Below are 144,179 nucleotides of genomic sequence, written 5' to 3' on the forward strand. Positions count from 1 at the left end.
GTGTACGTGGGTTGTGTACTTGGGTTGTGTATGTGGGTTGTAACGTGGGTTGTGTATGTGGGTTGTGTACGTGGGTTGTGTACGTGGGTTGTGTACGTGGGTTGTGTACGTGGGTTGTGTACGTGGGTTGTGTATGTGGGTTGTGTACGTGGGTTGTGTACGTGGGTTGTGTACGTGGGTTGTGTTTGTGGGTTGTGTACGTGGGTTGTGTACGTGGGTGAGTCGTTTGTAGCATGGGTAAACAAACAGTTAAAACACGGTGTGTCTTAAAATGACTCTCCCATTAGTCTAACCCTCACTTCTTCTCCGAGAAATGTGTGTGTGTGTGTGTGTGTGTGACTGTTTTTGTCCATTTTGTTTTGCGCATCACTGAATAGTGTGCCTGACCGTGTACCAGGGTTAAAATTATCCCAATATGAGCACATTAAACCATGCCAGATTATTCAAAATGTGTAGCTTTTTCCCGAAATGCCTGTCTGTGTTTGCCAGTGCAGAAAAGAGACAGAGACACAAAAGAGAGAGAGAGAGAGAGAAAAAGGGAAAGAGAGAGTAGGGCCGGGTGTGCTAGAACGAGTGTGGAAAATCCCTATGACTCTATATGGGAAAGGCAGACCTATTGTACAGCCGGCTTACTCTTTTCTCTCTCTCTCTCTTTCTCTCTCTCTCTCTCTCTCGCGCTCTCCGTTCCATCTCTCTCTCCCTCTGTTCCTTCTCTCTTTCTGTCTCTGCTGTGTGTAGCCTTCTCTGTGTGTAGTCAGCCCTCTGCCTCTCTGTGTGTAGTCAGCCCTCTGCCTCTCTGTGTGTAGTCAGCCCTCTGCCTCTCTGTGTGTAATCAGCCCTCTGCCTCTCTGTGTGTAATCAGCCCTCTGCCTCTCTGTGTGTAATCAGCCCTCTGCCTCTCTGTGTGTAATCAGCCCTCTGCCTCTCTGTGTGTAATCAGCCCTCGGCCTCTCTGTGTGAGTGACCTCACCCTGCCCACCATAGACCACCACCGCCTGATGGGATTTAAAATATGCCCCAATTGGTGTGTGTTTTTACCTGATGTGTTAATGTGAGCCCAGGCACACACACACACACACACACACACACACACACACACACACACACACACACACACACACACACAAAGCATAGAACAGCACAACCTGGGATCGTGTGTGTGTGTGTAGAGAAATTAGTTTGTAATACTAGAGCAGTGCGCAGATGTAAAACCATATGTCATAGTGACCAAGCTAATGTATGAAATAATATGCATTCCATTTCTCATTTAATCATTTAACCTGATGATGCATCTGTAAAAGCTCTGTTTAGTTTGTGGAGTGTTAGTGGAGGCTCATCCACAAATGTTAGGAACTGTGGCCTTTGGAACATCATAATTAGCTGGAGTGGGAATCATCAACACTCTTTACTTCCTCAAATCCACTCAACATGAATGTATATCCAGGACACGCATGCACATGCACATGCACACACTTTAGTGGATTACATGGAGGTGAATGGTGGTGTTATGAGCCCTCGGTGGGAAGTCATTCAGTGCAGTACACTTCCAGGTATGACATCATTTTCTAATCTCAGCCATTTTTGATGATGACGATAATAAATGACCACCTGTCTTCTCTCTCTCTCTCTCTCTCTCTCTCTCTCTCTCTCTCTCTCTCTCTCTCTCTCTCTCTCTCTCTCTCTCATTCTCTCTCTCTCTCTCTCTCTCATTCTCTCTCTCTCTCATTCTCTCTCTCTCTCTCTCTCTCTCTCTCATTCTCTCTCTCTCTCTCTCTCTCTCTCATTCTCTCTCTCTCTCTCTCTCTCTCTCATTCTCTCTCTCTCTCTCATTCTCTCTCATTCTCTCTCATTCTCTCCCATTCTCTCACTCTCGCTCTCTCTCTCTCTCTCTCTCTCTCTCTCTCTCTCATTCTCTCTCATTCTCTCTCATTCTCTCTCTCTCTCTCATTCTCTCATTCTCTCTCTCTCTCTCTCTCTCTCTCTCTCATTCTCTCTCTCTCTCATTCTCTCTCTCTCTCATTCTCTCTCATTCTCTCTCATTCTCTCTCTCACTCTCTCTCTCTCACTCTCTCTCTCTCATTCTCTCTCTCGTCTCTCTGTTTTTAGTCTGATTTTCAGAAGAACAAGGAAGGAAAAGGGGCAGTGAAAAATAGAGCAGAAGACCAGGGGGCGAACGGAACAGAAAGAAGAAGAAGAAACAGGGTAAAAATAAGACGAGCCAAAGAAAGGAGAGCAACCGTCAGCACTCACCCCACAGAGTATAAAGGCAGAAAGGAAAAGACGAGGTGAAGAGATGAAGCCACTAAAGAGACAGAGGGGATGCTCTCCCCCCTCCACGCGGGCCAAAGGGGGGAAGAAGAGAGGGGCGACAGAGACCCCCCCAGAGAGGGACAACAGGAACAAACTCAGGAAGGAGAACCAAGACGGACAGCCTCAATCCACGACCCCCGCCCACTTGCTACGGAAACAATCCAGAACCTCCTCTGACAGCTCTCAGCGGGAGCCAATCAGAGGCAGTGAAACCCCAAAGAAGGAGGGACCTAGAGAGCAGGTGCTGCCAAGGCAACCTGAAGATAAAGAGAAGACCGAGGACAGCAGAGGGGGGGTTGGGGGGAAACCAGGGGGGCCTAACAGCACCCCCACCTCCTCCCATAACAACATCCTCACCATCCCCACCCCCACTACCAGTCCCAGCCCTACCTCCATGTCCAGTAGGAAAACAGCCACCTTCAAGGCCAGAGTCCCCAAGAAGAAGTACATTGCTGAACACTATGCTGGTAGCAACGCGCCCAGCCTCACCTTCACCCCTGCCCCCATGCACAACAGCCACAGTAACTACAGTAGTACTAGCAGTAGTATTAACATCATCAACAGCAGTAGTACTAACAGTAATAACAGTAGTAATACCATTAGTAACAGTAGTAGGACCAACACTACTATTAATGGTATTAACAGTGGTACTAATAGCATTAGTAACAGCATTAGTAACAGCATAAGTAACAGCATTAGTAACAGCATTAGTAACAGCATTAGTAACAGCATTAGTAACAGCCATAGTAGCAGCTCAGTCAGCCACTCGTTAGCCCCCAGTGTGTCCAATGAGGAGAGGAGGGTAGCCGCTAGCAGCCACAGCCATGGCCCGGGGGAACAGGGAATGACAGGGGCCTCCATAGGGCCCAACAATGGTAGTGTGGCCCCCCAGGACAGAGAAAGAGACCCCCAGGGTGGAGAGGCAGAGGGGGCCCCTAACTCAGTACGCTCCATATCCACGGATACAGCCAGCGAGCACGATCTGGAGGTGAACTCCCAGCCCAGTACCAGCCCTGCTAGAGCCCCCTACCAGGGCAGTCTGTCCGGGGCGGATGCCCTGGCCAAAGGCCTGAAGAACCAGAGAGTTCTAGCCCGCTGTCGATGGAGAGACAGACTTAACGGAGAGCAAGGTGGGAGGGAGAGAGAGAGGGATGGACCCCTGTCTCCTATGTTCAGGGCTGGGGTGGTGCGGCGGGTGAGTGGGGGCAGCGCTGATATCCAGCTGCAGGGGGAGGAGGGGATACTCTGTTACCCCTTTCAGGGGGGGACCGCACACCCGGAGTGGGAGGAGACGAGCGTAGAGTTCATCCTGGACGCCCCTCCACCCGGCACGGCGTCCGTGGCCATCGGGACACGCGTATGTGTGCCTTTCAGAGGGGGAGGGGGGCGAGATGGGGGTGAACAGGGGACACCTCAGCTATACAGAGAAGGGGTGCTGTCCCAGGTAGACCCCCACCCTGCCGTGTCGTTCCCCTACAGGGTGCTACTGTGTGAGGATCTAGAGGTGCTGGAGAATGGATTGAGGGAGGAGGAGGGAGGGATGGAGGAGAAGAGGAGGAGGGCGCAGGCCCAGGCTGTATGGGTGTCCAGACAGAGCCTGAGGCTGCTGACTCCCCCCTGGGAACTGCCTCACCCAGAGAGGGAGAGAGAGAGGGAGAGAGAGAGGGAGGAAAGGGAGAGGGAGAGGAGGGAGGAGATGGAGGTGGAGAGGGAGGTGTGCCAGCTGAGTATTGGGATGGCGCTGGGTGGGCCGATGGGAGGGGGGGTGAGGTTGGTGCATAGCTTCTCTCCAGATGGGGTGGTGGGGGGGCATCACTATGGAAACACTCCCCCCCATCCCTCGTTGGTAACGACCAGCGTTGTCACCATCACTGGAGAGGGTTACCCTGACAGAGAGATAGAACAAGAGAGGGAACAAGAGAGACAGAAACAGCCCCAAACACCAGAGGAGGACATGGAGATGTCTAGGTTCACTATGGGCACCCAGCATCGCCACATCCTCTCCAAGCCCCTCCTCGGGGGGCACAGCTACCCCTCCTCCCAACACCTGGTCCAGGGCCTGAGCACGCCACTGGGCTCTCACCTGTCCTCCCTCACCTTGCCTGGCCCTGAGGCCCTGGGCATGACCCCCCCACCACACCTACCCCCTTCCAAGAGCGCCCTGGACAAGACCCCCTCCCAGATCCCCACCCCTATCCCTGGAGGGGGGTCTACCTCCTCCTCAGCCTCCTCCTCGCGCTCCCGCACCCCCCTGTCGGCCGCCCTGCAGAAGTACAAGAAGGGGGACGTGGTGTGCACCCCTAACGGTATCCGCAAGAAGTTCAACGGCAAGCAGTGGAGACGCCTCTGTTCCAGAGAGGGCTGTATGAAGGAGTCCCAGAGACGAGGCTACTGCTCACGGCACCTCTCCATGAGAACTAAAGAGATGGAGGGAGGGGGAGAGAGGGACAGGGGGAGAGGAGGAGGGGGGAGCAGTTCGGGGACTATCACCCCCTCAGACCTGCGTGGGTTTGACTGGGATGAGACGTCCAGAGACAGCAGCGAGGCCAGCAGTAGAGGAGACTCCCGCCCTCGGCTGGTGCTGCCCTCCCTTCTACCCCATGACTTCTCCAGGTTTGACTTTGACGAGTGTGAGGCAGCCACCATGCTTGTGTCTCTGGGCAGCTCTCACTCTGGGACCCCCTCCTTCTCCCCCATCTCCAACCAGTCCCCTTTCTCCCCCGCCCCCTCGCCCTCACCCTCCCCCCTCTTCGGATTCCGTCCCGCCAACTTCTCCCCCATCACCGCCTCCTCCGTCCTCCCCCCTCCTCGTAGACACAGACACCCCAGTGCCACGGGGGGCAAGCTGGGCACCCCTGGGGGGGCAGAGAGGGAGAGGCATACTTCAGGGGTCCAGCCGTCCTTCCACACTAACCTGACCTTCACTGTCCCCATGAGCCCTAGCAAACGCAAAATAGACGTTCCTCCTCCCCCTCCTCCCTCCTCCCACCCCCACCACGACCACCCCCCCAAACCTGAGCTGGAGCAGGGGGACCTGAACTCTGCCTCGTTCCCCGTCCTCTCCCCCCAGACCCCAGCACACACCCACGCTTACACACCCACCTTCTCCTCTCCCCAAGGGGTGAGCACACCAACCAGCCAGCCCCCCTCCTCCCCCGCCACCTCCCCCCCTCCCCTCCTGGTGTCCCCAACTCCCCCCTCCCCTCCAGACTCAGGCCCCCGCCGTTTCCACCCCACATCCCAGCAGGCCTTGCGGGACTCTCCAGTGATCGTGCGGAACCCGGAGGTTCCTCTGACCAAGTTCACAGAGCATCCGTTAGGCCGTGGGGGGGGGGGAGTAGGTGATCCTAGGAGTCTTAACAGCGTTACTCCCCAGTCTGTCTCCACTCTCCAAGTCCCTGTACCCATCAACGCTGCTGCTGCCGCGGCAACCAACGGCACCGTCCTCCTCCAGAGCCCCACCCCCACCTTGGTGCTGGTGTCATCCGCCCCACCCTCCCTGACCTCCGTCACCCCCGGTTACCCCGCTTTGGCTTGCATCTCCATCTCTACCACGCCCCCCTCTTCGGGACCCCCCCTCACCAACCCAGCCAGCCCAGGGGAAGGGCGGGGTAGGACGGAGAGGACAGGCTTGTTTGGGGGGGAGGTTCAGCAGCCAGTGGCCTGTCACCCCTCTCCTACAGCCCTGCTGCCCCTCATACTGCCTGCAGAGAACCTGCACCCCACACCATGCAAAGACATCATCATGGGACGCCCCGGGACAGGTGAGACACACTGGGAGACAGCCTGGACATGAAGGGATGAGATGGGTAGAGGAACGGGGAGGGATGAGATTTGGGTAGAGGAACGGGGAGGGATGAGATTTGGGTAGAGGAACGGGGAGGGATGAGATTTGGGTAGAGGAACGGGGAGGGATGAGATTTGGGTAGAGGAACAGGGAGGGATGAGATTTGGGTAGAGGAACAGGGAGGGATGAGATTTGGGTAGAGGAACAGGGAGGGATGAGATTTGGGTAGAGGAACAGGGAGGGATGAGATTTGGGTAGAGGAACAGGGAGGGATGAGATTTGGGTAGAGGAACAGGGAGGGATGAGATTTGGGTAGAGGAACAGGGAGAGGGATGCAGAGGGGTGAGATATGCTATGATTATAATATTATGATTATTTAATATGACTACTAGGCTTTGATTATTGTGTTTAACTCCAGGCGAGGACCTAAGTTGGCATCATGAAATGGAAGAGCTTTTGAAACGTGAATGCACGGTTTGTTGTAGCAGCAACAGCAGCATGAAAAATGGTTACCTAGTTTCATTTTCCACCAAATTCACATTTACGGAACAGGGATTGACTTCTGGGCAGGTCATTTCTCGTTAAACAGAATGAGTTTAGTGACATTTAGTGAAGGGAGGGTACTGGGATTTCTGGTCTGTTCAGCAGGGCTTACGGTCCGTGCTATCCTTGCTCCTTGGGACCTCCCTACCCCATTGAAGTTGGCATTTTAAAATACTTTAGGTTAGGGTAACAGTAGGGATTAAGGTTAGGTTTAGTTTAGGGACATCCCAAGGATCTCAGATAGCACTGACCCAGGGGTCAGAGTAGGGAAATCAGTTCAGTTTAAATGGGTATAAAATACAGGATATACTGTATGTAATGTAGGCCACATACGGACCGTTTCCCCCATCTCTCGCTGGGTGTGTGTGTGTCATCATTGTTTGAGACTGGGTTTAGATAGAGAGTGGGGAAGCCTCTGAAAGAGAGGATGGGAGGATGAATGACATTTGGTGTTTTGTCTTTGAGAGAATGCTACTGACATGAATCCTCTCAGGCCCATCTCTGCAGTGCCGTCTGACTGTAAGAAGGGGTACAGTCCCAGTTAGGATACGGTATGTAGGCTACCACTGCACCAGTACGGTCAATTCTATCATTCTGCTGTGTGTGTGTTCTGGTGTGTGTGTCAGTTTCTGTAATGAACAATAGGACATTATTGACAGGAGGTAATCCCACAGGAGAACCGGGGGGGGGGGTGTCTGTCTAAAGAGACGGAGGGATGGTTTGGTTAGTTGCCTTTCCCCAAAGGATATTATCTACTCACGCCACTTATCAATGACGCGTTGTGTGAGCGTTTGTCTCTGTGTGTGTGTCTCTGTGTCATGTTGTATAGAATGAAGGGGTAAAATAAGGTCTGGGAGTTATATTTGAGTGAGTTGCGTTGGGCTCATCCATTTTATAGTTGTGTGTGTTTGCATGCGCACGTTACAGTGCCAGAGTGCATGTGGGTGTGTAAAGAATCCTCTGTGCTTCAAGCTCCTGTGTGGGCTCTCTTTCTCTCTCTCTGTGTGTGTGTGTGTGTGTGTGTGTGTGTGTGTGTGTGTGTGTGTGTGTGTGTGTGTGTGTGTGTGTGTGTGTGTGTGTGTGTGTGTGTGTGTGTGTGTGTGTGTGTGATCAATAAACAGTGAATCAACATTTCTCCATCTGCGCTGGAGCAGTGATATGTCATTTAGATGGCCTGTTGTATTCAGTGTGATTGTATGTGTTGTAGGTCTAGCTATTTGTCTGTCTTTGCGAGACAAGTGTATGTGGGTGTTTTCTCTCTCTTGAGAGAAAGAGGGTGTGAGTTCTTGTTTGTGCATGTGGTTGTCAGAGAGAAACTAGGGAGGTGTGTACTTACTGCGTAGTTACGATGAGCTTTGAGTGTAAATTACACATACGAACAGGCCTCTACAATACTGCTACACACACACAACGAATAGCCTATCATGTTGCAGATAAAAGTGACATTATATACACTGAACAGAAACAGAAACGCAACATGGAATAACTTCAAAGACTTTACTGAGTTACAGTTCATATAAGGAAATCAGTCAATTGAAATAAATACATTAGGCCCTAATCTATGGATTTCTGTTAAGCGTGTGTAGCGGAGGCGAAGTCAGGTGAAGGAGAGCAGAGTGTAGCAAACAGGCACACTTTAATTACGTTCAAAATTGATAGCACAATAAAAACATACACAAGTGCCAAAACCACGGAAATAACTAAAGTAATGCCCCTGACAAACCACATAACAATAAACAATTACACACAAAGACATGATGGCAAAGAGAGGGCTAAATACATGTAGATTGATTAGGGGATAAAACCAGGTGTGTATGGGACAAGACAAAACAAATGGACATATGGCAAATGGAGCGGCGATGGCTAGAAAGCCGGTGACGTCGATCGCCGCCTGAACAAGGAGAGGAGAAATGACAGCCGGCCTCGGGGACGACCCGGAAGGCGAGGCGCAGGGCGATCCGCAGCAGTTCAGGATCCAAAAGATCTGCAACTCTCCTCCGGACCGTACCCCTCCCACTCCATTAGGTACTGAAGGCCCGACGCCTCGAATCCAGGATGGAATGAACGATGTACACCGGGACCCCCTCGATGTCCAAAGGGGGAGGAGGGACCTCCCGCACCTCAGATTCCTGGAGTGGACCAGCCACCACCGGCCTGAGGAGAGACACATGTAACGAGGGGTTAATACGATAATCAGAGTGAAGCTGTAATCTGTAACATACCTCTTTCACCCTCCTCAGGACTTTGAAGGGCCCCACAAACTGCGGTCCCAGCTTCCGGCAGGGCAGGCGGAGGGGCAGGTTACGGGTCGAGAGCCAGACCCGGCCCCCCGATGCGAACACCAGGGTCTCACTGCGGTGACGGTCCACGCTGGTTTTCTGGCGAAGTGTGGCTCGCTGGATGGAGGTGTACACGAGCGGCTTCCCATATCTCCTCCACACACCTAAATCAGTCGTCCACCGCAGGAGTCTCGGGCTGACCCTGATGCCACAGCGCCAGAACCGGCTGGTACCCCAATACGCACTGAAAGGGGGAGAGGTTAGTGTGGCGAAGCGAGTTCTGTGCCATCTCGGCCCAGGGCACGAACGCCGCCTACTCCCCCGGCCGGTCCTGGCAATATGACCGCAGAAACCTGCCCATATCCTGGTTGACTCTCTCTACCTGCCCGTTACTCTCGGGGTGAAAACCTGAGGTAAGGCTGATCGAGACCTCAGACGTTCCATGAATACCTTAAAAACTCTCAGCGTTGACTGGGGACCCCCATCCGACACTATATCCTCAGGCACCCCGTAGTGCCAGAAGACGTGAGTAAACAGGGCTTCCGCAGTCTGTAGGGCCGTAGGAAGACCGGGCAGAGGGAGGAAGCGACAGGACTTAGAAAAACGATCCACAACGACCAGGATCATAGTGTCTCCCTGTGAAAGAGGAAGATCTGTTAGGAAATCCACTGACAGATGTGACCAAGGTCGTTGTGGAACGGGTAAGGGGTGTAGCTTACCTCTGGGCAGGTGTCTCGGAGCCTTACACTGGTCGCACACCGAGCTGGAGGAAACATAAACCCTCACGCCCTTTGCCAAGGTGGGCCACCAGTACTTCCCAGTCAGACAGCGCACCGTCCGACCGATCCCCGGATGACCAAAGGAGGGAGACGTGTGGGCCCAATAGATCAACTGGTCACGGACATGAGACGAAACGTACATACTGTACGCCCAACGGGACACTGGAGGGGAGCGGGATCTGTATGCAACGCCTGCTCAATATCCGCATCCAGCTCCCAAACGACCGGCGCTACCAGGCAGGAGGCCGGGAGTATGGGAGTCTGATCCATGGGCCGCTCCTCTGTGTCATACAGCCGGGACAGTGCGTCTGCCTTCTTATTCTGGGAACCTGATCTGTAGGATAGGGTAAACACAAAACGGGTAAAGAACATCTTGCCTGACGAGGATTCAGTCTCCTCGCTGCCCGGAAGTGTACTCCAGGTTGCCGTGGTCAGTCCAGATGAGGAACGGGTGTTTAGCGCCCTCAAGCCAATGTCTCCATGCCTTCAACGCTTTAACCACAGCCAACAACTCCCGGTCCCCCACATCATAGTTAGCTGGGCTGGGCTTCTTTGAGAAGAAAGCACAGGGGCGGAGTTTCGGTGGCGTACCCGAGCGCTGTGAGAGCACTGCTCCTATCCCAGCCTCGGAAACGTCCACCTCCACTATGAAGGCCAAAGAGGGATCCGGATGGGCACGGGAGCCGAAGTAAACAGAGCTCTTAGCTGCCCAAAAGCCCTGTCCGCCTCAGCCGACCACTGCAACCGTACAGGACCCCCCTTCAGCAGTGAGGTAATGGGAGCAGCCACCTGGCCAAAACCCCGGATAAATCTCCGGTAGTAATTGGCAGACCCTAAAAAGCGCTGCTCCTCCTTTACCGTGGTGGGAGTCGGCCAATTACGCATGGCTGCAATGCGGTCACTCTCCATCTCCACCACTGATGTGGAAATGCGATACCCTAGGAAGAAGACAGCCTGCTGAAAGAACAGGCATTTCTCAGCCTTGACATACAGGTCATGCTCGTCCAAGTACCTGGAGGAGGAGCCAGGCCCAGCCAATCAGAATGAGTTTTTCCCACAAAAGGGCTTTATTAGAGAAAGAAATACTCCTCATTATCATCAGCTGTCCGGGTGGCTGGTCTCAGATGATCCCCCAGGTAAAGAAGCTGGATGTGGACTTCCTGGGCTGGCATGGTTATACGTGGTCTGTAGTTGTGAGGCCTGTTGGACGTACTGCTAAATTCTCTAAAACGAGGCGGCTTATGGTAGAGAAATTTACATTAAATTCTCTGGCAACAGCTCTGGTGGCCATTCCTGCAGTCAGCATGCCAATTGACAAAACTGCACATTTTAGAAGTGGCCAAGTAAATATATATATATTTTATAACATCACATACTTTCACACTGGGCAGATGATGATTCCAGCCCCCCCTCCCCTCCATTATCTACTGAATGTGTCATGCCCTGACCTTAGTTATCTTTGTTTTCTTTATTATTTTGGTTAGGTCAGGGTGTGACGAGGGTCTGTGGTTTGTTTCGTTTTTGTATTGTCTAGGGGATTTTGTTTGTCTAGGAGTTTTTGTAAGTCTAGGTCTATATGTCTATGGTTGCCTAGATTGGTTCTCAATTAGAGGCAGCTGTTTATCGTTGTCTCTGATTGGGGACCATATTTAGGTAGCCATATTCCTTGGGTTGTTTGTGGGTTCTTGGTCTATGTTTAGTTGCCTGTCTGCACTACGCATATTAGCTTCACGGGTTGTTCTTTTGATAGGTTGTTCAGTGTTCTTTCTTTAATAAAAGAAGTATGTACGCTTACCACGTTGCGCCTTGGTCTCCTCCATACAACGACCGTGACAGAATGGCTGTACAATTGAGTTAGTTGGTAGAACTCCAGCTTTGGCTAGAGGAGATATGTGAGAGAGAAGGGAGGAGGAGGAGTGAGTCAGGTAAATTAGATTGAACTCTGTTGAGGAAGTGAGACAGAAGGATGAGTTTTCTGCAGCTTCCTTCCCCTGTTTCCACTCCTCCTTCCACCCATCCAATACAATATTCCATTTATTCATGTTTATTATCGTCACACACACTTCAAAGTCACAGTCTGGGATTTGTGTTTCAGCCTAACAGAAGCCCTGCCATTCGGTTTGGTGAACTGAGGGATGTGGCTGGGAAATGTAACCACTCTCAAACTCAGACGGAACTCTGGATTCAGGGACTGCGTGTGTGTTTGTAACTTAAAGTTCATTTTATAAAGGGAGTAAGAGGGTCAATGTCAGAGCAGAGGGTAGTTCTGTAAAATTGATAGAACCATTGAGCGACTACATGAGAAAAGGATGAGGTGGAGGGAGAGAGGATGAAAGGGAAAAGTATGTCATATGTGCATGATGCATTGTAAGTCGTGTGTGTGCAACCACGCATCAATCATCAAACACCGGAAATGATGTGTACGTGCCAAATGTCTGTTGCCATGGCAACAAAGCAAACACTCCCATACACCAATGTACACACACACAACATGCAGTACAAATAGAAGCTGGCGCTACGCAGTTCCCCTTCCCTTCGCAGTCAGTGGAAGTGGAAAGAGATAGTCCTGCCTCTTTCGGTTCATCTCTGACATTTTAGTTAACATTTGATCATGAACGCAAGACGACAATTCTGATGTAGCTCTCTAAATTGATTTGTAGTTGACGTTGAAGTGCTCGGGGTCAAATCTTTATTTCCAAGTTTGTACTGTTAATGTTACCACAGAACCCAGCCAGAAATACACATCACACAAAGTCATGGCAACTGTGTTTTTCTCAGGCTCTTTTACCTGCTAAGGGCAATTTGCTGTACATCATATGGAACAACATGGACGCATAAATAGTACTCTGATAAACAACTTAGGCCTCTACATTACATTTTGACACGCCTACTCTAACATTTTGATTTCAGAATCTGACTGTTCTCTAAATAATTCAAATCAACGGTTTCACTTCTTATTCTAGTTAGGCTATGTGCTCCACCTTTAAAGTGACCACCTACAGCAGTAGCCTAGTTCTGGCCAGGCCCATTCAAACAAGTTTATGCCGTTACTTTCTGGAATACAAATCTACTGTATTTAGCATGAATGAACCTTTTGTAGTGAGGTTAGGACTGTGCGTGTGGTTGGTGTGTGCTTCATACAGAGTCTATTAGAACTAACTTCTCAGCCCTGTGTTAGTTAGTAGACCCTGTTAGTTTCTCAGAGCCAAATGGAAACTCCAGCTTTCTCTGTGATTATGAGGTGAAATCTTGATAGTCAGTGCTTCACGGCCAGCCTGACTGGGCTTAGCTCCTTCACACACACCTACCCAACAGCAGGCTGGCAGACACAGACACCCAAATCTGGGCACACAAACACACCCAACATAGGGCACTCACTTATACACACACACCCAACACAGGGCACTCACTTATACACACACACCCAACACAGGGCACTCACTTATACACACACACCCAACACAGGGCACTCACTTATACACACACACCCAACACAGGGCACTCACTTATACACACACGCACCCAACACAGGGCACTCACTTATACACACACACCCAACACAGGGCACTCACTTATACACACACACCCAACACAGGGCACTCACTTATACACACACACCCAACACAGGGCACTCACTTATACACACACACACCTAAAACAGAGTACTCACTTATACACACACACCCAACACAGGGCACTCACTTATACACACACACCCAACACAGGGCACTCACTTATACACACACACCCAACAAAGGGCACTCACGTATACACACACACACCTAAAACAGAGTACTCACTTATACACACACACCATACACAGGGCACTCACTTATACACACACATACACACACACTATACACAAGGCACTCATTTATACACACACACCCAACACAGGGCACTCACTTATGCACTTATACACACACACACACACTCAGGAAAAGCAACTGGAGACCCGTCTCTTCCCCTCTCCTTTCTCTGTCTCGCTCTGCCTTTCCCAAACCACAAAAAGCTCCCATTCTCCATGTTAACCCTTCGCTCCATAGACTGCAGTCTCCTCCTTTCCCTCTCGCCATCCTGGTCTACCCGGATACAGATACCCGGGAATAACAACCCCCCCCCCCCCCCCCCCCCCCCCTTTACGTAACACTTAAAGCCCCGCACTGGCTCCCAGACCATGGCAACAGACTACCACACATCTGGATAGACTAACACTCATTCATATCGTGATAGTTATATTACCGTGTATATATAGTCAAATACACAAGGGCAGGCTTATGCGTCACTATTGTACTTCATAAAACATATATTTTTTGGGGGGGGGGGTCTAAAAAGTGCATTTTTAATGTTCCTCTGAAGTGCAGGTGCTCTCCGACCTAAGTTATACTTAGCTTTACTTTAGGAGAGGAGTTTTTATTTTAGGGAGGTCGAACATCTCTCTTCCCGCTCTCCTCTCTCTCCTGCTCGAGTGTTTTCCCAGGCTGTCTGGCATGGCTCTGTCCGTCTGCTGGTGCTTTATCTGCTGGCTCATACTGCCTCCAGGTGGACAAACACACACATTACATCTCAGCCGCAGAACAGGGACGGGGAGGACGGCGCACCTAGACGCTGATCTGGAGTCAGTTTGGTGTGTTCCCCCCTATAATGGTTAGGGTTTGGCAATGTTGAGTTGATCCTAGATCAGTGGCTAGGGAGTGAGAACAGGAGAAGTACTGTGCTCTGAAACATGGTAATGCTCAATGTTAGTGCGCATGTGTCCTGTGTCTGAAAATAACAGACGATAAAGAGCTCGACTGTCGATGGTGGATATGTGTGTATCGAAGAACACTGAGCATCTCTTGTACCCATGCCCATGATTTGTCTGGGCAGGCTGGATCACACACTGAAACACACACAGCTTATGGTCTCAGGAAAGCTTCAGGATGACATGACGCACACTAGTTCTGCATTTTGACAGAAGCTGAATTCCATGATTTGATTACGCACGAATAGTTGACATCATAACACTCTGTCTCTAGGGAAGACACAGAGGCCAGGTGGAGGGTGGTGTGTGTTGTGGTGTGTTCAGGGGGCCATTGGTCTCCACAAGTGACATGGGGACCTGTGCCCAACATGACTGTTACCGTGGTAACTGTGGAGGGTGGAAAATCGAGTTATAATTGGATAGAGCAAATGACTAGTAGGAGAAAGGAGAGAGAGGGGGAGAGATGGATTTGGGGAGTGGGAGAAAGAGGCGAGAGAGGGAGAGACTGTGGTGTGCCCCTATATGTGATGCCAGGTGAGAGAGGGAGTCAGGGTGGGTGTTGGAGGGGGTGGAAAGTCAGGGACTTCACGTAGAGCCTCATGTCAGAGAACAGGAAACACCTTCAGAGAAACTGGACATAAACGCACAGACACACACCTCATACAGTGTGAAGATATTCCTGTAGACACAGAGTATTATGCAGTCCCTCAATATGTAGCTTTTGGTTCGATAAGAACAAACTCCTACACAGATACAGGGCAGAGCTCCACCAATCAGAGACAGGAGAGGGAGATCGTTAAGCTTTGCTGAGGTGGTCTCTCTCTTTCGAGATTTTCTCCCTTTAATTTCAACACTCTCCTCTCCATGTCATTTCATTTTGTCCGGAGGACTAGTGGTTTGTCACTATTCAGTCAAGTCTGCATGGTGATCTATTAGGTCTCTCAGAGGTAGGGGAGTATTCAGCCCAAGTGATCTCATAATTCTAGGTTTAGTCTATACTCAATTTAATGGCTTGAATGTCTATTGATAATCTCTTGTATTTCCTGCCTGTTGTTCTGTGATCTGTCTGCACCCGCGTGCTGTTTCATTTGTTGCTACCCAACATTCTTTCCTACCAAACATAATCACATAGCCTACCAAACGAAATGACTCTTGTATAACTTGCACATGTTAAAGCCCCCATGTAGTCTTTTTCTTTTTATATCATCACTGTGGGCCCAATTCAGACACAGGAAATGAATACCTTTCCTACACACGCCTTTCCTATGCACTCTCAGTAGTTGGTATTCACATTTACCTTATGCCAGGTACATAACAGGCTTTTCCGGCGTGGTTCCCTTGTGCGCTCTGAATACATTTTATTCAACCGCTGAAAACCCACCCACTTGCCGGCCAACAGATTTTCTCATTGAGTTTTGATTCAATGTATCTAAAGCCATCCCTTTAAATGTGGCACCTTTAATTAGAATTGTCTCGACAGACTATATGGAGGGAACAGTTCAGATTATTAGGGATCAATGAAAGAAAGACATGAAAATACATGTATATTCAGCTCTGTTTCATCATCTTGTAGATGATTTAGGGTTAGGAAAGCATTTATAAACTCATAAAAAAACAGGCTTGTAGAGGCTTTACGCACAAAATATACTGAATAAAAATATAATACGTAATCATTTCAAAGATTTTACTGAGTTACAGTTCATAGAAGGAAATCAGTTAATTTCATACATTCATTAGGTTCTGATCTATGTATTTCACATTACTGGGAATATAGATATCCATCGGTTGATCACAGATACCTTTAATTTAAAAAAGGTAGGGGCGTGGATCAGAAAACCAGTCAGTAGATGTTGACCACCATTTGCCTCATGCAGCGTGACACATTTCCTTTGCATAGAGTTGGTCAGGCTGTTGATTGTGGCCTGCGTTGATATTTTTGTTCAGTGTAGTTTAATAACAGTGTACCCTCAGCGACAGGGCTGTAACCTCCCCTCTCTCCCTCTGTCGCTCTCTGTAGCGGTTTATATGTATTGACATGGTCAGAGCTCAGGGCAGTTTCAAAGCTGTAGTCTCTCACTCTTTTCGTCGAGCTCGGGTCTAATGCCCATTAGTTTATCCGTTCGCTTAACGCCACAGGCTTGGGCATTCCCATGACAGAAGTGACTCCCTCAGAGACTGGGGAGAAAATCCCAGCTGAATGAACAACACAATGAATGACAGATTAGAACACTTCGAAGAATAAGTCTGTTTCGACTGCCATTTAAATGTTGATGAAGTTAATCTTTAAATTTTTCCTGAATTTTTCATTTAAGCAAAAAGGTAGGATGCTGTTGACAGTAGCTGAGAGCAGATACTGTATGTCTGTCTTTCAGTAGTGGTTCTGGAACGTTAATATAAGTTCTTTACTATGACAACAACATCTGCCTGATCTGAGCTAGTCGCGCTCGCTGTGACCTTATTGGCTGGCTCCCAAAGCTCCCTGTGAGATGACTGGCTAGAAGAGGGAGATTGACCCTCCCTCTATTGTATTTGAACAGAACACTTCAAATATAATGTACACTGTGCTGGAGGGTATTAGATAAACTATTTGTCATAGTTTAGACTGTGTGTTATTAAGTACACTATTTGCAGCTATTAGTGAGAATTGTGTTTAGATGTACTGTGCCAACACACTCAATTTGTCATAATGTGTGCATGTTTTCTATTAGCAGCAGTATTAGTGATAAATGATGTGGACATCTATAGGCAACCTTTTATCCAGTAATAGGAGTTGCAGTTAGTGCCCTTAGTAGTTGATTTGTGTGTTTGTACTCACTGCACTGTGTGTGTGTGTGTGTGTGTGTGTGTGTGTGTGTGTGTGTGTGTGTGTGTGTGTGTGTGTGTGTGTGTGTGTGTGTGTGTGTGTGTGTGTGTGTGTGTGTGTGTGTAATCCATCTCCCCCATCTCTGGTCTCTCCACCCTTCCTCCCATAAGAGTTTTGTTTTCCCTCCCTCTCTCCTCCCCTCTACACAGAATGACTGTTAGTCTATTTTTACACTGATACTACCTCCCTCTCTTCTATTCCCACCCATTTTCCCCTGTTTCTAAAACCTCCACCACTCATTGTCTTTCTCAGTCCTGGTTTGTGTGTAAGTGCGACTGCGTATGTGTGTACAGGTGTGCATGTGTATACAGTACACGCTTGTGTTCTTGTATCTGTCAGAAAGCGTGTGTGCTTGTTGTGTGTGTGCATGATGTGTGTGCTCAACATATACACACACACACACATTTAAAAGTCAGTCTAGGGAATGTTAAGCTGCACTATGGAAACATTTTGAAAATGTATATTCAGGAATTGAATGGGCTTTTTATGGTGGAAAATGACATCATTGCTCTCCTCCCCTCTCCGTTTCTGACTAATGACACGGAAACTGAGAGAAACGCTCCACAAACAACTCAATCATTTACCACTCAGTTTACATGCCAGTGTGTGTGCCAACCACACATAGCAGTGTGTGTGTGTGTGTGTGTGTGTGTGTGTGTGTGTGTGTGTGTGTGTGTGTGTGTGGTGTACACATGTGGTTAAATAACATGTTGTAATAGAGTGAATAATTGTCCAACCATCTGATTTTATGGTGGTGAAAATGTATTTCATCGTTCCACAACCATTAGGCTACTTCTAATACTTCTAATGCTCATGACTACCATTATGTGGAACTGCTGCTGCTGTCTGTACTGCCACTATTTAAAACACAATGGTAGTGGAGCAATTAGTTGAAGAAGTAGTAGAATGGTAATCTAGTTGGAAAAGACACTAGCGTTGGTTCCTCTAAGCTTCTCTAATGCTGCTAATTACTCATTACCAATACTCTGTCTCTTTTTAGCATTCCTGTAATTCAGTCACATGGTGTGTGTGTATGCACTGCTGAGTCACAAAACACATGGCTGAGCACTGAGCAGCAGTTATAACATCAGAGAGTAGGCTACATTAGATGATGCTAGATGACTGGTTGATGTTATTACACTGTAATAACCCTACAGGCTCAGAGGATAAATGACATGATTCCTGGAATGTGGAAGGGAATTGTCTGGAAATATTATTAATGCATTTAATAACAAAAAGCCCAAAGATACAGATAGTGTGGTCTCACAGGCATCACCGGGTTGTCACTAGTTACCACAGCCACAAAGTTATAATTCCTGCCTATTTCTACAATTCATCTCCTTAAAATATGATTTTAAACCTAACTCTAACCTTAGTGGAACTGACAGAATTTTAGCAACATGACATTTGATTTAAAAAATTAGTTCATATACACCACCAGGAAGAATATTACACTTTAAAAAATATATATATATATTCTAAGCGAGCATGTTTTTTTGTTTTTTTTCATGTTTTCATAAATTAATAGAATTTTTGGGAACAACGTATAGTAAGGCATTTGTGAGAATTCTATAGCAATATAGAGTGAGAAAGTGGCCCTGCGTTTGGACAATTAATAGACACAGCAGTAAATATAACCTAATAAAAACATACAGTACCAGTCAAAGGTTTGGACACACCTACTCATTCCAGGGTTTTTCTTTATTTGCACTATTTTCTACATTGTAGAATAATAATAAAGCCATGGGATCATGGGATCATGTAGTAACCAAAAAAGTGTTAAACAAATCAAAATGTTTTATATTTGAGATTCTTCAAAGTATTCCCTTTGCCTTGATGACATCTTTGCACACTCTTGGTATTCTCTCAAGGGGCAGAACGATAGATTTTCACCTTGTCAGCTCGGGATTCGATCCAGCAAGCTTTCAGTTACTGGCCCAACACTCTAACCACTAGGCTAGCTAGATAGCCAGAGTGAATTTGCGAACGCAAGAGATATGCTAGGTAACTGGATGACAGTTATTCAAGTTCTTGCTAGCTAACCAAATGACACCTGCATCTCTAGCTGTGAAAAGACACTGTAAAAAAAGTCACTCACCCACTCGTCCAATGGCATGACTTCCTCCTAGCAGCTAGCTAGCTAACTAATGTTAGGCTCTGTGTTTTTAGTTTGCTACATAAATAGATATGCTAGTCTATTAGCCATGTTATGACTTACTTGTGATCATAGCCCTTGCTAGTTTGATTGTCAAATCAAATCAATTTAATTAGCCCTTCGTACATCAGCTGATATCTCAAAGTGCTGTACAGAAACCCAGCCTAAAACCCCAAACAGCAAGCAATGCAGGTGTAGAAGCACGGTGGCTAGGAAAAACTCCCTAGAAAGGCCAAAACCTAGGAAGAAACCTAGAGAGGAACCAGGCTATGTGGGGTGGCCAGTCCTCTTCTGGCTGTGCCGGGTGGAGATTATAACAGAACATATGACCAGCATGGTCAAATAATAATAATCACAGGCAGAACAGTTGAAACTGGAGGTGGACTGGGGACAGCAAGGAGTCATCATGTCAGGTAGTCCCGAGGCATGGTCCTAGGGCTCAGGTCCTCCGAGAGAGAGAAAGAAAGAGAGAATTAGAGAGAGCATACTTAAATTCACACAGGACACCGGATAGGACAGGAGAAGTACTCCAGATATAACAAACTGACCCTAGCCCCCCGACACATAAACTACTGCAGCATAAATACTGGAGGCTGAGACAGGAGGGGTCAGGAAACACTGTGGCCCCATCCGATGACACCCCCGGACAGGGCCAAACAGGAAGGATATAACCCCACCCACTTTGCCAAAGCACAGCCCCCACACCACTAGAGGGATATCGTCAACCACCAACTTACCATCCTGAGACAAGGCCAAGTATAGCCCACAAAGATCTCCGCCATGGCACAACCCAGACAGGAAGATCACATCAGTGACTCAACCCACTCAAGTGACGCACCCCTCCTAGGGACGGTATGAAAGAGCCCTATTGGCATTCCAGCCTTAGTTACATTTGTCCATTTTTGTCCAAAATATTCAGTCATTGAAACTGAAACAGTGCTTCCCGAATGGAGGCAGCAAACAATGTACCAGGCCAGCTGTGATTTACAACCTGATAGCAATATTTTTTGGACTACCAAGAAGTGTATTGGTGAATTCTAATCATGCATTCAACTGCATCCATCTATTCTGGCAACAATGCCATAGTATACCTCATGGGATGTTGAGTCAAATAATACCTATTTTTAAAACATTTTATAAAAGTTGTTTTTTGTAGCATAAACTACATAATAATAAAATGTATTTTATTTGTATTTTTAACTGATACTATTGTCTGTTTGTTTCATATCTGCAAAGTAGTTAAAACACTTGTCATTTGCACTTTAACCCCACTGCTAACCTTGCCTAACCCTAACCTTAAATTAAGACCAAAAAGCACATTTTTGTTTTCATACATTTTTACTAAATTGCCAATTTGACTTTGTGGCTGTGCTATCTAGTGGAAACTGCTTCACAGCTCCACTTCAAAGTTTGATTTCTAGAGCGCCCGCTGTGCAGATGGACGAACTTGGTACTGCATGTGTTTTTTTAAACTATCCTTATTTAAACTTCTGTCAAGCGATGTGTTGTCCTCCATCTGAGTGTCTCTGTTCTATTTGCTTGCTCTGCAATCAATCTTGCATACTACCTAACATAGACCAATAGAGATGGGACATGGGCGGGATTATGTAAAGTAATTATTGCTGTATGATTCAGGTTGGGGAACTTGGGCTTTGTAGCCAATAAATTAACGCCAGATACGTAACGGTTGGATTGAATAACATAAGAGCCTATACGAAGTCATGTTCCAATTTTATGTCTTTTTTTAGGAGCTCTATTTCAGTGCAGCGATCAGTGACTGACCGATGAGATTTGCATATGACTGACATTCCAGTGTATATTTGAACCAATCAGCGGTCACGGCGGTGGGATGACAGGTGGCTGCCTTGACCAATGGCGGAGCTTAGATGTAGAGAAAGGGCGGGGCACGGAGGGGCGAGGTTGACACACTGAAAGAGCGAGAGGGGGCAGCCTAGTTTACAACAAGAGGGAGGGGAAAAGAAAGAAAGGGCCAGACGAAGCCAGAGAGGAGAAATTGTGGAGAAGAGAGTGGAGCTAAAGTGAGGAGATGTTATGATACGTTAACTTTTCTACTACAAATACCTGCCGAGCTGACGGACAAGAGTGGGCGCGCGCGCGAAGTGACCTGCTGCAGGCGGAGACCGCACCGGACCTCGAGCTGCTATTTCTATATAAAGCCCACGATTCCACGGATCTGTGTCAGAGCATCTCCAGCTGGTCTCTAGCTTCGGTTTCCTGCCTTTGAGCTCAATTCTGTCGTTTTCTTTGGTCCAAGGGGAGCAGCAACCAACATAGAACAGTGCTCTGGTCTCGCCCCACTTTCTGTCATTGGGGTCCGAGTTATCATCATCGCTGCTGCTCATGACAGCGTTGGAGTGAAATACTTCTGCTAACTATATTTTCAGTCGATTATCTTTTTGAGACGTTGATAGATACGAGGTAGGGGTGTGTGTGGGAGCCGACTGAGGCCAAGGTGGTGTTTAAAACGTATATATTAACGTTAGTGGGGGTAGCGCATTGGTGGCTAGCTTGCAAAAACAATGGGTCTTTTGGATTTAACCAGCAACTGGAGAGCCAGTGGGATATGGGAGATGGGTGAATGCACCAGTTTTACGCACACCTGCATATGATCCGACTTGTGTGGTAGAAAGTTAATTGATGGTGAATACGATTTCACGTTGCTTTACATTTGAATATGAGTTGGTGCCAAAGCAATAGAATATCAATGTTGGATGCTGACAGTAACCATACGGCTAAACAGGCAGGTAGCTAACGGTTTTGGGAGTAAAAAAATGCAGGCGTATTCAGACAGGTTTTAGTAAATTTAGCTACCATCTTATAGATCTAGTACTCGGCAGTCATTGTTCCTCAAATAAGTGGTTTCATGGTGTGAAGAAAAACAATAGTAACAGACATATGTTGTGTAAAGGAAGGGTAGTGACATGAGGACAATAATTGCGTTTCTTTGACTGCTTTCTGTTTCTGTTCTGCGGGTGCAGGGCCAGGGGCCGGTGCACTTGAGGCTCGGGTTGCCTTCTCGAGTTGAACCTGTCGGCTGTATTTTGAAGTAACACAGGTTATTTTACGTGCTTCTTCGCCTGCATTGCTTGCTGTTTGGGGTTTTAGGCTGGATTTCTGTACAGCACTTTGAGGTATCAGCTGATGTACGAAGGGCTATATAAATTTGATTTGATACTTGCGTCAATGTAGACTGCAATAAACCTATCTGTGGTGGCCAGCTAACGTAAGATAAACAATTGGGGTTGTCACTTGTCCTCCATACTTCAGCAAGAACATCCAAAGTAAAAGCATGATGTTGCTGAGCATAGCCTGCACTGGAGTTTATGGATGGCAAATAGCTGCTGCTAGCCTGTGTTCATTCAACTAACTAGTAGTTGTGTATAACTTTACACACGGTCCGATGCATACGCAATTGATTGATAGACATACAAATCCCTTCAATAAACAAATCTAGCAGGATGATGAATTTGATAGCTTTGTCATTTTGAGCATTTGCATAACACAAAGCTAGCCAGATAGCTAATGCACGTAGTTAGCTAGCCAGCTTGCTATCCACTGCTAGCAATTCATGTTAGTGTCGTCCAAGCTAGCTGTCAGACATTCTTGGTCGACTACATGCAATAAATCGAATACTCCGGAGATCGTTTCTGCCCTAAACAATTTACTAGCCTTTCGTACCATTTGTACATTGCTAAACTGAAGCGAGTACGTGTAGAGACAAGTTGAACATGGCCGCGAGGATAGCGTATGTCTCGGACTGATGTGCCAATTTACTCCGTGGATGAGGGTGAGGCCTAGTTAACTTACTCATGACCGCAGCACTCCAGTAATGTAAACAAACAGACGAGGGTACATCAGGGGTTATTAGATCAAGAGGAACACATACATCTCCGATGATATTTAACATATTGTCCCATCTGTATCCTGTTGCAACTTGTGACTACTGACTAGTTGGCAATCCATTTTACATTGTGTTATTCCCCGTATTTCATGTTCTGCACTGGGGAAATATAATTGTTATCGTCAATGCGCGGGAATAAATAGGCTGCTCGCAGAGAATGCGGCATTCTGAAAATATGAAAGCGTGAGCTGGTCTCATGTTGTTGACCGATACGCCTGGGACTTCATTTTAATCAGAAATCAACATTTACAGATATCTGTGCGCCACCGGATAAATCATAATAGCAGTGCGTCTATTGCAGTGAACGTTGTGCGTGATGACCGCAATCTGAAGATAAGCGTCAGATACAGGCACCATCGAGCACTGTTGCTTTCTTGTTTCATCGATGGAGTTGCCATCCACTATACGATCTTGGATCACTGATGGATGTTTGAACACATGGATTTTTATCTGACATTGTAAAGGGACGTTTTCAAGGACCCTTTTTAATTGACTCTCGTTTTTAGAAAAACACAATAAAGGACCCTTTTCAACCATGTATTCATCAGAAAGCCCTCAATACCTCCGTCAAGGACTGAGCATGTTTGGTCAGTCATGGTCATTTACTACTTCTGTGTGTTTTTCATATTTGTCTCCAGCACCATTTTGTGTATTGTAGCATTATGAATTTACAGTGTGATATAAATGGTATATACAGGTCTTTCTCATGACTGATTGATGCTCACATAGATCAGCTACCTGCTGGTGAGTTTCCAGAGGTGTCCCATATGGGGAGCAGCAACAGCCATGAGTATATACCTGAGGCTAATTGGTTAAGCCAGTGTGCCACTGGTTCTGCGAAGATGGGCCTTTGATAGTCACTTCTTGACCATACTAGAAAAGTGTTAATATTGTCAAAAATAAACTATTAGCAAGTGTACGGGCTAACAACACTATGTTCCCCAAATCTGGAAATAGAATCTTGTTTATATGAAAGTTGAGATTGTTTATCGGATGTTGAGATTTTATAAAAATATGTTTGGGCTAGCTTACTATGAGGAGTGTATTGTCTGGACATATTGTGAGTCCATAAACCGTTATGAAAGGAGTAGGCCTAACCATTTCTTTGTATTTATTTTTTTGAAGTCTGGACCAACGTGGAACCCCGGTCAGTTCCTGTGTTTCCCTGGCATTCATTGGTCCCTTTCCTGGCACCAACCCAATCAGATGCCTCTACTCAGTCTGGTGAGGGCCAACAACCAATCAATCATCCCCAAGCTGCCAGTCTGAAAACAGGTAGGTTGTTAGTTAAATTCTACCCAAATCCCAGCAAGATTGCAATTTCTACCATGATTTCAAACACATGAAACATAATAATTACGTAACACAAACATTGGAATTACCAGATAACTATCAGAGATTTGAATCATTGTGAAAATACCCCCTTTTCCTGTCTTTCTCAGAGTCTCAGGGGGGTGCAGTGCTGCTACAGGAGGCCAATGAGGACCCCCCCACCCTGGAGAGAGGACCCACAAGGCCAACTCCCTCCACAGATGACCTGGCCCCAGAGAGGGAGAGAGAGGCCGAAAGAGAGAGGCCAGACAGTGAGACTGAGAGTGATGTGGATGACCCGTAAGTGTGTGCGTGCGTGACTGCATGTGGACACTAGGGCTGACCCCAATTAGTCGATTGTTTGGTGGTTAGGCTGTTGGTCAACTAAGATTTCTTTTTTTGAGCTGTAGCAAATATATACAGTACCAGTCAAAAGTTTGGACACCTACTCATTCTGGTGTTTTTCTTTATTTTTACTATTTTTTACATTGTAAGACAAGTGTGCAAAGCTGTCATCAAGGGGAAGGGTGGCTACTTTGAAGAATTTCAAATCTAAAATATATTTAGATTCGTTTAACACTTTTTGGTTACTACATGATTCCACGTGTTATTTCATAGTTTTGATGTCTTCACTATTATTCTACAATGTAGAAAATAGTAAAAATAAAGAAAAACCCTTGAATGAGTAGGTATGTCCAGACCTTTGACTGGTACTGTATATATTTATTTATTAAATATGAGACACTTGTCTGATCTAATCCATTGCGGAGGATGGCACAGTCCAAGAGGAAGGGGAGTGTGGCTAGGATGCATAATGCACGTCTCTCCAGAATGTGCGGTCTCCCCCCAATTTGTACCTGATTACGCATAGAAGTAGGACTATAGGCTACCTTGCCTGTGCTCAAATGTAGGCCAATTTTAAGGGTCTGATAGTATTTCTTATTGGCTTAACGCACCACCACTAATGGGCTGTGGAGCTTCTCAAAGTAATGTTTCACTTCAAGCAAACAGTCTGTTATTACATCCGTTGAGAATGACAATAGTCCTCAATGTATTTCAAATATCTTTTCAGCTGTCTCCAGCTCTCTCCCTTTCGATAACCACTCAGCGCGAAAGGGAAAAATATCATGCTCTAATCCCAATGAGCTCTTGTAGCCTACAGTCTGTTCCGAGCTCACTGGAGCAAAACTGAGGGCCCAGAATATTTTATACAATGTTGCAAGTTTGTTAGCATGAGCTTTGGGCTGACACAAGTTGATACAGTGTTTCAAGTTCCTTGCAGACAGGCAATGTGTAGCCAATGTGATTTATAGGATATTTATTTTTATAATGTTATTTTCTACCTGTAGGCTGTATTGTTTTTATTTGTTTGGTTTATATGTAGGCTGTTTTTACAATAGTAGTACTCGAGACCACATTTTGAGTGTTTCGGTCTTCTCTACATTTTGGATACATTTGTACTCAGTCTTGACTCTGTCTTGGACAGTGCGGACTCATAATTTCTTCCCAGAGTAAAAAACTCATAATTATCAGCTTCCATTCAGTCAGCACATAGAACTGCTTCTCCAGGCCAAATATACACACTCCTTTCCTGAAACATGAATATCTTAACAGCCTTTTTATCTATTATAGACATGTTTGCGCAGTGGTGAACCTATAGGCCTCCAGTGTGTGACAGGTTACAGTGGTGAACCTATAGGTCTTCAGTGTGACAGGTTAGTACAGTGGTGAACCTATAGGTCTTCAGTGTGACAGGTTAGTACAGTGGTGAACCTATAGGTCTTCAGTGTGTGACAGGTTAGTACAGTGGTGAACCTATAGGTCTTCAGTGTGACAGGTTAGTACAGTGGTGAACCTATAGGCCTCCAGTGTGTGACAGGTTACAGTGGTGAACCTATAGGTCTTCAGTGTGACAGGTTAGTACAGTGGTGAACCTATAGGTCTTCAGTGTGACAGGTTAGTACAGTGGTGAACCTATAGGTCTTCAGTGTGTGACAGGTTAGTACAGTGGTGAACCTATAGGCCTTCAGTGTGACAGGTTAGTACAGTGGTGAACCTATAGATCTTCAGTGTGACAGGTTAGTACAGTGGTGAACCTATAGGTCTTCAGTGTGACAGGTTAGGACAGTGGTGAACCTATAGGTCTTCAGTGTGTGACAGTGGTGAACCTATAGGTCTTCAGTGTGACAGGTTAGTACAGTGGTGAACCTATAGGTCTTCAGTGTGTGACAGGTTAGTACAGTGGTGAACCTATAGGTCTTCAGTGTGACAGGTTAGTACAGTGGTGAACCTATAGGTCTTCAGTGTGTGACAGGTTAGTACAGTGGTGAACCTATAGGTCTTCAGTGTGACAGGTTAGTACAGTGGTGAACCTATAGGTCTTCAGTGTGTGACAGGTTAGTACAGTGGTGAATCTATAGGTCTTCAGTGTGTGACAGGTTAGTACAGTGGTGAACCTATAGGTCTTCAGTGTGTGACAGTGGTGAACCTATAGTTCTTCAGTGTGTGACAGGTTAGTACAGTGGTGAACCTATAGGTCTTCAGTGTGACAGGTTAGTACAGTGGTGAACCTATAGGTCTTCAGTGTGACAGGTTAGTACAGTGGTGAACCTATAGGTCTTCAGTGTGTGACAGTGGTGAACCTATAGGTCTTCAGTGTGACAGGTTAGTACAGTGGTGAACCTATAGGTCTTCAGTGTGACAGGTTAGTACAGTGGTGAACCTATAGGTCTTCAGTGTGACAGGTTAGTACAGTGGTGAACCTATAGGTCTTCAGTGTGTGACAGTGGTTAACCTATAGGTCTTCAGTGTGACAGGTTAGTACAGTGGTGAACCTATAGGTCTTCAGTGTGACAGGTTAGGACAGTGGTGAACCTATAGGTCTTCAGTGTGTGACATTGGTGAACCTATAGGTCTTCAGTGTGACAGGTTAGTACAGTGGTGAACCTATAGGTCTTCAGTGTGTGACAGGTTAGTACAGTGGTGAACCTATAGGTCTTCAGTGTGACAGGTTAGTACAGTGGTGAACCTATAGGTCTTCTGTGTGACAGGTTAGTACAGTGGTGAACCTATAGGTCTTCAGTGTGTGACAGGTTAGTACAGTGGTGAACCTATAGGTCTTCAGTGTGACAGGTTAGTACAGTGGTGAACCTATAGGTCTTCTGTGTGACAGGTTAGTACAGTGGTGAACCTATAGGTCTTCAGTGTGTGACAGGTTAGTACAGTGGTGAACCTATAGGTCTTCAGTGTGACAGGTTAGTACAGTGGTGAACCTATAGGTCTTCTGTGTGACAGGTTAGTACAGTGGTGAACCTATAGGTCTTCAGTGTGTGACAGGTTAGTACAGTGGTGAACCTATAGGTCTTCAGTGTGACAGGTTAGTACAGTGGTGAACCTATAGGTCTTCTGTGTGACAGGTTAGTACAGTGGTGAACCTATAGGTCTTCAGTGTGTGACAGGTTAGTTCAGTGGTGAACCTATAGGTCTTCAGGGTGACAGGTTAGTACAGTGGTGAACCTATAGGTCTTCAGTGTGACAGGTTAGTATAGTGGTGAACCTATAGGCCTTCAGTGTGACAGGTTAGTACAGTGGTGAACCTATAGGTCTTCAGTGTGTGACAGTGGTGAACCTATAGGTCTTCAGTGTGACAGGTTAGTACAGTGGTGAACCTATAGGTCTTCAGTGTGTGACAGGTTAGTACAGTGGTGAACCTATAGGCCTTCAGTGTGACAGGTTAGTACAGTGGTGAACCTATAGGTCTTCAGTGTGACAGGTTAGTACAGTGGTGAACCTATAGGTCTTCAGTGTGACAGGTTAGTACAGTGGTGAACCTATAGGTCTTCAGTGTGTGACAGGTTAGTACAGTGGTGAATCTATAGGTCTTCAGTGTGTGACAGGTTAGTACAGTGGTGAACCTATAGGTCTTCAGTGTGTGACAGTGGTGAACCTATAGTTCTTCAGTGTGTGACAGGTTAGTACAGTGGTGAACCTATAGGTGTTCAGTGTGACAGGTTAGTACAGTGGTGAACCTATAGGTCTTCAGTGTGACAGGTTAGTACAGTGGTGAACCTATAGGTCTTCAGTGTGACAGGTTAGTACAGTGGTGAACCTATAGGTCTTCAGTGTGACAGGTTAGTACAGTGGTGAACCTATAGGTCTTCAGTGTGACAGGTTAGTACAGTGGTGAACCTATAGGTCTTCTGTGTGACAGGTTAGTACAGTGGTGAACCTATAGGTCTTCAGTGTGTGACAGGTTAGCACAGTGGTGAACCTATAGGTCTTCAGTGTGTGACAGGTTAGTACAGTGGTGAACCTATAGGTCTTCAGTGTGACAGGTTAGTACAGTGGTGAACCTATAGGTTTTCAGTGTGACAGGTTAGTACAGTGGTGAACCTATAGGTCTTCAGTGTGAGACAGGTTAGTACAGTGGTGAACCTATAGGTCTTCAGTGTGTGACAGGTTAGTACAGTGGTGAACCTATAGGTCTTCAGTGTGTGACAGGTTAGTACAGTGGTGAACCTATAGGTCTTCAGTGTGACAGGTTAGTACAGTGGTGAACCTATAGGTCTTCAGTGTGACAGGTTAGTACAGTGGTGAACCTATAGGTCTTCAGTGTGTGACAGGTTAGTACAGTGGTGAACCTATAGGTCTTCAGTGTGTGACAGGTTAGTACAGTGGTGAACCTATAGGTATTCAGTGTGTGACAGGTTAGTACAGTGGTGAACCTATAGGTCTTCAGTGTGACAGGTTAGTACAGTGGTGAACCTATAGGCCTTCAGTGTGACAGGTTAGTACAGTGGTGAACCTATAGGTCTTCAGTGTGACAGGTTAGTACAGTGGTGAACCTATAGGTCTTCAGTGTGTGACAGGTTAGTACAGTGGTGAATCTATAGGTCTTCAGTGTGTGACAGGTTAGTACAGTGGTGAACCTATAGGTCTTCAGTGTGTGACAGTGGTGAACCTATAGTTCTTCAGTGTGTGACAGGTTAGTACAGTGGTGAACCTATAGGTGTTCAGTGTGACAGGTTAGTACAGTGGTGAACCTATAGGTCTTCAGTGTGACAGGTTAGTACAGTGGTGAACCTATAGGTCTTCAGTGTGACAGGTTAGTACAGTGGTGAACCTATAGGTCTTCAGTGTGACAGGTTAGTACAGTGGTGAACCTATAGGTCTTCAGTGTGACAGGTTAGTACAGTGGTGAACCTATAGGTCTTCTGTGTGACAGGTTAGTACAGTGGTGAACCTATAGGTCTTCAGTGTGTGACAGGTTAGCACAGTGGTGAACCTATAGGTCTTCAGTGTGTGACAGGTTAGTACAGTGGTGAACCTATAGGTCTTCAGTGTGACAGGTTAGTACAGTGGTGAACCTATAGGTTTTCAGTGTGACAGGTTAGTACAGTGGTGAACCTATAGGTCTTCAGTGTGAGACAGGTTAGTACAGTGGTGAACCTATAGGTCTTCAGTGTGTGACAGGTTAGTACAGTGGTGAACCTATAGGTCTTCAGTGTGTGACAGGTTAGTACAGTGGTGAACCTATAGGTCTTCAGTGTGACAGGTTAGTACAGTGGTGAACCTATAGGTCTTCAGTGTGACAGGTTAGTACAGTGGTGAACCTATAGGTCTTCAGTGTGACAGGTTAGTACAGTGGTGAACCTATAGATCTTCAGTGTGTGACAGGTTAGTACAGTGGTGAACCTATAGGTCTTCAGTGTGTGACAGGTTAGTACAGTGGTGAACCTATAGGTCTTCAGTGTGTGACAGGTTAGTACAGTGGTGAACCTATAGGTATTCAGTGTGTGACAGGTTAGTACAGTGGTGAACCTATAGGTCTTCAGGGTGACAGGTTAGTACAGTGGTGAACCTATAGGTCTTCAGTGTGTGACAGGTTTGTGATTCTGAAAGGACTGTAATACCAGCGCACTGTAGGAGTGCACTTTTTGTAAAACACAAAGTGCCAGTGGTGTAGGGTATACGCAGGTACAGTATAAGAGGTACAGGTACAGTGGACAAAATCGCAAAGCACGTGAAATACACTGCGTGGGTCCGCATGTGCCATCACACGCATGTTGATTTTGTCCATCCACACTAGACATGATCAGGACACGCAGGTTGAATTATCAAAACAAACTCTGAAGCAACTATATTAATTTGGTGATAGGTCGAAAAGCATTAAACATTCATGGCAATTTGGCTTGCTGTTGCTAGCTAATTTGTCCTGGGATATAAACATTGGCTTGTTATTTGACCTGAAATGCACAAGGTCCTCTACTCTGACAATTATTCCACAGATAGAAGGGTAAACAGTGTTAGTTTCTGGTAATCTCTCCTCCGTCAGGCTTCTTCTTTGGAGTTTATATGGCAGTTAGCAATCATTGCTGCCACCAACTGGACAGGAGTGTGGACCTCAGATCATCTTTCAATCACTCACGTGGGTTTAGGCTCCTAAAATCCAATCAGGAGATGGGAGAGCTGGGACTTGCAGCGCGTCAAGCATCACAAATAGAACCAAGTTCTATTTTAGCGCCTGACTACACAGATGCTTGTGAACAGTTTAGATGCAATGATTGAATAACATGTATGTGTACATTTCTTTTAAGTGAGTGGTGTGGTCAGTTAGAATATTTTTGGTATTCTTTCAATATAAAAAAATGTGTGATTTTGAGAGTGAAAAAAACATTGAATAACATCGGCTTATTCACACAGGGTGCCTTCCCTTCTCTGGGCGGCCTGTTTGGGAACTTTTTGGCAAAATTAGAATATACCAACTTCTCCAGGACCACTGCATAGGGCCGATGGAAAGACAGCAGTCACAAACAGCATGATGTTAAAGGACAAACAGTCCATAAACTCAGACATAAGTCAGTAGGTCCCAATCACAAGAATACAAAAACACAACCATTAAATGTTTCCCAATCTAAATGTACAACTATTATTTCAAGGTGCAAATAACATTGACCGAAAGTGGAACTGATAGCGTTTTAACTACTTTGCACATATGAAACAGACAATCATAATATCAGTCAAAAATATCAAAACCAACTTTATAAGATTTTTTTTAAATAGGTTATATTTGACTCATTGTTCCATGACATACACTAAGGCATTGTTGGCAGAATAGATGGATGCTTAAGTGAGCGTAAAGGGAAAGGGGATACCTAGTCAGTTGTGCAACTGAATGCATTCAACTGAAATGTGTCTTCTGCATTTAACCCAACCCCTCTGAATCAACATCCACATCACGCATCAGACAAGCGTAATGCATATAGTTTATTTTATAGACGCGTTTTAAAATTTAAATCAGGCAAGATTTTTTGGGGGCAGGGACAGGCCTAGTAGAGTGAGTGGCTCCACGCGTCCACTGTGAAGTTTTAGTATACTCCTAGTCCTACATGTAGAGCAGCATGTTATTTGAACAACAAGGTGAGGAACAAAAGCATCCATCTCTGTGCTTTATTACTAGCCATATGAATGGCTATATGAATACAAGCTAAATGAATATACAGGGTGGCAGGTAGCGTAGTGGTTAGTGTTGGTCCAGTAACCAAAAGGTTGCTTGTTTGAATACCCGAGCCAACAAGGTGAAAGATTTGTCGATGTGCCCTTGAGCAAGGCACTTAACCCTTATTAGTTCCAGGGGCACCGTACTACACCGTACTACTATGGCTGACCCTGTAAAACAACACAATTTCACTGCACCTATCCTGTGTGTTTGACAATAAAATATAAAAAAAATAACTCAAAAGAATGGCAGTGGCCAGGCTGCTGCTGTCCATTGACTGTCATGAGCTGTCTGCTGAATCCACCGAAATGTCTCTGGGGAGTGGAGCCACTTTCCCTGCTCTGTGTGTGTGAAAGAGTGACAGTTTTATTCAAATTTCTCTCCTAAGACCTACTCCCGCTAAGAGTTGTTAAAAAAAAATATATATATATATATGTGTGTGTGTATATATGTATATGTGTGTGTGTATATATGTGTATATATATGTGTGTGTGTATATATGTGTATATATATGTATATATGTGTGTGTGTGTGTATGTATATATATATATATATATATATATATATATATATATATATATATATATGTATGTATGTGTGTGTGTGTGTGTGTGTGTATATGTATATGTGTATATATATATATATATGTGTGTATGTGTGTATATATATATATATATATATATATATATATATATATATATATATATATATATATATATATATATATATATATATATATGTATGTATGTATGTATGTATGTATGTGTGTGTATATGTATATATACATGTTCCATGTTTGCTACAGAGGTATGATGGTGAGTGAGATGTACATGGTTTCGGTCAGATATATCTGATGTTGTCATGGTTCTTTCTCCACCTGTCTGTCTCTCAGGTTCTTCCCCAGTGTTCTTCCTGAGCCGCCCTTGTCTGTGACTCCTGTGAAGAGACGCACTCAGTCCCTCAGCGCCCTGCCCAAAGATGGGGACAAAATCAGCCCTAACAAGGTAACCTCTCACCTGTCTCTCGCTCACTCATTTTCTCAATTCATCTCTTACCTTGTCATACATTCCGTTCCTCATTTAATCACATTGTTAAAAGAGGAGCATCCCTGGCAAGGCGCTCTGGCTTTCTCTCACCCTCTCATCTAATCATTCTTTCCTCCCTCTCAGAGGGAGAAGGACCACATCAGGCGGCCGATGAATGCGTTCATGATCTTCAGTAAGCGTCATCGAGCGCTGGTGCACCAGAGGCACCCCAACCAGGACAACCGCACGGTTAGCAAGATCCTGGGCGAGTGGTGGTATGCCCTGGGGCCCAAAGAGAAGCAGAAATATCACGACCTCGCCTTCCAGGTGTTACACACACACACACCAATTTAGTGCAATGGTTTAGTCTGACCTGACTAAGCAGCCAAAAAACGAATGTATTTTGTTTGCTCATCCTCTCTCTCTCCCTCTTTCTCAGGTGAAGGAGGCCCACTTTAAGGCCCACCCAGACTGGAAGTGGTGCAACAAAGACCGGAAGAAGTCTAGTTCTGATGGCCGAGGGCTCCTGGGGCCGGGGGGCAAAGACATTAGAGAAAGAAGCATGTCTGAGACCACCGGTGAGTCACACACTGCTGCTCAAAACACCCAAATAAGAGATAACAGAAAGGAAGAGATGGTCATTTGATTGCCAAGGTTTCTTCTGAGCTCTGTCATCACTAAAACATTATGATTGAATATCTATCTCTCTCTCCTCTCGCTATGCTCCACTGTCTCTCTCCCCCTTACTTTCTCTCTCTCAGAGCCCCATGGTGTGGAGCTTAAAGGTGTGGGGCCTGGCCTGCTGGGTGTGTCTGAGCGGAATCCAGGGGAGGGGCATGTAGGTCAGCTACCCCGCCCCCGAGCCTTCTCCCAGAGTGCCGTGCACAGCCTGGAGAGGAGTGAGAGAGGCAACACACAGGCCCTGGCCGAACTGTCACAGGTAAGGCCATGCTACATAATGTTGTTTCCTCTACAGCCACTTTACTCAAATGATAAACAGGTTTCTTAGTTTGGTGTGTCAATTTTGACTCGTCCTTCTCATCCATCACTTTGTTGTTTTATATCTGGCTCCCTCTCCTCCTCTTCCTCCTCCTCTCTCAGATGTGTGGGGATGGTGGTGGCCAGTTTTCGGGGCGCGCCCAGACCCTGTCCCGGTCTCAGAGGGGGGTCAGTGAGGACATGACCAGTGATGAGGAACGCATGGTCATCTGTGAAGAGGAGGGAGACGACGACGTCATTGGTGAGAAACTAAACTGCTGTGACATCTCAACAACGCAACAATTATAAGCTTATTTTGGGCTAAGCCCCTGTAAACATGTAAAACTCAGGTTATTACACTGCTGGGAAACACAATACTACTGGTAGCTCTTTCCCATAATGACATCATCTTAATTGGACAGTTTGAGAAATTCTATTCAAAAGACCTTTATTGCCCCCTACGGTAAATCTGGTCACAGGAAATTCCACACAAACGATTCCCAGACATGCATATTACGTGTATAATATACTGGCAGAGGAAGTTAGAAATGGGTGTTTATGCACATAAACCATGAGTACCCTCACTCCCCTTTCCCCCTACAGAGGACCCGTACCCTGCCAGCTCCATAGACCTGAAGTGTAAGGAGAGAGTGACGGACAGCGACAGTGACAACGCCTCTGGGAACGAGAGCGATCGCCAGGTAAGTCTCTTCCTTTATCAAGGCTAGATTGAGTTACAGTTGTCTGACTGATCATGTTGTTGATATAGTACCATTATTTAGAGAAGTGGAACATGTTTTAGTCCTTCTGCTTTTCACCCTGCTACAGACATTTAGTTGTTTCTCTTTCTGTCTCTGCAGCGTGTCTTTGCTCCAGTGATCTGCTCTTCCTCCTCCCAGCCCACCCCCCACGGACGCTCCGTCTCTCTCTCCTCCTACCCTTCCAAACGCTACGACGAGGAGAGAGGAGGTGGGCTCTCAGACCGCAGGAGAAAGAGAGGAATAGAGGGAGGAGGTGGTGATGGAGGAGGAGTGGCATCCCTCTCTCTTTCCCTGTCCTCCTCAGGCCACTCTGTCATCTCCAGCCCCGGAGGCCCAGTTCCTTCTGCCCTTGCCCCCCTTGGCCTGTCTCCTCTCCTCGGGTTGGGGGCTGTCAGAGTGGCCTCTACAGTGGTGACCAACGTGGTTCGTCCGGTCGTGAGCACGCCAGTCCCCATCGCTAGTAAACCCCGAGACGGAGCAGCTTCATCCATTCCTCACCCATCAGACAGGAGGTCTCTCCCATTGCAACAGGCGCAGCTTCTGATTGACTCCGGAGCAGGAAGCGGAGGGCCTGGTTACTACTCCTCATCGTCACCCAATCCCATAGGTGCAGGGACAGGTCCAGGGGGGCTAGTGACCAGCTTGGTGTTCCCGGGGCACAGCCAGTCCACCGTCCAGCTCATCAGTCCCTCCCCCAATCCGTCCTCCCACCACCAGCTGCCCCCCACCGCCCCCGTCTCTGCCCCCACACACAACCACACCAACGGCCCCCTGCCCCTCTCCCTGCTCCAGCCCCAGTTCCTCTCCTCGTCATCTCTGGCATCCCCCGGGGGCAAAGCCATCACACAGGTCCAATACATCCTGCCCACCCTATCAGCCAGCTCCAATCACAAGAGCCCCTCCCCTCAGCTGCACAACCTGCCGAACAGTATCTTCAACCTGCCCACAGCTCCGCCCACCCACATGTCCATAGCCAATGGGAAGCAGGTGGGGCTAGGCTCACTGATGGGATACGCCTCCAGCCCAGCCGTGGGAGTGGTCAGCCCAGGAGCCAGAGGTGAGGGGGGGGGAGAATCGTACACCAAAACGTTAATAAATGGAGAACTGTGACACTGTTTTCAAAAAAGGCTTAACCTTATCCATATTTATCTCTTTCACTCTTTAGTGCAATCCCAGTCCCCAGTCCTACAGGGCAAGATGCTGCTTCCCATGGCAACAGTGAGGACGGCCCCTGCTCAGCAGTACCCCCTCGTGGCTCCACCTCTTCCTGTCCAGAATGGAGCTCAAGCAGGAAGCAAGGTAAGCAGTGTTACCATGGTGATGACAGCCAGACCAAGACATTGAGATTTCAGTAGGTTTATTCTGTATCCCAGAGCTGTCAGAGCCCCAACATGACCATTCTTACTAGTCTTTGTAATCATAGAATAATCTAACTAATTACACTTGTAGTTAGCCCAGGTGAATGACTAAATACACATATATCTTCTCACTCTTTCTCCATCTCTTTTTCTCTCTGATAGATCTTCCAGATCGCTCCCATGCCTGTTGTCCAATCCCAGCTCCAGCAAGGCGGGGCAGGGCATCCTGGGAGCCCTTTTCCCATTACCATGGGAACGGCCACAGTGTTGCACCAAGGTTCTGCCCCATCTCAGACTGTGCTGCTGCCGCCCCCACCAACCAGGTAGGAGGACACAGACCAACTCAATCTAACAGTGCACTGTTAGCGCTGCTGCCCTACCATAATACATAACACAATGGTTTTGGAAGAACTGCAGCTCTTCTGTTGTGTGTTAGTCATTCTGCTCTGTTGCTGCTGCTGGCCCAGGCTGCCTCTTCCTCTGCAGTGCCTGCTGCCTGCCTGCCGCCCCCTCACTGCCTCTCGGCTCCACCACACAGACACACTCATCTTCTGTTCCGTCACCCACTGACCCCCACTGCACCATTTCTCTCCTCTCCTCCTTTCATCCTTGTTCATGTTCTATTTTCCTTTTTTTTTTGTCTCTCCTCCTTCACTGCCTGTTTCATCTATCATATTCTCTCTCTCACTCATACACACTTTCTCTTTCCCTCTTCACCTTAACTTCTCTCTTTTCTCTCTCTCCACCACTCACAGGATCACCTATGTCCAGTCCACGCCAGGAGTCCCCTCTGCTCTGCCTCTGGTCTCCACAACAACAGGCTCCTCCTCCCCTCAGCAGGCCCAGCCCACCCCTGGATCTGCATATGTTTCGTCGCCCCTAGCAACGCTGGGCTTTACAGCCATAGCCCCCCCTGGACAGAACCTAGTCCAACCCCTCATCACAGGTCAGTAGAGCTCTGCTACCCGAGCCCGTCGGGCCCTGACATTATACATCAGGTTAGGGCCGGGTAGGGCTCCTGTATAACTAAATTGATCACTAACATTTTGAAGCTGAGCCATTTGCTCGTGCTCTGCTGCGAAGTACAGTCATGTCTGACTAAGATCATAACATGGTGTCAGACATGCTTCAACCTCGTCCAATATAAAGCAGGAGAGATTATTTAACAGAAAATAAGAATGTCCCTTGAGTTTTGTGGTAGTATAGAGTCTCATGTCTCGTCATTGAGCAGAGCAGCCCAAGCAAAGCAGTTACTATGGATACTCATAGACCCAGAGCCTCCATGAGCAGAGTGACCAATAGAGAGGAGCAGCTAATGGATTTACTAACGGGCCCTGCCCTGCCCTGTCCGAAACCTGAAATAATTTTCAGGTTTCGGACAGGGCTGGGCAGGGCCTGGCTTTAAATTTGCCAGATGCAATCAGGCCTGGGTAGGGCATGGGTTTGGCTCAGGCATAAAATGCATGCCCGTGCAGGGCTCTACGGGTCAGTGTATCCACTTGAAGGACATCTAGAATAAGATGGATACTGGATGGCTGCCGTTTTGCAAGCTCCAACCCAATTTTGCTTGTTTACTTTATCATGTTCTTCTTATTTCTTATTTTCCATCTGGTGTGCTTTAGTTCCACCTTGTTATTTTTAGTATTACATTGCTATTGATTATTGCAGTGTTGGGGTTAGCGCTGGCAAGAAATGCCTTTCACTGTACTTGTGCATGTGACATTCAAACTTGAAACTATATTGCACTTTTTAAGTTCCCTGTGAACTGCAACAAGAAACCTCCCCTCAGTTTTGAGAACAGGAGCAAAACCTTTAGGTTAGAGGAAACAGGTTATCACACTCTGGCTGTACACTCTGGCTGTACACTCTGGCTGTACACTCTGGCTGTACACTCTGGCCATTGAAGGGTGTTAACTCTTTCTCTCTCTCTCCAGGTCAGCCTCCCCTTCAGGCCCCAGTCCAGTCCCCAACCTGCCCCTCCCTCCCCTCTGGCCCAGCCTCTGCTTCAGGGGGACAGATAATCACCGCCATCTACCCCCCTACCAGCGTCACCATGGCAACTGGGGTGGTCTCCATGGCTACCGGGCCACCCAGCATGGTGTACACAGTCTCCAGCTCCTCCAGTCTGTCCACCCACATCCTGCCCAAATACACATTCGCCCCCACCACCCCCACCACACACACTCACACACACACCCAGCTCCAGTCAGACAGACAAACAGACAGGCACGTGGGGGAGAGACCCACGGACAGAACGTCTCACTCTCAATCAGAGAAAGCAGCAGACAGACTAGCGGAGACGCAGCCTGAGCTACAGGCGTACGGACAGACGGACAGGCCAACCCTCACGCAGGCGGACAGACAGACGGAGAGGGAAGCCCAGACCTTCAATAAAAGCAGCAGCTTAGTGGGGCCCCCAAGTGGCTCCTCATTGTCACTGCGGCCCTGCAGCCCCCCCCTGCCCTCTCACACTTCCAGTAAGTCTAAGGTGCCCTCTTTGTTTTTTGAACAAATATCTAATGCTTAACAAATGCAAGTATATGAGAACTTATAATATACATATTTCAGCAGGCAGTGCACCAGGCACCCCCAAACTTCCCCAGCTCCCGGTGAGAACCCCTCAAAAAATCAAAGCCACAGTTGCCAACATCCCGGTGGGCAGCTACGAGGGAGGAGGCCGAGGAAAGGAGAGGGAGAAGAACCGAGAGAGGGAAAGGGAGAAAGAAAGAGAGAACACTGGGGCCAACAGTCGTTTTTCCTTTGAGCTGGAGCGTCCTGTGGAGTCGACGTCCCCCTCCCAACACACACACACTGCTGAGGAGCCCCCCTCTGACAGACCCCCTGAGGGACACGACCCTGGGGACAACACTGACACATGCAGCACAGAGGCCAGCAACAAGGAGGTGAGAGAGAGCTGGAGAGATTGACCTGATGGATTGTTTTATTTTTTCTTCTCAATAATCAGAGAATGCAAATGAGATCACATTCATAGAAAATAACATACGTTTCTGATTTTATACCCTGTGTCCCAAAACGAAACCCTCCCAGCATACTGTATTATTAAACTTGTTCTCCTCTCTGCCCCATACAGTCAGGGTGGAAGGACTCTGTCCCCTCCTCACCCCTGCCCCCTCCCTTGGGTACAGACCCTGCCCTGCCACCTCCCCAGAGCGACAAAGACGCCCCTCCTCCCAAGAAGGTGAAGGCCCGCCCCCCGCCACTCAAAAGGACCTTTGACTCTGTGGACAAGTGAGTTGCCCTGAGTATAGACATGCCATCTATCAATTTATAAAATATGTTTGTTAATGAGTATCCCTGAGTCATCCTGACACTTCAAAGGGTTCAGGTACCTTACTCATGTGTTTCTCTCCTTTCTCTCCCTCCATCCCCCTCTTTCTCCCAGGGTGTTGTCGGAGGTGTATTTTGAGGAGCGTTTTGCTCAGCTACCAGAGTTCAGGCCAGAGGAGGTGCTGCCCTCCCCCACCCTGCAGAGCCTGGCCACCTCCCCCCGCGCCATTCTGGGCAGCTACCGCCGCAAGAGGAAGAACTCCACAGGTAAGAGAGAGAGAGAAGTCTCTCTTACATTTTCTGTTGCATAACATTTTGCTACGGTGTGCGCCACTGAAGTAGAGGGATCTGCGAATCGTCTGTGTCTTTCTCATCCCCTCTTCTGTCCAGACCTGGACTCGTCCACAGAGGACCCTGTGTCTCCGAAGAGGAGGAGCAGAAGGCGCTCCAGCTGCAGCTCGGAGCCCAGCACACCCAAGAGTGCCGCCAAGTGTGAGGGAGACGTCTTCACCTTCGACCGACCAGGTAGAAACACACAGACATGCTCACACCCTCATTGTAAGGTTTATTCATGTACAGTGCCTTCGGAGAGTATTCAGACCCCTTGACTTTTTCCACATTTTGTTACGTTACAGCTTTATTCTAAAATGTTTGAAATATGTTTTTTTTTCAGCACTCTCCACACAATACCTCAGAATGACAAAGCGAAAACAGGTTTTCAGATTTTTTGTTGTTTCCATTGATCGTCCTTGAGATGTTTCGACAACTACTTTTGAGTTCACCTGTGGTAAATTTAAATTGATTGGACATGATTTGGAAAGGCACACACCTATCTATACAAGTCCCACAGTTGACAGTGTATGTCAGAGCAAAAACCAAGCCATGAGGTTGAAGAAATTGGCCTTAGAGATCAGAGACAGGATTATGTTGAGGCATAGATCTGGGGAAGGGTAGCAAAACATTTCTGCAGCATTGAAGGTCCCCAAGAACACAGTGGCCTCCATCATTCATAAATTGAAGAAGTTTGGAACCACCAAGACCGCCTGCCCAAACTGAGAAATCAGGGGAGAAGGGCCTTGGTCAGGGAGGTGACCAAGAACCCGATGGTCACTCTGACAGAGCTCCAGCGTTCCTCTATGGAGATGGCAGTTGTCCTTCTGGAAGGTTCTCCTTCTGGAAGGGTCTATCTCTGCAGCACTCCACCAATCAGGCCTTTTATGGTAGAGTGGCCAGACGCAATCCTCTCCTCAGTAAAAGGCACATGACAGCCCGCTTGGAGTTTGCCAAAAAGCAGCTAAATACTCTCAATGACAAGCAAGATTCTCTGGTCTGATAAAACCAAGATTGAACTCTTTGGCCTGAATGCCAAGCGTCACGTCTGGAGGAAACCTGGCACCATCCCTACGGTGAAGCGCAGTGGTGGCAGCATCATGTTGTGGGGATGTTTTTAGCGGCAGGGACTGGGAGACTAGTTAGGATCGAGGCAAAGATGTTTTGTAATTCTATGAATCTTATCCAGTTGATTAACTCACCCACTCGCCCAAATCTTAAATGCCCAGATAAATCTACCCTGATTGATTTGATATTGACAAATGTTCCACAGAAATATTCTGCGGTTGGTGTTTTTTGTAATTATTTAAGTGACCATTGTGCTGTTGTTGCTGTTAGAAATACTAAGGTTCCTAAGACAAACCCACATTTTATTCGTAAGAGAAATTTGAAGTGTTTTAATGAGCAGGCTTTCTTTCATGATTTGTTTTATTTTGACTGGAGCAAGATTGAGCTTATCCCTGATGTGGAAACTGCCCGGAAATTCTTTCATGGTGTTTTTTTCCAAATAGTAAACAAACATGCCCCATTCCGCAGGTTCAAGGTTAAAGGGCGGGATAATCCATGGTTTTCTTCTGAGCTGTCTTGTATTATTTACGACCGTAATCTAGCCTGTGCTAAAGCAAGGAAATCATGTTCTGATGCTGACAGGCTTATTTTTAGGCAGTTACGAACCTGAATGACCCTAGAAAGTTTTGGAAGGCTATTAAGTCTATATCTGGTAACAGTAATGTTAATGAATTACTGTCATGTGTTTTGAAGGACTCTGTTGCTGTATATGACAACTGAAATGCTCAATTGTTTCAATGAGCACTTTGTATCATCTGGTAGGCTGTTTGATTCAGTGTCCTCCGTCTCTGTACAACCCTGTGTGGATGAACCAGTGAGAGCTGGTCAAACCTTCTTCAGATTCTCAGTGCAGGTGGTACATAAAGTCCCGAAATCCTTAGATCAGAGAGAGCCTGCAGATCTTGATCTTTTGGATCCCTGCTTTTTAAATCTGGCAGCTGATTTCATAGCTGAACCACTTACATATCTGTTCAATCTAACCCTGGAATGTAATGAAATTCCAAAGATCTGGAAATCAGCATTTGTCCAACCACTTTTAAAAGGGGGAGATCCAACTCTTTTAAATAATTATAGGCCAATCTCAAAGCTGTCACCCCTGGTGAAAATACTTGAAACCCTTGTGAGTGAACAGCTAAAAGTTTTTATTTACTAACTCTATTTTATCAATGTACCAATCGGGCTTCAGGAAGAAGCATAGCACAATTACAGCAGCCATGAAGGTTTTAAATGATATCACTGAAGCCCTTGACAAAAAACAGCTCTGTGTCTCACTTTTTATTGATCTCTCTAAGGCTTTTGATACAGTTGATGATGCTATACTAAGGCAGAGATTGTCGAGTGTAGGTCTTTCGGAGCATGCAGTTGCATGGTTTGCTGACTATCTGTCTGATAGAACTCAGTGCACTCAATTTGATGGGCTTATGTCTATTAAATTGTCTGTCTTTAATGGTGTGCCCCAAGGCTCTGTACTTGGTCCTCTCTTATTCACTATTTATATAAATGATTTAGACAAAAACGTCCAATACGCAAATTCATTTTTATGCTGATGATACTGTTATTTAGTGTTGTGCCTCGTCTCTTACAAAAGCTTTCCAGAACTTGCAAACTGCTTTTTATACTGTTTAACATACCTTGTGTCAATTGAAGCGTATCCTCAATACTGACAAAACAAAACTAATGGTGTTTTCTAAAGCAAGAAATAGACCTCTGAACCTTTCACCTATTTCACCTGCTACTACCTGTCAGGGCAAGGAGATTGAGGTTGTAACCTCGTATAAATATCTTGGAATTTTAATTGATGACGGCCTCTCTTTTAAATTGCGTATTCAACAACTTACAAAAAAATGAAGCTGAAATTCGGGATTTTATTTTAGGAATAAGGCCTGTTTTTCTTTTGAAGCCAGAAGGAGGCTAGTATCAGCTACATTTCTGCCTTTACTAGACTATGGGGGTATTTTCTATATGAATGCTTCTGCTCAGTGTTTGAGATCAACTGACACCCTTTACCATGGAGCATTGAGACGTATTTTAAACTGCAAAACCCTTTCTCACCACTGCACTTTATATACCAGGGTTGGCTGGCCTTCTCTAGTCACTCGTAGGCTCAGTCACTGGTATACTTTTATTTACAAAGCCATTTTGGGTTTACTACCTTTTTATTTGGGCATTTTTATTGTTCAGAAATGTGGTGGGTACACTCTTCGTTCGCTGGACCTTATCCTGCTAACTGTTCCAAATGTCCGAACTGAATTTGGTAAAAGGGCTTTTATGTTCTCTGCGCCATCGTCTTGGAACGCCTTACAGAATACTTTTAAACTGGATGAATTTGTCCCGATTGGTATTTTTAAATCACTGATGAATGATCTTGAGACTGATTCCCTGACCTGTCAATGTTTTTAATTTGCTGTTTTTGATTTTGTTATACTCTAGTGAATTCTATGGTTTATCTAGATTACTTGTAGTTTTTCATGTTTGTCTGTAATTTTTGTAATGACTTGGTGCTGCCTATCTTGGCCTGGACGCTCTTGGAAAAATAGATTTTAAATCTCAATGAGCCCTTCCTGGTTATATAAAGCTTAAATAAATAAATAAAATAAAAGAACAGAGATCCTTGATGAAAACCTACTCCAGAGCGCTCAGGACCTCAGCCTGGGGCGAAGGTTCACCTTCCAACAGGACAACAACACGAAGCACACAGCCAAGACGACAACGCAGGAGTGGCTTCAGGACAAGTCTCTGAATGTCCTTGAGTGGCCCCGCCAGAGCCCGGACTTGAACCTGATCGAACATCTCTGGAGAGACCTGAAAATAGCTGTGCAGCGACGCTCCCCATCCAACCTGACAGAACTTGAGAGGAATAGGAAAAACTCCACAAATACAGGTGTGCCAAGCTTGTAGCGTCATACCCAAAAAGACTTGAGGCTGTAATCGCTGCCAAAGGTGTTTCAACAAAGTGCTGAGTAAAGTGTCTGAATACTTATGTAAATGTGATATTTTTAAATTGGCAAACATTTCTAAAAAATCTGTTTTTGCTTTGGCGTTATGGGGTATTGTGTGTAAATTGATGATTTTAGAATAAGGCTGTAATGTAACAAAACTGGAAAAAGTCAAGGGGTCTGAAAACTTTCCAAATGCGCTGTATAATAAACTGATCTTCCAAATCCTAAAATATATGTTCCATGTTTACACAAATGTTTTATATAAAAGACTAACCAGTGTGTGTCTGTCAGCCCCCCCGTCTGTGTGTCCCCCTCCAGGGACAGGTGCTGATGGAGAGGACATCCTGGGGGAGCTGGAGTTTGACAAGGTGCCCTACTCCTCTCTGAGACGCACCCTGGACCAGAGACGAGCCCTCGTCATGCAGCTCTTCCAGGAGCATGGCTTCTTCCCCTCAGGTCAGTACAGACGCACATACACACACTTGCATATAGCTTTTTATATACAGTACCTGTCTTTGTTTTTACAATTTTCTACATTGTAGAATAATAGTGACGACATCAAAACTATGGAATCATGTAGTAACCAAAAAATGGTTAAACAAATCAAAAATTGATTCTTCAAAGTAGTCACCCTTTGCCTTGATGAAAGCTTTGCACACTCTTGGCATTCTCTCAACCAGCTTCACCTGGAATGCTTTTCCAACAGTCTTGAAGGAGTTCCCACATGCTGAGCACTTGTTGGCTGCTTTTCCTTCACTCTGCGGTCCAACTCATCCCAAACCATCTCAATTGGGTTGAGGTTGGGTGATTGTGGAGGCCAGGTCATCTGATGCAGCACTCCCATCACTCTCATTCTTGGTCAAATAGCCCTTACACAGCCTGGAGGTGTGCTGGGTCATTGTCCTGTTGAAAAACAAATGATAGTCCCACTAAGTGCAAACCAGATGGGATGGCGTATCGCTGCAGAATGCTGTGGTAGCCATGCTGGTTTAGTGTGCCTTGAATTCTAAATAAATTAGACAGTATCACCAGCAAAGCACCATCACACCTCCATGCTTCACGGTGGGAACCACGCATGCGGAGATCATCCGTTCACCTACTCTGCGTCTCACAAAGAGAGTGGTTGGAACCAAAAATCTCAAATTTAGACTCATCAGACCAAAGGACAGATTTCCACCGGTCTAATGTCAATTTCTCGTGTTTCTTGGCTCAAGCAAGTCTCTTCTTCTTATTGGTGTCCTTTAGTAGTGGATTCTCTGCAGCAACTCGACCATTAAGGCCTGATTCCCGCCGTCTCGTCTGAAAGGTTGATGTTGAGATGTGTCCTTTACTTCAACTCTGAAGCATTTATTTGGGCTTCCATTTCTGAGGCTGGTAACTCTAATTAACTTATTCTCTGCAGCAGAGGTAACTCTGGGTCTTCCTTTCCTGTGCTGGTCCTCATGAGAGCCAGTTTCATCATAGCACTTGATGGGTTTTACGACAGCACTGGAAGTAACTTTCAAAGTTCTTGAAATTTTCCGGATTGACTGACCTTCATGTCTTAAGTAATGATGGACTGTCGTTTCTCTTTGCTTATTTGAGCTGTTCTTGCTATAATATGGACTTGGTCTTTTACCAAATAGGGCTATCTTCTGTATACCACCCCTACACATTTTTGGTAACTACATAATTCCATATGTGTTATTTCATAGTTTTGATGTCTTTACTATTATTCTACAATGTAGAAAATAGTCAAAATAAAGAAAAACCCTTGAATGAGTAGGTGTCAACTTTTGACTGGTATTGTACATAGGCCCTACTCTCACTCTCATTTACAGTGTACACAGTCCTCCCGACCCAGCAAAAAAAAAAAATTATACATTCCTCGTCAATCAACACTTCCTCTCTGTCTTCCTTCTTCTTCTCCTGTCCGCTCTCCAGCCCAGGCCACGGCAGCCTTCCAGGCACGCTACTCAGACATCTTCCCCACCAAGGTGTGTCTGCAGCTGAAGATCAGGGAGGTCAGACAGAAGATCATGCAGACTGCCGTCCCCTCTGAGACCAACGAGGCCTCCTCGCTCCCCGGACCGTCTGGCGCCCAATCAGGGGAAGGGGCGGGCGGAGGAGGGGCGGAGCCATTGGGAGAGGAGGCAGATCGAGAGAGGGAGGGTAGTCCAGAAGAGCCGAGGGATTCGCAGGAGTCTTCTAGATGAAGGATGCCGACAGGCTGGATTGACCAATCAGCGATGGACCAGTTTTCCAAATCCCGCCTCTTAATTTTGTTGAAGCTACACCCCTCTGTCTGTGTGCGTATCTGGACCGGTCTCTCTCTCTTTCTCCAGAGAGCCAGGTCAGAAAGAGCAAGTGGACGAGACCAAGAGGATGTGTGTTTGCAAAATGTGTCAGAGGTGGAATTGTTTAAAACTTTTTTTAAAAAAAGTGTAATTCCCCCTCTCCAAAAAATGACATTTAAAATGCCAGTCACACACACACACACACACACACACACGGCTGATGAACCCCGAACTCCAATACTCACACTTGAATTAGCACTTTTTTAGTAATATTAATATTATCCCTGTAAGCTTCCATTGATGCCAGTGGACTATAGACTATACAATAACTCTCCAGCTGTTTCCCATTGCCTTGGAGCAGGGCCCATCTTTCAGACTGAATAGCATATGATTTACTGGGACTGTTTGAGGTCATTTATCTCACTCTAACAGGACTGGCTTGTTTTTAAAAATGGAGGGCTTGGGAAGCAAGATCAGTTAATTGGCTGCTGAAGAGGGTCTGGCTCTCAAGTCTCCCATTGGCTAATTTGTTTCTGCTGGACATTAGGGGGCTGGGTCCCCACTGGCTTGAGATGATGCCATTGGATGGAGAGCCCGCACTACCCTGGTGAGGGATCAGAAGGATCCTTGTTTTGTTAGATTTTTCTCTACTTTGATCCATAAAAGCATAACTTCAGGACAGGTCTGTGAGGGGGACAGGAGAGAGTTTAGAACCTCGCCCTCACTTCCCATGATTGGCTACAGAAGATGCCAGTAAAGCGTGCACCAAGCGTTCCTGCTTGTCTGATTCGCTCGCCATGCGGGGAGAAGGAGTCAATGGGCACATCATGGCTTTACATTTCTCACTGTCACTTCAACCATGTTTTATCTATTTGTAGACTTCAGTTGAGAACCCAGAGGAGTCAGGCTGACAGGCCTATTACTTCTAATGCCAAGCAGTTTTATTATCTAACTTTCTTTTTTTAAAGACATCAAACTTGTCTTTTTTTTAATCACACATGTAACTTTGCAGTTCATTATGTTATTATTGTATTACTGTTACTTATATTACTCCTCTCATTGTTATAGTGGACCTGATCCTTGCTACGGGCTGGTATCAATGTCATATGATTAGCTCTAGCAACCGGTTTGCATATTTGATGGGACGTTTGAGAGAGATGGTCCTCACCTGTGCCTCTTTCCCTCTTTTGTCTTCCCTTTCAACACCCTCACTTCGCCCTAGCAAGGACCTGGGGTGACAAATATTTTTATTCATTTCAATGAGGGATAACAAAAAGAGGGTTGACATTTGTATTCATTTAAGTGTAATAAGTATGTTTTTGGACAACCCTGAAAACTGCTCTCTCCCACTCCCCTGCTAGTAAGGTTTGATTCTATAGCCTCCTCCTTCCTCCCTCTTTTCCTTCCGTTCATCCTTCCTTACTGTTCTCTCTAGATCTTTTTTGGGGTGGGAGGAGGTAAGCCTGGAGGGGGCAGGGCAGTATATAGAGTGGTAGGGTATAATATTGGTTGTCTTTGTGCAAGACTTGGTTGTTGTACATATTATTTACTGTAGTCAGGAGACTCGCTATAATATTGATAAGGAACAATGTGTAACTGACTTGTATTGACTTTTAAAAGACGACATTACACAAGGTCAAACTCAAAATTGACAAATTATTATTAACGTTTTACTCCTTGTTTTACTGAGATACAGTTTGCAAGAAACTTAAATTATTCATAAATGTACATCTATCTTTCAGTATACAAATAAATGTTCAAGTTAACATATTTTTCACTAGTTTTTAATGTACACACAGCTGAACCATCTGTTATTGATTAGTTATTATTGTCCAACTATACTGAACAAAAATATAAACGCAACATGTAAAGTGTTGGTCCCATGTTTCATGAACGGAAATAAAATATCCCAGAAATGTTCCAAAAGCTTATTTCTCTAATTTTGTGCACAAATTTGTTTTACGTCCCTGTTTGTGAGAATTTCTCCTTTGCCAAGATAATCCATCCACCTGACAGGTGTGGCACATCAAGAAGCTGATGAAACAGCATAATCATTACACAGGTGCACCTTGTGCTGGGGACAATGAAAGGCCACTCTAAAATGTGCAGTTTTGTCACACAACACAATGCCACAGATGTCTCAAATTGAAGGAGAGCGCAATTGGCATGCTGATCGTGCCGACTGTCCACCAGAGCAGTTGCCTGAGAATTGAATGTTCATTTCTCTACCATAAACCACCTCCAACGTTGTTTTAGAGAATTTGGCAGCATGTCTAACCGGCCTCAACCACAGACTACGTGTAACCATGCCAGCCCAGGACCTCAAGATCTGCCTTCTCCACCTGCGGGATCGTCTGAGACCAGCCACCCAGGTATAGCTGATGAAACAAAAGTATTTATGTCTGTAATAAAGTCCTTTTGTGTGGAAAAATACATTCTCATTGGCTGGGGATGGCTCCCCAGTGGGTGGGCCGATGTCCTACCATGGCTGCTCCCTAGACAATCATGTGAAATCCATAGATTAAGGCCTAATGGATTTATTTCTTCATATGAACTGCAAGTCAGTAAAATTGTTGAAATTGTTACATTGCGTTTATATTTTTGTTCAGTATATACACGATTACTCAAAAGTTTGGGGTCACTCAGAAAAATGGCCAGAAACAAAAAAACTTTCTTCTGAAACTCGTCGCCGGGGCCTCACACTCCTCTTTCTATTCTGGTTAGAGCCAGTATGCGCTGTTCTGTGAAGGGAGTAGTACACAGCGTTGTACGAGATCTTCAGTTTCTTGGCAATTTCTCGCATGGAATAGCCTTCATTTCTCAGAACAAGAACACACTGACGAGTTTCAGAAGAAAGTTATTTGTTTCCAGCTATTTTGAGCCTGTAATCGAACCCACAAATGTTGATGCTAGAGATACTCAACTAGTCTAAAGATGGCCAGTTTTATTGCTTCTTTAATTAGAACAAGTTTTCAGCTGTGCTAACATAATTGCAAAAGGGTTTTCTAATGATCAATTAGCCTTTAAAAACAACACTAACACAACAATTGGAACACAGGAGTGATGGTTGCTGATAATGGGCCTCAAGATATTCCATTAAAAATAAGCCGTTTCCAGCTACAATAGTCATTTACAACAATAACACTGTATTTCTGATCAGTTTGATGTTATTTTAATGGACAACATTTTTTGCTTTTCTTTCAATAACAAGAACATTTCTAAATGACCCCAAACTTTTGAACGGTAGTGTGTGTGTATATATACAGTTGAAGTTGGACGTTTACATACACTTAGGTTGGAGTCATTAAAACTTGTTTTTCAACCACTCTACAAATTTGTTAACAAACTATAATTTTGGCAAGTCAGTTAGGTTACTTTGTGCATGACAAAAGTAATTTTTCCAACAATTGTTTACAGACAGAAATTTTAACATATAATTCACTGTATCACAATTCCAGTCGGTCAGAAGTTTACATACACTAAGTTGACTGCCTTTAAACAGCTTGGAAAATTCCAGAAAATTATGTCATGGCTTTAGAAGCTTCTGATAGGCTAATTTACATCATTTGAGTCAATTGGAGGTGTACATGTGGATGTATTTCAAGGCCTACCTTCAAACTGAGTGCCTCTTTGCTTGACATCATGGGAAAATAAAATAAAAATCAGCCAAGATCTCAGAAATAAAAGTGTAGACCTCCACAAGTCTGGTTCATCCTTGGGAGCAATTTCCAAACACCTGAAGGTACCATGTTCATCTGTACAAACAATAGTACGTAAGGAATAAACAACATGGGACCAAACAGCCGTCATACCGCTCAGGAAGGAGGTGCGTTCTGTCTTCTAGAGATGAACGTACTTTGGTGCGAAAAGTGCAAATCAATCCCATAACAATAGCGAAGGACCTTGTGAAGATGCTGGACGAAACAGGTACAAAAGTATCTAGATCCACAGTGAAACAAGTCCTATATCGACAACCTGAAAGGCCGCTCAGCAAGGAAGAAGTCACTGCTTCAAAACCGCCATAAAAAGGCCAGACTACACTTTGCAACTGCACATGGGGACAAAGATCATACTTTTTGGAGAAATGTCCACTGGTCTGATGAAACACAAATAGAACCGTTTGGCCATAATGGCCATTGTTATGTTTGGAGGAAAACGCTTGCAAGCTGAAGAACACCATCCCAACCTTGAAGCATGAGGGTGGCAGCATCATGTTGTGGGGGTACTTTGCTGCAGGAGGGACTGATGCACTTCACAAAATAGATAGCATCATGAGGAAAATGTGGATATATTGAAGCAACATCAGTCAGGAAGTAAAAGCTTGGTTGCAAATGGGTCTTCCAAATGGACAATGACCCCAAGCATACTTCCAAAGTTGTGGCAAAATGGCTTAAGGACAACAAAGTCAAGGTATAGGTGTGGCCATCACAAAGCCCTGACCTCAATCTATAGAAAACATGTGCGCAGAACTGAAAAAGTGTGTGCACGCAAGGATGCTTACAAAGCTGACTCAGTTACACCAGCTGTCAGAAGGAATGGGCCAAAATTCATACAATTTATTGTGGGAAGCTTGTGGAAGGCTACCCGAACCGTTTGACCCAAGTTAAACAATTTTAAAGGCAATGCTACCAAATACTAATTGAGTGTATGTAAACTTGTGACCCACTGGGAATGTGATGAAAGAAATAAAAGCTGAAATAAATCATTCTCTCTACTATTATTCTGACATTTCACATTCATAAAATAAAGTGGAGATCCTAACTTACCTAAGACAGTTATTTTTGTCAGGAATTGTCAAAAACTGAGTTTAAATGTATTTGGCTAAGGTGTATGTAAACTTCTGACTTCAACTGCATATATACAGTTTAGTCATTTTGGAGAATGCTAGGACAAGCAAAGATATACATTTTTTATATAGACGTTTATTGAGAAGAAAGGAGAATACTGCACTTAAAACAATATAAAGTGTGTGTGCTTGCCCTTACAGTGGGGCAAAAAAGTATTTAGTCTGCCACCAATTGTGCAAGTTCTCCCACTTAAAAAGATGAGAGAGGCCTGTAATTTTCATCATAGATACACTTCAACTATGACAGACAAAATGAGGGGAAAAAATCCAGAAAAATCACATTGTAGGATTTTTAATGAATTTATTTGCAAATTATGGTGGAAAATAAGTATTTGGTCAATAACAAAAGTTTCTCAATACTTAGTTATTTACCCTTTGTTGGCAATGACAGAGGTCAAACGTTTTCTGTAAGTCTTCACAAGGCTTTCACACACTGTTGCTGGTATTTTGGCCCATTGCTCCATGCAGATCTCCTCTAGAGCAGTGATGTTTTGGGGCTGTTGCTGGGCAACACGGACTTTCAACTCCCTCCAAAGATTTTCTATGGGGTTGAGATCTGGAGACTGGCTAGGCCACTCCAGGACCTTGAAATGCTTCTTACGAAGCCACTCCTTCGTTGCCCGTGCGGTGTGTTTGGGATCATTGTCATGCTGAAAGACCCAGCCACGTTTCATCTTCAATGCCCTTGCTGATGGAAGGAGGTTTTCACTCAAAATCTCACGATACATGGCCCCATTCATTCTTTCCTTTACACGGATCAGTCGTCCTGGTCCCTTTGCAGAAAAACAGCCCCAGAGCATGATGTTTCCACCCCCATGCTTCACAGTAGGTATGGTGTTCTTTGGATGCAACTCAGCATTCTTTGTCCTCCAAACACGACGAGTTGGGTTTTTACCAAAAAGTTCTATTTTGGTTTCATCTGACCATATGACATTCTCCCAATCTTCTTCTGGATCATCCAAATGCTCTCTAGCAAACTTCAGACGGGCCTGGACATGTACTGGCTTAAGCAGGGGGACAAGTCTGGCACTGCAGCGTAGTGTGTTACTGATGGTAGGCTTTGTTACTTTGGTCCCAGCTCTCTGCAGGTCATTCACTAGGTCTCCCCGTGTGGTTCTGGGATTTTTGCTCACCTTTCTTGTGATCATTTTGACCCCACGGGGTGAGATCTTGCATGGAGCCCCAGATCGAGGGAGATTATCAGTGGTCTTGTATGTCTTCCATTTCCTAATAATTGCTCCCACAGTTGATTTCTTCAAACCAAGCTGCTTACCTATTGCAGATTCAGTCTTCCCAGCCTGGTGCAGGTCTACAATTTTGTTTCTGGTGTCCTTTGACAGCTCTTTGGTCTTGGCCATAGTGGAGTTTGGAGTGTGACTGTTTGAAGTTGTGGACAGGTGTCTTTTATACTGATAACAAGTTCAAACAGGTGCCATTAATACAGGTAACGAGTGGAGGACAGAGGAGCCTCTTAAAGAAGAAGTTACAGATCTGTGAGAGCCAGAAATCTTGCTTGTTTGTAGGTGACCAAATACTTATTTTCCACCATAATTTTCAAATAAATTCATTAAAAAAAAAAAAAATGTCTGTCATAGTTGAAGTGTACTATGATGAAAATTACAGGCCTCTCATCTTTTTAAGTGGGAGAACTTGCACAATTGGTGGCTGACTAAATACTTTTTTGCCCCACTGTATGTTAATTTTCCCTGGGCTTGATCCGTTCTTCAAAAGGAGGGTGAATGGGGTCCAGTATCAACCCCAATCACAAGACACAGTAACACACACACAGTCACATAACAAAACAGTCATAGCATATTATCAAATATCATTTAATCATTCATTTATCTATTTACAGCAAAAAGAGAAACAGTCATTGTTTTCAAAGTAAAAATCACATATTACAGACAAGCACTGAATGAACATCCATGGGCAGTCAAGAACATGACAAACACAGGAAATGGCCCTCGATTCACGTCTGTCACTACCTCTCCACCACCACTGACCGGCTCTGCCCTGTCTTTCTGAACATGAGATCGTAACACATTTGGTCTGGAGGAGTGAATGAACACCTACTGTTGACCTGCCTGCTGCAATTGTAGACAATCGTTTTTGTACTCAACAATGACAACCAGACCAGTGTTCCTACACTCCTGTAGTTCACTAGATCACAGTTTAATCTTCTACTGGTCCCCATACATTCACCCCAAATGGATAACAGTCAGTAAAACATGCTCTCTGTCAGTCAAGAGTCAGTACACTCCCACAGCCCACACAGGTAGTTCTGTCATGGTTCTCCGATAGTTGAGCCTCTCACTGGCTCTCAGTAGCTGTAGATACATATTTGAGGCTTGTTTGATGGTTCTTTGACAGTTCTGTGATAGTTCTGAGTCGTGTCTCTTTGACCCTCAGAATATCTAGATCGTCGTGTGAGGGTTATCTGATGGTCCGGTCATGGTTCTGAGTTGTCTCTGTCTGGCCTTTAGATGAGCTGTAGACTGTCTACAGAGATGGAGTCCATCCCCAGACTGTTCTCCAGGGCTGTGTGGTAGATCTCTATAGCCTCAGCCAGGGGTAGGGTTCCTCCCTCACTGGTCTCTATGATGGCGATGGTCTCCCCAAACTCATTACACATGATGGTGGGAGTACCCTGGGTCTGAATAGGAAAGGAAGCATTGTATGGAGGATGTGAGAGAAAAACATATGTGAACAACATATTTTCTCAATTTTACAGACTAACACACCTTCAGAGGCCGCACACAGACCCCGCCAGCCCCTCCCCCTCACCTGCTGTAGGGTCGACGTCTGTATGTGGAACAGCTGAGGCTGCCCATTGGCCAGTTCAACCTGGGATGCCTCCACTAGCGCCACGGCGGCGCTGGTCTCCATGGCAACCTGTGCTGCGGCCGCCTCCTCCTGCCTCTGCTGGCGTGCGTGGGTCTTCCTGTGGTTCCGCAGGTTGGAGAAGGACTTGAAGGCCTTGCCGCACACCAGACAGGCGTGGGGGCGCTCCCCTGTGTGCGTCCGCCGGTGCTCCGCCAGGTGCATGCTCTGGACAAAGCCCTTGTCACATATTTCGCAGCGGAACGGTCGCTCCCCTGTGTGTGTGCGCAGGTGCTCTCGCAGGTGCGTGTTCTGCCGGAAGCGCTTGCCACACAGGTTGCAGGGGAAGGGGCGCTCTCCTGTGTGGATGCGCTGATGCAAGGTCACGCCAGAGGAGGAGACAAACAGCTTACCGCAGGTTAGGCACTGGTGGGATTTACCCCTGGCCACTGCACCACCACAGGACCGACCAGGAACCAGGCCGTGGCTCAGCTGATGCAGACGCCAGTTGGCTGCAGAGTTGAGCTTCTTCCCACACACAGTGCAGTCCAGGCCCCCTCTCATGATGCTGGTGATCCCGGTGTCTTCTGAGGTGGAGCTCTCTGAGAGGGGCTCCCCGTCAGGGTACACTTGGGGCTGGCTCTCTAACCCACCCTCTCTGTCTGCCTGGGCCTCAGTTGGGTGGACCTCCTGACAGTGGTGGTCTCTCTTCCTCCTGTGCAGGAAGCCAGCCTGGCATTGGGGGCAGGAGAACGGGGCCGGGGCCCCCGGGTGAACAGTGTAGCGGTGGGCGGCTAGCTTGGCCGGCCGTACGAAGGTGGCGGGGCAGTCCGGGCAGGGCCAGGGAGGGAGGTTGGCATGGAGTAGGCGGTGCTGCCGGAGGTTGGATGACTGGGTGAATGTCCGGTGGCAGATGTCGCAGCGGTAGGGGCGCACGCCAGAGTGGGTGAGGTTGTGGCGAGACAGGTTGGCCAGGGACGAGAAGGTTTTTCCGCAGTCTGAGCACTGGAAGGGCCGCTCGCCGGTGTGTGTACGCAGGTGGTTGCGTAGGTGCATCTGCTTCTTGAAGGTCTTGGTGCACACGGAGCACTTGAAGTGTCGCTCGGAGACGTGGGCCGTATGGCGGTGTTTGACCAGGCGGAGCAGGGAGGGGAAAGCTTTAGGGCAGGAGGAGCAGGGGAACGCTCCCCGGGGGCCAGCTGGACCAGAGGGGTTAGGGTCAGTAGAGGAACCAGGATCAGCAGTATGTTCTCCCGGTTGGGACTCTCCACTGCCCCCTGGTGTCCCCTCCACATCCACCCCGTTCTCCTTTCCTCCCTCTGCCCTGCTCAGGGAGCTGGAGGCAGTGTCCTCCCCCGACTCGCCTATCTCCATCTCAGCCTCAGTAAGGGGGGCCATCAGGTTCTCCTCGTCCCCCTCCATGGGGCTGCCCTCACCCCTCTCCCTCAGGGCCCGGGCTCTCTGAAGGATGGACAGGGCTGACAGGGACATCCTCCTGGGGGCCGCTGGGACCTGCACAGGACATCGTCAAAACACATGCTCATACATTGACCGGTATGGAACTGAATTTAACTAGAGAAACAAAACATTTGCATACATTTCTCATTGATGAATTGCGCAAAACATTTCTCAAGTTAGAATTTGGAACTATAAGAACAATATTATCATTTTTAAAAAGAAAACGTGGTTACCAGGACGACGGGGGTAGGTGTAGTGGTGGCTGCTTTGGTGGTGTGTGTTCTACGGTGGTACAGGAACTTGGTCATATTGGTGAAGGTCTTGGCACAGTGCTCACACCTGTGGAGCGGCTCTGCTGTGTGAGACTTCCTACAGGACGGAGTGAGGGATGATGTGAGGGATGAAGAGGCGGATATAAAAAAAGAGAAGATTTGTCTCAGAGCCTTCAATAGAATAGCATTCAAAAAGCAATAGACAGGAAAACATTGGGGATTGTGATGGTTCATGATGTGAACATGATGTCTTGTCAGGCACCTACCTGTGTATGATGAGGGTCATCTCTGTGTTGAAGCCGTGACCACAGTCCACACACAGATACCGAGCCTCCCCGGAGTGAGAGCGCATGTGTGTCTGCAGTGACATCGCCTTCTTAAACACCTTGTCGCACTCCCGGCACTCGTATGTGCCATGCTCGTGCACGCGCCTGTGTGCCGCCAGCCGATTGGCTGACGTGAAGGTACGCTGGCATTGGCTGCAGTGCAGGCATAGGGGTGTGTTTCTAGATCTTTTAGCCAGGGCGCGTCTCCCCGTTCCCTTCCCCCTCTCCTCTGCCACCCTCCCCCCATTCTCCTCCTCTCTCTCCTCCTCCCTCCCTCTGTCCTCCTCGTATCCCATCATCACCCCGTCCTCACCGCTCTCCTTCTCCTGGGCCAGGAAGTGCTCCCCCTGGTGTTGCAGGAAGTCCTCTGGGGTCTGGAAGAGGAGGGCACACTCGGAGCACTCATAGGGGTGGAAGATCACCACCTCCCCCTGCTGCTCTTTCTCCTCCCGGACAGCAGACAGCGCCACCTCCAGTCTCTGGAGGCCGTTCTCTGGAACCCCTAGCTTTCCTACCGAGCCCACCCCTAGAGGAGTGAGCAGAGGGGGCAGCAGCTTGGCGCGCCGTAGGCCAGGGGTACTGGATCCATCGGCCAGGGCCTGGGCACTGCAGATCTGGAGACGCATGGTGGCCGAGCCGGGAAGGGGGGAGACGGGGGGTGGGAAGGTGGCCCGGGAGGGGGTCGAGGGCTGGGGGGCAGACTGATGTTGTTGTTGGGCCAGGACCTGAGAGGGGGGCACAGACATGATCATGTTTGAGTGAGAATAACTGGTTACTGGTTTTAAAAAGCTTTTTGACATGAAGTGTGTACAGTACCTGTGCTAAGATCTCCCCGGCTTGTTGTTCACTCAAGACAAAGTTCTGAACACTGACCAAGGGTGTCACAGTACCATCGGGCTGCAACACATACTCCTGGGAGAGAAAGGAGGAAGTTTGAGCCAAGAAAGGAAACACCTAATTCTGCCTGTCTGCTTTTGCGCAAAAGAACGCCAGCCTGTAAGCCCTTTGATGAAGGGTTTTCTGATGAAATGTGTTGGTATTTAATACTCACAGTCTCTGTGGCACTGTGTGTGCTGCTCTTGCTGTGGGTCTGTCTGTGGGCCAGCCACACCTCTGGAGAGTCAAACAGGGCCAGGCAGTCTAGACACTGGTACTGGACAGGCCCCGACACCTGGCCCTCTGTCCCTGCCTCATCTGTCTCCAACACCTCACACAGTTCTGGGGAACACAACACAACGTTCAGCAGGCGAGTCTCGCTATCTAGCCCCTCTACATTCAAACAACCTCTGCCTTTCATCCTTGAAACAAACCACCACCTTCAACCCCTCTCCTCAAGACACATATCCACCCTTTCCTGTCCTCCACCATCCCCTCCCTCTCACCATGGTCCTCTGTCTCCAACCCTGCCTCTCTCATGTGCAGCTCCTGGTGCAGTAGTAGTTCATCTGGGTTCCTGAGGAGGGCACCACACTCCAGGCACTGATACTGGCTGTCCCCGTACTCTGAGATGCCCTGGATGGCCATGGCCTCCCCCTCTTCTCCCTCCTGCCCTGTGTGGATCTGCTGGTGCATCAGCACTTCTTCTAGGGTGTTGAAGAGCTGGTGGCACTCGCTGCACATGTACTGGTGCTGCACGTCGTACATGCCCTCTGGGTCCTCCTGCTGGTCATCCATGGCTACTGCAAGGCGGTTTTTGTAGGACCGTGTGTGTTGGTCAGCACAATTCAATGAATGATAAAAAGGCTCCTGTCCTGGTCTGAATTATAGCTCTGTGTTACGATCTTGATACAAGTGTGCCTCGATTGTTGAACTGAAGACTGATGTCTGTTAGTGAGCAAACAGTGTGTTGTGAGTTTTAGGGCTTGAACCAGTAACAATGATTTGTAAAGTAGCTAGCCTCTTTCCTCAGGTCTCTCACTATGATGTTCTGTGATGTCAGGACAACAGGGAGGGAGCCTGAAAAAAAGCAAAATACAGTAGTCTGTCAGCTATTTGGTAACACCTGTCCCAATCCCCAGCTGGCCCATAGACATTATTTTAGTTTACGATGATGTAGGTCATTTCCATGTTAAAGGAGCCATGAGCACCAACATGTGATGTTGATAGGCGCATATCTCAATGTGGCCCTCATACAATCATGGCCACCTAATCATCCCCAGCTTCCAACTGGCTCACTCATCGCCCCTCTTCTCCCCTGTAACAAATCCCAGGTCGTTGCTGTAAATGAGAATGTGTTCTCAGTCATCTAAGGGTTAAATAAATACAATTAAAATGAATAACAAAAAAATATATCAAAATGAGTGTCAAATGAAGACTAAAGTTTAAATGTTTCTAGTAATTGCTTCGTTTTCTGGTCAAAAGGATGGAAAGAGGTCTTAGATTTACCAGATAAGCCTTATTAAAAAAGGGATTAGAAAGACATCAAAACACAATAATGTTGAAGTAATATTTAGGTAAACAACAAATAATTTATTCAAAACTAAAATGTAGGTTGCCTTCTTAAAACACTGCCTTGTGCCTTGTAATTCCGTTACCAAAAACCACATATCTTTAAGATGATAATGAAAGTTCACAGAAGCAACCAATTAGTTTGGGTTTTTTACAGTTTCTGAATAATTTAGTGATTATAACTCGTAATTCTGTTACCAAATTGGTAACATAATTACAGAAAAAACAGTAACGGAATTACAGCAATTGAATTGAACACAATGAGAAATCAAATCATAATGTCCTCCCTTCCACTGGCATACTGTTATGTTCAGCTCATAACTGTTTGTCTCTTTCTGTTGTCTGGTGGTCAACGCGAGAGTGTGAAAACAGTCTGGACAACCTCTCCCTCTTCTCTCTCTAGTTAATATCACCTCTCCCGGTTCTTACTGATGACTACCCAAGAGCCCCCTCTCTTTCCATTTACTAAAACTGTAACCAGCATCCACACCCACTGAGCACCGGAAGTCCATGGACGTTGAAATGTAGTTGAAATGTCAACGTCCACATACGTCATTTTGGGGGCCAGTGATTTGACCCAAACACAGACGTCCATGATTGGTGACCGGACCAAATTTGAACCAATCGTCTATGTTTCACAAGATTGGACAGTGAAGAAAGGTAGAGTATAGTACAGTAGAGTTCCGTACAGTAGAGCACAGTAATGTACTGTACTCTATTGTAATGTCCAAACTTGTGAAACATAGACGTTTATGATTGGTTCAGATTTGGTCTTGTTTGTGGGCGGAGCTCATTCGAATAATAGCCAGTGTGTATGATTCCTAAACAGTGGGTTAACTGCCTGTTCAGGGGCAGAACGACAGATTTTGTACCTTGTCAGCTCGGGGATTTGAACCTGCAACCTTTCGGTTACTAGTCCAATGCTCTAACCACTAGGCTACCCTGCCGCCCTGTTAACGAACTTTGCATCTACACTCTTGTTCCAGTAAATGTTTTTGTTTAGCATACATTTTAAAGTGAAACATTTGAGTCTCAGCGTAATTCCGTTAACATGGAATTGCCCTGTAGCTATTGCATGGTTCCATAAAATCGTCATAGAAAATAGAGCTGATAGCTACACGCTAATTAGAAGCTGCAATTAGCAGCAGAAGCTAACTGCATGTAGGCGGGATGTGAAATAGTTAACAGGGACGTGTATTATTAGATTAATTTCTTCTACTCAAATATGGCATATAATTCATGACATTTAGTTTATACAAGTCACAGTGCTGCATGATAGCTTGCAACATTGCTTCCTGTGTGTTATCATTCATGTGGCGAGCTGTTGGCGGCGCTCTCTCCGATATCCGAGACCTCTTCGGAGGCACCGCTGTCTCCTGACTGTGGCTCCCCGGCTCAAGGCGGTCGTCAGGCGGCGCTATGCACTTTTCCCCGCAGGTCTCCGGTAGACACGTCAGGCCCTTCCTTCCCCTCCCGTTCAAAGAATCTTACCTCTCATCTACTGTCGTTGGACAATCCCTCGTGAGGTAGTCACAAAGCTCCGCAGAAGCAACAATGCACTCTCCGTTTCGGCTATAAGTGAATTAATGCACTGATTTGACAGTACGCATTTCAAATCGTGAATCTTCTGGCAGAGAAACATTTCGGTGCACGAAAAACATCGTTTGTCCTCGGATCATCCCCCTGTTGTCGACACGCTCTGCTGCCTTGCGCTCTGGCCTTGTGACTTAGGAAGGAAGTGATTGGATACATTCCCTGTCAGTCATCAAGCGGTCTTTAGGGCATATTTGCGGTAGTGGGAGTTTACTGTCGCCATGTCGGTATGGTTTGTCATTTTTGATTTTTTTTATCTACTTTAGACCTGTTTTACATTTTTTTAAAACCGCGCTCATCTGATCCTGTTTGTTTAAACTTTAAATAATGGAAACTTTGAATAATGGATCATTGTTATGCTATATTAATATCACCATAATGAGAATATGTACAGTGTTTGCTAACCCTGCAATCTGAAACAACAATAAAATGACTTCTATAACTTGTTCTTGAATTGCCACAGGCTTACACTCACCTCTACTCCAACTTCTTAGCTGTCTGAATGAAGACTAGAGTGGCTAAAGGTGCTTGCCCACCAGGCAGTGAGAAGAATCCACCCTCCATTCTTCTGGTGATAACATCATGTGAACCTGCTATATTTTTTGATTTTCAAATCTCTTTTTATGCCAAGATGGTCAACTTGGTCTGCTATTTTCTCTACCTTTGTGTGTATGTCTGTCTCTTGATTGAAATGTATTTATGCTATTGTTGAGCCCCTGGGTATCTCTACGTCAGTGGTTCACAACCAAGGGTAATATTCCGTTTATGATACAGTAACCAAAAAAGGTTGGGAAGCACTGCTCTACATTTTCAACTCCTTAATGCCTAGTTAAATAAAAAATAAAATATTTAAATGCAAATTACATTTTAGACCAGTCATTTCTTCACTCACCATTCATTGGGGAGCATTACAAATGGTCAAGACAAGCACAATAAGAAGCACTATGAATAAGCTGTGTGTATTTTCTATTAGAAGACGAAATATATTATCTTTATTTGTACACTTCTACCGTTTGTAACCACTAAGCTCCACAAGTGCACTTTGGGGTGTAATCATTAGTCCAAACAGTTGCAAACTGTTGCATGTTGCAACGAAGCGAGAGTTTCTATTGGCCAAATTCAGGTAGGCTCCGCCCTGTGTCGTTCCGTTGTTTTCGTTAAAGAAACGTTTTGCAACAGAATTGGCGTAATGGATACACCCCAGTTGGATCTACCCTCAAAACGTCGTTACCCATGAAGCAGTGCTATCAGCCAGCGCGTTGCTGTGCGTCAAGTCCAACCACTGTGCCAAGCGAAGAAGAAAGGGGGAGACGTACAAGCTAGCTAAAACGATATGCTACCAATGCAGTTAAATTTGTAACGACTACTTTAGAAAGGATAGGTCAACCCTGTGCCTGCTTGGCTTTAAATCGCAACAAACTTTTCCCCTGCCCCGGCTTTAGCGCACATAGATATGAGCGGCAGCGGGCGGCCCAGGACCAGCTCGTTTGCTGAGCCTCCAGGGGCTCCCGGAGCCGTTTCAGCCGCCGCCGGATCGTCTGTTACCGGAGGGATTTCTGCAGGAAAATCTGGGGCTTCACAGGCCACAGGGAGCAGCTCGACTGGCTTCGGAAATTTGAAACTAGCCCGTGAGTTTAGCTAATTGAACAAAAAAACGAAGGGATCGGGATATATATATGTGTGTACTGGTAATTTAAACGAAGTATCTAACTAAACAAATTGATAAAACTGTCGATGTTATCATTTCTAGAAGCAAACCTAGCTAGCTGGCTAGGCTATGTATGTTTTTGTAGAAGGGATAGTGGGATCAAGCCGGGCTTTGATTGTGGCAAATCTAGCTAACGTTAACTAGAATAGCATTTGAGGCGAAACGTCTATACGATGTTAGAAACAGGGGAGAAATTGGTGAAAATAGAATGGAACCAAATTTCGGTGATATTTTTAGTTGGAAGCCAGATTGGAAACCGGGCATCAACGGTAACGTTACCTACCTAGGTGAAATCAAACGAGGTTGACCGTCGTCCTCATTTAGCTAGTTAGCCTGTAATCTTAGCTATTAGCATTGAAAGTTATGTAGCTGGTTGCTTAGTTAGCTAGCTAACGTTAGACAGGTAACTTAGCTAACAGCTATATATGCTATTTAGGGAAACGAAGTTCACATAACGTAAAATATTGAGAATTTATACGATATGGCTTAACGTGACCCTGACCAATTGGCTTTGAATCTAGCTAATTTGTTCAAGAACGATTTACGTGCTGGTTTGGTTAGCTTGTCCAAGGCACGAATATAATTAGCCAGCTGTGTCAAAGGTCTGTCAATGTCATTTTTATAACGTTACAAGTCCAGTTTTGTTTTGCAGTTCTTTGGTCAACCGTTTTAGATTAAGCAATAATGCGGGTGGTAAGGAACCGTTACGTATCTATCATAACAACGTATTTCCAATATGTGTTGGTCTCATCTCGTTATTGTTCAAGATCTATGATTGATTGTCCTAATATTTGCATAATTTGACACGTCCATATATTGATAGATCAAATAATGTTCATAGTAAGTCCTATTGCTTTCCATTGAGATTTCCGCACGTTGAGGATTCTTCCAAAGGGTCTCATTCGCACCAATTTTTACAGCCAGTTCAATGACAGGAATTGACTGTATGCCCAATGGTAGTTTGGATATGCAGTGTTGGCAGAATATCTACAGGGAGGGAGGTAGAGAGGGAGGTGTTGACATGGTCAGACTTAGGGAAAACCCAATCTGGAACATTGCGCCACAATGTCCATATCAAACAGAAGGTAACAAGTCAACTCTGCAATATGTCAGGAGGTGGTTGAAAGATTACCCATCAACTTGGTCTGCTCTTCTCTCTACCTTTGTGTGTATGTCTGTCTCACTGTGTAATTCTGAGGAGTCAGATCTTCAAACTGCATTGCTGACTTTTCCTAAATGTTGCTTCAGATGTATTTATGCTGTTGTTGAGCCCCTGGTTTTGTCTACATCAGTGGTTTCCAACCAAGGGTACTTACTATTCAGTTGATGATACAGTAACCAAAAAAGGTTGGGAAGCACAGCTCTACATTTTCCACTCCTAGTTAAATAAAAAATAAAATATTTAAAATGCAAATGACATTTTAGACCAGTCATCATTTCTTAACTCTGTTCATTGGGGAGCATTACAATTGTCAAGACAAGCACAAGAAGAAGCACTATGAATCGCTCTCTTTGGTGTGCATTTTCTATTGGCAGTTGAAATATGATTGTTATTTGTATACTTTTACCGTTTGTAACCACTAAGCTCCACAAGTGCACTTTCTGAGGTGTCATCATTAGTCCAAACAGTTGCAAACTGTTGCATGTTGCAACGAAGCGAGAGTTTCTATTGGCCAAATTCATATAGGTCCCGCCCTGTGTTGTTCCGTTTCTTTCCGTTAAAGAAACGTGGCAACACAATGTCCATGTCAAACGGACAGTAGCTAGTCTACTCTGCCATATGTCAGGAGGTGGTTGAAAGTGTACCCATATTTTGGTAAGACTTTAGGTTTAATAGGGACCCACTAACACTTTTATCAATTCAGATGTATTTGCCGCTGACATTCCTTCAGTTGAAAACCATAACCGTTTCATACCAGTTTCCAATCTGATCACTGAAGACCCGGCCTGGGTCAACCATGGCACTTCAGACTGCACTGTGAATGTGCTCAGCTCACCAATGGAACCATATGGGCTCATGTTGAAGCATCAGTGTGAAGGGATTTGACTGGAGAGATTGAGGCAGGCAGGGAGGGTGGTGGTGGTGGTGGGGGGTGAAGGCAGAGTGAATCATTGGAAAGATAAGCTGGAGGTGGGAGATGAAGACTGGAAACAGGTGAGCGACAGATAAATGACGAGCATATACACGGTGCTGGTCAAATGTCTTCTCAGTTCAGCAGGGTATACATGAACACCTAGCCTAATCAGCAGGTCATCAGTGGCCCAGTCTCTGTTCAGGTGTTCTAACAGTAATCCTCGGTTTTGAATGGGGTCTGATTTTGGTCTCACCTGACCACAGTACTGTATTCCTAGAAGGTTGTGCCCACTGATAAGCGTTGTTCCTGGTCTGGAGGTGTCTGGACCTACCAGAAACCATGACAAAGGTGCTACGCTACTGTTAGGTTTCTGGAAGTAACACTGACTTGTCTAAGTGAAGTGCAAAGCCAAGATCAAGGGTTGTAAATGTCTGACAAAAAGGTGTCAGACAAGTCATAGGCAATAATTGCCACTAGGATTATCTTAGTATCCTGGGGCTGCATTTAGCGTTACTGATGTTTCTCAGCTTCCTACTGCTCTAATGTTCTCAGCTCCTATCCTGGGGACCCACATGACTGCACATATTTGTTTCAGCACTAACACACCTACACCTGATTCAACTAATAAAGGGCTTGATGGTCAGTGAATTAGTTGCATCAGGTGTGTCTATATTAGTACTGGGCCCGGTTTCCCAAAAGCATCTTAAGGCTAAGTTCACTGTTAGAACCATAGGATCCTATGCTTCGAAGATCAATTTAGGCTTTAAATGCATTTGGGAAATTGGCCCAGGTCTGGAACAAAACTGCAGTTGTGGGCCACCAGGCTGGAGTTGAGGAACACCGTAATATAGAGTAAGTGGCAGTGCCACTAATCTGGTTAATATTCTCGACCTCTCTCTGTCAACTTTGTAGGATACTGCAGCTCTGGCATAAATAAATGTTTGCTTGTAATGCATGGCTGTGTAATCGCTAATCCTTTTAGTGACTGTGTTCACTTGCTTTATATTTAGAAATAAGCGATGAGTTACTTGAGACTAAAGTCTGAATGTTCTGGAAATCACTTCTCTCCCTCTTACTCTTTCATTCAATCCTACTCATCAGACCTGTGTTAACTTCCTCTTTAGGAACCAAAGCACTTCCCTGACAACTGATCTGTCTGACTGCTCATCTTTGCATTCATCATTAGTGTGACTATCACTATCTATTAGTGACTATCATGCCACTGCTGTTTCATATTTAACACTCCCCTCTGACTCCACTCCTTAAGAAGAGGGCTACACAGACGCAAACGCTGTGAGCCACATGATTACAGATCAGATGACGTTCTCTGGTCGTATGAGACGTCAGAAGGAAGAATAGTTTAGTGAGTCATGTAAGGATCTGGTTTGGCTTAATCAATTAATCTAATGCCTACCCAGTGTGAAATCTACAACTAGCTATGATGACCTACATATACTAGTATGTGAAAAGCTATGTAAGGCATCTCCAGTGTGTTTATTAAAACACGCCATCCAGCTCTTTCAGACATCCAGAGGTGTCTAGTCTACATCATAGGAGTTGACTTTAAATCCATCAATCAACTGCGCACACCTAATGCTTTTAGCAGTGCTGAACAAAAGCTCCTGCCATTCACCCTCCCTTCCAGTCTGATTCCTGAGACTGACAAAGTCCGGCTTTACACCCTCTAAAAAAAAATACAATAAAAAATCTGGCTTTACAATTAGAGGATCCAAATTAAATACATTTCCATCTTCAGCAGAGGAAGATCCACATTTGTCTTCTCAACCAAATCTTAAGCTAGTCACCCACTTATACAGCTTTGTTCTAGAGGCCTTGTCAGACTTTAGAGTAGAACTGGGAGATACAGAGTTATTAGAGAAAGCATGGTCATGTTGAGGCAGGCGAATTCAGGAACCGGTGCACACACTCACTGGGTGTGCTACTGTACTGTCCATTCAATGTTATCACAGGCTCTGACAAGCTCGTTGGCTCCAGGCCCTACCTCTACTGTAGTGTTTCTCCTCCCTTCACAGTCTGTGCTACTGGTGTGTCAGTCAGTTCACCCTCAACCGTTCACACACACACCACGCTGAACTGCACGTCTGACCCGAAGTAGAACTGTCACTCGCGGTATGAACTCAGAGAATCTTCCTTTCCACAAGGTCGCACATCAGACAGAGAGTAGGGCTGTGATGATACCAGTATTGTGATATTTTTTTCCATGTCATCAATGAACACATGAAGCAGACCACTATTTGGTCTTTTGAAAATTTGCTATATGTAAAATATTGTACCCTATGGCTTGGAAAATGGATGACAACATGTTAGTTTCCAGCATTAGGCATTTTTTCCTAAAGAAGTTAAACCACCGCGTTGCGTTTTGTTTCCTTGCCAAGATACTGAGTATCGCAATACTAATATTGTCCTGGCCCTAACAGACAATGGCCCTGTTAAACACTTTAAAAACGCACCCTCCGTTTATAATTATAGATCTGACGTATTGTCAGGGTCCTAGTATTTAAACCGTACTGGCCAGTGTAGTGAGGGGGTGAAGAGGTTAGCGGAGTTCAGAGCTGTGACAGCCAGGCGTGCAGCCTCCCCCTGGAGAGCCGGGGAAGGTGAGGCATGGTGGAGGTGGTTCACTGTAGCTACTACAGCTCATTACCAGCTAGTATTATGTGTCTGTGTGGAGAGGCTTCCGAGGTTACGGACATTTAAAGGGGGAGGGGGAGTGATGAACATTTGTTTAGTGTTTCCCCTCAGGGGATTGGGGGAAAGGATGAGGTGACCGTCACTACGTTTCCTGCCTCTAAACCAGAGTCATGGTCCTCTCAGTGTCTGTGTGTGTGTGTGTGTCACTGCATCTGGATAACATCTAAAATACTTGGGGACCTTTAGCCCCCTTCCCAAATGGTCATGTACCTTAATGTGTTTTGACCTCTGTACCTCTCCCCCAGGAGACAGTGGCAAGGTGACGACTGTGGTGGCCACACCAGGCCAGGGTCCAGACCGCCCGCAGGAGGTGTCCTACACAGACATCAAGGTGATCGGGAATGGTTCCTTCGGCGTGGTGTACCAGGCCCGCCTCATTGACAGCCAGGAGATGGTTGCCATCAAGAAGGTTCTGCAGGATAAGAGGTTTAAGGTACAGAGTCTACAGACACATAGCACAACCCACTTCCACTGGCAGTCTACGCCAGTGTTGTAGTACTCGAGTCCTGATTTTAAATAAATAAATGTATACTTGTGACTTGACCATTAATGACTGGGACTCACCTTCCCGTGTATTTGTACTTGGACTGGATAGGCTACTATGATAAGCAGAACATTAGCAGCACTGTGTGTGCAGAGTATTGAGGGTTCTGTTCTCTAGCTAGCAGTGGGAATGACACGCCACACTGGCACACGCGGCCTACGTCGGACGGTGCGCTGCGGCCTAAGTCGGACGGTGCGCTGTAGCTAAAGCAAACGCTGAGTGTGGGCATATAGGAAGGCAGGCTTCGCTCACGCACTGCCTCCGATCATGGTGCCTTCAGAATGTATTCACACCCCTTGACTTTTTCCACATTTTGTTGTGTTACAGCCTGAATTGAAAATTACATGTAGATGTTTTTGTCACTAGCCTACACACAATACCCCATAATGTCAGTAGAATTATGTTTTTCACAATTTTTACAAATTAATAAAAATGTTAAACTGAAATATCTTGAGTCAATAAGTATTCAATCCCTTTTGTAATGACAAGCCTAAAGTTCAGATGTAAAAATGTGCTTAACAGGTCACAAGTTGCATGCACACTTTGTGTGCAATAATAGTATTTAACATGATTTTTGAATGACTACCTCATCTTTGTACCCCACACTTAAAATTACTGTGGGGCAAAAAAGTATTTGGTCAGCCACCAATTGTCCCACTTAAAAAGATGAGGCCTGTAATTTTCATCATAGGTACACTTCAACTATGACAGACAAATACTTATTTTCCATCATAATTTGCAAATAAATTAATTAAAAATCCTGCAATGTGATTTTCGGGATTTTCTTTTCTCATTTTGTCTGTCATAGTTGAAGTGTACCTATGATGAAAATTACAGGCGCCTCATCTTTTTAAGTGGGAGAACTTGCACAATTGGTGGCTGACTAAATAATTTTTTTGCCCCACTGTATCTGTAAGGTCGAGCAGTGAGTATCAAACACAGATTCAACCACAAAGACCAGGGAGGCTTTCCAATGCCTCGGAAAGAAGGGTACCTATTGGTAGATGGGTAGCGGACATTGAATATCCCTTTGAGCATTGAAGTTATTACTTACACTTTAGACGGTGTATCAATACACTTTTTTTTATGCATGCTTGTTTTTTTAAACGGTTGAATTAATAAACTAAACTAATGCTAAAACCCAGTCACTACAAATATACAGGCGTCCTTCCTGACTCAGTTGCCGTAGAGGAAGGAAACCACTCAGGGATTTCACCATGAGGGCAATGATGACTTTATAACAGTTGCGGAGTTGGTTGTGATAGGATAAAACTGAGGATGGATCAACAACATTGTAGTTACTCCACAATATTAACCTTATTGAGAGTGAGAAGAAAAACCTGTACGGAAGGAAAATATACAAGGCACTAAAGTGATGCTGCAAAAAATTTGAGGTAACAATTAGCGTTTTGTCTTGAATACAGTACAACACATTACTGAAAAAAAAGAGACAATGGCGCTAAACACCGGAAAAATCAGAAACTTGCTTCAGATTGCTTTCCACCAGGCACTGGGAGATAAATTCACCTTTTAGCAGGACGATAACCTAAAACACAAGGTCAAATCTACACTGGAGTTGCTTACCAAGAAGACAGCGAATCTTCCTGAGTGACCAGGTTACTGCTTTGACTTAAATCTACGACAAGACCTGAAAATGGTTGTCTAACAATGATCAACAACCAATTTTACAGAGCTTGAATATTTTTTTTAAAGAATAAGGGCCAAACGTTGCACAATCCAGGTGTGGAAAGCTCTTAGTGACTTACCCAGAAAGACTCTCAGCTGGAATCGTTGTCAAAGTGCTTATACAAAGTATTGACTCGGGTGTGGTTTACTTATGTAAATGAGATATTTCTGTATTTCATTGTCAATAAATGTGCCAAAAATATTTTTATACATGTTTTCATTTTGTCATTATAGGATATTGTGTGTAGATGGGTGAGGAAAAGAATAGTTAATCCATTTTGAATTTGGGCTGTAACACAACAATAAATCAAGGGGTATGTATGTAAGCTGCACATCGTAAGTGACTCACTTCCTTGTAACCACCAGTCAGTCACCAGCCTACTATTTAGCTTTGCCTGGTTAAGAAACACAAACTGCTTTATGAAATTGAAAACAATAGTACTGAGTTTAAAAGGAAAACAAGTCTAAAAAATTGTCTCTCTCTCCCCTTGAGTATTAAAAAGTAGGCTCTTTGAATTTGTCGTCTCGCTCTACACTCCCACTTTCCCTAGTCTTCCTCTGGGTTTCACTCTGGAACAAAAAAAAAATTGCTGGGCAAAAGCCGAGACAAGACCTGAAAATGTTACAATTATTGGAAATAATAATCATTTGGGAGCAATATCCAATTCCGTCCAGAGACCAGTCATCCCTTCAAAACATCATTGAACATTCTATTAAAATAAAATGTTTGATCCTGTGTATGAAGGACTCGTGGGCTATTGCATATCGTAGGCAATTATGACCTTTCTGCAACTGGAGGAGAATCTTTGCGTTACTTCAATGCTCACATAAAAATCTTCCCACCAGACCGCCGCTAGTTGTTGCTGGGCAGATTTCTTCTACCAAATCCGAGCCAAATCAAGAGGAGCCACTCTAGCAACATACGAGCATCGAGCTAGCAAGCCGGCAATACAAGCGAGCAAAAAACATTAGTAACCAAAATACCAAATATGTCTAAAGAACCCCGACTTGTAACTTTTGCTTTCAATTTTTTTTAATATGCACAAACCAATATCGTTGTTAATTTTTTGCTAAATTCCAATCCTGTGATTCAGATTTGAGCACTTGGATCAGGACTTGAGCACGGACTTCACCATTGGTGACTCGAACTCAACTTAGCCTTAGACTTGTGACTCAAGCACATGACTCGGTTTAGTGACTCAATTGAAACACTGGTCTACACACACACAGTGCAACTCACTGCCACTGGCAGTCTACAGAAACACACCATTGCCCCTCACTCACACACTATCAGATGTATTTCTGTATGTTCTCTCCCCATAACTCAATGTTACTACTGTTCAATTGATGAATTCTTAAGACCTAAATTACACCCCCTTGCTATTTCAATTACTCCAGAACCGAGAACTACAGATCATGAGGAAATTGGACCACTGCAACATAGTCAGACTACGTTACTTTTTCTACTCCAGTGGGGACAAGGTATGTACAAGTCACACTACCAGGTATTGGGAACAACATGACATTTTCACGTTTAAGAAAAATCCAGACTTGTCAAAAAATGTATTGAAGAACATTGCTCTTCTCCTATTGTTTTCCCCTTACAGAAAGATGAGGTGTATCTGAACCTTGTGCTGGACTTTGTCCCAGAGACGGTGTACAGGGTGGCCCGGCACTTCAACAAGGCCAAGACCACCATCCCCATTATATACGTCAAGGTAATGCACTCACTACTTCTTCTCTTCCCATGTTTCTCTTATTACTTTCCCTCCCTTTTTATCCTCGTTCTCTCTGTCATTTTTTTATTTTCGCGCTCACATTTTCTCACTCAGTCTCTTCATCTCTCGCTTGCCCTATCACCCCTCCATTGTTCCTCTTTAAGCTCCATGCTGCTATAGGCAGAGTTCTCTATTTAAATGAAATGGTACTAGGCTTGGGCGGTATACCGGGGTATTTGGAAATGAAGTTTTTCAATAAATGTTCATATTTGTAGCTATTTTTTTAAGTAAATACCTGCAGTCAACTTGTGCAATACATTAGGAGATGAAGCGGATTGCGATCTTCATTTCAACTGTCACGGTATTTTACATTATGAAGCCTACCGTAGTTCCCCAGAAAGCCAGTCACGTGTTTGTTTTTGTAAATGGCACAACGGGAGCAAGTGAGTCCAGCTGTTTATTGATTAACTGTTTTTTTTCCCCCTCAAGAGTGATTAGGGACATGCACCTATAGTTTTCCTTCCCAGAAAATACATTAGTTCTGCAGAAATGTGCTTCATTTTCATCAGATGACAACAGAAGTGCAAAGCTATTTGGCTGACATTGTAAATGAGCTTACAATGAAAAAGCAAGGTATTTCTTGCAAAACCAATGCATGGCTGTCATATTTCTAATGTTTACCATAGAAACAATGTAGCTGGCTACATTTCCAAATGTTTTGCTTGAATTGAATCTTGCGTTTTACAGGAGAGAAGTAGGCTGGTTACACTGAGGAAAAGTAGCTACACATCAGAGCGCTGTCTGCTGATAGAATGCCCTTAGTGAGTTCTCATCCCAGTGGACAAGTGCAACTGAAGCACAATGTTGATCTGAGGCCGAGCAGAAATTACATAGCAATATATTACTATTTTTCCTGAATGCAGAATTCTTCATGAACGCGACACCTAAGTTTAACATTATATCATCCTCTCCAGGTAGAGCAGACGGGCCCGTTGCCCTAGCGACTGCACAACGTGTTCACATGCTGCTCCAGAGCCAGTACTGTTCTTCCTTCAGATAAGCATGCGTCAACTTTGTTTGTACAATGTATTTAGTTCACATTTGCTTGTAAATGTCCAAATTCACCAAAAATTATATTCGGTAGCGCCTACCTAATGTATAACTTTATGCGCCGGATTGCAGGTCTTTGCAATTACTTTATTTTCGTTTGCGCTCGTTAGCATATTTAGGTAGCAGCCTCCATGGAAATTTGCCATTACTTGAACTCATTTTGTTAGCGTTCTAATAATAGATGCCCAACAGGCTTTTTTGTGTGTTTTGTGGCTCCCCCTTGTGTACTAAACAGGTAATACTGTAAATCCCGCCATGAGAGAAGGACAGTATGATGATGTATGGGTACCGCCCAACCCTAAATGGTACTGTATTTGAATATAGGACTCTTATCTGATGAGGAGAACTCATTGATGTTATGTTCTCTCTGCTCTGACTCTTCACTGACCTCCGGTAGTCTTTGTCTGTCACCTCTTTTCAAACTCCTCCATTCTCTTCTTTTCCTACATCAGATCCCCTCTTTTCCTACATCAGATTTTTTGGGGACAATACCTACTTCAGTGTTTTAGAATTGGACAAATTTGAGAGAGAGAAACCAACTTTCTCTGTTTGCCATATGCTTGGTTGTGTGTTTAAAGGGCACTTACGTTGTGTGTTAGCTTTGTGTGTGTGTGTGTGTGTGTGTGTGCTATGCCCCGTGGCAGCAGAGAGGACTATCTGTGTCTTATGGCCCATTTGCCTCAGCCCACCCTGCTGCTCTCTCCTGTGGTGTGGAGATGCATACTGATCATAAACACACACACTGCCCTCACTCAGCATCTCTACACTCCTCTCCACCTCTCCCTGTGCTCCTCTCATCCCTCCCTACTCTCTCTTTATCCACCTCTTCCTTCCCTTACACTCCCTCTCTCCTTGTTCCCTTACTACTCTTCAGTCCCTTTCTCTCTCCAATTCAAAGGGGCTACGTATTTACACTTCCAAAGCAAGTTAAATAAACAGTAAACAGAAGTGAGAAGACAAAGGTAACTGAGCTAAACGACCACTCACTTCCGTCATCATGAAGTGCTTTGAGAGACCAGTCAAGGATCATATCACCTCCACCCTACCTGACACACTAGACCCACTCCAATTTGCTTACCGCCCCAATAGGTCCACAGACGACACAATTGCAATCACACTGCACACGGCCCTAACCCATCTGGACAAGAGGAATATCTATGTAAGAATGCTGTTCATCAACTACAGCATTTAACACCATAGTACCCTCCAAACTCGTCATTAAGCTCCAGACCCTGGGTCTTGACCCCACCCTGTGTAACTGGGTCCTGGTCTTTGACGGGACACCCCCAGGTGGTGAGGGTAGGAAACATCTCCACCCCGCTGATCCTCAACACTAGGACCCCACAAGGGTGCGTTCTCAACTCAATCATCATGTTTGCAGACGACACTACAGCGGTAGACTTGATTACCAACAATGACAAGACGGCCTACAGGGAGGAGGTGAGGGCCCTCGGAGTGTGGTGTCAGGAAAATAACCTCACATTCAACGTCAACAAAACAAAGGAGATGATTGTGGACTTCAGGAAACAGCAGAGGGACAGTAGTGGAGAAGGTGGAAAGTTAAGTTCCTCAGCGTACACATCATGGACAAACTGAAATGGTCCACCCACACAGACAGCGTCAGGAGGCCTCAGGAGGCTGGAGAAATTGGCTTGTCACCAACAACACTCAAACTTTTACAGATGCACAATCGAGAGCATCCTGTCAGGCTGTCTCACCGCCTGGTACGGCAGCTGCTCCGCCCATAACCGGAAGGCTCTCCAGAGGGTAGTGCGGTCTGTACAACGCATCACCGGGTGCAAACTACCTGCCCTCCAGGACACCTACACCACCCGATGTCACAGGAAGGCCAAAAAGATAATCAAGGACAACAACCACCTGAGTCACTGCCTGTTCACCCCGCTATCATCCAGAAGGCGAGGTCAGTACAGGTGCATCAAAGCAGGGACCGAGAGACTGAAAAACAGCTTCAATCTCAAGGCCATCAGACTGTTAAACAGCCATCACTAACACTGCCAACATACTGACTCAAATCTCTAGCCACTTAATAATTAAAAATTGGATGTAATAAATGTATCACTAGTAATAAAAAATAAAAAAAAGTTTCTCCATCACTTCTCTGCCCCCCATGCTCTTTCTGTGGTGTGCAATTAAGCTCGTTTCCCTCCAAATCTGCCCCTCTGCCACAGCCGGGTACCCGCGTCCCCTTCAACACCCGTCTGTCTACCGTGTGCCCAATAACACAGCTAACGACCCAACAGAGAGACCCCAACACACGCACACTCAGACAGCCAGAAACCCTTACACACACACAGTCACATTTTCTGCTATGCTAGCTCTAAGCTTTGCAATGGGAGCATTGTACTGGCATGTCTAGAGCAGAGAACCCACAAGTTGTTGCAATGTGTTTTGAGTAAGTTGCATACATCCAGAATGTTTGACTGTTCTGAGTGCAGTGAAGTTCGTAACTGACAGTAGACAGTCTGGACACTTGGCATGACTAGTAGTAGTAATGGAGGGGATTATGATGATCGGTGCTGTTACTGTCTGCTGTGCTGCTAACTGTGTGTGTGCTTATTTCTTATAGAATTATTTTTTAAACATACTTTCCACACCTGAAGTGTTTGTATATGTTAACATCATGTGTCCTGTGTTCTCCCTCCAGGTGTACATGTACCAGCTGTTCCGCAGTCTGGCCTATATCCATTCCCAGGGCGTGTGTCACAGAGACATCAAACCCCAGAACCTGCTGGTGGACCCCGAGACAGCCATCCTCAAACTCTGTGACTTCGGCAGGTTAGTCTGCCTGTCTGTCAGTGAGCATCTCTGGCCATCTCTGAATGTCTCTGCCTGTGTCTGTGTTTCTTAGGCTGCGTTTACACAGGCAGCTCAATTCTTCTGATATTTTTTCCACTAATTTGTCCTTTCAGATATTTGTCAGATCTGATTGGTCAAAAAAATATTCAGTATTGGGCTGCATGTGTAAATACCACCTTACTGCTCAGTCTGTCTAAATCGATCTGTTTCAATGTCTTTTTCTCTGAATGACCACCTCTCTCCCCCTCTTGTCACCAGTGCTAAGCAGCTTGTTCGCGGGGAGCCCAACGTGTCCTATATCTGCTCGCGGTACTACCGTGCCCCTGAGCTCATCTTTGGCGCCACGGACTACACGTCCAACATTGACATCTGGTCAGCGGGCTGCGTGCTGGCCGAACTGCTGCTGGGACAGCCCATCTTCCCCGGGGACAGTGGAGTGGACCAACTGGTAGAGATCATCAAGGTAGAGAAGAGGGGACACCAAACTTTTGGGGTGGGAGATGGAAAGAAGAGTGTAGGATGTTGGCGGCGGTAGGAGCGTAGGTCTATGTTGGCGGTAGGAGTGTAGGGTCTATTTTGGCGGTAGGAGTGTAGGTCTACAATGGCTTGCAAAAGTATTCACCCCCTTGACATTTTTCCTATTTGGATGCCCCCCCCCATTTTCAATTGGATTAAGGTCTGGGCTTTGACTAGGCCATTCCAAGACATTTGAAATGTTTCCCCTTAATCCCCTTAAACCACTCGAGTGTTGCTTAGCAGTATGCTTAGGGTCATTGTCCTGCTGGAAGGTGAACCTCTGTTCCAGTTTCAAATATCTGGAAGACTAGAACAGGTTTTCCTCAAGAATTTCCCTGTATTTAGCGCCATCCATCATCCCTTCAATTATGATCAGTTTCCCAGTCCCTGCCGATGGAAAAATTATGTTCTTGGGGTGAAGCGAGGTGTTGGGTTTGCCCCAGACATATCGTTTTCCTTGATGGCCAAAAAGCTCAATTTTAGCCTCATCTGACCAGAGTACCTTCTTCCATATGTTTGGGGAGTCTCCCACATGCCTTTTGGCACTCTTCCGTAAAGCCCAGCTCTGTGGAGTGTACGGCTTACACGGAACCCAAACCGGCTGCGCGTGTGCGCCATCGTGCATAAATTATTTTTTTCCCCCTACACCAGACGCGATCACGACACGCAGGTTAAAATATCAAAACCAGTGACATTAATTTGGGGACAGGTCAAAAAGCATTAAACATGTATGGCTAGTTAGCTTGCACTTGCTAGAGAATTTGTCCTATTTAGCTAGCTTGCTGTTGCTAGCTAATTTTTCCTGGGATATAAACATTGAATTGTTATTTTACCTGAAATGCACAAGGTCCTCTACTCTGACAATTATTCCACACATAAAACGGCCAACCGAAACGTTTCTCGTCATCTCTCCTCCTTCCAGGCTTTTTCATCTTTGAACTTATATGGTGATTGGCATCTACACTTTTACCAAGAGAACCGGCAAAACATTTTGTCTTTCAATCACCCATGTGGGTATAACCAATGAGGAGATGGCACGTGGGTACCTGCTTCTATAAACCAATGAGAAGGGAGAGGCAGGACTTGCAGCGCGATCTGCGTCAGAATTAGGAGTTCCATTTTAGCCCTTGGCATCGCAGACGCTCGCGAGCAGTGTGGGTGCAATAATTGAATAACGTGGATTTCTAAATGTATTTTGCAACGCTCGCGCATGTGACGTGCCTGGTCTGGTCAGCATGGCTGTGGTCCTATGGACAGATACTCCAATCTCCGCTGTGGAACTATGCAGCTCCTTCAGGGTTATCTTTGGTCTCTTTGTTGCCTCTGATTAATGCCCTCCTTGCCTGGTCTGTGAGTTTTGGTGGGTGGCCCGCTCTTGGCAGGCTTGTTGTGCCATATTCTTTCCATTTTTTAAACAATGGATTTAATGGTGCTCCGTGTTTGGAGAGCTCCTTGGTATTCATGGTGTCCCTTGCTTAGTGGTGTTGCAGACTCTGGGGCCTTTCAGAACAGGTGTATATATACTGAGATCATGTGACAGATCATGCGACAGAGCTTACTTAGGGGCTTCATAGCAAAGGGGGTGAATACATATGCACCAACCACTTTTCAGTTTTAAATATATATATATATTTTGAAACAAGTTATTATTTTTCACTTCACCAATTTTCACTTTTGTGTATGTCATTACATGAAATCCAAATAAAAAATACCTTTTAAATTACAGGTTGTAATGCAACAAAATAGGACAAATTCCAAGGTGGGGTGAATACTTTTGCAAGGCACTGTATGTTGGTGGCGGCGGTAGGAGCGTAGGCCTATGTTGGCGGCGGTAGGAGCGTAGGCCTATGTTGGCGGCGGTAGGAGCGTAGGTCTATGTTGGCGGCGGTAGGAGTGTAGGTCTATGTTGGCGGTAGAAGGGATCTTGGAGAAACTTCATGCATCTTTCACTCTTCCAGGTTTTGGGGACTCCGACGAGAGAGCAGATCCGAGAGATGAACCCCAACTACACAGAGTTCAAATTCCCCCAGATCAAAGCACACCCCTGGACAAAGGTACTCTCTGCCCTCAGTTCTATTTAAATAGCCTTAACACCATTGTCTTCCATTGGGATCCATATTAGAGAGAGAACATTTTGAAATGGAACAGATAAGACAGCCCAAATGAGTCAAACAAGATGCCCTTTTTTCTCCCTGTCAGGTGTTTAAGCCGCGTACCCCCCCAGAGGCCATCTCCCTGTGTTCCCGTCTGTTAGAGTACACCCCTGTGACCAGGCTGTCCCCCCTGGAGGCCTGCGCCCACGCCTTCTTCGAAGAGCTGCGCCAGCCCACTGCCCGTCTGCCCAGCGGACGAGAACTTCCCCTCCTCTTCAACTTCAGCCCCGTCGGTGAGTCCACTGCCCTCCCCTCCTCTGTTTGGCCCTCCCTCAGTCAGTAGCCATGCCCTCCTCTGTTTGGCCCTCCCTCAGTCAGTAGCCAAGCCCTCTCCCCTCTGTTTGACCCTTCCTCGGTCAGTAGCCAAGCCCTCTGTTTCACCCTCCCTCGGTCAGTAGCCATGCCCTCTCCCCTCTGTTTGACCCTTCCTCGGTCAGTAGCCAAGCCCTCTGTTTCACCCTCCCTCGGTCAGTAGCCATGCCCTCTCCCCTCTGTTTGACCCTTCCTCGGTCAGTAGCCAAGCCCTCTGTTTGACCCTCCCTCGGTCAGTAGCCATGCCCTCTCCCCTCTGTTTGACCCTCCCTCGGTCAGTAGCCATGCCCTCTCCCCTCTGTTTGACCCTCCCTCGGTCAGTAGCCATGCCCTCTCCCCTCTGTTTGACCCTCCCTCGGTCAGTAGCCATGCCCTCTCCCCTCTGTTTGACCCTCCCTCGGTCAGTAGCCATGCCCTCTCCCCTCTGTTTGACCCTCCCTCGGTCAGTAGCCATGCCCTCTCCCCTCTGTTTTGCCCTCCCTCAGTCAGTAGCCAAGCCCTCTGGTCCTCCCTCAGTTTTCCAGAGTAAGTCTGAAGCGTGTATGTTGAGTATCCTGTGTGTGTAGTATGATCTCTCTCTCTCACTCGCAGAGCTGTCTATCCAGCCCCAGTTGAACTCCACACTCATTCCTCCTCACGCTCGCGCACAGACATCACCTGCCTCACACGGTATGTACAGCACAGCCAACCCGATACATGCTTATTAGATGACTACATATTTACAGGACTAAGATAGGGGATATAGCTTCAAATCAACATTTAACAGCCTTTTTAATTGAATATTGATGTGTTTGGATGTTAAACCCAACATACTAAAAACATTGACCTGATGGTGAAGTGTTTAGTGTGGTGTGTATCTGATGTCCTGTCTCTCCCTCCACCAGATGGCAGTGTGTCGGACAGTACCGCCCAGCCCAGCTCAGTACCTGGATCCATCAACAGCACCTGAACCCCCCCCCGTCCCCCATTCACCCTGTCTTTCCCCTTTTCCTCTCAACCCCATCCCTCTCTTACTACTCTTCCACCCACCCTTAGATCCAAACTTCAAAAGACAACTATACACGCACACATACAACAACAATACTACAAAGTCATCTATTATCCCATGAATATTCCCATTATGGGTCTAAAAAAATATCTGTTGGTGGCAGTAGTCCAGTGACTGTTGGGTTGTAGAAGATGGGTGAATCTGACAAAAGCTATTCTGTATTATAATCTCTGCTAATCAAATTGTATCCCTTTTTTTAAAAAAAACATATTTATTTGAAAGTGCATTTTGTTTTAGTGATGTATGCCAGTGAATGGGATGCATCAACTGAAGCCTGTTTCAGTTCAGACAGTTTAGGACAATCTTCCATTGAGGTTAAAAACCAAATGGTCACGTGGTCAGAGGACAGATCAGTCCCTGCAGCCAATGGGAAAACTCTGGGGAATGGAGGTGTTCATCTACCAAGACATTACTCCTAAACCGAGTCCAAAGTGTTAATTAGTTCTGAAAATTGAAGAACTGTGTTTTTATTTGTTTTATTAAATTGGATACCAAACAGCAGCAAATGGAACTGGCATTTTAAATTCGATGAGGTGATTTTTTTTTATTTTAATTTTTTTAATAGAAGCTTTTATCACACAGGTGATTCAAAAATAATCCAAAGGCGGAAACCGCTAGCTGTTTTATTAAACTGTTTCTAAGAAGAAACATCGAAGTGAAAGTCTTAATGTCTTTTATTTGAATAAGAGGGACCTTTTTTAAAAGAATGGAATGTACATATTCAGTTTCTATAAGCTCTTGTCCCAGTCAGTTTAGCTGGAGACATGTGTTGGTGAGAAGTAACCTTTGCACATCTCTAAAGGGGAGTAGAGCGGAGCTGTAGGGGCCCGCTGCATCTCTTGTGCAGTGGAGATATGCAACCTGTGTATAGGGAGGGGTAGGGCTCCTCCAGTCACACCTGTACACCAATGGCCATATAGCCGTTGTAGCACGTCATAGCCGTACATGAACCAAAGCTCTGTCACATCAACTTTGAAAGTACTTGGCACTTTCACTCCTCCCTTTCTAATTTTTCCTCAATTCAGTCTAGATGCACAATTACACTGCATGTAGGGGAGGTCTTAAGTGTTAGTGCGCTTGTGTGTGAATGAGGTTTTTTCCATCTCCAAATCAACCCACTGTAGCACTCTTGTTTTTGTAAGTCTAGATTCTAACAGCATCACAGTGATTTATCATCAGTTAAACCTTGTTTTCATCTGGCCCACCAACAGACTTGCATGTTCACCATGCGTTAGAGCAACCACACCTGTTCTCCCTCCCCACTCATCACCGCACAACAACGGTGGTTTGATCAAAAATACCTGCACCCAAAAAATGTAAATGCCCCAACCACTTCTGGAGCCTTCTGTTCCTCTCCTCCTTCCTCTGCCTCTCCCACTCTCTCCTTCCCTCTCTTTCTCTCACTGTAAATATCAAGTACCTTTTTTTATTTAGTTTTTTTTTTTTGTTATTATATTGTTCTTGTAATTTCATTTTATTTTCTCTAGCAGAGGGGAGCTGGTGTAGCAGCGACCAGGCTCCTTCTCCTCAGTCTGTCTGTAAATACAACTTCATTTCAGTCCCTGGCTCGGGGGAAAAAACAGAACAAAATGTTTCTCTCGTTTTTATTCTCTCTCCCTCCATTTCTCTCTCGTTGCCTTTCCCCCATAAATATTATGATCACTTTATTTATTGTATTTTTGGGTTTTTTATTTTGTTTCTCTGGGGAGGGTTTGTTGTCGGCCGACGGGTTTATTTTGTAAGAAGTCATCAATGCCCATGTCATGGAAAATAATCCAACTTCCAACATTATTGGACTTTGATCCAAACTTGGGAGTGTTTTCCAATAAAGGTCCTGTATTTGCAAGTACACATCCTAGCCAGTAGGTGGAACTACATTTTATTTTCATTGATGTGAAGGGATTCTCACATGACTGCGTCTATGGTAGTCTGGCTGATGTCCCAACAGTATAAATGGCTGATCCTATGTGGGGTTATTGGTGATATTGCTGTATCTGGGTGGGGAGGGTTGTGTAATATGTCCCAAGGCATGTCCCTTCTCCCGTGTCCCATGTGTTTTGTGTAATGGGTTTAACCTGTTACTTCTGTCTGTGATTACATGAATGAGTGATTGAATTTAATGAATGGATGAAAGAACTGACAAATCTTACAGAAGTGTGAGTTGGGAGACCGTGGATACATTTAAAAAAAAATCTTAGCTCTTCATTTTAGGAAAACAATGTTATTTTTGTGTTTTATTTTCCTGGCACAAGTTGGTTTTAATTTGTTGTGATCCTGATCTTTATGGCCCTGCACAAGGGTCATACCACATCACTGGTGGGAACGGAATGGTTTTGAAGTGGATGCGAGAGAGGGGGGGACGGAGAGAGACTGTTTTTGTTTGTTGGTATAAATCAACTTATGAATAAAGTGATGAAACTGCCCTGGTCTCATGTTCTAAAGAATGGAAGTGTGAATTCACACCATCAATTTATGTAGTGTCAGGTGTGAATAGCACTAAAACAATCTGCATTTATTGACCAGCGTACTTGACTGTTTTGGCTGCTAGTTGCAGACAGACATCTCATTTATGATTAACTTAATGAGGAACATTAAAACTTAGGCGTGTTTATACTACACAGGCCTTAAGTTAAATGACACACCAATAAGTAGTAATGGCATTTATTTAATGCAAATGAAGTCTGAATGGTAGTAATCAGGCAGCTGACGGCAGAGCAGGGGCCAGAATGCCATAAGGCACTTAGGTTTTATAGAATGTTTCCACAGCGGATTTATCTGTGAGGAGGCCAATGAGCCATCCATCAGGAGGAGGGGTGGAGCTGACTGATCCATCTCTCACTCTCTTCTCAACTAGCAATGCCAGATGCAATCTGCCTGTCACTCATGACACCATGCTTTATGCCCCCCTCCCCCATGGGGGGCCCATCAATGTGAGTAGCTTCCTTTTCAGCCCACTAATCTGAAAGGATACTACTGAGGAAAGCACTAGGGTCAAATAAGTCCACTAGAAAGAGCATTTTAATCAAATGGAAACAAATAGTCACTTCAACAAATGTCATGTAGAGTTAAACCCCATTGACAACAATTTGAACTGTAGTAGTATCTGACATTTACTACTCCGATCAAAGCAATATTGCATGAGAGACCGTAGTATATCATGAACGTTGGCACAGCTAGGATCATGGAGGAGAATCACTAATGAAAGGCCACTCAAATGGCTCGGAAGGATGAAATTAAAATAGTTATCGAAACCACACAAATGTCAGTGAAATGATACCTTGTTTCATGAAGTGTTATGCCTCTTTAGTTAATGAAATTACAGCTGGGAGAGCCAAAGGGAGGGTGGTGGCCAGGTGTCATTGGCTCATGAATTGGTGGGCATCATAGGCAGATTAATAGGCAGGCAGATCATAATATTCTTAATATTTTAATCTGTACATTTGATGGTGTTGTCCTATGATGGATCCCCCTGTTTCTGCTTTTAAGAGCCCAGTTGATATCTGGTGAGACTTGATATGTCACAGATATAATACCCTTGAACTATTCCATAACTATTCTAGAGCTTGTAGATCAGTACACACTTCAAACCTGTCTTTCCTGTGGACTGGTCTCAGAGGGGTTCTTAGTTCTAACTTTTCCATCCAACATGATTCAACCTGGATTGCCAAGGAGGGCAGGATTTCATTTTGCCACCAGGTGTTTCTGAACCTTTTGGCTGCATCTGTTTTTTTCTATATTCAACAGAAAATGTGCTTTAGAGAAATCTAGTGAACTAGTGAACATTTTATCTAGTGAACTAGTGAACATTTTATCTAGTGAACATTTTACTTTAAATCTGCCCCTCAGGTCCAGGCGGCAACACTACTGAATTAGCAGGAAGAAGCCTTGTCTGACCCGCTTAGCTCCATCAGCTCCACAGCAGTAGCTCAGTGAGACTGGCAAGTGTCTCTAGAAACAGGAGAGGGAATGAGGAGGACAGACGAAGTGCTGCAGTAAACAGGGGCTCTCCAGTATATGAACCACATCCCTCAATACAGAACATGTCTGGTTTGTTTCCACTTGTCATACAATGCGTTAAGGTTGAATAATGTTATTCTGCGGCACGTCAAGCAGCTTGCACAGTTTCCGTGGAGATTGAGTGGCCCCTAGCTGGCCCTCCCCTGGCTGTGTGAACCGGTCGTCCTCCCGAACAGCCCGAGAGAGAGAAGAAATGCTGTGGGACAGTCCATACTTTCTACCAACTACTGGATACAATGCTTGACGGGCAGAATAATGGTGCTTCAGCAGCCTGTTGAGGAATAGATATGCATTCAGTTACTGTGGGCTTAAGAGTTGAAAACGTGATTTATTGAGGTCTTAGTTCAAGACCTTCAAAGGTTTTATGAATGAATAGCACAAAGCAATAAGCTGCATCATGTTCATGTTGAAATTTACCTGACAAAAATATAAGGTTAAACTAATTGGGTAGGGTGGCAGGTAGCCTTTGGTTAGAGCACTGGGCCAGTAACTGAAAAGTAATTGGTTTGAATGAGTGAAACATAAGTTGATGTTCCCTTGCTCAAGACTTTCAGAGGTTTTATGAATGAATAGCACAAAGCCATAAACTGCATCATGATCATGTTGTGATTACAGCTCAACTTCCAAGAAGATGTTTACATTAAAAAAAAGGTCAAACTAATTGGGTAGGTCAGCAAGTAGCTTAGCAGTTAGAGCGTTGCGGCAATAACCAAAAGGTCATTGGTTCGAATACACACGGTGAAAAATCTGTCGATGTGTGCCCTTGAGCAAGGCACTTAACCCTAATTTGCTCCAGGTGCGCCGTACTATACTATGGCTGACTGTAAGCATTTCACTGCATATGTATGTGACAATAAAACATTTGAATTTAAATTAAAGTTGCATGAACTATCGTATTTGCTACAAAAACGATTGAAAACCGAGTTGATAAACAGAACAACAACAATTTAAGTGCTCTGTTTGGGACTTTAGACAGCCATGATGTTGCACCAAAGTCATACGCTAAGTGCGCTCTTTTGTGTAGTGTAGCCGAATGCTATTGGTGTACGGCGTACGAGAGAGCAGACAGCCAATCCGCTCAAGCCTTGTTAACATGTTGGAACAATAACACAACTTGTTTCCTCAAGAGATAACGGCTTCAGTTTTCGGTGAGTTATTTTGTAATTATCTGACTTTGTTTTTTTATGGATGGAATGTGACATCAGCCAGGACAACATTTCTGGGACTGATTTCTGTTTTCACGGAGTCTCAACGGGGGGAGACATCCAACGTTTACATCGAAACTGCAGCCGCCATTACACCACCGAAGAAGTGAATGCCACCCTTCTTCGTCGTTTTTACAAAGCACATAAAATATGTTCAGAGCGACTACTGGCAGACAGTGGTGAATTAGTTTAGCTAACCTGACAACTGACTTGTATTGATAAAGCTCAACCAGTTTTAAGGTGATATTAATCGTGGTAATGTAGCTTAACGTTGCTTGCATTGTTTGTTCGCGGAAATGCTAGCTAGCAGCTAGCTGTCAGTCAATACATAAAAGGCTAACGTTATTTATCTTCCTACAAACATGCAGCTAACTAGTAACGTTAATTGGTTAAGCCAGTTAAACCCAATCTAAACTTGCCAGTGCCACCAGCGAGTCAGCCGCCCCAAAACAACATAGCAAACAGCTAAATTGCTGACCTCCGGGATTTGTCTGGATCACCTTTGGCATTAATTTGGCGCCATTCACTAACTTGTACTGTAATGACACAAGTTCGTGTGAACGTATTGCAATTGTGCAGTACTTTAATGTCAGTACACAATTCCACTAAATTGTATTAGCTGTTTGTCGTATTGTGTTGCATGTTATTTTCTGTAGTTCTGTTGGGGGAATTATAAGGCTGTATAGTAGCCTACAATCATGACCTAATCACGTACCATTGTGGAATATATTATTATTGCCAGAAGATACTCTACCATTCCACATGTTTACACAGCTGCACTGGGGTCAGAACGCAGAACGCAATCATGGTTACATTAAGACACTGGAGCCAGCACACGTTATGGGTCGGAAAACGTACCTCAATGCAGGGATGTGATATGCTACTTTACTCCAAATTTTACATTTATTCACACTGTTCCATCGAAAAGATAGAAATTATGCAGTAGTCACCGCAGCCATTATGGAATGGCATGTCCACTGAATGACACTGCCATTCCAAATTGGCTGCGGTGGCTACTGCTACTAGCATGAGGACGAAAACGGCAGTAGTGTGGTCATGTAGTGTATTTTTTATTAACCCCATCCACTCTCTTCGGGGAACAAAAATCAATGTTTTAGTTTTTACTGCTTTTTTGTTACATTTTTGTTACATATACACACATTCTCTACCTTTAGGAGCACCAAGCGTGGACAAAATAACAATTACCTACTGCCATTTTGTCTGAAAGTTCAAATCTCCTATCTGACCAAAGCCCAGGCACACGTGAAGATACTAATTTCCATCAGTAGAGGGCAATGTTTACAACATGACATCAATCAAACATTTTTACATCGTTCCCAATTTAAATGAGGACTTGCAAGCATTTATACATTGGGTAATACAACACATTCTCAATCGGTCTACAATTAAATATCATGATATTTGGATGCATCAGCTGGTGGGGGGATAGGCTACATTTAGGTTATATTAATAACATATTAGTTAGGCTATATTGTAGGCTAATAATTGAGTGCATGTGCTGCTTGCAAACATCAAACAGAACACCCAACCTGAATTGAATATGATCAGTAATGCACTGTTTTGGTCTAGATCTCCTCTCTCTCCCTGTGGCAGGTATGGCAATGGATAGTGCCGCTGTGTACATGTGCTTCCCCTGCTACCAAGAGTTTGACACCCTGGAGGAGGTGCTGGCCCACCAGCTGACTTGCACCACAGAGAACGTGGGGAGTGGGGCCCCCACCCCCGTCTCCATCCCCTTCCTACAGACTCAGGTAATAGTGGAAGCTTCAAACTCCATGGACATTTAAACTAAATAGGCTAGGTCTAGAACATTGATAAACAATAACGTTTTATTAAACTTCATCTTTTGCACATCTAGGCTAAATGGTTCTGGATAAAAGCATCTGCTAAATGGCATATATTATTGTTATTGTTATATTACATTTTATTAATGCAGTAGTGTGTACATTTCATAGTGTCGCCATTGTTGTGCTCAAGGCTTCCCATGTGAATTGGAAAGCCTTGTGAGGCTGAAGCGTAATTCCAAGTCCACACGCGCAGAGCCGTGATAGTCCAGCAGTCCGTCTCTGGGGGAGGCACAACCCGACCACGCTCCTTCAAAATTCCCAACCAATGCTGCTCCAGTTTGAATGTGGTGACGGTTGAAAAATAGCTTGAGCCACGCTGAGAATTCAAAAATGAGAGCCAACGGTCCAATACTCTAGAACACTGCTGTGCAGACGCGTACATGTTTTGGACTCTGATAAGCACTGTAGCCTACAAAACTGCACTGCATTTTACCCAGTACAAAAGGAATTAGATCCTCCGTTAAGACATGCATAACCAGGAATTTTCAGTTCACTGAGAGGTATTCCTTTGAGACACAGTTCATCCAAATGTTGTACTGCGTTAAGTGGCAGTTCTACAAAGAAGTCCTACAGAATATCTGCATGTCTGAAAGTTCATGAGAGTGAGAACATTCCATTCCATTTTCTTTGAGTCATAATAGGAAATTAGATGATCAGCACTGTCCTTATTTTTTGTTTATTTTTGGGGATAAAAATAGATAATACAATATTCAAGTTGGGCAAGAACACATATTTCAAAAACCACCGTACATAAACAAACAAATAATATGCATAAAATAAAAATATGACAGATCACATTACTTTCTACATCAAATATTAAAATGTACAGATACTTTTTCTGTTACTATGTAATTTGAGGGAGTAACACTATCCTTGTTCCACTGTATCGCTACCTCGTAATGATAGCTACAGTGTGCTCGGAGGTTTAAAACAGTGAGCCGTCGACCGTGAGTGACGTTTACCAGCGTCGTTCTCCGAAACGTGTCCCCAACCTTCCATGGTGACGGTCTTCTCAAGCTCAGAACCATAAAGCGTGGTGTCATGAGTGACAGGCAGATTGCATCTTGAGTTGCCAGTGGGGAGAGAAAAGGAGCGTGAAAGATGAATCAGTCAGCTCCACCCCTCCTCCTGATGGATGGCTCATTGGCCTCCTCACAGATGAATCCGCTGTGGAAACATTCTATAAAACCTAAGTGCCTTATGGCATTCTGGCCCTTGCTCTGCCGTCAGCTGCCTGATTACTACCATTCAGACTTCATTTGCTAGATTATCATCATTTCTGTGTAACATTAAAGGCGACATTGCTATAAAACAGGGGGTGTTTACATTTCAAATGAATGTAGGCTGCTATTATACCAAACCTTTTGTAACTTGACTTGTTCAGATCCAGAGAACTGTAATTACATGGAAGAGGTTTAGTAGGAAATTAGAAGCTTTGCTTTTTAGCATTAAAAAGGAAGATGGAAAATGAACACCGTGGTAGAACCACTTTGTAATATGTATGTATTTAATTACATTCCTATTACCCATCTTGCTTACCAAGAGGGAAAGATTAAGTGTTATTAAAAAGAAACTTCAGCAAAGTGGTGTGCTCCCTCAGTTACTTTAATTACATGTTGACCCATGTGTAATATTTTAGTGCACTTCCCGAGTTGAAGTCCAGTTCTGGAATCGGTAATTAAATCAATTCATTATGGTACAGGCCTCTATACACACTAGCCAGTTTCACTGACCGAACAGGCTTATGGGCCCTGGTCAAAAGTAGAGAAATATAAGGAATAGGATGCTATTTGGGATGTAAACACAGTTTCCTGTTTCAAGTCCTTCTAGGAGACAGTGACTCAAACACCAGCGTCACATTGAAAATACTCTCTCATCAAGAACATATGAATACACATATACATGACACTATTTCAAGAGCTCCGGACGGTCCGCAGGATTAGTTTTTGCCACGTTGGATAAGAACAGTGTCAGCGGCAGTTCAAGTTACATAGTCTGGTTTTATAACTCCGCTCCTTTACTGAGCTAAAACTCTTGATTTGTGAGTATTTACTATGAAACTAAATAAATCAGACATGACTGAAATGTATTGTAATGGTGATTTAGTTTGTTTGCGGAATCAAAACAAGCAAACAAAAAATATTTACATAATAGCAGTCTGTTTCTCTATACTATACTAAATATATTTCTGCATTTCTCAATTCTAACAATGACTCCAACAAATTGCCTAAAGCAGAAACAAGCTGGTAGTACTCAGTCTAGGCTACTAATAACAGAATGAGCCACAGTGGTGCCTCTGCTTGAATGAAGACACTCCTGAAGGAACACATCATTAACCTCGACCTTGATGGTTCTTATCATCCTAATGGATCAACGAGCAGTTCTCAAACGCCACGGACTGACCCTCTGAACTCAACTGATAGGCCTGTGGTATTTATCATCGCCCTGCCCCTCAGTCCTTACCCCCCCCCCCCCCCCCCCCCCCCCCCCCCCTCAGAGAAACCCTCCCTCCCCGGCTCTGTTGATCTAAAGACTGCTCTGTCTGCTCTCATTGATCCCTCTGTCCTCTGAATACTCTATTACTATATTCCTCTATTGTCATCCCTCATCTGCCTGACAAAAACACTGTTCCTGTTTCATTTGACTATAGACTTTTTCAACAACAAAAATATTGTCACATACACGTAGGTGCAGTGAAATGTGTTCTTTTACAGGGTCAGCCATAGTAGTTCAGCACTCAAATGAGTTTTTTTTACCTTGTCGGCTCGGGTAAACCAGCGACCTTTCTGTTACTTGCCCAACCTTATAACTGCTAGGATACCTGGTTGCCTGTGATGGTATTGCTATCCAGTAGTGCCAATTTGACACCAAAACATATTGGTGTTTTCGTTCACTCATTATTGTCCAGACTGGTCAGCTTCTGTTTTGTCTTATTGTCTCACATTCTCTTTTTCTTTCCCTCTCTCCAGCAACAGGTGTATACCGAGCCCATTGCTCCATCGCCTGCCCCTCAGACCAAGGCCAGTTTCTCGTCTGTGCTGCTCAGCTCTGGTGCACCAGGTCTGACCATGGCTAGCCCAAATAAGCCCTCAGGAGACACGCCCAAGATCCTGTACCAGTGTGGCGACTGTGACGCCCTGTTCCACTCCCTGATCCTCTGGCAGCAGCACCGCAAACATGGCCAGTGTCTTCAGACCAAGGCAGGACCCACCCAACCACAACCAGAAGAGACTGGCTCTGGATCAGAACTGGCCCCAGAGGGAGAGGGGAAGCACGGTCAGGCTGAAGTGGAAGTGGAGGTGGACCTGGGTCCAGATGAACCGAACAAACCAAACTCAACGGATGACCAAGAAGGAGGAGGGGGCAGAGGAAGGGGTAGAGGGAGAGGAAGGGGTAGAGGGAGAGGAAGGACTCAGGAGAGGTCACAACAAACCCAGCAACAGCAGGATGTAGTGAAGTTTGAGCTGCCAGCAGAAAAAGAGGAGGATGGGATGAGTGCAGAGGACACATCAGCCACCCTGGATCACACGTATCTGCCAAACACCACCAATAGAGGGCAGGAAGGAGGAGAGGAAGAGCCAGAAACAGAGAGCGTAGGGGAATCCACTGAATCTAAAGCCTCTGAGATCCAGGCTCAGGCAGCTCATTCATCTACAGAGGCCCAGTCTGCACCAGACAGCCAGTCCATCCCAGACCGCGTTCCCTCCCAGGACCCCCCAGACTGCTCTACCTCCCAGGACCCCCCAGACTGCTCTACCTTGCAGGACCCCCCAGACCCTGCTCCCTCCCAGGACCCCCCAGACCCTTCTCTCTCCCAGGACCCCCCAGACCCTTCTCTCTCCCAGGACCCCCCAGGCCCTGCTCCCTCCCAGGACCTCCCAGCCGATAACCCTGGGGAGGAGCAGACGTCCTACTACTATAGGATGAAAGCAGCCAAGAAGCTCAAGCCCCCGTCCAGCCTGCTGTGTGTGGACTGTGGCTCCAGCTTCGGCATGGTGTCTGAGCTGGTCACCCACCGTAAGGCCCAGCATGGCCTCAAGGAAGCCCTGCACCACTGCACCGTGTGTGGGGAGAGCTTCCTCAACACCACCCTCTTCCTCTACCACCGCAAGCAGCACAAGGAGAAAGGCAAGGAGGGGGTCACACAAACCCAGGCCCAGGGAGGACAGATGCAGGATGCAGATTACCAGTATTACAAAATACTAACACTGCAGCAAGAGGTGGTGGAAGAGATGGTGGAAGAGTCTAAAGAGGAGACAGTGGGGGTGGTGGATTCCCAGAACAATGGAACTGAGAAGCAGAACCGGGATGGAACCCCCTCTATTTCCACTGTCTCTACCTCTGCTCTGGTTAAGGTGGTCCAGGGCCAGAGTTTCCTGTGTGCCCAGTGTGGAGCCAGCTTCACTAAAGAGCCAGAGCTCAGTGCCCACCGTAGGGACAAGCACGGCCTGAACGAGCCCCTCCACCACTGTTCCCAGTGTGGCCAGAGCTTCATGAACACCACCCAGTACCTTTACCACCGACGCCAGCACCGCGGGGAAACAGGGACTGGGGCAGGAGCAGCCACGGCCCTGCAGGGAAGCCCCCGTGCCCCAAAGAGGATGCTGTCCCCCCCTGCCGCCTCGTCAGCTGCGTCAGGCTCACCGGCGAAAATACCTGCTATCAGGATACGCAGCATCAACGATCTCAATGGTAGGTTCGACCCAGTGGCAGCTGGGTTCAACATAGTGGGAAGACTTAACTCTGCTGTAAAAAATAGAATAATAACTGATTCCAATCCAAACGGAATATTGCTAAGTTTCACTATTGTTTAAGGTTATTTTGACAGACCGTCAATAGTTTCTGACCATGCTCTCTCCTCATTGGGCAGAGAACAAAGACCAGGGTAAAGAGGTGAATCCAGTCATCCTTAAGGAAGAGCAGGAGGAGAATATTGTAGTGGGGGAACAACCAGACACCAACCTCCCTCCTCCAGCCAAGCTGATGCAGGACTGGTCCCGCACCCCTCTCCCCCACGTCTGCCCCCACTGTGGCCAGACCTTCACACGCAGGGGGTTCCTCCGCGCTCACGTCTTCAGCCACACCGGAGAGAAGCTCTTCACCTGCAAGGTACTGCTAGACTGGACACGTGTTCTATTGAAAATGCTGTGAAATATTGATGTAAATGACTGAAACTAGTTGTGTATCAACAAGTAGCAGGAGTTAGTTAGGAACAGCTTCCTATTATATACTTAATGTTTATTTTTCTGTTTAATCTATGTGACGAAATCTTAGTGCTCTTGTGCTATGTGAAATAGCTATGTTGTACTGGGCTTCCGTCAATCAAATTCATCCTCGTTCTTCTTCTTGGTTAATTCAGGTGTGTCAGAAGTCGTTTGCGTCCTCTCCCAACCTGCTGCGCCACAGCCTGACCCACATGGGCACCAAACCGTTCCCCTGCTCCGTGTGTGGCAAGCGCTTCTCCCAGCCGGGTGTCCTGAAGAGGCACGGCCTCACCCACAGCCAGCCCAAATCCCGCCGTCGCAGGTCCCGATGGAAGGTCAGGCATGGGGGGGGTCACTGTACCCTATAGTACACTATTCCCTATGTGGTACACTACTTTTTACCAGGGCCCATTGGGCTCTGGTCTCCATTGGGCTCTGGTCTCCATTGGGCTCTGGTCAAAAGTAGTCCAATATGTAGGGAATGCAGAGCCGTTTGGGACACAGTCCCCCAGGGGTCTTACAATCCCCTGAGAACATCTCTGAACACACCACAGACAAGTCCTGGAGAGCCACAGCGTGAACAGGGTTTTATTCCAGCCCAATCGGGTGTGTTGATGCTGGGAACAAATATCTGTACACACTGAGGCTCTCTAGGATCGGAGAAATTCAGGAATGCTATTTGTCTCTATGTTAACATTGAGACAGGCTGTTAGTTGTTTCCCCTGATGTTGTGCTGTGTCAATTACATCCCTGCAGAAGAGGACACCAGAGGGGGAGGATGGAGAAAGCCAGCTGTTCGCCTGTCCCAACTGCACTGCTCGCTTTCAGACTGACCAACAGCTGCAGGAGCACAGGTACGGGCGTGACTGGGCTGTGACTCAATTAAATGTGCAAGTTGAAATCAACCCCAAAGGCCTGTTTCACAGAACTAGATTAGACAAGGAACACATTTCAATGTGTAAGTTACCTTGATTGGACCCTGCTTGTTTTACAGAGAGAAACAAACACACCACGGTACTGTATTTACAGTGACAGTAGAGCATAAGACTGGACTGAGAACAGGAGATGTGCTACACATAACCCAAACACAGGTCCCTGTTCCTACACAGGCCGGTCCCTGTTCCTACACAGGCCGGTCCCTGTTCCTACACAGGCCGGACGCTGTTCCTACACAGGCCGGTCCCTGTTCCTACACAGGCCGGACGCTGTTCCTACACAGGCCGGACGCTGTTCCTACACAGGCCGGTCCCTGTTCCTACACAGGCCGGACGCTGTTCCTACACAGGCCGGACGCTGTTCCTACACAGGCCGGACGCTGTTCCTACACAGGCCGGACGCTGTTCCTACACAGGCCGGTCCCTGTTCCTACACAGGCCGGTCCCTGTTCCTACACAGGCCGGACCCTGTTCCTACACAGGCCGGACCCTGTTCCTACACAGGCCGGACCCTGTTCCTACACAGGCCGGTCCCTCGTCCTACACAGGCCGGTCCCTGTTCCTACACAGGCCGGTCCCTGTTCCTACACAGGCCGGACGCTGTTCCTACACAGGCCGGACGCTGTTCCTACACAGGCCGGACGCTGTTCCTACACAGGCCGGACGCTGTTCCTACACAGGCCGGACGCTGTTCCTACACAGGCCGGACGCTGTTCCTACACAGGCCGGACGCTGTTCCTACACAGGCCGGACGCTGTTCCTACACAGGCCGGACGCTGTTCCTACACAGGCCGGACGCTGTTCCTACACAGGCCGGTCCCTGTTCCTACACAGGCCGGACGCTGTTCCTACACAGGCCGGACGCTGTTGCTACACAGGCCGGACGCTGTTGCTACACAGGCCGGACGCTGTTGCTACACAGGCCGGACGCTGTTGCTACACAGGCCGGACGCTGTTCCTACACAGGCCGGACGCTGTTCCTACACAGGCCGGACGCTGTTCCTACACAGGCCGGACGCTGTTCCTACACAGGCCGGACGCTGTTCCTACACAGGCCGGACGCTGTTCCTACACAGGCCGGACGCTGTTCCTACACAGGCCGGACGCTGTTCCTACACAGGCCGGTCCCTGTTCCTACACAGGCCGGTCCCTGTTCCTACACAGGCCGGTCCCTGTTCCTACACAGGCCGGACCCTGTTCCTACACAGGCCGGACCCTGTTCCTACACAGGCCGGACCCTGTTCCTACACAGGCCGGACCCTGTTCCTACACAGGCCGGACCCTGTTCCTACACAGGCCGGACCCTGTTCCTACACAGGCCGGACCCTGTTCCTACACAGGCCGGACCCTGTTCCTACACAGGCCGGGCGCTGTTCCTACACAGTGAGGGGATTTAGACAGAGTTGTTAACATAGAGACAGAGATGCCTCAGTGCCCTTGAGCCCTCGCCAGCGATGATTGACAGGCGGGTGGCGGTAAATTAAGATAACGATAAAGGGTAGGACGAGAAAGCGATGGAGACAGACAGGCTGAGGAGCTAGAGGTGGGGGATGCGGGGAGGGAGGAGGTGAGGCAGGAGAAATGATCCGGGGATCAATAGGAGGGTGTGATCAGAGAGTGAATGGAACATTACCCTTGAACTGTATGTCAATGTGTAGTTGGGGCAAAGCAGGAAGTCCCAGTGTCTCTGCCAGGCACAGTCCGTATCCCTACACCCCCTCTCATTAGCGAACACTGGGGGGTGTGAAGACCTGGACTGAAGCTTTAATTCTCAGGGTCATCTTTGCCTGAAATATTGATTCCTATTGTCAGCCCTGTGCAAAGGGATGATCGACCAGACAGTTTATATAGGGCTAAACGATGGGGTTAAGTACTTTACAAATTCACTATAATCAGTCATGAATTATACGTAGAACACAATGTATTTTACAGCAGTTCATAATCATTATTTCTTTATCGTTGTCAAGGACATTGACTCAGCTGCTTGTAATGCATTGGCTAGTGGCGAGCACTAAAACACCTGCTAGCCAGGGTTGATTAGTGGAATCTGAGGTTTTTAATGCTGGGCTAGAATAAAACCATGACACTGCAGGACTGTAGTTAAGAGTTGAATACCTCCACTGCTGAAGAAATGTGTTTAGGTGAACTCTTCCACCACCGCAGTGTTTCCTAACCCTGGTCCTCCAGTACCCCCAACAGTACACATTTTTATTGTAACCCTGGACAAACACACCTGATTCAACTTGTCAGCTAATCATCAAGCCCTCAATGAGTTGAATGAGGTGTGTTTGTCAAGCCCTACAACGAAGTACTGTTGGGGGTACTGGAGGACCAGGGCGGGGAAACACTGTGCTAGTGATCAAACACAACACTGATCCAGCCACTTAAATACATCCCAGTGGTTCTCCTCCCTCTCCTTCCCCAGGGATATATCCTGCCATTATGGAATGGATAAACATAGGCTCTCATATCTCATCACACACTGAAACCACCCGTTCATCTGCAGCCATTGTATTATATGACACACCTAATGACTCCGTATTGAACCTTAAAAGGCTTAACAACATGGTTAAGCACACAGGTCTGGATGTAATCCTAATACTGTGACACTAAGGTGATAGCCAGCATGTGGTTGTGTGTGTTATTCCTCCTCTGTGGATGAGGATTACAGTGGGCCCTTGAAGCGTGGCTTACATGCATCTACAAATGACACACTGCAGTGTTATTAGTACCAGTGAGCTGCTGCACATATTGTTGATGATGGTGGTGCTCCTTTTGTCCCTTTTCCTCACAGCTTTAATTCTTTCTCAGCTTCCAAGAAAAACATGTTGCTCATTGCAGTACTGTATGAATAGCCCTCGTTTTTTATAACTCTTTGTTTTTACTCCTCTTTCATTTTTTGCTCTGAAAAAAACCCAAAACATGTATTATTTTTCTGTAGTAATTTATTCAGAAGTGTATTATTAATATTAGTTGTTGTTTACACTTCTTTCCCTTTTCTCTTCCCTTCATTATGTTCTGTCCATCAGACTGCTCCACACCAGCCACCCGTTCCCCTGCTCTGTCTGTGGAGAGGCCTTCAAACGCAGGAAGGAGCTGGACCTGCACTCTCTCATTCACCAAGGTAGCTCCTCCCCTCTCCTCTCAGCTGCCCTGTGTGTCTGATAAGCCCTGGACGAGAAAGAGAGACCAGTGCCTGTATCCATTAAGCGTCTGAGTAGGAGTGCTGATCTAGGATCAGTTTAGCCTTTTAGATCATAATGAATTAGATTATAAGGACAATAGTGATTATATTATACTGAGGCAGAGATTGTCGAGCATAGGTCTTTCGGAGCATGCCGTTGCATGGTTTGCTAACTATCTGTCTGATAGAACTCAGTGCACTCAATTCGATTGGTTCATGTCTGTTAAATTGTCTGTCTGTAATGGTGTACTCCAGGGCTCTGTACTTGGTCCCCACTTATTCACTCTTTTATATAAATAATTTAGACAAAAATGTGCAAAATGCACAACTTCACTTTTATGCTGATGATATTGTTATTTATTGTTGCCATCTCACACAAAAGCTTTCCAGAACTTGAAAACTGCTTTTTATACTGTTCAACATACCTTGTGTCAATTGAAGAATATCCTCAATACTGACATAACTAAACTAATGTTGTTTTCTAAAGCAATAATTATTACTACCTATTACTACGTGTCAGGGCAATGAGATTAAGACTGTAACCTCATATCTTGGAATTTTATTTGATAACGGCCTCTCTTTTGAATTGCATATTTGGGATATTTGAAGTTGAGATTTTATTTTAGGAATAAGGCCTGTTTTTCTTTTGAAGCCAGAAGGAGGCTAGTATCAGCTACATTTATGCCTTTACTAGACTATGGGGATATTTTATATATGAATGCTTCCACTCAGTGTTTGAGATCAACTGACACCCTTTACCATGGAGCATTGAGATTTATTTTAAACTGCAAAACCCTTTCTCACCACTGCACTTTATATACCAGGGTTGGCTGGCCTTCTCTAGTCACTCGTAGGCTCAGTCACTGGTATACTTTTATTTACAAAGCCATTTTGGGTTTACTACCATTTTATTTGGGCATTTTTATTGTTCAGAAATGTGGTGAGTACTCTCCGTTCACAGGACTTTATTCCAAATGTCCAAACTGAAGTTGGTAAAAAGGGCTTTTATGTACTTTGCACCATTGGGTTGGAACGCCTTACAAAATACTTTTAAACTGGAAGAACTTGTCCCTATTGGTTAAATTATTGCTGAAGGATTTTGAGGCTGATTCCCTGACCTTTCAATGTTTTTAATTTGCTGTATTATGATTTTTTTTTACTTGATTATCTGTAGTTTTTCATGTTGTCTGTCTGTAATTGTGTAATGACTTGGTGCTGCCTATCTTGGCCAGGATGCTCTTGAAAAAGAGATTTAAAATCTCAATGAGCCCTTCCTGGTTAAATAAAGGTTAAATAAAATTAATCAAATATGTAATGTGCACTAGTGTATGTGTGGGCCGTGAATTAGTGAAGCTGCTAATCATGGAGCTGATTTCCATGTTAAGTATGCAGAGGTAATCCCTGCGCCTTAGTAGTAATTAGGGGTTTAATGGTTCACCAAACCAATGCAGTTTTGGGGTCACCATTCGGTTCCGATACAGAAGGAAAATGAGATGTCATTCACAATGTTCCTTGCATTGTCTATTGTTATGTTGGGCCTCAAGTTTCCACACAGATGCTGCGTTTGAGGTGGGACTTTACCAGATGTGAAGTCGTAAATACCAGTTGGATGCGTTCATGTGAGTTGAACTCGTTGAGAAACACGGATTGGCTAATGGCCAACAAGCTGTGTCAACCATAAAGTAGAGATATAATGCTTGTAAACAAATTATAGTTAAAAAAACCACACTAATAGATTGCTTTTTATAAATATAGTTTTGTTGTTGCATTTAACTGCCGAAAATGCCGTTATAGAGGTCATTTCTTTAGTAGGTGACGTCAGAGGTCACCATGGTGGGAGAAGTGGATGCTCAGGAAGATAGACCAGTTTCCCACTAGTAATTACCTGTTTGAGTGCCGTTCAAGTGGATTATTCCCAGTTGTATGTCACTCCCCACTTGGTTATGAACACACCATGTCATTGCCTCCTTCAGTGCCAGATGTGGACTGTAATAAAGGGGTCGTGTCTAGCACCGTACATCTCCCACTCCGGGGTAATGTGATGGGCTGGCACTATAAGCGCAGCATGGTGCATTTGCCAATTCATTGAAAACTTCGGCTTTGGTTTGCCTATGTAGAGCGGGTACTACCTGTTTGCTGAAATGGGTGCAACAGCGAAGTTCGTAACGTGACTTGAGCACTTTCACAAGGTGCTAAAAAGCCTTATTCTAAACCACCGGGAATGGGCACATACCCGCTGCTATAAACCAGGCTGTAAAAAGTATAAACCATTGCCTACCTATCGCTCTTGTAATTTATTTGGCCCGGTCAGAATCAGCTGCTAAGGGCTACTTGAATGCAGAGGGAAGATGATGTTGTGTAGTTTCTTTGCGTTTCCATCTTACTCTGGTATACTGGGGCCCACTGATGTTGCTGTAAATGTGTCAACATATTTGAAGTGTTGTTAGCTACATAGGCTATTCTTGTTGAGCGTGGTGACTTAGTGTTACCGTTTTATCCACAACTCTATCCATCACCCCTGTAATCTACTGGGAAGCCTAAATGTTCCCAAACTGGGGGATTTAAAAGATGAACGGGTATTTGCCAATTCTGGTCTATCGAATCGACCCCACCAATTAATGGGTCAAAATATCTGCTGATCTTAATCGGGTCTGGCGTCAAGGCAACATGGCTGCCGTTGACCGCATCGGTGCAGTGGGGTCAGAGATAAGTGCACTTCGGAGAGAGAGAGATGTGATTGGTTGGAATTGATCCATTGATTATTAGTTAATGCTCTGTTGATGGAGAGGATCCTTATTAAATGTTTCAACGGAGGGCTCCTCAGTGGGGACTGGTGAACGCTCCAGCCGGGAGGGAGGATTCCGCTGGGTTGGAGTTGCCGTGGTAACTGTAGATGCCGGTGGCTAAGATGGGGAAACATCAAACCTCAGCACCTTCTCTCGTTTTCTCTCCTCTTCTTTTGCTCCTTTAGTTCACAGAAGCAGACAGCGAGCCTGAGTGTGTTCACCAATATCCAGACTGTCAACAGTAGTGCATGTGTCTGTCTGTGTGTCTATAAATAAGTTACCTTAAGCCACATACTGTAACCTAAACTGAGGGATGACAATACAGATAGAATACCCTCTAACCCAGTGTGTGTTTTGGTGGGTAGGGACTAGAGGTCGACCGATTAATCGGAATGGCCGATTAATTAGTGCCGATTTCAAGTTTTCATAATCGGAAATCTGTATTTTTGGACGGCAACTTTTTTTACATAAAAAATTACAACTTTATTTACCGAGGCAAGTCAGTTAAAGAACACATTGGTGGGTTAACTGCCTTGTTCAGGGGCTGAACGACAGATTTTTACCTTGTCAGCTCAGGGATTCAGTCGTGCAACCTTACTGTTAACTAGTCCAATGCTCTAACCACCTGCCTCACGAGGGCCTGTTACGTGAATGCCGTAAGAAGCCAAGGTAAGTTGCTAGCTAGCATTAAAATGATCTTCTAAAAAACAATCAATCAATCAATCATAATCAATAGTTATAACTACAAATGGTTGATGATATTACTAGATTATCTAGCGTGTCCTGCGTTACATATAACCGATGCGGTGCACATTCGCGAAAAAGGACTGTTGTTGCTCCAACGTGCACATAACCATAAACATCAATGCCTTTCTTAAAATCAATACACAGAAGTATATATTTTTAAACCTGCATATTTAGCTAAAAGAAAGGTTAGCAGACAATATTAACCAGGTGAAATTGTGTCACTTCTCTTGCGTTCATTCCACGCAGAGTCGGGGTATATGCAACAGTTTGGGCCGCCTGGCTCATTGCGAACTAATTTGCCAGAATTTTACGTAATTATGACAACATTGACGGTTGTGCAATATAACAGCAATATTTAGACTTATGGATGCCACCCGTTAGATAAAATACGGAACGGTTCCGTATTTCACTGAAAGAATAAACGTTTTGTTTCCGAAATGATAGTTTCCGGATTTGACCATATTAATGACCTAAGGCTCGTATTTCTGTATGTTATTATGTTATAATTAAGTCTATGATTTGATAGTGCAGTCTGACTGAGTGATGGTAGGCACCAGTAGGCTCGTAAGCATTAATTCAAACAGCAATTTAGTGTGTTTTGCCAGCAGCTCTTCACAATGCTTCAAGCATTGCGCTGTTTATGACTTCAAGCCTATCAACTCCCGAGATTAGGCTGGTGTAACCGATGTGAAATGGCTAGTTATTTAGCGGGGTGCGCGCTAATAGCGTTTCAAACGTCACTCGCTCTGAGACTTGGAGTAGTTGTTCCCCTTTCTCTGCATTCGAGGGTGGCTGTTGTCGATGTGTTCCTGGTTCGAGCCCAGATAGCGGCGAGGAGAGGGATGGAAGCTATACTGGTACACTGGCAATACTGAAGTGCCTATAAGAACATCCAATAGTCAAATGTATATGAAATTTATTTTATTTTTATTTCACCTTTTATTTAACCAGGTAGGCTAGTTGAGAACAAGTTCTCATTTACAACTGCGACCTGGCCAAGATAAAGCAAATCGTATAGAGAGAAATATTCCTATAATTCCTATAATAACTGCAACCTAAAACTTCTTACCTGGGAATATTGAAGACTCATGTTAAAAGTTCTCATGTTCTGAGCAAGGAACTTAAAACCTGTTATGGCAAGGCGATCCCCTAGGGGAACTCTCTCCCCCCATTCAGCTGAAAAGGTGGCGCAGGGAATTCAAAAATATTATTTAGAAATATTTAACTTTCACACATTAACAAGTCCAATACAGCAAATGAAAGATAAACATCTTGTTCATCTACCCATCATGTCCGATTTTTATAATGTTTTACAGCGAAAACACAACACATATTTATGTTAGACCACCACCAAATCAAAAAAAAAACACAGCCATTTTTCCCAGCCAAAGATAGAGTCACACAAGCAGGATTAGAGATAAAATGAATCACTAACCTTTTGAAAATCTTCATCAGATGACACTCATATGACATGTTACACAATACATTTATGTTTTGTTTGATAATATGCATATTTATATCCACAAATCTCGGTTTACATTGACGCCATGTTCGGAAATGCCTCCAAAATATCCGGAGGAATTATAGAAAGCTACGCCAGATAACAGAAATACTCATCATAAACTTTTACTAAGGATACATGTTCTACATATAATTAAAGATACACTGGTTCTTAATGCAACTGCTGTGTCAGATTTTTTTTAAACGTTACGAAAAAAGCCTACCATGCAATAATCTGAGACAGCGCTCAGACGTAAATATATTTCTCCGCCATGTTGGAGTCAACAGAAATACGAAATTACATCATAAATATTCCCTTACCTTTGATGATCTTACATCAGAATGCAGTGCAAGGAGTCCTAGTTCCACAATAAATCGTTGTTTTGTTCCATAATGTCCAATACTAGTGTCCAATTAGCTGCATTTGCTAGCACTTTCAGCTCACGTGCCCAAAAGCTGACGCTGGTCCAGGAGAACTCGGACGAAAACTTCAAAAAGATATATTCCAGGTCGAATAAACTGGTCAAACTAAGTAGAGAATCAATCTTCAGGATGTTATTTTCATATATATCCAATAACGTTCCAACCGGAGCATACGTTTTCATCTGCAGCCAAATGGAACGATGGTGATACCCACAGACAAATGCGCCACAGGGAAATGGGAAATTTCCCCTCCCATTCGGTCAAAGTTCACACCAGAAGCTCCATTCCACATTCTACTGAATGAGGACATCTAGTGGAAGGCGTAGGAAGTGCTACCAGATCCATATCTTATTTGGAAGTGGATAGGCGATGACTTGAAATTAGACATGTATCCAGAATTTCACTTCCTGTTTGGAAGATTGCCTGCCCTATGAGTTCTGTTATACTCACAGACATAATTCAAACAGTTTTAGAAGCTTCAGAATGTTTTCTATCCAATAGTAATAATAATATGCATATATTAGCAATCTAGGACAGAGTAGGATGCAGTTCACTATGGGCACGCAATTCATCCAAAGTGAAAATACTGCCCCCTATCCCCAACAAGTTTTAAACGCTTTCTTACATGGCACATTGCACTTTTACTTTCTTCTCCAACACTTTGTTTTTGCATTATTTAAACCAAATTGAACATGTTTCATTATTTATTTGAGGCTAAATTGATTTTATTGATGTATTAAGTTAAAATAAGTGTTCATTCTGTATTGTTGTAATTGTCATTATGACAAATAAATACAATTTTAAAAATTGCCCGATTTAATCGGTATCTGATTTTTTTGGCCCTCCAATAATCGGTACCTGCGTTGAAAAATCATAATTGGTACCTGCGTTGAAAAATCAGGGCCAGGGCCTGTGACTGTCTAAATACACACTCAATCCATACATCCCTGTCCTTTCCATGTTTAGTGTATTTCAATTAATTTCATGTACAGTCTCGAAACACTATTTGGAATGTGATAAACACTAATTTAGTAAGTAATTAACTCATTCTGCCCACCCCATCTCCCCAGATAAGGAGCCAGTGTTGTGCCCCCACTGTTCCTCCCAGTTCTTGAACCAGTCAGTGTTGGACATCCATCTGCAGCGCTGTACCAGCTCAGAGGAGGACAAGACTGTGGGCCGTGGCCGGGGACAGGGACGGGGACGCTCCATGGGACAGGTACACTGGCCGCCTCCTCTATACTAGTTATTCCTTATATAAATGGCTACTGTAATAGTATAATACCTTATACACATGTCTACTGTAATAGTAGAATACCTTGTAAACTCAGCAAAAAAAGAAACGTCCCTTTTCAAAACCCTGTCTTTCAAAGATAATTTGTAAAAATCCAAATAACTTCACAGATCTTCATTGTAAAGGGTTTAAACACTGATTCCCATGCTTGTTCAATGAACCATAAACAATGAATGAAAGTGCATGCACCTGTGAAATAGTCATTAAGAAACTAACAGCTTAAAGACGGTAAACAATGAAGGTCACAGTTATGAAAACTTAGGACACTAAAGAGGCCTTTCTACCGACTGAAAAACACCAAAAGAAAGATACCCAGGGTCCCTGCTGATCTGTGTGAACGTGCCTTAGGCATGCTGCAAGGAGGCATGAGGTCTGCAGATGTGGCCAGGGCAATAAATTGCAATGTCTGTACAGAGACGCTTAAGACAGTGCTACAGGACGGACAGCCGATTGTCCTCGCAGTGGCAGAGCACTTGTAACAACACCTGCACAGGATCGGTACATCCGAACATCACACCTGCGGGACAGGTACAGGATGGCAACCACAACTCAAATCAAATCAAATTTATTTATATAGCCCTTCGTACATCAGCTGATATCTCAAAGTGCTGTACAGAAACCCAGCCTAAAACCCCAAACAGCAAGCAATGCAGGTCTAGAAGCACGGTGGCTAGGAAAAACTCCCTAGAAAGGCCAAAACCTAGGAAGAAACCTAGAGAGGAACCAGGCTATGTGGGGTGGCCAGTCCTCTTCTGGCTGTGCCGGGTGGAGATTATAACAGAACATGGCCAAGATGTTCAAATGTTCATAAATGACCAGCATGGTCCAATAATAATAATAAGGCAGAACAGTTGAATCTGGAGCAGCAGCATGGCCAGGTGGACTGGGGACAGCAAGGAGTCATCATGTCAGGTAGTCCTGGGGCATGGTCCTAGGGCTCAGGTCCTCCGAGAGAGAGAAAGAAAGAGAGAATTAGAGAGAGCACACTTAAATTCACACAGGACACCGAATAGGACAGGAGAAGTACTCCAGATATAACAAACTGACCCTAGCCCCCCGACACATAAACTACTGCAGCATAAATACTGGAGGCTGAGACAGGAGGGGTCAGGAGACACTGTGGCCCCATCCGAGGACACCCCCGGACAGGGCCAAACAGGAAGGATATAACCCTACCCACTTTGCCAAAGCACAGCCCTCACACCACTAGAGGGATATCTTCAACCACCAACGTACCATCCTGAGACAAGGCCGAGTATAGCCCACAAAGAACTCCGCCACGGCACAACCCAAGGGGGGGACGCCAACCCAGACAGGAAGATCACATCAGTGACTCAACCCACTCAAGTGACGCACCCCTCCCAGGGACGGTATGAAAGAGCCCCAGTAAGCCAGTGACTCAGCCCCTGTAATAGGGTTTGAGGCAGAGAATCCCAGTGGAAAGAGGGGAACCGGCCAGGCAGAGACAGCAAGGGCGGTTCGTTGCTCCAGAGCCTTTCCGTTCACCTTCCCACTCCTGGGCCAGACTACACTCAATCATATGACCCACTGAAGAGATGAGTCTTCAGTAGAGACTTAAAGGTTGAGACCGAGTTTGCGTCTCTTACATGGGTAGGCAGACCATTCCATAAAAATGAAGCTCTATAGGAGAAAGCCCTGCCTCCAGCTGTTTGCTTAGAAATTCTAGGGACAATTAGGAGGCCTGCGTCTTGTGACCGTAGCGTACGTGTAGGTATGTACAGCAGGACCAAATCAGAGAGATAGGTAGGAGCAAGCCCATGTAATGCTTTGTAGGTTAGCAGTAAAACCTTGAAATCAGCCCTTGCCTTGACAGGAAGCCAGTGTAGGGAGTCTAGCACTGGAGTAATATGATCAAATTTTTTGGTTCTAGTCAGGATTCTAGCGGCCGTATTTAGCACTAACTGAAGTTTATTTAGTGCTTTATCCGGGTCGCCGGAAAGTAGAGCATTGCAGTATTCTAACCTAGAAGTGACAAAAGCATGGATTAATTTTTCTGCATCATTTTTGGACAGAAAGTTTCAGATTTTTGCAATGTTACGTAGATGGAAAAAAGCTGTCCTTGAAATGGTCTTGTTATGTTCTTCAAAAGAGAGATCAGGGTCCAGAGTAACGCCGAAGTCCTTCACAGTTTTATTTGAGACAACGGTACAACCATTAAAATTAATTGTCAGATTCAACAGAATATCTCTTTGTTTCTTGGGACCTAGAACAAGCATCTCTGTTTTGTCCGAGTTTAAAAGTAGAAAGTTTGCAGCCATCCACTTCCTTATGTCTGAAACACATGCTTCTACCGAGGGCAATTTTGGGGCTTCACCATGTTTCATTGAAATGTACAGCTGTGTGTCATCCGCATAGCAGTGAAAGTTAACATTATGTTTTCAAATAACATCCCCAAGAGGTAAAATATATAGTGACAACAATAGTGGTCCTAAAACGGAACCTTGAGGAACACCGAAATTTACAGTTGATTTGTCAGAGGACAAACCATTCACAGAGACAAACTGATATCTTTCTGACAGATAAGATCTAAACCAGGCCAGAACTTGTCCGTGTAGACCAATTTGGGTTTCCAATCTCTCCAAAAGAATGTGGTGATCGATGGTATCAAAAGCAGCACTAAGGTCTAGGAGCACGAGGACAGATGCAGAGCCTCGGTCTGATGCCATTAAAAGGTCATTTACCACCTTCACAAGTGCAGTCTCAGTGCTATGATGGGGTCTAAAACCAGACTGAAGCATTTCGTATACATTGTTTGTCTTCAGGAAGGCAGTGAGTTGCTGCGCAACAGCCTTTTCTAACATTTTTGAGAGGAATGGAAGATTCGATATAGGCCGATAGTTTTTTATATTTTCTGGGTCAAGGTTTGGCTTTTTCAAGAGAGGCTTTATTACTGCCACTTTTAGTGAGTTTGGTACACATCCGGTGGATAGAGATCCGTTTATTATGTTCAACATAGGAGGGCCAAGCACAGGAAGCAGCTCTTTCAGTAGTTTAGTTGGAATAGGGTACAGTATGCAGCTTGAATGTTTAGAGGCCATGATTATTTTCATCATTGTATCAAGAGATATAGTACTAAAACACTTGAGCATCTCTCTTGATCCTAGGTCCTGGCAGAGTTGTGCAGACTCAGGACAACTGAGCTTTGAAGGAATACGCAGATTTAAAGAGGAGTGCGTAATTTGCTTTCTAATAATCATGATCTTTTCCTCAAAGAAGTTCATGAATTTATCACTGCTGAAGTGAAAGCCATCCTCTCTTGGGGAATGCTGCTTTTTAGTTAGCTTTGCGACAGTATCAAAAAGGAATTTCGGATTGTTCTTATTTTCCTCAATTAAGTTAGAAAAATAGGATGATCGAGCAGCAGTAAGGGCTCTTCGGTACTGCACGGTACTGTCTTTCCAAGCTAGTCGGAAGACTTCCAGTTTGGTGTGGCGCCATTTCCGTTCCAATTTTCTGGAAGCTTGCTTCAGAGCTCAGGTATTTTCTGTGTACCAGGGAGCTAGTTTCTTATGAGAAATGTTTTTAGTTTTTAGGGGTGCAACTGCATCTAGGGTATTGCGCAAGGTTAAATTGAGTTCCTCAGTTAGGTGGTTAACTGATTTTTGTCCTCTGGCGTCCTTGGGTAGACAGAGGGAATCTGGAAGGGCATCAAGGAATCTTTGTGTTGTCTGTGAATTTATAGCACGACTTTTGATGTTCCTTGGTTGGGTTCTGAGCAGATTATTTGTTGCAAATGTAATAAAATGGTGGTCCGATAGTCCAGGATTATGAGGAAAAACATTAAGATCCACAACATTTATTCCATGGGACAAAACTAGGTCCAGGGTATGACTGTGACAGTGAGTGGGTCCAGAGACATGTTGGACAAAACCGAGTCGATGATGCCTCCGAAAGTCTTTTGGAGTGGGTCTGTGGACTTTTCCATGTGAATATTAAAGTCACCAAAGATTAGAATATTATCTCCTATGACTACAAGGTCCGATAGGAATTCAGGGAACTCAATGAGGAACTGCCCGAGTTACACCAGGAACACACAATCCATCCATCAGTGCTCAGACTGTCCGCAATAGGCTGAGAGAGGCTGGACTGAGGGCTTGTATGCCTGTTGTAAGACAGGTCCTCACCAGACATCACCGGCAATAACGTCACCTATGGGCACAAACCCACCGTCGCTGGACCAGACAGGACTGGCAAAAAGTGCTCTTCACTGACGAGTCGTGTTTTTTTCTCACCAGGGGTGATGGTCGGATTCGAGTTTATCGTCGAAGGAATGAGCGTTACATCGAGGCCTGTATTCTGGAGCTGGATCAATTTGGAGCTGGAGGGTCCGTCATGGTCTGGGGCAGTGTGTCACAGCATCATCGGACTGAGCTTGTTGTCATTGCAGGCAGTCTCAACGCTGTGCGTTACAGGGAAGACATCCTCCTCCCTCATGTGGTACCCTTCCTGCAGGCTCATCCTGACATGACCCTCCAGCATGACAATGCCACCAGCCATACTGCTCATGCTGTATGTGATTTCCTGCAAGACAGGAATGTCAGTGTTCTGCCATGGCCAGCGAAGAGCCCAGATCTCAATATCATTGCGCACGTCTGGGACCTGTTGGAACGGAGGGTGAGGGCTAGGGCCATTCCCCCCCCAGAAATGTCCGGGAACTTGCAGGTGCCTTGGTGGCAGAGTGGGGTAACATCTCACAGCAAGAACTGGCAAATCTAGTGCAGTTCATGAAGAGGAGATGCACTACAGTACTTAATGCAGCTGGTGGCCACACCAGATACTGACTGTTACTTTTGATTTTGAACTCCACTTTGTTCAGGGACACATTATTCAATTTCTGTTAGGCACATGTCTGTGGAACTTGTTCAGTTTATGTCTCAGTTGTTGAATCTTGTTATGTTCATACAAATATTTACACATGTTAAGTTTGCTGAAAATAAACGCAGTTGATAGTGAGAGGATGTTTCTTTTTTTGCTGAGTTTATATATGGCTACTGTAATAGTAGAATACCTTATTTATCTATATATTAGAGGCCGATTATGATTTTTCAACGCCGATACCGATTATTGGACGACCAAAAACAGCCGATACAGATTAATCGACTGATTTTATTTATTTATTTGTTTTATATATATATATATATATATATATATATATATATATATATATACTGCTCAAAAAAATAAAGGGAACACTTAAACAACACAATGTAACTCCAAGTCAATCACACTTCTGTGAAATCAAACTGTCCACTTAGGAAGCAACACTGATTGACAATAAATTTCACATGCTGTTGTTCAAATGGAATAGACAACAGGTGGAAATTATAGGCAATTAGCAAGACACCCCCAATAAAGGAGTGGTTCTGCAGGTGGTGACCACAGACCACTTCTCAGTTCCTATGCTTCCTGGCTGATGTTTTGGTCACTTTTGAATGCTGGCGGTGCTTTCACTCTAGTGGTAGCATGAGACGGAGTCTACAAACCACACAAGAGGCTCAGGTAGTGCAGCTCATCCAGGATGGCACATCAATTCGAGCTGTGGCAAGAAGGTTTGCTGTGTCTGTCAGCGTAGTGTCCAGAGTATGGAGGCGCTACCAGGAGACAGGCCAGTACATCAGGAGACGTGGAGGAGGCCATAGGAGGGCAACAACCCAGCAGCAGGACCGCTACCTCCGCCTTTATGCAAGGAGGAGCACTGCCAGAGCCCTGCAAAATGACCTCCAGCAGGCCACAAATCTCCATGTGTCTGCTCAAACGGTCAGAAACAGACTCAGTGAGGGTGGTATGAGGGCCCGACGTCCACAGGTGGGGGTTGTGCTTACAGCCCAACACCGTGCAGGACGTTTGGCATTTGCCAGAGAACACCAAGATTGGGAAAGTCGCCACTGGCGCCCTGTGTTCTTCACAGATGAAAGCAGGTTCACACTGAGCACATGTGACAGACGTGACAGAGTCTGGAGACGCCGTGGAGAACATTCTGCTGCCTGCAACATCCTCCAGCATGGCCGGTTTGGCGGTGGGTCAGTCATGGTGTGGGGTGGCATTTCTTTGGGGGGCCGCACAGCCCTCCATGTGCTCCCCAGAGATGGCCTGACTGCCATTAGGTACCGAGATGAGATCCTCAGACCCCTTGTGAGACCATATGCTGGTGCGGTTGGCCCTGGGTTCCTCCTAATGCAAGACAATGCTAGACCTCATGTGGCTGGAGTGTGTCAGCAGTTCCTGCAAGAGGAAGGAATTAATGCTATGGACTGGCCCGCCCGTTCCCCAGACCTGAATCCAATTGAGCACATCTGGGACATCATGTCTCGCTCCATCCACCAACGCCACGTTGCACCACAGGCGGCCTACCACTGCTCAGTCAGACTGCTCTATCAAATCATAGACTTAATTATAATGTAATAAACACAGAAATTTGAGCCATTGGTCATTAATATGGTCAAATCCGGAAACTATCATATCGGAAACAAAACGTTTATTCTTTCAGTGAAATACGGAACCGTTCTGTATTTTATTCAACGGGCGGCAACCCGAAGTCTAAATATTGTTGTTACATTGCACAACCTTCAATGTTATGTCATAATTATGTAAAATTCTGCCAAATTAGTTCACAACGAGCCAGGCGGCCCAAACTGTTGCATATACCCTGACTCTGCGTGCAATTTACGCAAGAGAAGTGACACAATTTCCCTAGTTAATATTGCCTGCTAACATGAATTTATTTTAACTAAATATACAGGTTTAAAAAAATATCCTTCTGTGTATTGATTTTAAGAAAGGCATTGATGTTTATGGTTAGGTACGTTCGTGCAACGATTGTGCTTTTTTCGTGAATGTTTTTTTGTTAAATCATCCCCCATTTGGCGAAGTAGGCTGTGATTCGATGATAAATTAACAGGCCCCGCATTGATTATATGCAGCGCAGGACAAGCTAGTGAACCTAGTAATATCATCAACCATGTGTAGTTAACTAGTGATTATGTGAAGATTGTTTTTTATAAGATAAGTTTGACGCTAGCTAGCAACTTACCTTGGCTCCTTGCTGCACTCGTGTAACAGGTGGTCAGCCTGCCGTGCAGTCTCCTCGTGGATTGCAATGTAATCGGCCATAATCGGCGTCCAAAAATGCCTATTGTACCTGTTGTTATGAAAACTTGAAATCGGCCCTAATTAATCGGCCATGCTGATTTTAATCGGTCGACCTCTAATATATATGGCTACTGTAATAGTAGGATCCTACTCTACACTAGTTGTACCTTACATGGCTACTGTAATAGTATCATAGATTTAGCCGGTGGTAACTTGTAGAATAGACACCGGCTGGAATGTGGTTTTAACCTGTCAGCATTCAGGATAAGACCCACCCGTTGTATAATTAAGCAATAAGGCCCGAGGGGGTGTGGCATATGGGCAATATACCACGGCTAAGGGCTGTTCTTAGGCACGACGCAACGCAATATATCACAAACCCCCGAGGTGCCTTATTGCTATTATAAACTGGTTACCAATGTAATTAGAGCAGTAAAAATACATGTTTTGTACAACCCTCTGATATACCACGGCTGTCAGCCAATCAGCATTCAGGGCTTGAACCACCCAGTTTGTAATACCTTTTATAAACTGGGTGGTTCGAGCCCTGAATGCCGATTGGCTGACAGCTCTGGTATATCAGACCGTATAACACAGGTATGACAAAACATTTATTTTTACTGTTCTAATTATGTTTGTAACCCGTTTATAATAGCAATAAGGCACCTCTGAGGTTTGTGGTATATGGCCAATATACCACGGCTAAGGGCTGTATCCAGGCACTCCGCGATGAGTCGTGCATAAGAACAGCCCTTAGCTATGGTGTATTGGCCGTTTACCACACCCCTTCGTGCCTTATTGCTTAAATATACATGGCTACTGTAATAGTAGGATCCTACTCTTAACTAGTTATATCTTATAGTGCCTTCAGAAAGTATTCACAACTCTTGACTTTTCACACATTTAGCTTTGTTAAAATATATTACATTTGACATTTTTTGTCACTGGCCTACACTCAATACCCATATGAACAAATTAATTACAAATGAAAAGCTGAAATGTCTTGAGTCAATAAGTATTCAACCCCTAAATAAGTTCAGGTGTAAAAACTTGCTTAACAAGTTACATAAGTTGCAAGGACTTCTCTGTAAGGTCCCTCAGTCGAGCAGTACATTTCAAACACAAATTCAACCACAAATACCAGAGAGGTTTTCCAATGCATTGCAAAGAATTGGTAGATGGGGAAAAATGGGGGAAAAAGCAACACTGAATATCCCTTTGAGCATAGTGAAGTTATTAATTACACTTAGGATGGTGTATCAATTGGGGCGGCAGGTAGCCTAGTGGTTAGACAGTTGGGCCAGGAACCCGAAAGGTTGCTGGATCGAATTCCCGAGCTGACAAGGTAAAAATATGTCGTTCTGCCCTTGAACAAGGCAGTTAACCCATGGTTCCACGGTAGGCCGTCATTGTAAATAAGAATTTGTTCAGGTGTCTTTCCGAACTCAGTTGCCAGAGAGGAAGAAAACTGCTCAGGGATTTCACCATGAGTTCAATTGTGACTTTAAAACAGTTACAGAGTTTAATGGCTGTGATAGGAGAACTGAGGATGGATCAACAACATTTTATTTACTCTACAATACCAACCTAATTGACAGAGTGAAAAGAAGGGCCCCTGTACAGAATAAAAATATTCCAAAACATGCATCCTGTTTGCAACAAGGCAGTAAATACTAAATACTAAAAAAATGAAAAATGTGGCAAAACAATTAACTTTTTGTCCTGAAAACTATGTTTTATGTTTGGGGCAAATCCAATGCAACACATTACTGAGTACCACTCTCCATATTTTAAAACATAGTGGTGGCTGCATCAAGTTATGGTTTTGCTTGTAATCTTAATGACTGGGGAGTTTTTCAGAATAAAAAAAATAAACGGAATATACTGTAGCAAAGCACAGGCAAAATCCTAGTGGAAAACCTGGTTCATTCTAGGGATGGGCATTTAAACTTTTTTTTGACTGTTCAAGTACTTTATTTTTTGAGTACTCCAGTAAATGTGTGTTTTATCAATATGCCAACAGTGAGCAACAAGGCCTATTTTATCATAACCATTACAGATAACAAATCCAAATTGCTAAATTTGTTATGTTTGTTTTTAGCTACATTATATATATATATATATATATATATAATGTAGCTAAAAACAAACATAACAAATAAATATCCTGTAACTCCTAACTGCCACGATATGTCACAATAGGAATTATTTTCCTCGTAAAGGTGAAAACAGACAAATGCTAAACTACCGGCAACCTACTGTTGCCTGTCATGGTTGTGCTACTCTCCTCTTTGCGTTCACTATATATAATACACACACACACAGTTGAAGTCAGAAGTTTACATACACTTAGGTTGGAGTCATTAAAACTCCTTTTTTCAACCACTCCACAAATTTCTTGTTAACAAACTACAGTTTTGGCAAGTTGGTTAGGACATCTACTTTGTGCAATTGTTTTCCGACAATTGTTTACAGACAGATTATTTAACTTATAATTCACAGTATTACAATTCCAGTGGGTCAGAAGTTTACATACACTAAGTTGACTGTGCCTTCAAACAGCTTGGAAAATTCCAGAAAATGATGTCATGGCTTTAGAAGCTTCTGATGGGCTAATTGACGTCATTGACGGCAGTAATCGTTTAGGCAGGTTACCTTCACTTATTTGGGCACAGGGACTATGGTGGTCTGCTTGAAACATGTAGGTATTGCAGACTCAGTCAGGGAGTGGTTGAAAATGTCAGTGAAGACACTTGCCAGTTGGTCCGCGCATGCTTTGAGTACACGCCCTGGTAATCCGTCTGGCCCTGTGGCTTTGTGAATGTTGACCTGTTTAAAGGTCTTGCACACATCTGCTACCGAGAGCATTATCACACAGTCGTCCAGAACAGCTGGTGCTCTCATGCATGCTTCAGTGTTGGTTGCCTCGAAGCGAGCATAAAAGGCATTTAGCTTGTCTGGTATCTCGCGTCACTGCGCAGCTCGCGGCTGCGTTTCCCTTTGTAGTCCGTAATAGTTTTCAAGCCCTGCCAATGAAAGCTCTTACAATATTCGATGATGACATTTCAACACCAAGTCAGAACATTAGGTAACGTTATGAGGGGGAAAGGGACCAAAATATTTAGGTGTGAGGCACATGGGATACCAACAGCTTACTACACAGCATACACTTAGTATTACTTTCTTAGCTACAGTATACATATTTCCCAGGTATATTACATCAAATATCATATAGCAGCATGAAAGAGATTTTTGGACTCCGTTGTGCTGTGCTCACTTGAATAGGAAGGTGGCGTGGCGATCCTTCTTGTGGGCAAGTTTTGTCGTGAAACTTTGTCATCAAAGTCTGGCATTCTCTGGATTAATGTAGTATTTAGTGTAGATCGTTGACAAAAAATTGCAATTATATCCATTTTAATTCCACTTTGTAACACAACAAAATGTGGAAAAAGTCAAGGGGTGTGAATATGTGAAGGCACTGTATAGACATAGATACTATAATAGTAGGATCTTACTCTACACTAGTTCTACCTTATAGAAATAGATACTGTAATAGTATAATCTTACTCTACAGATACTGTACCTTATAGACATGGATACTGTAATAGTAATATCTTACTCTGCAGATACTGTACCTTATAGACATTGATACTGTAATAGTAGAATCTTACTCTACAGATACTGTACCTTATAGACATTGATACTGTAATAGTAGAATGTTACTCTACAGATACTGTACCTTATAGACATTGATACTGTAATAGTAGAATCTTACTCTACAGATACTGTACCTTATAGACATGGATACTGTAATAGTAGAATGTTACTCTACACTAGTTCTACCTTATAGACATAGATACTGTAATAGTAGAATCTTACTCTACAGATACTGTACCTTATAAACATGGATACTGTAATAGTAGAATGTTACTCTACACTAGTTATACCTTATAAACATGGATACTGTAATAGTAGAATCTTACTCTACAGATACTGTACCTTATAAACATGGATACTGTAATAGTAGAATCTTACTATACAGATACTGTACCTTATAGACATGGATACTGTAATAGTAGAATGTTACTCTACACTAGTTATACCTTATAGACATGGATACTGTAATAGTAGAATCTTACTCTACAGATACTGTACCTTATAAACATGGATACTGTAATAGTAGAATCTTACTCTACACTAGTTCTACCTTATAGACATGGATACTGTAATAGTAGGATCCTTTCATCTATTCTTCACTAGTTATTCCTTATACATGTGCCCCTCCCTCTCTCTTGCCATCCAGGTGGAGTGTGATATGTGTGGTCATTGCTGTATGACCCAGGAGGGTCTGGACCTCCATCGGCTGTCCCATACGGGTCAGACCCCCCTGCGCTGCCCCCTGTCCCCCTGCAGACGGCGCTTCGCCTCCAGCTCTGCCCTCGGGGAGCACATTGTGGCCCACTGCCAGGGGACTCTGGGGAAGGGCCGCGGCTCCAAGAGGTTCCACTGTCAGATCTGTGGGAAGGACTTTGCCTACACCTCCACCTTCAACGTCCACATGAGGATCCACACCGATGAGAGGCCCTTCGAGGTAAGGGGGTGGGGAGGTGGAGATGATTGATTGATTGTGTGTGTGTGGTGGGTTATCTACTGCGCACGACTGACGTTCGTTATGGTGTGTCTTGTTCTGAAGTGATTTAAAACACAGGCTACTACAAGGGATCAATTAGATTGTCAAATTTTTTAGCAGAAGCAGAAGAGGCCGTCTGGACAAGACTTTGGTCGTGGTTCTGCCTGTGGTTACTTTTATTATTGTTTCATTCACTTCTCACTTCCCCCCTGCTGCTCCCCCAATGGACATTCACCCTGCCCCACCCCCCAATGGAAATGGATCATTGTTACAGTTGTAAATATGTATACTAATACTAATAAACTCATCTAATCATCTCATCTAAAAAATACAAGCTGTGGTTGTGGTCACCCCTGTGTATTATGCCCGATGGTGTCCTCCCTCCCTCTACATTTCCTATGATTAATGAGTGGGGCTGAGTTAGAGCCTGCCATCTCCCTCTGTGTTACTATTCTGGGACCCAGCGCCACTGGGCACCGCCCGCAAAGGCAGGAAGGCCCTAAACACAAGACCAACCAGCCTCTGCTCATTGTGGCACAATTTTTTGGCAGAACAGCCCCAGGCTTCTATAGTTCAATAAAAATGTAATCCAAGCTGTAAAGTTATTGGTGAGAATGTCCCTGCCGATTCCCTCTGGTTCTACTAATGGTAGGCGTTGTCTCTGTGGTCATTCAGTATGGCAGACAGGCAGGTAACACTGCTGTGTGGAAAAAGATGAATGTCCTGCAGTAGTAGTGCAGCTCTGTTCTGTCAGCTTCTTTTTTTTCTGTTCAGTCCCCTGTGTCCCTCTTTCTGTTCTTTATCTCTATCTACCATTGTCCTCTGCCCTCCCTAGATCTCTCTCTCTCTCTCTTCTCACACATTATTTTTCTACCCCTCCTATTCTTCTGCCTCTTCAGCCAGAAGTGCTGTGTCTACAAATTTGAGGAAGTGTTTCAGAAAATATTTTTTCATAACAGTTTTCAATATAATTTTAATGTCCGCTCTTCTCCTCTTGTCCTTGTTCTCTCGTTATGTTTTCCGATCCTACCCATCCTTCTCCCTGCCACTCTTCTTCCTCTTATTCAACTTCTCCTCCCTCTTTCTTTCCGTTCACTCTCTGCCTCTCTTCACTCTCTCCTCTTGCCCTCCTCCCACTCTCTGCCCTGTCTGTCCCCCACATGTCCCCTCCTCCTCCTCTCTCAGTGTTCTACGTGTGGGAAGCGTTTCCGCCAGCTGCCCCACCTCAAGGACCATGAGCGTATCCACAGCGGCCTGCGGCCCTTCTGCTGCTGGGTGTGTGGTAAAGCCTTCAGTGTGGCCGGCCGTCTTACTGAGCACGCCCGCATCCACAGCGGAGAGACGCCCTACACCTGCCACCGCTGCCCCTCAGCCTTCCGCTCACGCTCCAACCTCGACAAACACATCCGTCTCCACGACGACGGAACGGGTGGAACCACGACCAACGACGTAGAGGCGGAAGGGGCGAGGGTGCTCTTGTCTACAGGGACGGGATTGGGTGGCGAGGGGGAGTCGGCGGTGCAGACCATTCTGCTGGTCCAGGCGGATGGAACCACAGAGGGGGTGATGGTGCCGGCCGTGCCCGTTTCAGAGCAGTCCTCTGGGGCTATGTTCTCTGGGCAGGCTGGGTCCTCCCAGGTGGTGTTCTTGGGTGGTCAGGCCATCTCTGTCCCCTCCCTATCAGCCATCATGGAGGGACATGAGATCCCCTCGGTCACTGTGGTAGATCGACAGGACGTACCACACACCATAGAGTTCATCCTAGAGGAGACCATCTCATAGAGGGGACTGTAGAGGAGGAAGAGGGTAGAAAGGAGAGGGTTTGTGATAGAATGTATTAGAGACTGAGACAGAGTTAGACTGAAAGATGGTAGGATTTTCAGTTAGTCAAGGTGAAATAAAAAATTAATAAATAGTGTTGAGTTAAATCAAGATGTATAGTTTTTACTGTTTCCTCAGTGCCGGGGCTATTCTTGTTAAATGGACCCAAATATTGTTTCATTTACTTGAATGATCTACATATGAATTGATTTTGACAGAGTTTAGTGAAGGATCGGATGTGTCGCCCTTAAGCTTTGAGAGGTGCTTCTTAGTTTGGAAGAGCAGAATGTTGAAATCGTACAGTGAAGCCAGTGAAGCAAGCAGCAGTTGTATGGTAAAGCATTTATCCTGTTTACAATGAGAAGTTGAAAGAAAAGCTGATTGTAAAAGTATTCCCAGAGTGTGTACCGTTAATATTATGAGTTTTATCAGTGAGTTTTATCAGGGTTGGACTTGAGTCGCCCATAAAATGTCCTCTGTTTTCTTTTTAATAAAAGGCTTCAGCTTTCACCGTTTCTCCAATGCTTCTATCATTTTATAAGGAGAATTACACATGGTCCTCACCATGAAATATCTCACACATCAGATAGGATGGCCTTTATGGGCCCCACTGTAATCTCACACATCAGATAGGATGGCCTTTATGGGCCCCACTGTAATCTCACACATCAGATAGGATGGCCTGTATGGGCCCCACTGTAATCTCACACATCAGATAGGATGGCCTTTATGGGCCCCACTGTAATCTCACACATCAGATAGGATGGCCTTTATGGGCCTCACTGTAAATCCACAATGCTCTCGCTTGACATCATCAATATGGACTTTCTGACACAGGTACCCACCGAGTCACAGAAGCAGAGCTCAGGAGGGCAGCAATATGAGATATCCCCATACAAGTCATGTAATTACCCAGTATATTTGTTTCATTGTTTGTCACTGTGTGTTGACGTATATAGATTTAACAGTAATGTTAATATAATGTCTATGACATGAATAGATGAAGTTAATATTGTAATTCCGTATGATAAGGAAGGAGAGGATTTCTGATGATCTCAGCTGAATGAGGAAGTCCACGTCATATTGCTGTATCATTATGCTATAGTGGATAGCTAGATATCAAAAATAATGTTCTAATTTGTGTTTAAATGGAAAAAGGCTTGATGTGCCAGAACTTTTCCAGTGCTGCAGCAGCTCATAATCGTAATCTAAAGAACCGTTTATGACTGTTGAACACCCAGCGAATGCTGACTGGAGCGTTCTCACACACACACTCTGTCTTGATTTGTTTTCATGACATGAAATGACAAATGCTGGTGATTTTGTTGCAGACTGAGAGAGAAATTGCCTCCATTTTAGCATAGGAGCCTAGCATGAAAACTTTTTTTCCAGACTTCATGGGAAGAGAACGTCTTCATAAAATGTAACAGACCCTCACTAAAGTGAGATACGAACCAGCAGTCTTTTCAGAGAGCAGTGAGGTCCACAAGTATTTGGACAGTGACACCTTTTGGTTGTTTTAGCTCTGTAATCCAGCACATAGGATTTGAAAGCGTTTGCTGAAAGACTAAAATATTAACAAGCTAAGCTCCCCGGTTATTGTTGAGCGGTTAGCATGTCTTGGGGATATGATCTTTGTGCATCTGTAACTTTCTCACTAATCATTATTCCTTTTTCATTGAGGCTTATCTGTAGTCATGGTAGCATTCACATGAATGAAAAAAAAGTGTTTAGAAACATATTGTATTTTTAAATTGACTCAAATCACAGCACATTATTTACCATTCATTTCCATTGGGCACAAAATAATCTGAAATGCAACCAAAACAAACTGCAAATGCATCCAACAAGGTTGCAGAGTCACAAGCTACACAATTTGTCCAAATCCTTTTCCTTCCTTAGTCCCCCCCATTTTATGTACAAAAAGTGCTCTTCTTTCTAAACGGTTCACCCGATCCTCATATTAAAGCTGACAGTCTGCACTTTAACATCATAGGCATTGTATCATGTCAAATCCAAAGTGCTGGAGTACAGAGCCAAAACATGTCGCTGTGCCAATACATGGAACTCACTGTATGTGGCCCAACTGGAGGATTGTTAAAACATTGCCGCATTACCATAAACAGGGGGGCTACATTTCGTTAGAATTTGTTGTCACACATCTATCACTGACTAAAGAGATGGGACTCGCCAGTCTGCACTTTAACCTCCTAGTCATTGTATCATTTCAACAACAAAAAAACGTATCACTGTCCAAATACTTGTGGACCTCACTGTATTTCCCACCAACCTCCACTATAGAGGAATGCACGTACATGTACATTGCCATTCATCAATGAATCTCCAGCAGACTAAGTAGCCTTGTATCATAGCACGGTCATCTCTACTGTGTCTGTAGTCATTTATTAGATGGTAGATGTTCTTGGCATATGTTCTATACTGCATGTTGAAGGTATAATGATGAGAGTACTGCACTCTGAGAGAAGGTCTACTAAATCATACTGGCCTGTGGACGTATGTGTCCGTATAGAGACAGTCCTCTTTCCTCTGTACTGTAACATACTTCTATAGCTTCTCCTCTTTTTGCCCCCTCTCCCGATTATTTCTTTCTAGGATGGAGGTTATAGTAGTGAGGGGTGGTTTTGTTTGCTGTTTGTTTTGTTACTACAGTTTACTATTGTAAATGTTTCTTCATGGTTTATAGTTTGATTATAACTGGACCGTCAAATCAATTTTCACCTAGATATCACAGTAGAAGAGATGGAGACCTGCACACTGTCGGAGAAAAGAATACATCCAAAACTGAGGCTTGAATGCAAAATAAAGATGTTTATTCAAACATCATGGTGGCCAAAAAAAAAATCAGAGTGCAAGAAATTGCATAACTGAAAAGTGAAACTCAATATTTTGTCCTCGGGGCATCACAAACAATGGACGGACTGCATTTGGTTTGGGGAGATTATTAGCATCCTTAACCTTCTACTGCAGTGGGTTAAATCAGGGTCACACAGAGTATGTCTTGGTCTTAAACAAATCTACTTTGAAATAGAAGTATACACCTCACACACATGGCTATTGGCTTAAAAAAAGAAGACACCTGTTCCATGTCAGATATAGAGCTGAAATGTATTCCATTTTGAGTTTACATGCTAATATGACACTTTATATATGTCACAGTATACTGAAATATAACAGCAGTTTGATATAGAAACACCAGATTTACGTTGATTTAAAAAAACAAATCTTTATTAATGATGAAATTATGAAAAATATTAAGATAATTCCACCCATGAGGATAAAGAGGGTGCTTTTGGTCATTGATTGCAGGAAAGGGATACTGTTGTCCTTGTGAGGAGTGAATGTGACAGCACCTATTGAGTATCTGTCCCTGGACATCCCTGGAATTCTCAGCTATGTTTCATCCATAAACACTAGAAGAAATACCTGACCCTCAGAAATAATGTGCAATTTAGCGCTGGGCTTGAATCTGCTGACATCTCAGGTGGAGGGCGAGGGGATCAGCCCCTGGGTTTGGGGTTTAGCACTGGGGACAGATATTGTAAGATAGTATTCACCCTGGGTAAATAGAGAAGAGGTAGCCTCTAGTTAGGTGACGTGATTTTATCTTTGTTAAGGACGTAAGTGCATCATTGTCGCCATCTTTGTTGTCATTGCATTGAAGACATTGACATGATTATGTATTATCCCATATGCTGTACTGTAGAGCAAGTGTATCACATCTAGAATATTGCTGTAGTGATTTTACAACTGAGAATGTTTTTAAACCTTTTATATTTTATTATCTTGGGTTTCCTCATGAGTTCCTGACTGTGAATGGTGTTAATGAGTGTCATGATGATAAATTAACGTCACTAAGATAAATTAAGTTTACCCACGACATTAGACTGATATCATTAATCAATCAATCAATCACAGAGTGAAATAGAACACATTATAAGATCAGAATTTGAATTAGAACAGGATTCTGCCAATGAGTTGAATAGTCTATAATTATAATTCCATTCAGTCAAGTATAGACTGATGAATAAAGTATGAGTTCTTGGCCTGTTGGTGATGAGTTCATATGCTGTAGTAATAACTACAGTATAGTTCTCATTGCTCCATAATGCCTAAGTCTGGGTAGGAACTCATATTTCTGTCAACATGCTGCCTGCAGTCCTTAGTATTTTTGGGTGACTACACACACCGCACGGTGTTTTCTGATTCATCTGATTTCTCTGGTCCTTTATTATGAAATATCTTATTATAATTGACCTATTTAACTAATGTTATACACATTTATCATCTGACATGCTTCCTTTTTTTGCATTTACCTCTGTTTTTGCGCTCTCTCATGCTCTCCTTCCTTTTCTCCTGCTCTTTCTCTCTCTCTCTCCCTCTTTCTCTCTCACCCTCTTTCTTTCTCTTTCTCTCCCCCTCTTTATTTTTTTATCTTTCTCTCCCCCTCTTTCTTTCTCTCTCTCTTTTCTCCCCCCCTCTTTCTTTCTCTCTCTCTTTTCTCCCCCCCTCTTTCTCTCTCTTCCCCATCTTTCTTTCTTTTTCTCTCTTTCTCTCCCCCTCCTTTCTTTCTCTCCCCCTCTCACTTTATTTTTCTCTCTCTCTCCCCCTCTTTCTTTCTCTCTCTCCCCCTCTTTCTTTCTCTCTCTCCCCCTCTTTCTTTCTCCCCCTCTCTTTCTCTCTCTCCTCTTGTCTTTCTCTATTCTCCCTGTCTCTCTCTTTGCTGAGGTGGCGGCACCTGCTGTGACTTTGACAAAGTAGTCTCCTTGTGTGTGTGTGTGTGTGTGTTCATATTCACCCTCTGTCTGGCGAGGACGCTTGTGTGAGTAAAATAAACAGTGTTTAAGGTGTCTTTCTCGGACTTGAGTGTATGTCTTTACGCTGTATGCGTGTGTATGTGTATTTGTGCTGCAGTGTGTGTGTGTATTTGTATGCGTGACTGTGTGTGTGTTCTGCAGTGTACGAGCATCTGCCTCTCCAGCTCGTGCCACCATGCTTCTCTTTTTTGTCCTCCATATCCTCTCCTCTTCTTTCTCCTTTCATCCCTCCCCCTTTTGTTCACCTTGTTTCTCCCTGTGTCTGTTTCTTCTCCCTCCCTCTGTATCTCACCCTCTACCGTCCCCTCCTTCCCCTCTCTCCTCCCTCTCTCCTCTCTCTCCTCCCTCTCTCCTCCCTCTTTCCTCTCTCTCCTCTCTCTCCTCCCTCTTTCCTCTTTCTCCTCCCTCTCTCCTCTCTCTCCCCCTCTCTCCTCTCTCCTCTCTCCCCTCCCTCTCTCCTCTCTCTCCTCCTCTCCCCCTCTTTCCTCTCTCTCCTCCCTCTCTCCTCTATCTCCTCCCTCTCTCCTCTCTCCTCCCGCTCTCCTCTCTCTCCCCCCTCTCTCCTCTCTCCCCTCCCTCTCTCCTCTCTCTCCTCCCTCTCCCCCTCTTTCCTCTCTCTCCTCCCTCTCTCCTCTATCTCCTCCCTCTCTCCTCTCTCTCCTCCCTCTCTCCTCTCTCTCCTCCCCCTCTCTCCTCTCTCTCCTCCCCCTCTCTCCTCTCTCTCCTCCCTCTCTCTCTCTCATTGATAGCAGTGGATATGTGACTAGAATACTGAGCAGCTAATTATTATTCCACGAGTGATGCGCAGTGCTCCGTCTGAATGTCAATTCTCTCCCTCCCTTCCTCTCTCTGTTCCTCCTCTCTTTCTCACCCTTTCTCCATCCATTCGTTCTCCCTCCCCTGTTGCATGCTGTCCAGGCAATGGTTAACATGGGAACCATGGGAACCTCCTTTCTCACTGCACACGAGTGCAGTGAGAAAAGAGGGGAGAAAAGGAACGTGGCAGGGGAACACCCGGATATCACTCAAAGGATCGAATGCTGCTAACACTGGCCACTCCTCACCTGCTGCAGCAGTGTGGAACGATGTGTGTGTTTAATTGTATGGTGTGTATATCTGCACCTGTGCTCTAACCCTCGAGGAATGTACGAGTGTACATGTGTGTTGTACGTATTTGTTAGGTAAAAACAGTGTGTATAAATGTGTGAACGAGGGGGTGGGGTTTGGGCTAAAGATCAGAGAGAGAGCAGCTGTTGAATGCATGTTGGTGTACGAGGGAGAGATGTAGGGATGGAGGGAAAGAGGGAGGGAGAGGTAGAGAGGACAGAATAGACATCAGAGAAAGGCGGGAGAAAGAGAGCATGAAATATTTTGGTCAGGTGTATATGCAAAAAATACTCTTAACTACAGCAAACAGTATGTACTGTTCAGGGCTGGACTTATCAGACACTGACGCACACACAGACCACAGACACACACAGACACAGTGAGGCACCCCAGGCACCTCTTCTAAGCAGCACAGGGGCCAGGGCAGTGGGTGCGGTATAGTTGTGGATGTGATTGAATGGGAGAGAAAGAGGACTGAGAAGACTTCTTTCTGTAGGCTGTAGCTATGGGTCACCGACATGGAACATTGTGGCTCTGGCCCCTCCCCTCTGGGAATAGACACACACACTGATAACTCCAAACATGAATAATACGTGGTACAGTGCTGTTTGCCCACTAACCTTTTCAAAGGTCAATCAACACTTGGCCAATATTTGACTAAATGCAAAATAAAAAGCAGAGATGAATATCAAAGCAAACATTTCAGTGCTGTCTTCTCCAGTATGAGCGACAGAGGGCAGGAAACCTACACTATGAGAAACGGGTTAGCATAACATGATGGAATAATGACATAGACCATATGATTGGTCAACATGGAATGAAGATGACACCAAATATAAGAGAGGGGTAGGACATCTTGACATGCCAATGGGAAAGCGGGACAGGACAACCTACTGAATGTACAGTTGAAGTCGGAAGTTTACATACACTTAGGTTGGAGTCATTAAAACTAATATTTTCAACCACTCCACAAATTTCTTGTTAACAAACTACAGTTTTGGCAAGTCAGTTAGGACATCTACTTTGTGCATGACACAAGAAATGTTTCAGAAATTGTTTACAGACAGATTATTTCACAATTCCAGTGGGTCAGAAGTTAACATACACTAAGTTGACTGTGCCTTTAAATGGTTTGGAAAATTCCAGAAAAGGATGTCATGGCTTTAGAAGTTTCTGATGGGCTAATTGACATAATTTGAGTCAATTGGAGGTGTACCTGTGGATGTATTTCAAGGCCTACCTTCAAACTCAGTACCTCTTTGCTTGACATCATGGGAAAATCAAATGAAATCAGCCAAGACCTCAGAAAAAAAATTGTAGACCTTCACAAGTCTGGTTCATCCTTGGGAGCAAATTCCAAACGCCTGAAGGTACCACGTTAATCTGTACAAACAATAGTGTGCAAGTATAAACACCATGGGACCACACAGCTGTCATAACGCTCAGGAAGGAGACGGGTTCTGTCACCTAGAGATGAAAGTACTGTGGTGCGAAAAGTGCAAATCAATCCCAGAAAAACAGCAAAGGACGTTGTGAAGATGCTGGAGGAAACAGCTACAAAAGTATCTATATCCACAGTAAAACAAGTCCTATATCGACATAACCTAAAAGGCCAGCTAGGAAGAAGCCACTGCTCCAAAACCGCCATAAAAAAGCCAGACTAAGGTTTGCAACTGCACATGGGGACAAAGATCCTACTTTTTGGAGAAATGTCCTCTGGTCTGATGAAACAAAAATTGAACTGTTTAGCCATGATGACCATCGTTATGTTTGGATCATATTGTGGGGGTGCTTTGCTGCAGGAGGGACTGGTGCACTTCACAAATTAGATGGCATCATGAAGAGGGAAAATTATGTGGATTTTTTTAAGCAACATCACAAGACATCAGTTAAAGCTTGGTCGCAAATGGGTCTTCCAAACGGACAATGACCCCAAGCATACTTCCAAAGTTGTGGATAATGGCTTAAGGACAACAAAGTCAAGGTATTGGAGTGGCCATCACAAATCTCTGACCTCAATCCTATAGAAAATGTGTGGGCAGAACTGAAAAAGCGTGTGCGAGCAAGGAGGCCTACAAACCAGCTCTGTCAGGAGGAATGGGCCAAAATTCACCCAACTTATTGTGGGAAGCTTGTGGAAGGCTACCTGAAACGTTTGACCCAAGTTAAACTATTTAAAGGCAATGTTACCAAATACTAAATGAGTGTATGTAAACTTCTGACCCATTGGGAATGTGATGAAAGAAATAAAAGCTGAAATAAATCATTCTCTCTACTATTATTCTGACTTTTCACATTCTTAAAATGAAGTGGTGATCCTAACTGACCTAAGACAGGGAATTTATACTCAGATTAAATGTTAGGAATTGTGAAAAATTGAGTTTAAATGTATTTTGCTAATGTGTATGTAAACTTCCAACTTCAACTGTATGTGGAGAATTGATAGCAAACATGGGAAAGGGGTTTGGACAAATGTGACACACATGTAGTGCCAAAGACATGGGGACGATGTGAGGAGCAGAGGAATATGAGTTTCTGTTGGGATTGTTCTGTCTGGTGGGAGTGTGGCTGTCATGTTGTGGAGTATTCCTCATGTGACTGTGTCTGGTGGGAGTGTGGCCGTCATGTTGTGGAGTATTCCTCATGTGACTGTGTCTGGTAGGAGTGTGGCCGTCATGTTGTGGAGTATTCCTCATGTGACTGTGTCTGGTGGGAGTGTGGCCGTCATGTTGTGGAGTATTCCTCATGTGACTGTGTCTGGTGGGAGTGTGGCTGTCATGTTGTGGAGTATTCCTCATGTGACTGTGTCTGGTGGGAGTGTGGCCGTCATGTTGTGGAGTATTCCTCATGTGACTGTGTCTGGTGGGAGTGTGGCTGTCATGTTGTGGAGTATTCCTCATGTGACTGTCTGGTGGGAGTGTGGCCGTCATGTTGTGGAGTATTCCTCATGTGACTGTGTCTGGTGGGAGTGTCTGTCTGGAAGTTATACATAAATAGTGATGAGGAGTTCCCCTCTTCCCCTCTGAAGTGTCAGGATGCTGCCACAGGCGAGCTGCTCTGTTCTGTGTGTCGGGTGGGGGATAAATGTATGTGTGTGTTCAGCCGTGTGTGTATCTTCATCTGTGTTTGTTGAGATGTAAGCTATCTGTGCTTGTGTGTTTACTCTGAGTTTTAATCTGAAGTCCTGTGATTGTGTTTGTTTCCTTGGGCATGTAGCAGAGTCTGGTGTTTGTGTGTGTGTGTGTGTGTGTGTGTGTGTGTGTGTGTGTGTGTGTGTGTGTGTGTGTGTGTGCGCACATACGCTTGTTTGTGTGTAGGTCTGGGTGTGTGTGAAGTGTGTGATTTTGTTTGTCACCCTGAGCATGTAACCATGTCAAGTCCTGTCAGGGTCATTCACTCCAGCTGGGGAAGGAGGACATGCGTATGATTACTGTCCTCTCTCTCTCTCTCTCTCTCTCTCTGTGTGTGTGTGTGTGTGTGTGTGTGTGTGTGTGTGTGTGTGTGTGTGTGTGTGTGTGTGTGTGTGTGTGTGTGTGTGTGTGTTCACATGTTGATTTTTTTCAAATGCTTATCTCCAAGACTGATAGAGACAGGGGCAGTTGATATTTGTATTTTAGAAAACCTGAGAGAGAAACAGAGAGGGGGTGGGTGATAAGAAGGAGGGGGGAGGCAACAGAGTAGGAGGTAGCAGAGCGAGGGACAGAGGGAGGGACATAAGTAGGGAGGCAGTGCTGATTGGATTGTAGAGAGAGCTGAGAAGGTACGGGGATACTATTGAGCAAGGATAAAGCGAGAGAGAGAGAGGGTGAGTTAGTAAATGCTGTTTGCAGTCGAGTGTCGTGGAATCACAGCAAAGTACACTGGTAGCAGGGATAAAGAAAACCTTGAACTAACCAATGAATTAAGGAGAATAAGAGAACAGACACTACGGAGAGAAAAGAGAAGTGAGTCTGGTCTTTCATCCTCTTATCTGGGCATCAGACGGAGGAGAGGAGAGGAATCCAGAGAGAGGGGGAACGGATGATAACAGGGTGCTCATTCCTGTTTAACACCATCCTACCCGGAACAGACTACAACATATGGCTGGCATCGTCATTGGGACTACTGTGTTACATTGGGATTGTGTAAATGGTATACACGGTGAGCGTGTGTGTGTGTGTGTGTGTGTGTGTGTGTGTGTGTGTGTGTGTGTGTGTGTGTGTGTGTGTGTGAGTGTCGCAGTATATTTTGATATTTTTTTCAGGCAGAGATAGAGAGCAAGAGAAAGGGGATCATGGAAAGAGAGAGACAAAGAAAAATAAAGCCAGAAATTAGATAGAGGTTTGTGAGAGTTGGTATTAAAGTGTTGGCCTCAGACCTGACTCTCTGTCTGTCTGTCTTTCTGTCTGTGTGTGTGTGTGTGTGTGTGTGTGTGTCTGGCGTTTTCCTCTTCAGTGCCAGTGTGTGTGTCTGTGAGCTGATAATAGCTACCCTATTGGTATTCTGAGGAGGGAGCTCCAGGATCTCTCTCTGCTCCTACCCAGGATGGCATCACAGAGACGGGATTGTGCTCGCCTGTGGAGAGGCCACTGGAATAGGTGAGTGTCTATTCCTCATCTTCATCCTTTCGCTCTCTATCTTTCTCTCCCTCTTTTTCTCTTTCTCTCTCTCTAGCCATTTTCTCTATTTTCTTTTTTCAACCTCTCTCTCTCTCTCTCTCTCTCTCTCTCTCTCTCTCTCTCTCTCTCTCTCGCCCTTCTTTCTTGCTCTCTGTCTTGTTATCTCTCTCTCTCGCCCTTCTTTCTTGCTCTCTGTCTTGTTATCTCTCTCCCCTTTCTCTCGTTTGTCATTTAGCTACCCCATATGCATTCCTGATGAGTTTTCCCTCAATTTCCTTGCTTCCATTTCAGCATATTTCTACCTGTTTTCCCCTAAAGCTCTGCAATGTCTCCCTCCATCACTCCTTCTTTCCGTCCTCTTTTCGTCATCCATCCATCCTCCTCTCCTCCTCCATGCAGACATAAACAAGCCTCTAGTGTGATGGATTTTTATCAAATCTAATGGCTCAATTCCATGTGTTGCTCTCCTCTCTGTCCCGCCCTCTCCCTCCCTCCTTGCCTCTTCCCCCTCTTCTTCTCCATCTCTCTGTCTCTCCACACTCTCCACATTCTGTTTGAATTGACACTCCAAGAAGACAAGGCAGTCTCTATATCGACACAGCCAGCACAGTAGCTGTAAAAGCTGTGGACATAGTCTTTGTGTTTTTCCACGATGACCATTCTACGTCTGTCTGTTGGTGTGCGCGTGCAAGCGTGTGAGATGCCAGAGAGGGCAGGCTGTGTGTTCTGTGGTGTTTGTGTCAAACAATTTGGTGAGAAATCAGCCAACAACACAGCCGACCTCTCCTCTTCTTACACCTCCAACCCACCACCATGAGCCCAGCCAACAGCCTAGCACACTACATGCTCCTGTGGGTACTGGGCTGTCAGCGCGGGAACATCCACACATTTAGTATTGATTGGAACTGATACACTGAGTGGACTGTAATGTTTCACCTCAAATGGACCGTCTCTCCCCTGTGGCTGCATGCAGAGAGGAAGTGTCAGTTCGGCCTCTTTAACAGCTGACATAGGTTAGATAAGGGTTATAGTACTGGGAAGAGACAGAGATGTTTCATACAGCTGTACTGATATAACTGTTACATGTCCAGTGTTGCAGGGTACATAGAATAGAATACACTCTTAGAAACAGGATAAGATTAGTTACTGTAGTGGTACCCTGTAAGGTAGGACCTTTGTAACTTCACTTATAGGGATGTAATTGTACCCCAGTTCATACCTCAGATAGTACCTTTCTTACATATAGTCCACAGATACAAAAGCATGCTTTTAGAAAAGGTACATTTTGCCTTTATAGCATTTCAGAAATGTACCTCTACCATAGACCACTTAAACTGGTACAACACTTTATACTAGATCAGTGGTTCCCAATCTTTTTATAGTCCCGAACCCCATCAAACATTCAACCTCCAGCTACATACCCCCTCTAGTACCAGGGTCAGCGCACTCTCAAATGCTGTTTTTTGCCATCATTGTAAGCCTGCCACACACACACTATATAATACATTTATTAAACATAACAATGAGTGTGAGTTTTTGTCACAACCCGGCCCGTGGGGAGTGACAAAGAGCTCTTATAGGAGGATCATGGCACAAATAATAATATAATAATAATAAATATTTTTTGCTCTTTATTTAACCATCTTACATATAAAACCTTATTTGTTACTCGAAAATTGTGAATAACTCATCACAGGTTAATGAGAAGGGTGTGCTTGAAAGGATGCACATCACTCTGCAATGTTATTGGAGAGAGTCTCAGTCTTAAATCATTTCCCACACACAGTCTGTGCCTGTATTTAGTTTCATGCTAGTGAGGGCCGAGAATCCACTCTCACATAGGTACGTGGTTGCAAAGGGCATCAGTGTCTTAACAGTGCGATTTGCCAAGGCAGGATACTCTGAGCGCAGCCCAATCCAGACATTTGGCAGTTGCTTCTGATTAAATATAATTTTCACAGAACCGCTTGTTGCAATTTCATTGAGGCTCTCTTGTTCAGATATTGGTAAGTGGACTGGAGGCAGAGAATGAGAGGGATAACGAATCCAGTTGTTTGTGTTATCTATTTTGGGAAAGTACCTGCGTAATTGCGCACACAACTCGCTCATGTGCTTCACTATATTACATTTGACGTTGTCCGTAAGCTTGAGTTAATTTGCACACAAAAAATCATACATTGATGGAAAGACCTGTGTGTTGTTAATGCAGAAAGAGAAGAGCTTCTTAATCATAGCCTTAATTTTGTCCCACACATTGAATATAGTTGCGGAGAGTCCCTGTAATCCTAGATTCAGATCATTCAGTTGAGAAAAAACATCAACCAGATAGGCCAGTCGTGTGAGAAACTCATCATGCAAGCTTTCAGACAAGTGAAAATTATGGTCAGTAAAGAAAACTTTAAGCTCGTCTCTCAATTTAAAAATAAAAAAATGTGTCAATACTTTGCCCCTTGATAACCAGCGCACTTCTGTATGTTGTAAAGGCGTTACATGGTCACTGCCCATATCAATGCATAATGCAGAAAATACACGAGAGTTCAGGGCCCTTGCTTTAATAAAGTTAAACATATTCACTGTGGTGTTCAAAACGTCTTTCAAGCTGCCAGGCATTCCCTTGGCAGCAAGAGCCTCTCAGTGGATGCTGCAGTGTACCCAAGTGGCGTCGGGAGTAACTGCTTGCACGTGCGTTACCACTCCACTATGTCTCCCTGTCATGGCTTTTGCCCCATCATTACAGATACCAACACATCTTGACCACCAAAGTCCATTTGATGTCGCAAAGCTGTCCAGTACTTTAAAATATCCTCTCCTGTTGTCCTGGTTTCCAGTGGTTTGCAGAAGAGGATGTCTTCCTTAATTGACCCCCATAAACATAACAGACATATACCAGGAGCTGTGCCAGGCCCGCCATGTCTGTTTACTAATCCAGCTGTAACGCATATAATTCACTGGCTTGTATGTGAAGCAGTGATTGTTTCAAAACATCTCCTGCCATGTCACTGATGCGTCGTGAAACAGTGTTGTTTGATGAAGGCATTGTCTGTATAGTTTTGTTGGCCTTTTCCCCCAGCATTGTCCCAGCCATATCCGCGGCAGCAGGAAGAATTAAGTCCTCCACAATAGTATGGGGTTTGCCTGTCCTAGCCACTCGGTAGCTCACCATATAAGACGCTTCCACCCCCTTCTTATTAATGGTATCTGTTGCTTTTATACATGTCTTATTACTCGAAAGTCGTCTTAATTGTCGCTTAAAAAAACTCCCATGGCTCATTTTCCAAATTCTATGTTGTGTTTCTAAATGTCCGCGCAAGAGTGAAGGTTTCATCCAGTTGTGATATGTGGCCATACTTTTTTCCGCGATAACGGAATGTGCAGCAGCTACGTTTGGCTACATATGGACTGTTAGTGGAATTCCGGTGAGAGAGTAACGGTTAATGTGATTGGATGTTAATATATTTGACTCGGCTACCTGTGTTTGACATTGTGTTGTTATTTAAGCACTAGATGGTTTCATTTAATTTCTGGCAGTGAAACGAGGCTACTCAGGCGAGAAAAAAACCTCACCCAAATGTATAGCCCCGTTAGAAAATATAAATGGACATTTTATTGAACAAAATAATAAAATATTTACATATATATTTTATTTATTTTTTAAATTGTATTTTTTAAGTGTGAGTCACATTTCTATTTGGCATACCCCCAACAGCATTGCACGTACCCCAGTTTGGGAATACCTGTACTAGATTATCCATACAGGTAGCGAACAGTACTATGCGACATCATTACGGGTACCTCTGAAGGTACATTATATGTATTTTCATATTTTTGTACACCAGGGAACACCCTAACTGTACCCTTATTTCTAAGGGTGGGTGTTTTCACACTTGGTCCCTTTCAACCAATTTTTGTGCTTTTCGCTTAATTTTTAACTCAGACCCCTCAAAAGAGCCCCCGAAGTGAACCAAACTAAAACCATCTCAAGAGGTGGTCTGAGTTCGGTTTGCTTGAATTCCGCGGTCCGGATCCTTTTTTTAGGGCAATGTGAACACGAAGCCACCCAGGTTCACTTGTCATTATTCTCACATCACACACTAGACTACTGCAACAGCGTTTCCCCTGTCATAAATCCTCACACTAGACTACTGCAACAGCATTTCCCCTGTCATAAACCCTCACACTAGACTACTGCAACAGCGTTTCCCCTGTCATAAACCCTCACACTAGACTACTGCAACAGCGTTTCCCCTGTCATAAACCCTCACACTAGACTACTGTCATAAAACCTCACACTAGACTACTGCAACAGTGTTTCCCCTGTCATAAACCCTCACACTAGACTACTGCAACAGCGTTTCCGCTGTCATAACCCCTCACACTAGACTACTGCAACAGTGTTTCCCCTGTCATAAACCCTCACACTAGACTACTGTCATAACCCCTCACACAGACTACTGCAACAGTGTTTCCCCTGTCATAAACCCTCACACTAGACTACTGACATAACCCCTCACACTAGACTACTGCAACAGCGTTTCCCCTGCCATAACCCCTCACACTAGACTACTGCAACAGCGTTTCCCCTGTCATAAACCCTCACACTAGACTACTGCAACAGCGTTTCCCCTGTCATAAACCCTCACACAGACTACTGCAACAGCGTTTCCCCTGTCATAAACCCTCACACAGACTACTGCAACAGCGTTTCCCCTGTCATAAACCCTCACACTAGACTACTGCAACAGCGTTTCCCCTGTCATAACCCCTCACACTAGACTACTGCAACAGCGTTTCCCCTGTCATAAACCCTCACACAGACTACTGCAACAGCATTTCCCCTGTCATAACCCCTCACACTAGACTACTGCAACAGCGTTTCCCCTGCCATAACCCCTCACACTAGACTACTGCAACAGCGTTTCCCCTGTCATAACCCCTCACACTAGACTACTGCCATAACCCCTCACACTAGACTACTGCAACAGTGTTTCCCCTGTCATAACCCCTCACACTAGACTACTGCAACAGCGTTTCCCGTGTCATAACCCCTCACACTAGACTACTGCAACAGCGTTTCCCCTGTCATAAACCCTCACACAGACTACTGCAACAGCGTTTCCCCTGTCATAACCCCTCACACTAGACTACTGCAACAGCGTTTCCCCTGCCATAAACCCTCACACTAGACTACTGCAACAGCGTTTCCCCTGTCATAAACCCTCACACTAGACTACTGACATAACCCCTCACACTAGACTACTGCAACAGCGTTTCCCCTGTCATAAACCCTCACACTAGACTACTGACATAACCCCTCACACTAGACTACTGCAACAGCGTTTCCCCTGTCATAAACCCTCACACTAGACTACTGCAACAGCGTTTCCCCTGTCATAAACCCTCACACTAGACTACTGCAACAGCGTTTCCCCTGTCATAAACCCTCACACTAGACTACTGCAACAGCGTTTCCCCTGTCATAAACCCTCACACTAGACTACTGTCATAAAACCTCACACTAGACTACTGCAACAGTGTTTCCCCTGTCATAAACCCTCACACTAGACTACTGCAACAGTGTTTCCCCTGTCATAAACCCTCACACTAGACTACTGTCATAACCCCTCACACAGACTACTGCAACAGTGTTTCCCCTGTCATAAACCCTCACACTAGACTACTGACATAACCCCTCACACTAGACTACTGCAACAGCGTTTCCCCTGCCATAACCCCTCACACTAGACTACTGCAACAGCGTTTCCCCTGTCATAAACCCTCACACTAGACTACTGCAACAGCGTTTCCCCTGTCATAAACCCTCACACAGACTACTGCAACAGCGTTTCCCCTGTCATAAACCCTCACACAGACTACTGCAACAGCGTTTCCCCTGTCATAAACCCTCACACTAGACTACTGCAACAGCGTTTCCCCTGTCATAACCCCTCACACTAGACTACTGCAACAGCGTTTCCCCTGCCATAACCCCTCACACTAGACTACTGCAACAGCGTTTCCCCTGTCATAACCCCTCACACTAGACTACTGCCATAACCCCTCACACTAGACTACTGCAACAGTGTTTCCCCTGTCATAACCCCTCACACTAGACTACTGCAACAGCGTTTCCCGTGTCATAACCCCTCACACAGACTACTGCAACAGCGTTTCCCCTGTCATAAACCCTCACACAGACTACTGCAACAGCGTTTCCCCTGTCATAACCCCTCACACTAGACTACTGCAACAGCGTTTCCCCTGCCATAAACCCTCACACTAGACTACTGCAACAGCGTTTCCCCTGTCATAAACCCTCACACTAGACTACTGACATAACCCCTCACACTAGACTACTGCAACAGCGTTTCCCCTGTCATAAACCCTCACACTAGACTACTGACATAACCCCTCACACTAGACTACTGCAACAGCGTTTCCCCTGTCATAAACCCTCACACTAGACTACTGCAACAGCGTTTCTCCTGTCATAAACCCTCACACTAGACTACTGCAACAGCGTTTCCCCTGTCATAAACCCTCACACTAGACTACTGACATAACCCCTCACACTAGCCTACTGCAACAGCGTTGCCCCTGTCATAACCCCTCACACTAGACTACTGCAACAGCGTTGCCCCTGTCATAAACCCTCACACTAGACTACTGCAACAGCGTTTCCCCTGTCATAAACCCTCACACTAGACTACTGACATAACCCCTCACACTAGACTACTGACATAACCCCTCACACTAGACTACTGACATAACCCCTCACACTAGACTACTGACATAACCCCTCACACTAGACTACTGACATAACCCCTCACACTAGACTACTGACATAACCCCTCACACTAGACTACTGCAACAGCGTTTCCCCTGTCATAACCCCTCACACTAGACTACTGCAACAGCGTTGCCCCTGCCATAAACCCTCACACTAGACTACTGCAACAGCGTTTCCCCTGTCATAAACCCTCACACTAGACTACTGCAACAGCGTTTCCCCTGTCATAAACCCTCACACTAGACTACTGCAACAGCGTTTCCCCTGTCATAAACCCTCACACTAGACTACTGCAACAGCGTTTCCCCTGTCATAATCCCTCACACTAGACTACTGCAACAGCGTTTCCCCTGTCATAAACCCTCACACTAGACTACTGCAACAGCGTTTCCCCTGTCATAAACCCTCACACTAGACTACTGCAACAGCGTTTCCCCTGCCATAAACCCTCACACTAGACTACTGCAACAGCGTTTCCCCTGCCATAAACCCTCACACTAGACTACTGCAACAGCGTTTCCCCTGTCATAACCCCTCACACTAGACTACTGCAACAGCGTCTCCCCTGTCAAAACCCCTCACACTAGACTACTGCAACAGCGTTGCCCCTGTCATAAACCCTCACACTAGACTACTGCAACAGCGTTGCCCCTGTCATAAACCCTCACACTAGACTACTGCAACAGCGTTTCTCCTGTCATAAACCCTCACACTAGACTACTGCGACAGCGTTTCCCCTGTCATAAACCCTCACACTAGACTACTGACATAACCCCTCACACTAGACTACTGACATAACCCCTCACACTAGACTACTGCAACAGCGTTTCCCCTGCCATAAACCCTCACACTAGACTACTGAAACAGCGTTTCCCCTGTCATAACCCCTCACACTAGACTACTGACATATCCCCTCACACTAGACTACTGACATAACCCCTCACACTAGACTACTGCAACAGCGTTTCCCCTGTCATAAACCCTCACACTAGACTACTGCAACAGCGTTTCTCCTGTCATAAACCCTCACACTAGACTACTGCAACAGCGTTTCCCCTGTCATAAACCCTCACACTAGACTACTGCAACAGCGTTTCCCCTGTCATAAACCCTCACACTAGACTACTGCAACAGCGTTTCCCCTGTCATAAACCCTCACACTAGACTACTGCAACAGCGTTTCCCCTGCCATAAACCCTCACACTAGACTACTGCAACAGCGTTTCCCCTGTCACAACCCCTCACACTAGACTACTGCAACAGCGTTTCCCCTGTCATAAACCCTCACACTAGACTACTGCCATAACCCCTCACACTAGACTACTGCAACAGCGTTTCCCCTGCCATAAACCCTCACACTAGACTACTGCAACAGTGTTTCCCCTGTCATAAACCCTCACACTAGACTACTGCAACAGCGTTTCCCCTGTCATAAACCCTCACACTAGACTACTGCAACAGCGTTGCCCCTGTCATAAACCCTCACACTAGACTACTGCAACAGCGTTGCCCCTGTCATAACCCCTCACACTAGACTACTGACATAACCCCTCACACTAGACTACTGCAACAGCGTTTCCCCTGTCATAAACCCTCACACTAGACTACTGCAACAGCGTTTCCCCTGTCATAAACCCTCACACAGACTACTGCAACAGCGTTTCCCCTGTCATAAACCCTCACACTAGACTACTGTCATAACCCCTCACACTAGACTACTGCAACAGCGTTTCCCCTGCCATAACCCCTCAAACTAGACTACTGCAACAGCGTTTCCCCTGCCATAAACCCTCACACTAGACTACTGCAACAGCGTTTCCCCTGTCATAACCCCTCACACTAGACTACTGCAACAGCGTTGCCCCTGTCATAAACCCTCACACTAGACTACTGCAACAGCGATGCCCCTGTCATAACCCCTCACACTAGACTACTGACATAACCCCTCACACTAGACTACTGCAACAGCGTTTCCCCTGTCATAAACCCTCACACTAGACTACTGCAACAGCGTTTCCCCTGTCATAACCCCTCACACTAGACTACTGTCATAACCCCTCACACTAGACTACTGCAACAGCGTTTCCCCTGTCATAAACCCTCACACTAGACTACTGCAACAGTGTTTCCCCTGTCATAAACCCTCACACTAGACTACTGCAACAGTGTTTCCCCTGTCATAAACCCTCACACTAGACTACTTCAACAGCGTTTCCCCTGTCATAAACCCTCACACTAGACTACTGCAACAGCGTTTCCCCTGTCATAAACCCTCACACTAGACTACTGCAACAGCGTTTCCCCTGTCATAAACCCTCACACTAGACTACTGCAACAGCGTTTCCCCTGTCATAAACCCTCACACTAGACTACTGCAACAGTGTTTCCCCTGTCATAAACCCTCACACTAGACTACTGACATAACCCCTCACACTAGACTACTGCAACAGCGTTTCCCCTGTCATAAACCCTCACACTAGACTACTGACATAACCCCTCACACAGACTACTGCAACAGCGTTTCCCCTGTCATAAACCCTCACACTAGACTACTGCAACAGTGTTTCCCCTGTCATAAACCCTCACACTAGACTACTGCAACAGTGTTTCCCCTGTCATAAACCCTCACACTAGACTACTGCAACAGCGTTTCCCCTGTCATAAACCCTCACACTAGACTACTGCAACAGCGTTGCCCCTGTCATAAACCCTCACACTAGACTACTGCAACAGCGTTGCCCCTGTCATAACCCCTCACACTAGACTACTGACATAACCCCTCACACTAGACTACTGCAACAGCGTTTCCCCTGTCATAAACCCTCACACTAGACTACTGCAACAGTGTTTCCCCTGTCATAAACCCTCACACTAGACTACTGCAACAGCGTTTCCCCTGCCATAAACCCTCACACTAGACTACTGACATAACCCCTCACACTAGACTACTGCAACAGCGTTTCCCCTGCCATAACCCCTCACACTAGACTACTGCAACAGCGTTTCCCCTGCCATAAACCCTCACACTAGACTACTGCAACAGCGTTTCCCCTGTCATAACCCCTCACACTAGACTACTGCAACAGCGTTTCCCCTGCCATAAACCCTCACACTAGACTACTGCAACAGCGTTTCCCCTGTCATAACCCCTCACACTAGACTACTGCAACAGCGTTTCCCCTGACATAAACCCTCACACTAGACTACTGACATAAACCCTCACACTAGACTACTGCAACAGCGTTTCCCTTGTCATAACCCCTCACACTAGACTACTGCAACAGCGTTTCCCCTGTCATAACCCCTCACACTAGACTACTGCAACAGCGTTTCCCCTGTCATAACCCCTCACACTAGACTACTGCAACAGTGTTTCCCCTGTCATAAACCCTCACACTAGACTACTGACATAATCCCTCACACTAGACTACTGACATAAACCCTCACACTAGACTACTGCAACAGCGTTTCCCCTGTCATAAACCCTCACACTAGACTACTGCAACAGTGTTTCCCCTGTCATAAACCCTCACACTAGACTACTGACATAATCCCTCACACTAGACTACTGACATAAACCCTCACACTAGACTACTGCAACAGCGTTTCCCCTGTCATAACCCCTCACACTAGACTACTGCAACAGTGTTTCCCCTGTCATAAACCCTCACACTAGACTACTGACATAATCCCTCACACTAGACTACTGACATAAACCCTCACACTAGACTACTGCAACAGCGTTTCCCCTGTCATAACCCCTCACACTAGACTACTGACATAACCCCTCACACTAGACTACTGCAACAGCGTTTCCCCTGTCATAACCCCTCACACTAGACTACTGACATAACCCCTCACACTAGACTACTGCAACAGCGTTTCCCCTGTCATAACCCCTCACACTAGACTACTGTCATAACCCCTCACACTAGACTACTGCAACAGCGTTTCCCCTGTCATAAACCCTCACACAGACTACTGCAACAGCGTTTCCCCTGTCATAAACCCTCACACTAGACTACTGCAACAGCGTTTCCCCTGTCATAAACCCTCTTACACTGGTGCCACAATAGAGAGAAGATGATGATGTGCAGGTTCGCAGAAAATAAATGCTGTTTTTGGTTATGGCCTATTGATTAGCGATTGTCAAGGATGCACAGAAATTCCAAAATGTGTGAAGTTTTTAGTTCAGATGATTAGTTTGTAATATGTGATCTGTAGGCTAAGATAACTTCCTAAGCTGTTTATTCCATTGTGGAGTTTGAATAGTGTGAGAAGCACAGGAGGTTGGTGGCACCGTAGTTGGGGAGGACGGGCTCGTGGTAGTGTCTGGAGCAGAATAAGTTAAATGGTATCAAATACATCAAACACATTTTTTCCATGTGCTTGATGCCATTCCATTCACTCTGTTCCAGACATTATTATGAGCCGTTCTCCCTCAGCAGCCCTCACTGGTGAGAAGACACCAACATATTTGGTAACAATCACAACATAGGGTACAAAATCAATTGTAGCTCTTAAAGGGGCAGTAGTCTACATTGGGTGTAGAATTTCCAATTACAACATTATTTAATCTGCAGTTATTCTTCTGCTATTTATTCTGTTACCAATAATATGTACATATTAATAGTATGTTCTGATTACAATTATTATGTCTCATCTTTAATAAATGCAATCTATTAGCTTCCAAAATGTAAGTAGCTGTCCGATAACACGTTCTGATAGAATGGCTTGTCCTGCAGTGCATTGAGTGAATGTTGAGTGAATGTTGGAAAAAGATCTTGGTTCCTATTTAAACATAGCAATGTGAATACAAAGATGACTCAGACCACAAAATAGGTGAAATGAACTGGCAAAAGAGTTGAGTATCTGAGCTGAACCGGTAAGACTTAGCCTGGAAGCCAGATCGGTTCTGCTTCAGCCAACTGCTTTGTCATTGTCATGCTTTGGCATGTTTGGTATTGTTGGCTAAAGCTGTTTGGCAAGCAAGCTAGGTAGGAATAGGGCAGAGCCAGGGTTGATTCTAGATTGTATAAGGAGAGACAGTGGCTTTATCTTGGCTGTATGTAGGAAAAATGCCCTTACTATAACTGAGATATATGTGGTTGTCTCACCTAGCTATTTTAAGATGAATACACTAACTATAATTTGCTCTGGATTAGAGCGTCTGCTAAATGACTAAAATATAAACATGTCTGTATATGGTTAGTGGTTTTAACCTGACTGTATATGTGGAGAGAGGAGACAGGTGGTTTTAACCTGGCTGTATATGTGGAGAGAGGAGACAGGTGGTTTTAACCTGGCTGTATATGTGGAGAGAGGAGACAGGTGGTTTCAACATGGCTGTATATGTAGAGAGAGGAGACAGGTGGTTTTAACCTGGCTGTATATGTAGAGAGAGGAGACAGGTGGTTTTTAACATGGCTGTATATGTGGAGAGAGGAGACAGGTGGTTTTAACCTGACTGTATATGTGGAGAGAGGAGACAGGTGGTTTTAACCTGGCTGTATATGTAGAGAGAGGAGACAGGTGGTTTTAACCTGACTGTATATGTGGAGAGAGGAGACGTGGTTTTAACATGGCTGTATATGTGGAGAGAGGAGACAGGTGGTTTTAACCTGGCTGTATATGTAGAGAGAGGAGACAGGTGGTTTTTAACATGGCTGTATATGTGGAGAGAGGAGACAGGTGGTTTTAACATGGCTGTATATGTGGAGAGAGGAGACAGGTGGTTTTAACCTGGCTGTATATGTGGAGAGAGGAGACAGGTTGTTATGGTGAGTGAATGAGGACCCAAAAGCGAACTAACTTAAACAGAGCTTCTTTAATAACCAAACATAGGTAGGCTCAGATAGACCGGCAGATTCCGACAGGACAGGACAAGGTTACAGCAAACATGACGATAGTCTGGCTCAGGCATGAAACACAAACAAGAATCCGACAAGGACAGGAACAGAAACAGAGAGAGATATAGGGACCTAATCAGAGGGAAAAAGGGAACAGGTGGGAAACGGGGTGAATGGGTAGTTAGAGGAGACAAGGAACAGCTGGGAGAAAGCGGGGGAGAAAAGGTAACCTAACAACGACCAGCAGAGGGAGACAGGGTGAAGGGAAAGGACAGAGACAAGACACAACATGACAGTACCCCCCCACTCACCGAGCGCCTCCTGGCGCACTCGAGGAGGAAACCTGGCGGCAACGGAGGAAATCCTCGATCAGCGCACGGTCCAGCACGTCCCGAGAGGGAACCCAACTCCTCTCCTCAGGACCGTACCCCTCCCAATCGACAAGGTACTGGTGACCACGGCCCCGAGGACGCATGTCCAAAATCCTGCGGACCCTGTAGATGGGTGCGCCCTCGACAAGGATGGGGGGGGGGGGGGGGGAAGACGAGCGGGGGCGCGAAGAACGGGCTTAATACAGGAGACATGGAAGACCGGGTGGACGCGACGAAGGTATCGCGGAAGAAGAAGTCGAACTGCGACAGGATTAATGACCCGAGAAATACGGAACGGACCAATGAACCGCGGGGTCAACTTGCGAGAAGCCGTCTTAAGGGGAAGGTTCTGAGTGGAGAGCCAAACTCTCTGACCGCGACAATATCTAGGACTCTTAGTTCTACGCTTATTAGCAGCCCTCACAGTCTGCGCCCTATAACGGCAAAGTGCAGACCTGACCCTCTTCCAGGTGCGCTCGCAACGTTGGACAAAAGCCTGAGCGGAGGGGACGCTGGACTCGGCGAACTGAGATGAGAACAGCGGAGGCTGGTACCCGAGGCTACTCTGAAAAGGAGATAGCCCGGTCGCAGATGAAGGAAGCGAGTTGTGGGCGTATTCTGCCCAGGGGAGCTGTTCTGACCAAGACGCAGGGTTGCGAAAAGAAAGACTGCGTAAGATGCGACCAATAGTCTGATTGGCCCGTTCTGCTTGACCGTTAGACTGGGGGTGAAAGCCGGAAGAGAGACTGACGGAAGCCCCAATCAAACGGCAAAACTCCCTCCAAAATTGAGACGTGAATTGCGGACCTCTGTCCGAAACGACGTCTGACGGAAGGCCATGAATTCTGAAAACATTCTCGATGATGATTTGTGCCGTCTCTTTAGCAGAAGGAAGCTTAGCAAGGGGAATGAAATGAGCCGCCTTAGAGAACCTATCGACAACCGTAAGAATAACAGTCTTCCCCGCTGACGAAGGCAGTCCGGTGACAAAATCTAAGGCGATGTGAGACCACGGTCGAGAGGGAATAGGAAGCGGCCTGAGACGGCCGGCAGGAGGAGAGTTACCGGACTTAGTCTGCGCGCAGACCGAACAAGCAGCCACGAAACGACGCGTGTCATGCTCCCGGGTGGGCCACCAAAAACGCTGGCGAATGGAAGCAAGCGTACCCCGAACGCCAGGGTGGCCGGCTAACTTGGCAGAGTGAGCCCACTGAAGAACGGCCAGACGAGTAGGAACGGGAACGAAAAGAAGGTTCCTAGGACAAGCGCGCGGCGACGGAGTGTGAGTGAGCGCTTGTTTTACCTGCCTCTCAATTCCCCAGACAGTCAACCCGACAACACGCCCCTCAGGGAGAATCCCCTCGGGGTCAGTGGAGGCTACTGAAGAACTGAAGAGACGAGACAAAGCATCAGGCTTGGTGTTCTTAGAACCCGGACGATAAGAAATCACGAACTCGAAACGAGCGAAAAACAGCGCCCAACGCGCCTGACGCGCATTAAGTCGTTTGGCAGAACGGATGTACTCAAGGTTCCTATGGTCAGTCCAAACGACAAAAGGAACGGTCGCCCCCTCCAACCACTGTCGCCATTCGCCTAGGGCTAACCGGATGGCGAGCAGTTCGCGGTTACCCACATCATAGTTACGTTCCGACGGCGACAGGCGATGAGAAAAATACGCGCATGGGTGGACCTTGTCGTCAGAGAGGGAGCGCTGAGAAAGAATGGCTCCCACGCCCACCTCTGACGCGTCAACCTCGACAACGAACTGTCTAGAGACGTCAGGTGTAACAAGGATAGGAGCGGATGTAAAACGATTCTTGAGGAGATCAAAAGCTCCCTGGGCGGAAACGGACCACTTAAAGCACGTCTTGACAGAAGTAAGGGCTGTGAGAGGAGCGGCCACCTGACCGAAATTACGGATGAAACGACGATAGAAGTTCGCGAAGCCGAGAAAGCGCTGCAGCTCGACGCGTGACTTAGGGACGGGCCAATCAATGACAGCTTGGACTTTAGCGGGATCCATCTTAATGCCTTCAGCGGAAATAACAGAACCGAGAAATGTGACGGAGGAGGCATGAAAAGTGCACTTCTCAGCCTTCACAAAAAGACAATTCTCTAAAAGGCGCTGGAGGACACGTCGAACGTGCTGAACATGAATCTGGAGTGACGGTGAAAAAATCAGGATATCGTCAAGGTAAACGAAAACAAAGATGTTCAGCATGTCTCTCAGGACATCATTGACTAATGCCTGAAAGACAGCTGGAGCGTTAGCGAGGCCGAAAGGAAGAACCCGGTATTCAAAGTGCCCTAACGGAGTGTTAAACGCCGTCTTCCACTCGTCCCCCTCCCTGATGCGCACGAGATGGTAAGCGTTACGAAGGTCCAACTTAGTGAAAAACCTGGCTCCCTGCAGGATCTCGAAGGCTGAAGACATAAGAGGAAGCGGATAACGATTCTTAACTGTTATGTCATTCAGCCCTCGATAATCTATGCAGGGGCGCAGAGACCCGTCCTTCTTCTTGACAAAAAAAAACCCCGCTCCGGCGGGAGAGGAGGAGGGGACTATGGTACCGGCGTCAAGAGCTACAGACAAATAATCCTCGAGAGCCTTACGTTCGGGAGCCGACAGAGAGTATAGTCTACCCCGGGGGGGAGTGGTTCCCGGAAGGAGATCAATACTACAATCATACGACCGGTGTGGAGGAAGAGAGGTGGCCCTGGACCGACTGAACACCGTGCGCAGATCGTGATATTCCTCCGGCACCCCTGTCAAATCACCAGGCTCCTCCTGTGAAGAAGAGACAGAGGAAACAGGAGGGATAGCAGACATTAAACATTTCACATGACAAGAGACGTTCCAGGAGAGGATAGAATTACTAGACCAATTAATGGAAGGATTATGACAAACTAGCCAGGGATGGCCCAAAACAACAGGTGTAAAAGGTGAACGAAAAATCAAAAAAGAAATGGTTTCGCTATGATTACCAGAAACAGTGAGGGTTAAAGGTAGCGTCTCACGCTGAATCCTGGGGAGAGGACTACCATCCAGGGCGAACAAGGCCGTGGACTCCCTTAACTGTCTGAGAGGAATGTCATGTTCCCGAGCCCAGGTCTCGTCCATAAAACAGCCCTCCGCCCCAGAGTCTATTAAGGCACTGCAGGAAGCTGACGAACCGGTCCAGCGTAGATGGACCGACAAGGTAGTGCAGGATCTTGAAGGAGAGACAGGAGTAGTAGCGCTCACCAGTAGCCCTCCGCTTACTGATGAGCTCTGGCTTTTACTGGACATGAAGTGACAAAATGACCAGCAGAACCGCAATAGAGACAGAGGCGGTTGGTGATTCTCCGTTCCCTCTCCTTAGTCGAGATGCGGATACCTCCCAGCTGCATAGGCTCAGCTCCCGAGCCGGCAGAGGAAGATGGTAGTGATGCGGAGAGGGGGGCAACGGAGAACGCGAGCTCCTTTCCACGAGCTCGGTGACGCAGATCAACCCGTCGCTCAATGCGAATAGCGAGTTCAATCAGGGAATCCACGCTGGAAGGAACCTCCCGGGAGAGAATCTCATCCTTTACCTCGGCGCGGAGACCCTCCAGAAAACGAGCGAGCAAAGCCGGCTCGTTCCAGCCACTGGAGGCAGCAAGAGTGCGAAACTCAATAGAGTAGTCTGTTATGGATCGATTACCTTGACATAGGGAAGACAGGGCCCTGGAAGCCTCCTCCCCAAAAACAGATCGATCAAAAACCCGTATCATCTCCTCCTTAAAGTCCTGATACTGGTTAGTACACTCAGCCCTTGCCTCCCAGATTGCCGTGCCCCACTCACGAGCCCGTCCAATAAGGAGAGATATGACGTAGGCGACACGAGCAGTGCTCCTGGAGTAAGTGTTGGGCTGGAGAGAAAACACAATATCACACTGGGTGAGGAACGAGCGGCATTCAGTGGGCTCCCCAGAGTAACACGGCGGGTTATTGATTCTGGGCTCCGGAGATTCGAAAGCCCTGGAAGTGGCCGGTGGATCGAGGCGGAGATGGTGAACCTGTTCTGTGAGGTTGGAGACTTGGGTGGCCAGGGTCTCAACGGCATGTCGAGCAGCAGACACTTCCTGCTCGTGTCTGCCTAGCATCGCTCCCTGGATCCCGACGGCTGAGTGGAGAGGATCCGAAGTCGCTGGGTCCATTCTTGGTCGGATTCTTCTGTTATGGTGAGTGAATGAGGACCCAAAAGCGAACTAACTTAAACAGAGCTTCTTTAATAACCAAACATAGGTAGGCTCAGATAGACCGGCAGATTCCGACAGGACAGGACAAGGTTACAGCAAACATGACGATAGTCTGGCTCAGGCATGAAACACAAACAAGAATCCGACAAGGACAGGAACAGAAACAGAGAGAGATATAGGGACCTAATCAGAGGGAAAAAGGGAACAGGTGGGAAACGGGGTGAATGGGTAGTTAGAGGAGACAAGGAACAGCTGGGAGAAAGCGGGGGAGAAAAGGTAACCTAACAACGACCAGCAGAGGGAGACAGGGTGAAGGGAAAGGACAGAGACAAGACACAACATGACACAGGTGGTTTTAACATGGCTGTATATGTGGAGAGAGGAGACAGGTGGTTTTAACCTGGCTGTATATGTAGAGAGAGGAGACAGGTGGTTTTAACCTGACTGTATATGTAGAGAGAGGAGACAGGTGGTTTTAACCTGGCTGTATATGTGGAGAGCGGAGACAGGTGGTTTTAACATGGCTGTATATGTGGAGAGAGGAGACAGGTGGTTTTAACATGGCTGTATATGTGGAGATAGGAGACTGGTGGTTTTAACATGGCTGTATATGTGGAGAGAGGAGACAGGTGGTTTTAACCTGACTGCATATGTAGAGAGAGGAGACAGGTGGTTTTAACATGGCTGTATATGTGGAGAGAGGAGACAGGTGGTTTTAACCTGGCTGTATATGTGGAGAGAGGAGACAGGTGGTTTTAACCTTGCTGTATATGTGGAGAGAGGAGACAGGTGGTTTTAACATGGCTGTATATGTGGAGAGAGGAGACAGGTGGTTTTAACATGGCTGTATATGTGGAGAGAGGAGACAGGTGGTTTTAACCTGGCTGTATATGTGGAGAGAGGAGACAGGTGGTTTTAACCTGGCTGTATATGTATATGTCTATTTTTATTTGGTTTTTATCTTGGACTTTTGCCTGTTGGGGAGACAGTGTTTTTCTCCTGGACTGTGGTTTTAGCTGTTGCCTTTAAGGAGCAGCGAGAGAGAGACAGAGAGCAAGTGCGAGAGTGAGAATGAGAGTGAAAGTGTGAGTGAGATAGAGAGAGAGACAGAGTGCGAGAGTGAGAATGAGAGTAAAAGAGCGAGATAGAGAGAGAGACAGAGAGCGAGTGCGAGAGTGAGAATGGGAGTGAAAGAGCGAGATAGAGAGAGAGACAGAGAGCGAGTGCGAGAGTGAGAATCAGAGTGAAAGAGCGAGATAGAGAGAGAGACTGGCACGTTAAAACTTCTTCAGGATCGGTGTGTCCCCTCCC

General features: G+C 45.4%; 4 protein-coding genes across 6 annotated transcripts; 3 read left to right on the forward strand and 1 right to left on the reverse strand.

Moving 5' to 3' along the window:
* Window positions 1-2,187: 2,187 nt before the first annotated feature.
* Window positions 2,188-48,132, forward strand: LOC139422403 (protein capicua homolog). Its single transcript, XM_071173598.1, has 20 exons — window positions 2,188-6,074; window positions 24,508-24,657; window positions 24,825-24,993; window positions 33,084-33,195; window positions 33,361-33,543; window positions 33,656-33,794; window positions 33,978-34,156; window positions 34,318-34,456; window positions 34,798-34,895; window positions 35,055-36,012; window positions 36,121-36,254; window positions 36,476-36,636; window positions 37,069-37,259; window positions 38,248-38,790; window positions 38,882-39,216; window positions 39,405-39,562; window positions 39,717-39,868; window positions 39,992-40,126; window positions 44,230-44,394; window positions 45,862-48,132. Exons 1-20 carry the CDS (start codon window positions 2,294-2,296, stop codon window positions 46,131-46,133), a joined length of 8,154 nt encoding a protein of 2,717 aa, XP_071029699.1. The 5' UTR covers window positions 2,188-2,293; the 3' UTR covers window positions 46,134-48,132.
* A 4,741-nt stretch (window positions 48,133-52,873) lies between these two features.
* On the reverse strand, window positions 52,874-60,092 carry LOC139422413 (zinc finger protein 574-like). Its single transcript, XM_071173603.1, has 8 exons — window positions 59,876-60,092; window positions 57,319-57,892; window positions 56,988-57,154; window positions 56,753-56,848; window positions 55,877-56,661; window positions 55,572-55,707; window positions 53,845-55,392; window positions 52,874-53,713 (listed from the first exon to the last, which is right to left on the reverse strand). Exons 2-8 carry the CDS (start codon window positions 57,608-57,610, stop codon window positions 53,540-53,542), a joined length of 3,198 nt encoding a protein of 1,065 aa, XP_071029704.1. The 5' UTR covers window positions 57,611-57,892; window positions 59,876-60,092; the 3' UTR covers window positions 52,874-53,539.
* Window positions 60,093-61,213: 1,121 nt separating this feature from the next.
* Window positions 61,214-80,798, forward strand: LOC139422424 (glycogen synthase kinase-3 beta-like). Its single transcript, XM_071173609.1, has 10 exons — window positions 61,214-61,605; window positions 66,718-66,905; window positions 70,101-70,184; window positions 70,310-70,420; window positions 74,196-74,326; window positions 74,606-74,810; window positions 76,822-76,917; window positions 77,063-77,249; window positions 77,920-77,997; window positions 78,213-80,798. Exons 1-10 carry the CDS (start codon window positions 61,431-61,433, stop codon window positions 78,275-78,277), a joined length of 1,320 nt encoding a protein of 439 aa, XP_071029710.1. The 5' UTR covers window positions 61,214-61,430; the 3' UTR covers window positions 78,278-80,798.
* A 2,677-nt stretch (window positions 80,799-83,475) lies between these two features.
* Window positions 83,476-115,610, forward strand: LOC139422432 (zinc finger protein 585A-like). 3 transcript variants are annotated; one of them, XM_071173618.1, is made up of 10 exons: window positions 83,476-83,541; window positions 85,213-85,370; window positions 88,436-90,158; window positions 90,337-90,575; window positions 90,826-91,005; window positions 91,427-91,524; window positions 94,635-94,729; window positions 101,316-101,464; window positions 112,953-113,240; window positions 114,465-115,610. In XM_071173618.1, the coding sequence occupies exons 2-10, from the start codon at window positions 85,215-85,217 to the stop codon at window positions 115,059-115,061; spliced, it is 3,525 nt and encodes a 1,174-aa protein (XP_071029719.1). In that variant the 5' UTR covers window positions 83,476-83,541; window positions 85,213-85,214; the 3' UTR covers window positions 115,062-115,610. The 3 variants fall into 3 exon arrangements, with proteins under 3 accessions (XP_071029719.1, XP_071029724.1, XP_071029714.1); XM_071173623.1 differs by having other exon boundaries at window positions 83,481-83,541; window positions 85,189-85,370; XM_071173613.1 differs by lacking the exon at window positions 83,476-83,541 and having other exon boundaries at window positions 85,096-85,370; window positions 114,465-115,241.
* The last annotated feature ends 28,569 nt before the right edge of the window (window positions 115,611-144,179 follow it).

Source organism: Oncorhynchus clarkii, chromosome 2 (genome assembly GCF_045791955.1).
Source record: "Oncorhynchus clarkii lewisi isolate Uvic-CL-2024 chromosome 2, UVic_Ocla_1.0, whole genome shotgun sequence".
In the NCBI taxonomy this organism is placed as follows: domain Eukaryota; kingdom Metazoa; phylum Chordata; class Actinopteri; order Salmoniformes; family Salmonidae; genus Oncorhynchus; species Oncorhynchus clarkii.

Coding starts and splice junctions, on each gene's coding strand:
- LOC139422413 (XM_071173603.1), bottom strand. CDS start 57,610: ATGGATGACCAGCAGGAGGACCCAGAGGGCATGTACGACGTGCAGCAC. Junction 56,662..56,752: donor CCGGGGAGATCTTAGCACAG/GTACTGTACACA, acceptor CCCCCCTCTCAG/GTCCTGGCCCAACAACAACA. Junction 55,393..55,571: donor CACCTACCCCCGTCGTCCTG/GTAACCACGTTT, acceptor TGTCCTGTGCAG/GTCCCAGCGGCCCCCAGGAG.
- LOC139422424 (XM_071173609.1), top strand. CDS start 61,431: ATGAGCGGCAGCGGGCGGCCCAGGACCAGCTCGTTTGCTGAGCCTCCA. Junction 61,606..66,717: donor CGGAAATTTGAAACTAGCCC/GTGAGTTTAGCT, acceptor CCTCTCCCCCAG/GAGACAGTGGCAAGGTGACG. Junction 76,918..77,062: donor AAGCACACCCCTGGACAAAG/GTACTCTCTGCC, acceptor TCTCCCTGTCAG/GTGTTTAAGCCGCGTACCCC.
- LOC139422432 (XM_071173613.1), top strand. CDS start 85,170: ATGCACTGTTTTGGTCTAGATCTCCTCTCTCTCCCTGTGGCAGGTATG. Junction 85,371..88,435: donor TCCCCTTCCTACAGACTCAG/GTAATAGTGGAA, acceptor CCCTCTCTCCAG/CAACAGGTGTATACCGAGCC. Junction 101,465..112,952: donor GGGGACGCTCCATGGGACAG/GTACACTGGCCG, acceptor CTTGCCATCCAG/GTGGAGTGTGATATGTGTGG.
- LOC139422403 (XM_071173598.1), top strand. CDS start 2,294: ATGAAGCCACTAAAGAGACAGAGGGGATGCTCTCCCCCCTCCACGCGG. Junction 33,544..33,655: donor ATCACGACCTCGCCTTCCAG/GTGTTACACACA, acceptor CCTCTTTCTCAG/GTGAAGGAGGCCCACTTTAA. Junction 36,255..36,475: donor GAGCTCAAGCAGGAAGCAAG/GTAAGCAGTGTT, acceptor TCTCTCTGATAG/ATCTTCCAGATCGCTCCCAT.